This window comes from Manis pentadactyla, chromosome 4 (assembly GCF_030020395.1).
Source record: "Manis pentadactyla isolate mManPen7 chromosome 4, mManPen7.hap1, whole genome shotgun sequence".
NCBI lineage: Eukaryota > Metazoa > Chordata > Mammalia > Pholidota > Manidae > Manis > Manis pentadactyla.
In genome coordinates this window covers 14385939-14528717 of record NC_080022.1, presented here as the reverse complement: position 1 = coordinate 14528717, position 142779 = coordinate 14385939, and the positions used below count along the sequence as shown (strand labels likewise).

The following is a 142779-nucleotide window of genomic DNA, read 5'->3' as shown; positions in this document are numbered from 1 at the left end:
ATGACCAGGGCATGGTGGAGGAGTGCTGGCAGGGAAACATACCTGTATGCTTCTGTGCTCTGGCCTGGCACCAAGCAAAACCAATATGCTATAGCATTGTGTACTTTTTGTAATAATTCCCTTGGGGAAAGGGTCCATGATTTATTTATCTTTGTGTCCTATCACTCTGCCAGAGCAATATCCCACACTACAGTAAATACCCAAATCTCAGGTGAATGAAGCTCAGCTAATGGAAGAGGTGCTGAAAGAACAGCTCCCTGGTGTCTCATAAACTTTGGACAATGATCACAATTTTTCTTCCTTGGTAATTAGTTCATTTATAACACTGTTGTCTGAAATGGGAGGCCTCTTTCCTTTACCTATCGCTCTCAATTTTCATATTGAGTTTTTTGTTCCTGCATGATATTTATCACTACCTGACATTATATTAACAGAATTATTATTTTGGTATCTGTCTCTCCCACTGGAGGGCAGGAACTTTGCCTTGTCCATCATTACTGTATCCTTACTGCCTAGGACTCTGCCTGACACAGATACAGATGCACAAAAATATCTGTTGAATGAATGCATGATCAGATGCTGAAATAGCTGACACTGAAGAACCCTCAAAAGTTCTTGTATTAATGTATCAATTATAAGTTGGTTCAGTAAGAAAGTGGGACAAAAATTTCTTATATGAGAATCCATGGACAGAGCAAAAGGAGTGGTTAAGTTATCAATGATTCTTATGATTCTAACTGGATAGGCAGGGCCTTAGGTTTTTATCATAAGGCCCTGCAGTTAAGGGGTTACAGTATTAGTTATCTGTTGCTGCATAACAAACTGAAACTAGTTGGCTTGAAACAAGCACTTTGCATTTAGTCATACTTCTGTGGAACAGAAATGTGGGAGAAGTTCAATTGGGTGGCATTCATGGTGTCACTTAAATTAACTCACATGGCTGCTATCATCTGGCAACTAGTTTAGGGCTGGAAAAGATAAATGCTGGTGGTGCTGGATGGTTGACTGGGCCATTCTCTCCCAGGATCTTTCATCCTCAAGGATGATGGTAGCTTCAGGGAAACAAGAAGTGTGACCAGCCATATTGCTTTGCCTGGGACTATCTTGGTTTTGACAGTTGCATGTTACAGGAAGTTCCTTAGGCCTGGAAAAATCAGGATGGTTGGTTACCTTAGCAGCAAGAAAGAGAGTGGAACTTACAAAACCTCTGAGCTCTAGGCTAAGAACTTCCACAGTGAGACTTCTATTGTGATCTCTCTGTCAAAGCATGTCACAAGGCCAGCCCAGATGCAAGGGCAGTAGAGAAATAGACTCCTTCTCCTTATGGGAAATGCAGCAAACACATATTACAAAGCGGAAAGCATTCAAGGATGGGAAGATTTTTGTAATCTACTACAAGCATTGTGGAAAATAAGACCACATAAGGCTCAGAAGTCAAAGTAAGGCTTTTTTATTTATTGACAAATCTGTACATAGGAAGGAAATATTGGGAAGGCCATCAGTAGCCAAACATTGAATGACAAGTGCATTTTAGTGTCTTAATACAACAGAATTAAATACAGGCTTTCTTTCATATACAAGCACAGTTTAAGACTCCCTTCCTTTGGAACAATGTCTTGTGCTCAGCAGATTAGGAGGAATGGTGAAATATTCCCATAAAGGAGAGAAGCCCACTTGGTGATTAAGAGAGGGGAGAGCAAATCTCAGCAATTATAGGCTAACAATTAACAATATGAAAAATGCTATTTCAAGGGTAGTGTTGATAACCTGTTTGTCCAATAAAATATTTGAGATAATAAAACGTTACACTTACAGGATGCTTACTATGTGCCACACATTGTTCCAGGGTGGCAATTTTTTCGATTAACACATTTAAAACTCATTTACACATGAGGAAACTGAGTCCTAAGGTCACCCAGGTAGTGTATATGGTGGAGTCGGGATTTGAACCCAGGCAGTCTGCCTCTTCACCTGCCTTTGGAGGAGCTACCATTTTACTGAGAGTTTAACTTTTTTACAACTAGCAGCTTAGAACACTCATCTAATGTCTGTCTAGGGAGGTTGTTCTTGCTCATTGGGGTTACAGAGGGCGGCCTGGAGAGTTTGGCCCCGGAACAGAAGTCTAACGCTTGGGATCCCACCCGCGTGGGAATGGAAGAGCTTCTTGCGCAGGCGCAGTGGTCCAGTCAGGCCTGGAGTCCGGTCTGCCCCAGCCCAGAGTCGGTGAGCTCCGCGGGCCTGGGTTGACCGCGTGCCTCCCACCCGCTACACACGGCCCTGGAAGTGGGCGAGGGGAGAGGGCGGGAGCCGAGAGACCCAGGGCCGCCCGGAAAGGCGCAACCCCGGAGGGCCTGGTGTGGGCGTGGCTGACGCCCTGGGTCCCGGAGGTGGCTGTGTGGAACTCCGACCGCCTGGAATGCACCAGACCCCTCAGACACTCATCTCAGCACACGCGCACGTTTTGCAAATGGGCAAACTGAGCCCTGTGCCCTCTCAGAGCCCTGGAGAGAACGTAGCCTACTTTTACTTTTCTCCGAGCCCGGCTTCTCCATCTGTGGAATGGGATGAACAGTACCTGTCCCTACGTGAATACTGACAATGCTCGTACCAGGCACTGTGCTCAGTGCTACTTAGTCATGCGATTATTGTGGGGAGCTCAAACGAGATGACCAAAGTGAGAGCGCTTGGCATGCATTTAAGTGGGTTATAAATGGTCGCTCCTAGGAACTTGTATTTATGTTTGTAGTTCGTTTTTATTAAGAGGTCCAGCTTTGCTCTTTCCTGGCACGGGTCACCCCACTCAACCAGATTTCTTGCAAATGGATCCAATTAGTCACTGGAAGAGTTGAGAATAAGACTGGCTCGGTGCAAATAGATGACTATGATTTTTGCCCTTGCTGTGCAGTACTATATCTTGATTACTCCTTCAAAAGGATTAAAGTGAGTTGGTAATTTGTAGCAGATCTAACTGTACTTCTCCGGCAGGTTTGGAATATATTTCAATCTCCTAATTGATTTGGGAGGCTGAAAATTGTTAATGTTGAAATGGAACATTTGGCTTCTGCTTCCCTTCCTTCACCCTTTGGTCAATAAAAACCCAGTAATGGAAAAACGCCATTGGCATTCTCATTGCTGCTTCTTTCCATTCACAAGGCTCAGTGCCCCATTTGTGGACATCCAATAGTTATTTTTTGTAGTTTAAAATCTGTTTACACAGTAACCAACTTGGATAAGGCATTGTGCCAAGCCCTCAAGACATGAGAAAATGACTATGATAAGGTCTCTGGTCTCAAGGAGCTTGCAGTGTTGAGAGGAAAAAATGTAGAGGGGAAACTCATGCAAGTAAATTTAAATGAGGACTAAATGAGAATTTCGCAGACAACCTCCATTATTTTCTAAAGTATTTGGTTGTTTTATTTCACTAGTGATTAGCATCTTATTTTTAATGATTGCTGTTTAGAGCCAAAATTGCATGCTTTCCCATCCCTATAGTTGTCATGAAAAAGAATTTAAGTGCTTTACCTGCTCCTGGTCCACTATGCATCGCCACATACATGCCTCTGACTCTGGGGACATATTATCAAAGGACCTGTGTGAGGCATGTGAAAGGAGAATTTCTGAGGCTTAATTTTGCTTCTCTTAATAGTGTTATGGCTTTGGGATTTGCTGCCCTGTCTGGGGAGCATGCACTCCTGTCTCTTAAGCTCTTTTATCCTTATTTCAAGGTACAGCTAGCCTTACCACCCTCTCCTAATCATCTGTATCATACTGATCTTCTCTTTCCTTAAACTGTAGCATTCACACCCCACTGCTTTTATCTTGACGTTTAATCACAGACCACTTTGCATTTCTAGTTAACTTTCATTATAAATTGTATGTTGTTGAGCAGAGATTTGGAGACAATGCACAGTAGATGAAAAAGCACAGATTTGGGAGATAAACAGTTTGAGTGTAAATTTTGTTCCTGCTGCTTGTTGACTGTGACTAAAGCTTTGTGAACCTCTGTTTCTTCAGCTGTCACATGTAAAAGCTAGCTTCCTCAGGACTGTTACTCCGAGGCATGTAGGGAGAATTAGTAAGATGGGAAGCATCTTTCTTTCCTTCCTCCTCCCCTTATATTTTCTGTTCCCAGCCATACACAGTGTTGGTATCTATAGGTTCTGTTTAATACTAGTTGAATGAGTGAGGGCCTGCCACACACAGTTAAAGGTTGTCTCTCTTGCCTCAAATCATAAGTTTAGAATACACATCTTCTGATCCTCAGCCCAATGTTCTGACCATTATTTGGTGTAATCCATAATGAGTATTTCCTTAAGACACGTTCAATTCAAAGCACTGTCTCTTCAAAGAAATAGATGAGGCAGAGTTCCTGTTTTCAAGAAGTTCCAGTCTATCTGGGAACCTAGGGATATCTAGCTCTTATCTGTGTCACCTCAATCCCAACAACTAAACCTCTAAGAATGGGAGACCTTTGGGGTATGGTCCAGGTCATCTTGCAGCTTTACACTCTCCATGGGTGAACCCATTCACTTCCATGACTTTAAATACCCCTTACACGCCAGAGACTTTGTACCTAGACTTTTCTTTTAAACGTTAAACATACATCCAACTATCTACCTAACAAGAGCCCTTATTCCACAGCGACTTCAAATTAAACTTAACCTGAAACAAGCTTCCTTCTCCTCCAAAACCTGCTTTACCTCCAGTGTACCCACCTTCACTATGTGCTGGAGCCAGGGACCCAGAAATCGCCCTGGTAGCCTCCTGTCTCTCTTATACCTCTGCACACGTCCAACATCCCCAAGTCATACATATGGCTTCTACCTTCACGACATAACTGGCTCCACTTAATTCTCTCTATCTCCATTGATATCACCAAAGTTCAAGCCATGCATTAAACATCTGCCCCTTGTACCAGCATAACAGCTGCCTCTCAACTGTCTCCTCTAATCCATTTTCCACGTGGCAGCAAGAGTGATCTTTTTGAGTATAGAGCTGGTCAGGTCACTTCCCTGCTGAAACTCCTCCCATGCCTTTGCTGATAGGCTTTCCTTTCCAAGCCTCTGTCAGTCCACGTAAGTCACCCCTGCTGACTTCTCTAACTCCAGCTCCCACCACTCCCCACCCAGTTGCCTTCTTCCAGCCACAATGACCTTCTCTTTGTGCATGCATGGTCATTTATTCAAGGAAGCCTTCCAAGCCCTGGACTATTTAGATTAGGTTCCCTTATTGTGCCTTCTTCATGAAACCCTGACCTTTTTTTGTACTACTTATCTTAATTGTAATTATAATACTCTGAATAAATATTTGGTCATTGATTTGCCTCTTAGTCTGTAAGCCCCTTGAGAACAGATACCACATCTCTTTAGCTTCCAGCCCCGCATCTAGCATACAAAGATGCCCAGTAAATAATGGTTGAGAGAATGAGAGCAATAAGATAGGTTATATCAAGTACTGAAAAAAAAAAAGCTCAAAACAATGAATATGAAGAGAGTTCAGAGAAAGGAGAGATCCCTGGGGCCTCAGGTGGATGAGACTTGAGTTATTTCTTAGAGAAAAACAGAAGGCTTTTTTCAAGGTGGCTATGGACTCTGAATGCTCAGGGGACAGAGAGTATACCAGTTTGACAGAAGAGTTTCATATACAGCATCAATTCAAAATAAAGTTGGGGAGGTAAATTGAGACCCATTTTATGGATGGCCTTTGGTGCCCCGCTAAGAATTTAAACTCTCTTCTATGGACAATAGGTAGCCATTGATATTTTCTGAGCATGAGGGGTGATATTTGCAAATCAGTGGCATGAGAAATATGTCTTCTGGGACTCTCAGTTGCCAGCGAGAGAAACCCATGCCAACAGGCTTAAGCAAAATGGAATTTATTGGCTTACACAATTGGAAAGTCCAGAGATGGACCTTACTTTAGGCATATCTTGATCTAACAGCTCAAAGGATGTAACTGGTTTCTTCCTGAATTTCTCTTCTCTGCATCCCTTGAGGAGGCTCCTTTCCCTGGCAGGCTTCCCCTCCTGGGGACAGGATGGTTACAGCAGCTCCACGATCATGTCTTTCAAGGCTGACGTCTAGGAAGAAAGGATCATCCACTTTCCTGGTAGCTCCAAGAACAATCCTGGAACTGAGTCTTAGTTGGCTGGGACAGCCTGGTTTGCTTCCTGCGCACCTCTCAGGGCCAGTGTTTGTTACCAGAAGAATTCAGTGTGCCAAGTGGCTATGGCCTAGTTCAAATTCACAGTCCCCCTTGCCCAGCTCAGGGTAGGGGTTGCTTCTGCATGAGAACAGAGGACGTGCAAATTTTCAAAGGAAAACAGGTTTGTTGCTGTAAATAGAGTAGCTGGAGGCTGAATCCCAAACCAGAAGATCTCCCTAACCGGAGGGAGGGTCAGCCCCGCAATGTATAGCGCAGACTGAAGCTGAGAGATGCTGCGGCAGTTGTTCATTCTGTTTCCTGCAGGGGCCTGAGAGCATTGAACTCTGCCACTCAGTCCTTTGCAACCATTAAAGCACCTCTTACACTGCTCTGCTTGTCAAAGGTCCCCCCAGAGATAAATCAGAAGAGGAAGAGGAAGTCAGGAGGGGTACAAAGTGCCCTGGAGGCCACACCTATCTCACTGTCTAAATCGGTCACATTCTACTGTGTAAGAAGATCCTACTGTTTCATTTCAGCAACTATTCAAGCCATGTGCTTGGGAGGGAAAAGCTGCTAGCTTGGCAGAATTATTAATCTGTCTAGGTTTAGCTGATTTAATTCTTTCTGTATTTGTTGTTATAAAAAATGGGTTTAAAAAAGACCGGATTCTTTCTTAGTTGCCTAATGGTTTTTATTTATTGCACAACAACAATAAAGGAAGATAAAAAGTCGGGGCAGGGGAGGAATAGTAGGGCTACTGTAAATATCTTCTTAAGGAGACACACGGCCTTAGCAAATGTGTACATATTGTCTTCAATTTATCTTATAACCTCTAAGTGTGGACTTGTCAAAAGAAACCTCATTCTCTAATAGCACCAAGAGGCACATAAGTACAAAGTACAATGTAGCCCTGTTGAATTTAATAAGTATTGGCTAGACAAGAAATCTATAGCCCTTACTCATCCAGTTCAAGATGGGCCAGTTTAAAGTGGGACCAAAAAAAAGAATCTGTGTCATGTTTATTTACCTTTTGCTTGCAGTCATTTTTCTTACTGCATAGCCTCCTATGTGAAAGGGATGCAGCATCTAAACCATTTTCTGTCTTTCACTGTAAGCTGAGAGCCTGCTAGGTCACTGAGCTCTCAACTTTCTGAAAACTCCTTAGAACCAAGGACATATTAAATACCTATTTGTGAAGAAAAGGTGATGAATCATTTTGTTGTGACCTTGGCTAAGGGGGATTGGCAGGGGTGGGCCTATCTTGTGGTCAGATTGTCATCTGATGGATTGACCTACTTTGATGCAGGGTTTTCCTCCTCCAGCACTTTTAAGTCTTTTTTAACAATTCATGGCCCATCTGTTAATTTAATGTGATTGAGACAAACATTGAAGGCTACAGTTTAAGACCGTAATTGAAAAAGCGTAGCTTTTCCAAATGTGTGGGGAAGAAGAGTATTCACAAAGCCTCTGGACATTGGTAACATCTGACAGATAGGTGGGTGGTAAATTGAATAAATAGGATCTATCATGTGTTAGAAAGTGGTTTCTGTAAATAGGAAATTAATGTCGCCCACAATGAGTCAGATCTGAAATAATGGTGTTCAAGACCGTTGACTCCCACTCAGGTATTTTAAGGACTAAGTCAGCCATTCTTAACTCTTTTCAAAATGCAAGGTACTAGAATATGACAGGCAGTGACCCTGAAGTATTATCTGTCCCCTGTGGGTTCATTTGCATAATACAATCAACATTTATCAGCTCATGCCCTTCAAAATTAATGGAGTCGTTTCACTAATGCTTCTGGGGAATTGTCCTTTTCTTGTCTCTCTGACACACGGCCTCCAGCCATCCTATTCTCTCTCCCTTCCTCTTCCCAGGGAAATGCTCCTACCTTCCCTCCCTAGCTAGAGAGAAATGCCACGCATGCTGCCCCAGGCCTCTTTGCCTTCCCACACCTATTTCAATGTCCCATTCACTTTAGCTGAGTGTTCCTTCCAAAGAGCTATATACGCTTTCTCTCCTTCAGAGCTTAGTATGCAGGAAAACTGAAAAATTATCACCAGCATACGGAATTTTCAAGGCACTCTGTTTTATGATTTTTTTTCACTTAAGAATTTAACCTCATAACAGTGATGTAATCAGTTATACAGTGCAAGCACCTGACATATGGGACCTTCAGTCTGAACCAGACTTTTCATTTAAATTGGGGCAGTTCCCTCCTTCTGGGGGGCTCTGTGGAGTATAGACAACAGTCAGCTGCACCACTCTCAACTCTCTTAATCAAACTGTGTTTCTATGTGTCGTTGCTCTTTGGGGATGTAGGGCTCCCACTGCAGCCCCCTCCTGGCCTCTTCTAGCTTCCCAGCCCTGCGCAGACTGTACTTGCTAAGTTGGTCCCTGTTCTGCATTGGATGGGGGGCAGTTCTTCCCCATCATGCTCTCTTTGTCAGCCCTGAGCATTTAAAGTGAAAACGTGCTTGGCAGGAGCAGATGTGTGCTGTACACCCACCCTTGCTCATCCTCATTAGCTGTCTTTCTTCAAGGCAAATCACCAGGGAGTGTAAGTTCTCGCCCTGCTGCCAATGCTAACAAGCCGGATGTTCGGTGTCTTAACTCCTCCTAAGCAGCAGCTGCTTTCTCCTTCTTTCCTCCTGTGCATGTCTTGAACCCAGATTGAGAAAATACTGTTCCTTTGGTGCCTTGGCCAAAAATGTTCTAAATATTCTAAATGAGGTACGGCCATTTATCAAATGCCTGTTACGCAGAAGGCACATCCTCTCTACTATCTTTCAACCCTTATCTCAACTCTGGGAGTTGGTTATGGAGTCAGAAGACCTGGGTTTGAATGCTGGCACTGCTGCTCCCTAGCTGTGTGACTCAAGTGACCTCTCTGAGTTTTATTTCCCCATCTGTCTAGTGGGGAGAATAATCCCCCCTCCGTAAGGTTATTGTGAGATTTAAGCAGGATGGTTGATGTAAAGCCCTTAGCACAGTGCCTTGGCATGTAATAAGTGCTTTACAAAGGGCAGCTGTTGTCACAGAGAGTTTGAACTTGGCCAGGATACTTGATTTAGCCAAGGTCATATGCCTAGCAAATGATGGAACTCGGCTGTGAACTCAAGTCTTTTGCATTTATTTCTTCTCTTCCTCTCCTCCTCCATTAGAAAGGATTCTGTGTTGCTGCCAGAGCACTGAGACAAAGACATTGGAGCTCCTTATTTGGCAGTGAGCTACGCAATTCAACTCCAAGGCTAATAATAAAAAGTTATAATATGATGGCTGATATCTATTGAGTACCCACCGTATGGTAGGCGTGTGCCAGGCAGCTGGCAGTGCTCTCTAATCTTTTTAACAGTGTTCTCCAAAATGCAGTCATTTGTGTCTTATCTTCACAATTGTTGCCATTTCTTTACCACCTATACCATTATTTTACTTATTTTTTTTTAATGGACTCATATTAGTACTTAAATAAGTGTGTTTTAAAAGAAAAGTTGTCACTACTGTAAATGGAAAGCCAGCATCATTTGCCATCAGTAGGAGATGACCAGGAAAATAAAAGCAATTAAAACAATATTGTCAAGTGTCAGTTTGATAATGCTCTGGACCTGAGGCCAGTCCTCTGTTAAAAAAGAAGATTAACAAGCATTAGAGGAGCATTAAAGACATACTAGACCCAAACAGGGACTTGTGCTGGCCTTCGGGAGCAACTGAAAGAGAACTGGGATAGGAATAGCATTCGCACCTTTCCATCCCGTGTTCTTTAATAGATCTTTGATCCCTGTCAGCCTACCAACCAATAATTTCACGTGCCTGTATTTCCGGCTGGAGGACACTGGCTTGAGGGGCATTATCCTTATCCCACTGTGCAAACGATGACTGAAGCACGGAGAGGTCACATCAGTTACTCCAGGTCAGACCTCTAATACGAGGTAAAAGATAGGGTTAGAACAGAGGTCTTTCTCAAGGAAGCAGGAGAAAAAAGTGTCAAACTGCAACAGGCTTGATGATGCTCCATGTGCCCTGGAGCCCCAGCTTACATTGGTTGGGTTTCCTGTTACAAGCTCATAGTGGTGAAGGTCCCTGGGCTGCGGACATCCTCAGCAGCCTGAAGAAGTCCTGACACCCGTGGGGAGGTGAGAGGTCCAGGGGCCTGGAACTGGGCAGGCAGGGATCCTTGCAGTTGGCAGTCCTGTGCCCACTGCCGCTTCCCCCATTTGACCTTGAGCTGTGGTGGTGCCCGCAGCCGCCTTCTCGCTGGAGGTGCTGGGCCTGGGCCTGGCGTGGCGGTGGGGGTGGCAGGAAGGCCTCAGGACCTGAGGCTGTCTGAGGCCTGCAAGGCCCTTGGCTGGGAGCACAGTGCCCTCCCGCAGAGCTTCTACAGGCCCTGGAGTGGCAGAAGGAGAAGAAGCCTGAGTTCAAATCCCAGTTATTCCACTAAGTTGCAGCACAGGAAACTCGGGGAAGTACCCTCCCTTTGTGCCTCAGCTTTCTAATCTGGGAAACAGGATAATGCCAGTACCCTCTTATACGGCTGTTCTGACGACAAAATGAGCCAAAGCAACGTGCTAGCCACTCATGATGCCGCGGTTTTCTCTTTTCCTTTCTCCTCCTCAATTTGGCACATAGATGCTTCCTTAAGTCCTCCCCCCAAAACTGATAGAGCCCTAAGGACAGGGGTTGACACTGTATGCACTTGGGCTGGGTGGTAGGAGTGTAATATCTTTCACATATTAGCGGTGCCCAGCCATTTGTAGCTGTTGATATCCTCCAACAGACGGTGGATGTAGCCTGGTGAGGTTTTGGGGACTTTTTGTTTTTCCCCTTAAGAAACCTTTGGGCTTTCTCTTTGTTGCCACTCCAACATCATGGCATCTGACATTCGCTGAGGCTGCTGTTCTGCCCTCCATGGCATTTTCTGTCTCTTTCTGGCTGTTTTTGGAGCAGCTTTCCTGTGCTTTGGAATGTCGGGGTAGATTGACCCCAGGGGTTGCCAGGGTCCCCCCATACCCCCATTCTGTGTTCCAACAATGCAGGAAGGGACCCGGGCGGGGAGATATCGCTGTTCTTCATGACACAAACCTCAAGTGGATAAGGCTTTTCCTTGACGGCCTATCATGAGTCTGTCCTATATAAATTTGCAGCAGCCCCCTTTTTCCCTTCACCTTGTTCCTTCTCTGTGAAAGTGTTAGGTTTCTACCAAACAGGGGAGGAAACATTTATTTAGTAGAATGGCCTTATGTACACTATCTTGTGTTCTTCTTCAGCAGTCCTATGAAAGAGGCTTTACCATTCTTTTTACAGATGAAGACGTAGAGATGCAGAGAAGTTCAGCAAGCTAATAACATTATATAGCCAACAAGTGACAGCTGGGAAGCAAACCCTCTCCCAGCCTTCCGAGGAAATATATTCTGTGGAAATGTCCATATCCTAGTAGCCCAGGTTTGGGGCATCAGCCCGCATCCTGCTAACAGGAGACAGAAAATGGCCCTTGAGCCACGTGGCCTGGATTAGAACCTTCCACTCCATCACTTACAGTGATGTCATCTTGCAGACTGATGAACCTTCTCAGAACTTCAGCTTGTTGTTTGTAATATGAGCATAATAATACTATCTATCTCATCAGGTGTGGTAATCGAGATAATGTTAAATCATTCATTTAGACTAGGGACTGGCACCTAGTCACAGGTAGCAACTGGTGGGCATCAAAAGTAGCAGATGCTGCTGAAAACACCTTCATTTTACTCTCCTTCCTCAGTGTCCTGGAAATCAGTCTCCCGGTTTACATGCTTTTCCCACTGTTTGTTGTGTTTGCTTTGCTGGCTCCCCTTGTTTATTCTTCAGGTCCTGTGCCTTTCCTTTTCCCTCTTCTGTTCTTTGTCCATGTTTTCTCTCTCTGGTCTTTTGCACTGTGCTGGAAAATGGCCTGAGAGTCCTCACAGACTGCAGTGAATAGCCCTTGAAGTGGGCTGCATGTGTCTTTTAAGTGACTCAGTTTTTAAGAGGATGGGCAGGCCTGTCATTTGCATTAATTACTGGAGCATTTCCCAGTCAGGCCGCTCAAAAGTCAGTCTGTCTAGAAATACCATTTGACCCCAGAATACTACTCCTTGGAATTTACCCAAAGAATACAACTTCTCAGATTCAAAAAGACATATGCACCCCTATGTTTATTGCAGCACTATTTACAATAGTCCAGATATGGAAGCAACCTAAGTGTCCATCAGTAGAGGAATGGATAAAGAAGGTGTGGTACATATACACAAGGGAATACTATTCAGCCATAAGAAAGAAACAAATCCTACCATTTACAACAACATGGATGGAACTGGAGGACATTATGCTCAGTGAAATAAGCCAGGAGGAGAAAGACAAATGCCAAATTATTTCCCTCATTTGTGGAGTATAACAATGAAGCAAAACTGAAGGACCAAAATGGCAGCAGACTCGGAGACTCCAAGAATGAACTAGTGGTTACCAAATGGGAGGGGTGTGGGAGGGAGAAGGGGATTGAGGGGTATTATGTTTAGTACACATGGTGTGGGTGGTCACAGGGAGAACAGTGTAGCACAGAGAAGGCACATAGTGGATCTGTGGCATCTTACTACACTGATGGACAGTGACTGCATTGGGGTCTGGGTGGGGACTTGATAATATGGGTAAATGTAGTAACCACATTGTTTTTTCATGTGAAACCTTCATAAGAGCATATGTCAATCATACCTTAATTAAAAAAAAGAGTCAGTCTGTCAAAGCCTGTGAATTGTGTTGGCGATTTTGTTTTCAACTTCTGTCCTGGAGTAAGAGCATCCTCCTGTCTTGTAATAGGTGCTATTGTCCAGGCTGATAATGCAGAGAAGGCATGAGGAAGTGGAGAGAAAGGTAACTACCATTTGAGGTTCTACAACAAGAGACCGTGTAAAGAGATTCTGAGAAAGTCCTGGAATAAAGAGGACAATGAGCCATTATTCTCAGGGCTTCATATTTACACTGTTTGAATAAGTCCTTTAAATCTCAAGTGTTTACATACAAACTATAAGATTTCTAAGAATACATAAAACCCATGAAAACTGCATGCAAAAAAAAATCCTACTGGTAGCCTGTGTTTTGGATTCAGTTGGTATACAGCTAAATCAATGAAGATTATTTTCTGACTTTAAAAACATGGTTCTGGGAGGAGAAGAGCAAAAGAGGAGCCTGGAGAGGAAAAGATACTGTAGGAGACGTGAGGAGAGAAGGGGAGAAGGGGGCTAACATCTGTTAGTCCTTACCCTGTGCTCAGCGCTTGACAAAGCTTTTCCTATTTAATATTCACAAAGCCACTGTAAGCACGGAGTACAAATAGGGAAACGGTCTCAGAATCCTTCCGAAGGCCACACCCAAAGCCTGAACACCCCACCCCGCCAGAAAGGCTAACTGGCTAACTGAAGGGCACTCTTAAGGTCCTAACTTTGAGATGATCTTCAGTTTCTCTTGACACCTTTGTGGCATGCAGGGACAGTGGTACAAGGTCACGATGGAACAAGGTATTCCTAAGTAGTGTTTAGATTTGTTTATAACACAAACCAGTGAAAATTTTAGTGAGTCCATGCCATCTCTTCCTCTAATCCAACACCCACCTGGCCCCACCACCCACACATTCCAGTTAATTCAGAAAAGTCAGAAAGCTTCAGTTCTAGTAATCCTCATCTTATCTATGGTGCGATCCCATGTAGCCAAACAGATAGAACCTACTTTCAATCTACTTTCTGAATAAGAAGATTCCAGAGGTGGGGTTGGGTTATAATCTTGGGTGCTAAGATAAGGCCTTGTGTTGGCCAGCCAATGAAATTCTCATTATGTGTGTGTGTGTGTGAAAAATTCTCCCTTATATGAGGAGCCCTACCAAGTTGTTTCTTACCAAATGGTACCCTTTAATGATTGCTGCAAAGACAGGGAAAAAGGAGAAATTATTCTGAAGAAGAGAGTTTAGGAAAGAAAGAAAGCTGTTTCCTTTCCTCTGTGCTGGATTAAAAAAAAATTCTTAGCAGTTGAAATGTGGTGCTTGTGGTTTTGAAAAATAAAATACCCAAGCCTTTGTGTGGGACTTCTGTGGGCTCTGACCTGGCTCCTGCCCCACAGTCTGTTCAGCTGAGCATGACGGGGTCTCAGCCTTGGCAACTGAAAGTCACATACAGCTGATGAAGAGCTGCTGCCCCCTTGCAGCGAACCCCTCTGAAGCGCAGTACTTTTAAAGAGGACTCTGTGTTAAGATCCATGCTTGCCTCACTGTGGCGCTGCATGGAATGGTGCTGGGCTTCCGTGAATTTTAGGTTTGAGAGGTCTTTCCAAGATTCTTCTTGGTTGCCTAGCGTCCAGGGGTTTCATAAGGTCAAAGAAAGTCATTCTAGAAAACACTCGAGGACACACTGTGAGCCAGAAGCATCAATTTTGCTTTCTCCCTTTATTCCAACCTGTGAAATATTTTCCAATCCTGTTTCCGTGTTGTTCCTAAGCAAGCAGTTCTTTGTGCCTACTGCCTAGACTTCCTACGCAAGGGGTTGAACCATTTGCTTCAGACATAAAATGTCCACCAGACTCCCTCTACATGGAAATCCACTTGTAAGAAGAGTCTGGCACTGCTCAGGTTAAGAAACCCATTTACATTTCCTGCAAGGGATCCTGTCCCACTGCCCCCCACCTTCACTTCCCAGTCACACTCCTCTCAGGTTCTGATTTAAAAGCACTTAATTAGGGTGCTAATTAGAACCTAATCAGGTTGCTAATGAAATCGTTGAGAGCCCAGATCAATTGAGAAAGAAAAAAAGCATCTCTGGCCTTGTGTTTGCAGCCTCTGCGGGAGATGACATTCTCTTTTTAATTGCTTTGAAATAGGTTTTGCTGAACCAATCAGCCTGCATCACTGGCGCTTGGCTCCTGGTCACGTTGCCTGTGCCAGCAAGAGGCTGCAAGGCAGCAGGAGAGAGGCTTTTGGACTTTGAAAAACAAGATTTTTCTTTCCTCTGTGCTTGAAGCTCTGTAAATCTTACACTTCTCAGGGGATTGCTCTGCCCACCTATCTTGGCCCCTGACCACTGACATCCTGAGATAATAGCTATAAATCCCAAATAAGCTAAATTATCATTTAACCAGCACATCCCCACGTATACACATGTTATCTACCTGAAAAAGTAGCACTGAGCATTGAAACCAGATAAATGTTTCAATAATATTTTTTCCCTTGCTAACCTGGATGCTGGACTGAAGACACAGGACTCCAGTTTTGATGATTATTTTTGAAGAAATAACAATGGTGGGTGAATTCTGACATAGGAGGCCTTACATGGGAGAAAATAAAGTTGCTTTCTAGGTTGGAGTCAGATCACACACTGTGTGAGGTGATCACAAAGCCAGGTGTGCACCTGGCACAGAGGGCTGATGATCAGACAAACCGGGGTAAGGGAGGGAGGAGAAGAGAGATCTGAGGGCCGCATGGGCTTCCACCAAAGAGGAGAAGAGATATGCAGGTGGTTTCACAAAATATTTTTGAAAATACATATTGAGCGTTTCTTGTGTGCCAGGCACTCTGTTGAGTGTGGGTTATAGAGCAGTGAACAGAACATGACTTTGGAAGACAGACAATAAACAAATGATTACAAATAAATTAAAGTACGTAAAGGGCTGCAAACGGTGACTCCTGAAGCATGTCCTCTAGGGACACTGCAGACTTCGCCAAGGAATGAAGTTTAAGCTGAGAAGTGAAGGTCAAGCGAAGGCAGAGGGGACAGAATAGCCCCCGTTGCAGGAATAGCACGCGGAAAGTGGGAGGGGAGCGGCCGGTTTTGTTCTAGGAACTAAGAAAAGGCCACATGCTGGAAGAGAGAGAAGAAGGGAGGGATTTCATGAGTTGGGGCTGGAGCATTGCCTAGTCATTCATAGCCTTTTAAGCCACTAGAATTCAGGACTGTTAAGGGGGCCTCACCCGGGAGGATTTCGCCAGGGTCCACGTGAAAGCTGACAGAGGTCTGAGCCAGGGTGCTGACTGTGGGGCGGGGAGATGTGGGGAGACTCGAGAGGTCTTTCGAAGACAGAATGGGCAGAGCTGCTGCTTAATTGGATGCTGGGGCTGAGGAAGACGGAGTAGTCAAGAACAGTTCCCAAAGGTTAGCTCGAGCAGCGGGTTTATAGAGGAACCATTTACTGAGATTGGGAGTGCTGGGGAGAGAGCAGAACTGGGGGTGGTCATCATTTAAGTCTTGGCCATCTTTAGTTTGAGGTGTCGAATGTGATGCAGTGTCAAGGAGGGCAGGGGGTTGGTGGGTCTGGACCCCGGACACGCGGAGATGTGGGAGTCCTCAGCCAACGGTGTGAATTAGCCCCTCTTCACTCCTCTGACCAGTTCCCCACACGGCTGCTGGGATATTTCAAGAACACGACCTGATCGGGAGAATCTCCTGCTTAAAGCCTTTCAATGCTTTCCTGACTGTCACACTGTCCCCCCACAGCATTCCTTTGAGGTGGGAGGCATTCCTTCCTCCGAGAGAGAAGGCTCAAATCCAGGCAGATCCCCGAGGAATCCCGACACGAAATGGTCCCTGGACAGAGGAGGAAGGGGGAAACGAGGGGAAACACAGAGAGGGCCTTTCCGTCGTTTTCCTGCTCCGGGCAGAGCACTGTGAGCCGGTAACCACTTCAGGCCTCAGGGCATCCGTTTCTAAAAACGTTTAAGCAGCAGAACCCACCTGAAAGCAGAATCTTATGCACAGGACACCCAGGAAGGTCCCGGCTGGACTCAGTCTTCCCCGGTCACCAGCCCCACCTCCACCGCACCCCGACCAACCTCTGAACCCCCGGGCTCTGAGGAGGGGCTGTGGAGCAGCCCTGCCCCACAGCACGCCCGCTTGGTGCCCTGAGTCTAGGGCTGCTCCCAGTAGAATCACATGGATTCTCTCCGAAGGCCCAGCTCCCTGCACGGAGGGAGCTTCCCGAAATCCGACCTCGGCACTGCTCCAGGTTAGAAAGTCTCGGGGACGTCATTGCTTCTTCCCACTTCAATAGATGCTTCATAATCCTTGAAAACCCAGCTTAGACATCATTTCCTTCATGAATCATTTTAGGCCCCCATTGGGACCTGATCACGCCTCCCCCGTGTTGCGTGTCGCCGCACTCCTGACTACTGCTCAGGTGGTTGATTTCCCCACCCTCTCCCCTACCACACCGAGCTTCTCCGGGGCAGGGACCAAGTCTTTACAGCTCAGAGCCAGGTGAATGCCTGGCACAGTGCGGGTGTTGAATGAAATTTCACCCAATTGGATGAAACTGCATTGAATTAAACTTGCAAGGGCTCTCAGCCTCCCTTCTGCACCCTCCCTTCTTGGGCATAAAGGTGAAGGCAAGCTCCGGCTCCTTGCTAGCAGCACTGGTTCTGGGAGCCAGAATCCTGTTTTCCAGCCCAATTTTCTTAGGTACCCTTCTCCAGTGCTCCAGAGGTAGATGCCGGTGGGAAAAGCTCCCTGCCTGCAAGCTGCAGGCGGCTCCAGTGGGTTTAAACGGTGTTATCTCAGTGTCTCCCCCAGGCCCACGGGGAAAAGTGACTTTCCTGGGAGTCATTTCTCACCAGTAGAAGTGTGACTGCCTGTCCCACTCGTCCTTGCCACCTGTCACCATTCTGCTCCTTCACACGTTCCCCGTCACTTTTAATTCTTACCTTCAGAAAAGAGCCACTTCTCACATTTTCTAAAGGAAATGCTTTTTTGTTTGTTTTAATCTCCTTTTCCAGGATTTGGCCCAACAATGGTTCCAGTCAAAGGCTCTGAGGCTTTCTCTGTGTGGACAAGGGCTAGGAAACTCCTTGGGGTAAAAAGCAGAATCGGCCTCTCTTCTTTGGAAGCAGCGTAATAGTTCTTTTTTGAAGACCAGTTGAAAGGGTTGCTCAAGAGCCATCTTGAGTATAAAAGCCACTTTATAAAAAACACTTCTCTCTCACTGTGAGTGGTGACAGTGCTGTGACCCCCAATTCAGAAGGAACCTGCTGAGGGGTCTGAGAACCTGGCTGTTCATTTCTTTCTCCCATTTATCACTTACCGTGGGCAGTTATTTGGACCTCCCCTTCTCGCACTATTCCACCTCCCAGCGCCTGGCCAAGACTGTTGTCAGCTGACCACTTTTGTCTAGGAAGTACAAAAGGCCGTGGGAAGAAGGAGCAAGAGCTCGGGACTGGATCTCGCATGCAGACCCCAGCTCCACCACTGAGCAGGGCACCGCCTGCCCCTTACCCTCGGTGAGCCTCACTTTCTTCCTCTGCAGAACGGGACACTTAGCACGTCCCTAGCAGGGTAGTTCTCAGGACGGGCATAAATGTTTATAAAGTCCCCAGCAGAGGGCCTGGCCCATGTTGTCACTTACTACACATTCCTTGCTAATAAGCCAAATGTGTTTCATGTGAAATCAGTAGTTTTACTTGCTTTAATCCCAGTAGTGCCACCAAAACCGTCATGATTCCACCAAAACCATCATGATTGATCCGTCTACCCACCAGTTTCATGGAAGGGAGTGCCTGGTGCAATAAATAGTTGGCTGCTCTAAATTACTGTTGTTGTTAGTAGCGCTATTGTGATGCCAAGTGATGGGACAGGCGCTTTTAAAGATAGATTCTTGCATGATAAGTAGTTACTTGTAGCTGAACACAAAGAGTGAAACCCAGATCGCTTGATGTGTTTTGCCTGTTTTGTGTTTGAAAAATATGAATTAATCTGTCAAAATAGAAAGCGTTTAACCAATGGGAGCCCTTGGGCTAACTGAGCACCGGTTTTGCAGCTACTAGGGTATCCTTGGCAACTGTTAGAGGAGAACTGAGCTTCCCAGGGCTCTGTGTTCAGATGGAGGACACACAAAGGTTATACTTTCAAAGCTCTTTGTGTCTGTCAGCTAGTGTCTGCAGGCATTCTGGGCTTTTTGTAAGGCTGGAGGCACCAGGGGAAGGGGTGAACCTGCTGGACAAGCTCAGGCCTCACCAAACAAGGCAAAGAGACCAACAGGTGCCGGTCTGACAACATTCCAGAGCCTGATGGGATAACATTCCTACCTAGAGCCCTTCCCCCAAGCTAGAAGAGTAGTGGTAACTTTCCAGTACCTGACTAAAGGCCAATGAGAGACCCCCATGTACCCAAGGCGAGCCAATCCTCTCGCCACTGTACACCTTTGCTCTCCCTCCCCCTGCCTTCTTTAAAAACTTGCTGCCTGCCCTGCTGGGTGTGACTTCCCCGGCCTGTGTTTCAGACCGAAGAACATCACCTGGAAATTGCGTTCAAATAAACTGCCTGGCCCTTTGTTGCCTGTCGTCGCCTGCTTATTTCGATTGGAATTTATCTTACATTAGAAATTATCTTACACTTTTTAGTGAGCCTGTTGAATTACAAGGAAAATGTGGGTGGCCAGATTCTTTCCCTGGAATAGACATATTATGCTTTTTAATACTAATGTCTGATTTTGATTTAGTAGCTCTCTGGTTAAGAAGTGTCATGTAACAAACAGTGTCTTAACCCTAGTTTAAGAGTAACAAAGGGTTGCTCGTTGTCTCTTTTATCACTTTTCTCTTCATTGGCCCTCCCTGAAGGAGCTCTGCTGCCACTTGTAACAAATACAATGATTCAAGTCTCTACCTTTTTAGCAGTATTGGGTATTTGCTAGAAACTGTTTTAGTACAGTATAGTTGCACATGAGAATATACCCAAAAGAAATCACTAGGAACACCAAAAAAGTCTAAGACCTTCATCCTGGCAACCTGAAATGTCCAGCAGTGAAATGTGATTAAGGTCAGAACATACCATAAGATGTTGTTTTATATCATCATTAGAAGTTGCATTCATGTAAAGTTTTTAATGGAAGGCGTGGGAAGATGTTTATGATGTAATATTAAAGGAGGACATAAAATTGTTTGTCCCGTCCAGCGGGACCTAGTTATTTGTGGGGACGAGGGGGATCCGACCTGAAAGAAAATGGGGGCGAGAGAAGAGCGAAGGCAAGACAGTATTCTGATCAAGCCCTCAAATTTTATTGTAAGACGGGGGTAGATATACACCAGTGTTCAGGGGCAGAGTGGGCCATAGGATACTTGTAAGCAGGGGATTGGCTGCATAGCAGGGATGGCGCAGCGAGTTACATTCTGATTGGTATATGATAATGGGGAAGGAGGGGGAGAAGAGTATCTCTTGGCGCGCGCGGGCTTTCTTGTTGGCGCGCGCGGGCTCGCAGCTAATCTCCAGGAAGTGAAGCAGGAACCTCATGAACTGTGGCCATCTTGTTGTCTTTGTGTGGCTCCCAACATCTCCTCCCTTTCTATTTATTTCAGAAAGGTGGGCCTTAATCGAGTGAGGGAATAGAGGCCTGGCTCCTCCAGCAGGGTAACATTTCGCAAATGCTCTCGGTATCTTTTAGGGAGGAGAGGCAGAGCTGAAAGCCAAATTGATCTTAATATATCAAGGCTTTATGTACATATGGATACCAACCTCTATGCAAGCCAGGCGTATTCTCAGGGAGGACCAGAGAGGTTCTAGGAAGAACCCTCCCTTGCGGTACTTTGTCTCGCACTCATCTCGATGCCCATACCCTCATAGTTAGGGGTATGTCTGGTTCTGGCTGACCAGCATATGGGCCACATTAAGTACGGTGCCAGAATCGATGGTACCATGGTTGAGGCGCCTGTAAAGTTGAGAACCGGAGACCGGGAGCATTGGTTGGTTCGGTGTAAGACTCTTCATCACAGGCTGTAAGTCTGTGATAATGAACAGCAACCGCTGGCTTGACGAGCTGGTCAACCTGCTCTTGAATAAAAACTGTCAGTTTTCTTAAGGCCCAAGGGCCAAGAGACACTAAAAGGAAGAATCCTGCCAAGGGTCCAAGGATGGTGGGGATCAGAGTAGTTAACCAAGGGGTGGCAGAGGTCTAGTTTTTATACCAGGCCTCATCCTTTTCTCTTTGTTTTTGCCTGGCTTCTAGGTTTTTCTTAACTTTATCAATGCTATCTTGCACTAACCCTGTTTTGTCTTTATAGAAGCAACATTCTTCTTTAAGAGCAGCGCAGAGGCCTCCTTCTTTCAGGAAAAGGAGGTCTAACCCTCGGCGATTTTGGAGCACTACCTCAGAGAGAGAGACAACAGATTCTTTCAGGCTGTCTAAACCTTCTTGCAGATTTTGTATGTCTTTATCAATAGCCTGACTAAGAGCATAATATTGTTGTTTAGAAGTAATTATGGAGGCAATGCCTGTTCCAGCCCCAGCTGCTCTTAATCTTAATATCACAGATAAGGTAATGGCGGTTACTGGCTCACGCTTAGTGCGAGTAGAGCCCGAGTAATATGGAAGGAGGTCTTCGGTGGGATGTATGGAAATCTTGGGCATGAGCATGACTAAAACACAATATTCATTGTTAGATATTAGCAAGCGCGGGTTAACAGAGGGCGTTATGCCAAAGGAGCAAGCAAAATAAGTACCGTTGGGCGCGACAAGGAATTCATAGGACAGCGGGGGTGAGAAGGAGCTGTTACAAATGGGTATTAGCTGAGGGGGTAGACGCAAGACGGGGCTATGTATACAGAGGCCTATTCCCGAAAGCTGCGTCAATGTGAGACCCGGAGAGGTCTCTGAAAAACGGGAGGGGTCTGACCAGCGAGTCTTGCTGGAGTCATTGGTAAGTATGAGGTCTGCTGAGGTGTTTACTAAAACTGCTATCCCTTCGTAAAACGGGGGAACGGGGGAGAAACATAACCAGCACTCGCTATATCCAGTGGAGTTAAGGGATTCTGCAGTCACATTAGCCAGGCCTTTAAGGATTTCGCCTGTAGAGGGTAAAACTGGGGGGAGCAAGGCCTGGAAAACAGTACTAGTAGACAGGGGAGAAGGGTTAGAAGGTCTTGGGTCTCTTGCCTTAGGGGCAATAGGGCCAAGGACAACGTGCTTGTTGGCGTTTGGAATGGATCGAATTAATTTGATTTTAAAAGTGAGCCCAGGGTCCTTTCCTGAAACATAAAGCCTTAGCCCCCATTCATGTCCCCTGAGCCATCTATCAATAGGGGCCCTTTTTCCCTTGTCAGTAAAGGCAATGGAGAGCGGTGTACATCGCCCCCTTGTGGATTGGGTGCTTTGACATTCTGGGGTAACAGTTGAGTTAGGCTTGGGATTCCAAGCCCTACTTACAGTTATATAATCCCAGGTGGAGCTAGGCTTCCAACTAGCATCTCCTGTAGTCTCACACCCCCAGGAGTCACAGAAATAGGAGTCTCTATATCCACATTTATAGTTAAGGGCTCGATCTCTATGAGCTCCCGGGCAAACATAAAATTCTGTTTCTCTGAGGTAGGTTCTCCTAGGGGTGTTGTTACACCCAGGAGAGGTGGTAGATTGTCCCTCAGGGTAGGTCTCAGGGGAGGTGGAAAAAGGAAAGTAAATGTCTGGGGTCCCCCAGGCTGCAGAAGCTCCAGCGGCCAAGTCACAGAGGTCAGGGGCAAGAACAGGCCATGGGGGGGAACTTGCTAAGGTAGAAGAACTGAAAACGACGTCTCCTGCTTCACTGGTGACTGTCCAGGTGAAATTGAAAATCTGATGGGTCCAAACGGGGCGAAAGGTCATGACGAGGGTCAATAGTGTAGAAATCTTCATTTTTGCCTCCTGAAAATAAACAGAAAGGGAAGGCTTCTCAGGGGTTAATATGCCCTGGACTGGAATTATTATTGTTTTTGCCTCTATTTGTGTCTAGGAGTTTAATGAGCCTATCTGGGAGCCATCGGGCATTTTGTGCCTTAGCATCATATATACAAGCATGTCCTTTCCCCCATATGAGCACAGGGTCAGGCCCGTGCCATGTGTTGGTCATCGGATCTCTCCACATAGCCTGTGCATAATTATCTGCCGTGGAGGGATGCCAAAGGCGATCAGCAGCGGTTTTACCCGCGGAGTCATAAGTAAGGAAATTAAGAACAAACAGTGCATGATTTAGGAGTGTCTTTGCATTACCTGTTTTCGGATAGAGTACTTCTCCCCCCGACTGAAGTTTGAATAACATGTTTTTAAGGGTTAAGTGGGCTCTTTCAACAATGCCTTGGCCTTGGGGATTATAGGGAATTCCTGTTATGTGCTTAATACCTAACTGCGCACAGAACTGTTTAAAGCTAGAGCTGGCGTATCCAGGCCCATTGTCAGTTTTTAAGATTTTAGGTGGTGGTAGATATGCCAGGCATGAGAGAACATGGGTAATAACATTTTTAGTTGCCTCTCCCGTTTGCAAGGATGCACATAGGAAACCACTACATGTGTCAATAGACACATGGATATATTTTAATTTACCAAAGGGAGGGTAATGAGTGACATCCATTTGCCATATCTCTCCTGGAACCAACCCCCGGGGGTTGATTCCGTTATGAGGCTCTGGGAGGAGAGTTAGACATCCTTGACATTGCCGAACTATTTGGCGGGCCTGTTCTCGGGTGATTGAAAATTTGAGTCTAAGAGTATGAGCATTGAGATGATGTAGTTCATGAGCCCGTTGGGCTGCAGCCAAGGGTGAGTCTGACGTGACAGAGGCTACTAATTGAGTCGCCAGATCAACTCTGTCATTGCCTTTGGCAAGCGGCCCTGGAAGGCCAGTGTGAGCGCGTATGTGCCCGATGAAAAAAGGGGCATCGCGGTTTAGAATTAATTTTTGCAATTTTGCGAATAGGGGGGAAGCATTTGTAGAGGGACGTATGTAAGGCACTGTCTCTAATAGGGGAACAGAGGTTGCTACATAGGCACTGTCAGTGTAAAGGTTAAAGGGGGCATCTATTAAAAGCTCAAAAACTTTGATTATTGCAGTTAGTTCAACAAGTTGTGCAGAAGAGAGGTCTGTCTGTATTCGAGTAACTTGCCCATTAATACTGAAAGCGGCTATACCGGAGGAGGACCCATCAGAGAACACCATTACGGCCCCAGCAATTGGCGTGGTTTTAGTCCTCTTGGGAAAGACAACCGGGGTCTTTTGAAGGAACTGGACTAATCTGTCTGCAGGGTAATGATTGTCTATTGTCCCTTGGAAGGAGGTGCAGCTAATTGCCCAATCATCATCATGTTGAATAAGCCATTGTAATTGAGATGTATTGTATGGGAGGGTTATAACTTCAGGGTCTCTCCCAAACAACTTGAGAGCTGCCTCTCGGCCTAAACGTAAGAGGGCAGCAACTAATTGAGGATAGGTAGCTAAGACTCTAGGGGGGGAGGCTGGCAAATGAACCCAAAATAGTGGATGGTTTTGCCAAAGGACTCCTGTAGGGGAGAAGGGGGTAGGGAAAATGAGCAGCCACAAACTTAGATGTGGAGAGAAGTAGCTAATGGTCTGTTCAGAAATAGCCCGCTCTACAATGGTTAATGCCCTTTGTGCTTCTGATGAAAGCGAGCGGGGGGAGGAAGGATCAGGGTCTCCACGTAGGACATCAAACAAGGGCTTTAACTCTCCGGTGGTCAGCTTTAAATAAGGCCTGAGCCAGTTGATGTCTCCTAGCAGACGCTGAAAATCATTAAGAGTGTTTAAGGAGCTTCTCTTTAACTGAATTTTTTGAGTGAGGATTTTATTAGAAAATAATTCAAAGCCTAAAAAAAGTTGGGGGGGGTGGACCTGGGCTTTTTCTGGGGAAATTTGTAGTCCTCGATCTCGGAGGGCAGTGACTAGCTGTTGACTGGCCGCATAGAGCTGTTGCTGGTCAGGACCGGCAAGAAGAATATCATCTATATAATGGATAATATACAAAGTGGGGAAGAGCAACCTAAAGGGGTCTATAGTCTGGGCTACAAACTTTTGGCAAAGAGTGGGGCTGTTGGCCATTCCTTGTGGGAGAACTCTCCACTGAAACCGGGGAGAAGGCCTTACACAATTGGTAATGGGTATACTAAAGGCAAAACGTTTGCAATCATCAGGATGCAAAGGTATGGAGAAAAAGCAATCTTTTAGATCAATTACTAATTTGACATACCCTTTAGGGATGGCTATTGGAGAGGGAATTCCCGGTTGTAATGCGCCCATAGAGACCATAGTCTTATTAACCGCCCTGAGGTCTTGTAGGAGCCTCCACTTGCCTGATTTCTTTTGGATTACAAAGATTGGGGTGTTCCAAGGGGATGTAGAAGGTTCAATATGTCCAGCAGCCAGCTGTTCCTGCACTAACTCTATGGCTGCATTTAATTTTGTAGTGGTAAGGGGCCATTGATCGATCCAGACAGGAACATCACTTTTCCAAGTAATCTTGTCTGCCTGGAGTGCAGGAGGAGCAACGGCCCTTACGAAAAATGTTTTTCAAACCCTAAACCTGAGCGGTCTATCTTAGGCGTGGCCAGTATCGGGTTGGGATCTCCCTGTTTTAGTTTGCCCAACCCCTGACCAGGGAGGTAACCCTGTGAAAGCATCTGCTGTGTTACAACTTCATTAGGGCTACACATGATGACCTTCATTTGAGAAAGGATATCTCTTCCCCAAAGATTTACCGGCAACCCAGGAACTACGAAGGGTTGAATGAATCCGGTATTTCCTTCTTCATCTTCCCAGTTTAATAACTGTGAGCTCTGTAAGGTGTTTCTTGACTGCCCAATTCCTTGTAGATGGGTCAAGGAAGCGTGTAAGGGCCAGCTGGAGGGCCATGAAGCCTGAGATATGACCGTAGAGTCGGCCCCCGAATCTAAAATTCCTTCAAATACTTTTCCTTGGATTTTAAGTTTAAGAGTGGGGCGTTCTTTAGTAATAGCTTGGATCCAATATAAGTCTGAAGAACCTGGGGTAGAGGAGCCTCGCTGCTTATGAATAGCAGGGTGAGATGTACTTAAAGGGAGGGGGAGCGCCTGCGCAAGGCGCTGACCTTTCATAATGCTGACAGGGCACTGGGGGGCACTAGCAAGAATTTTTATTTCTCCAGTATAGTCATTGTCAACTAAGGAAGGGTGGACAATAAGGCCGTTTATTGTGGTGGAAGCTCGCCCTAAAATTAGAAAATAAGTATCTTTGGGAGGTGGGCCATAAATTCCTGTGGAAATAATTGTAATTCCCTCTTCAGGCGTTAATATTGTTGAGGAGGAGGCACAGAGGTCAAGTCCTGCACTCCCGGGTGTGGCCCGATAGAGGGCGGGAGTGCTACAGCTAGGCTGTTCCCCGAGGCCGGCTGAAATGGAATTGGCTGGGGGGCCCGGGGCTGGCCCCTCAGCTCGTTTCCCTGAAAAGGGGGGGTGAAAGGATTTGTGGTACTGTAAAAAGGATTTGTTGGATTGTTACGGCACTCTTTGGCCCAGTGCCGCCCCTTATGGCAGCGAGGGCAAATACCGGGGACTGACCCAACTCTAGGAGGAGGAGCTGTGGTAGGGCATTGGCGAGCGAAATGGCCTGGCTGTCCACATTTAAAGCAGTTACGCATAGGCGGTGCGCCCTTGGGGAAGGAAGGAGGATAAGAAGCCGGGGGAGTTTGAACAGCGGCACCTACAGCTAAAAGGGCTTGGACTTTGGATGTAAAAGGATCGACATCTCTACACATTCTCAGCATTTCATCAAGAGTTTTGTCTCGAGTCTTACCGCGGAGGACGGCTCGACATGCCGAATTGGCGTTTTCATAGGCTAGCTGTTTTACAATCTTATCATTGGCAGCCGCGGAACCAAGGGTCCTTTCGGCGGCCTCTAACAGTCTGCTAACAAATTCGCTATAGTCTTCTTGCGAGCTTTGAGTGATCTTAGTTAGAGGAGTGTTAGCAGTCCTGGAAGCAGGGAGTGATATCCAAGCGCCCAAAGCGGCATCTTTCACTTGAGATAAAAGACCAAGGGGAAGGCGCTGCTGCCTGGTTTCAGAGATATATCTGCCCTGTCCCGTAAGCTTATCAAAAGTCTAGGACGCTGTTGGGGAATGAGGGTCTTTTACATTGGCAGCAGCGATGGTCTGACAGCGGTCAGCAAAATCTGCCTTCCAAGTTAAAAACTGACCACGGGTAAGCACAGCCTGGACTATACGCAGCCATTCACCTGGGAGTAAATGTCCTCTTCGAGACAGCGAATCAAGAACAGAAAGGGTAAAAGGGGCATTGGGGCCATAAGCTTTAACGGCCGCGTTCAGCTCTTTTAAGCTTTTGAAATGGATTTTGTGAAATTCTCTAGGGCCATCAGCAGGCTCGGCCGGCTCTGGCTCAGCCTGCTCCTCTCCCTCACTTTCTATTTCCTGAGCAGCAGGGGCGTCTTCGCCGTCGCTTTCAAGATCGCCCTCTTCCGGACTATGTGTTGTGGAGGTGGGGCCAGAGCGGGCGGAGGCCCGGGTAAGAACAGGAAAGAGCAGTTTTTTAGGTTGTTTTTTAGGTTTTGTGGCTGTAAGCGGTTTCTTAGAGAGGCCCCTTTGCGAATATAATGCGGGACGAACTGGTTGGGAGACAACTAATTTTTGGAGATGGCAAGTTATTCTTTGTTCTACTATCTGTGCTATTAGGTCTTTAGTGCTGGTAGGGGGGCTAACAGGACCGGGAGCCGGAGGGGGTAGCGGAGGGGCCGACGGGGGCAAAAAGGCCGGGGCGCAAACATTGGGAGGCTGAATAGAGGGAGTGTAAGAGGCTCTTTTCAAAACTGGGGGTGTGTAAGAAGGGGGGTTAAGCGACGGGGCGGCAAGAGGCCAATCTGGGTTGTGATACTTGGCCGCTTCGTCTTCTAGTTCAGCCGCGTCTCCCGGATCTAAAGGCTCGCCATTTTGGCTCTTAGTCACGACTGGAAAAACCTTTTGTGTATCGACAAAGTCCGAATCTCGAGGGAGAGGCGGATAAATGCAACATTTGGGAGGGGTATCATGGAGGGCACCGAGCAAAGATGGTGTCGGGCTAGGGGAGGGGGATTTAGCTGATTTTGGGGCAGGGGGATCACTCGAAAGAGACGATTTTGAGGCCGCCCGAGATAGGGGGCGGAGGCAATATTCTGCCACTGACAAGAGTTGACGTTTATCAGGGTCAGTATTTTCAACAATATCTCTGATAAGACCCCAATAGGAAAATACTGAAACAGGAACAGAGTCAGGGCCGTTTTTGATAAGATAATCATTTAAATCTCTACCTACTTTCTGCCATTTTTTAGGATGAATTTCGGGGCCATTAATGATAAACCACGGACAGACTTCATCAACAAAAATAAAAAACTTTACCAAGTCTTTCTTTTTAACTCGAACTCCTCTCTCCCTAAGTGAACTTTTTAGGTCTCTTATGAAGACCGCTTCTTTACTTAATTTAGTTCCCATTTTCTTGTAAGGCGGCCGGTACTCACCAGGGACGACGACCTCCGTGAGCGGCGAAAGGCGTCTCCTATTGTTTCATCAAGAAGGGGTCTGGCCAGACGATATCTTACTCGGGGGTCCGCCTGCGAAGGATCCGCGCCTCGAGCCCCACGTTGGGCGCCACTTGTCCCGTCCAGCGGGACCTAGTTATTTGTGGGGACGAGGGGGATCCGACCTGAAAGAAAATGGGGGCGAGAGAAGAGCGAAGGCAAGACAGTATTCTGATCAAGCCCTCAAATTTTATTGTAAGACGGGGGTAGATATACACCAGTGTTCAGGGGCAGAGTGGGCCATAGGATACTTGTAAGCAGGGGATTGGCTGCATAGCAGGGATGGCGCAGCGAGTTACATTCTGATTGGTATATGATAATGGGGAAGGAGGGGGAGAAGAGTATCTCTTGGCGCGCGCGGGCTTTCTTGTTGGCGCGCGCGGGCTCGCAGCTAATCTCCAGGAAGTGAAGCAGGAACCTCATGAACTGTGGCCATCTTGTTGTCTTTGTGTGGCTCCCAACAATTGTTCATTGAGCCTGATATAAACTTAAATAAAAACAGATACAAGGATGAAGATTGAGAAGAAGTGTACCAAACCAATAATTTTATCAAAGTTATTACCTGGTAATGGGACTGCTAGGGGGAGTTCGGTTTGGAGACGCAGGGAAGTCAGAGGACAAGGTGAGGAAGGAATTCATTAAAGCGAGAGTGTCAGGGAATGACAGAACAGAATGATAAAGGAAGTTCATTGAACAGCTACTCAGTGTGGGGCGCAACCTCTGCTAACTCCTCAAGCTGGTGTCACCTGGCGTCCAGCGTCCGCTCGGATCTGCATGGAGTGGGAACTGAGTCCCCATCACCCCAGGCTTTGGGGAAGCCACAGAGCACTGGATGGAGTGAGATTGTGTTCTGCGAACTTCCTATAGGTAAAGAAGGGAGACTTTCGGGCAGGTTACTAAAGAGCACGACTGTAAACTGCAGGTCCCCGTCACCTAGGTGACAGTTAATTTGCAAGCCCAGGTCTGAGCTCTCAGCAGCCCCTCCCTACTTGTCTAAGCGGAGAGAGTGAAGGTTAAAGCCGAAATCCGGAGGATTAGAATGACAAAGCAAAGTAATAAAACACCACTGGAAAGGTGCAGAGACAATACGTTTAAGTGAGAAGTTTATTTAAGGCAAAAAGGAGCACACTTGGAGAAAGGGGAGTGTGGGCTGCTCTAAAGAAGAGGCGCCCCTGAAAGGTGGGGAAAAGGTTAAGATTAAAAGGTTACGCACCTAGGAAGTATGGGCGACCCCAGAGAGAGGAACACCCTGAAAGCTTTGGGGTTCCCCCTTTTAAGGATTCTTTAGGAATGTGACTAAGGGCTGGGGGTGCAGACTAGTTAAGTGGTCTTTGAATATTTAAATGAACTTAACACAACCAACTTTACTACTCTGATTTCTCCCTGGGATACCAGCATTTTGGTTTGGGAGCATATCAAACAAGACTGCCTGCCCAGCCCCCAAGGTGGGCTGAATTATTGTCTATTGGCTAAAGAGGAAGTTAAGAGTCTTTCTTCTTAACTTCTTGGGTATTAAAATGCAATCTTACTTTTAAGATGGAATTCTTCCTGCCTTTTACTATGTTGTTTATGGCTGGGCCTGCATGATTAACACAATAAAAACATGGGCTATGCTGAGGTACCTTCCTTTATCTGGGGAACATTCAAACATTCCAGACTAAGTCACTCCTGGCTTTTGAGTTTTAATTGATTAACTTTGGGTCTTTTTAGTGGACTTTCCTGGCCTTGCTCTCTTTCCACCCCAGTCATATCTATTTTCCTGCCTAACAGGACTGCAAGTGATTTTTCTTTTATTCTTTATATTTCCCCATATTTTCTAATTTTTCACAGTACATATTAAGAACTTCAATTTAGGTAAAAGTGTTATTTAAGAAAAGCAAAGACAAAATCTCCTAAGTTCGTGGAAGTGATAGTGGTAGAATTTTTAAGTTAGAAACTGGTAACAAGTGGTAGATCCCACTTGGATAAATGCTGGATATTCATGTTTAGCACTTATATAACATTGCATGGGGTGGGGGGGTGGCTTTTAAGGTGTTTACAGTAGCTGAGCTCATTTCACATGATCTTTGTGTGGTAGGTGGCAGGAATTGTAATGATTTTGTGGGTTGAAAAAATAATAAATAGGCACAGAATAAACACTGCCTTTTGCTTCTGCTGATGTTTTTTTTTTAAATTTTTTATTAAGGTATTATTGATATACACTCTTAGGTAAGTTTCACATGAAAAAACGATGTGGTTACTACATTTACCCATATTATCAAGTCCCCCCCATACCCCAATGCAGTCACTGTCCATTAGTGTAGTAAGATGCCACAGATTCACTGTTTGCCTTCTCTGTGCTACACTGTTTTCCCCATGACCCCCCCACACCATGTGTACTAATCATAATACCCCTCAATCCCCTTCTCCCTCCCTCCCAACCCTCCCTCCCACACCCCTCCCCTTTGGTAATCACTAGTTCCTTCTTGGAGTCTGTGAGTCTGCTGCAATTTTGGTCCTTCAGTTTTGCTTCGTTGTTACACTCCACAAATGAGGGAAATAATTTGGCACTTGTCTTTCTCCACCTGGCTTATTTCACTGAGCGTAATGTCCTCCAGCTCCATCCATGTTGTTGCAAATGGTAGGATTTGTTTTCTTCTTATGGCTGAATAATATTCCATTGTGTATATGTACCGCATCTTTATCCATTCATCTACTGATGGACACTGAGGTTGCTTCCATATCTTGGCTATTGTAAATAGTGCTGCGATAAACATAGGGGTGCATCTGTCTTTTTGAGTCTGAGAAGTTGTATTCTTTGGGTAAATTCCAAGGAGTGGGATTCCTGGGTTAAATTGTATTTCTATTTTTAGTTTTTTGAGGAACCTCCATACTGCTTTCCTCAATGGTTGAACTAGCTTACATTCCCACCAGCAGTGGAGGAGGGTTCCCCTTTCTCTGCATCCAAATTGCCAGCATTTGTTGTTCTTAGTCTTTTTGATGCTGGCCATCCTTACTGGTGTGAGGTGATATCTCATTGTGGTTTTAATTTGCATTTCCCTGATGATTAGTGATGTGGAGCATCTTTTCATGTGTCTGTTTGCCATCTGAATTTCTTCTTTGGAGAATTGTCTCTTCATATCCTCTGCCCATTTTTTTAATCAGTTTTTGCTTTTTGGGTGTTGAGGAGTGTTAGTTCTTTATATATTTTGGATGTTAACCCCTTGTTGGATATGTCATTTACAAATATATTCTCCTATACTATAGGATGCTTTTTTGTTCTGTTGATGGTATCCTTTGCTGTACAGAAACTTTTTAGTTTGATGTAGTCCCATGAGTTCATTTTTGCTTTTGTTTCCTTTGCTCAAGAAGTTGCATTCAGGAAGAAGTTGGTCCTGCTTATATTCAGTAGATTTTTGTCTATGTTGTCTTCTAAGAGTTTTATGGTTTCATAACTTATATTCAGGTCTTTGATCCATTTTGAGTTTACTTTTGTTTCTGCTGATGTTTTTAAGCTGTAAAATGAGAGCTTGCATGAGCACTCTTGCCACTGTTCCTCATTCATAGGCGCATCATAGATGGTTGGGATTGGATGGAACCTCAGAAATAGAGTGCAGTCCACTACCGCACAAAGAGGAAACTGAGATGGAACAGTGAGTTGTCCTAGCATCTGAAAAGCTAATCCCATGCCTTCTTGTTTCATACTCGATGTGCCAGAGGAGCTTTTGCGTTAATATATGACACTATGTCTGCCAACGGTCTTTAAAATAAAAAGGAGGAGAGCTGAATTATTATTATTTTTAACAGAGCAGTGCTGAGTTTATTACTAGTCAGGGGAGGAAACAAGAGCCCACCGAAAACATTCTCTGAGCTGTTCACCAAGTGGGAAAGGTCAGGATGATTTGTGTTAGAAATCTGGATAGGGCAAAGATGCGTCCTGGAGTTTATACAGAGCTGAGTCAAGTCCCATTGCTCACTGGTTAGGTAAGACTCAGTTAAATGCAGAAAGATTCTAGCATACTGGGGCATTCAAAGTTCTCAGTCATTTATCACCTTTGGTGGATGGCTTAAAGTTCATAGTTGTTCAACACTTCAGTTATGGTGAAACAAAGTATTTTGTTTTGTTATTGCCTAGGCAAGTGCTATTGTAAGTGCTTTTTCCTTTTAAAAGTGTAAAGATCATCTAGTTCAGAGGTTTTCAAACACTACTTTTTTTTTAAGTAGTGGACCCTTTACTTCAAACATATTCTTACACAGAAGCCCAAAAGGTAAGACAGAGAGAATTGAAGCTACCATGAAATAGTGCAGATGGGGTTTTAAAGTCCCCTTTGCTCAGTGTCCTGCCTGGCTTCCCGCTCGCACCCCCGGAAGGGGAGTGCCGGGTGGTCTCTGGTCTTGGTAGAACAGGAGGTGGCTGAGGAGGGAAGTGACTGGCTGCTAAGACACCTCGCCCACCACCATCACCGCCATGGGACCCGAGAACCACAGGGTCCAGGAAGTGCGGGCTTACAGGGGGCCTTGGAAGTCCTCTCTCTCGCACCCCTCCACTGGGCCGGAGCAGAGGGGCAGCCCTGCGACCCTCACAGCCACGGAGCTTCCTTCCTCTGAGGCTCCCCTGTCCGCAGTCGGTTCTGAGCCCCGAGGCGCTGACCAAGCCCTGCTTCTCTGTGGCAGCAGACATCATCTGTCCCTTGGAACACTTACTTCTTACGGGTCGCACAGAAGAAATTTAGTTCTGCTTCCCCTGGAGACCTTGCTCTCATCATCGCCATCATTAGATACGTGCTATGTCAGAATTTGGTAAAATGGATAGTTTGCAGTGAGAAGTCCTGGTTTCGGATTCTGGTTCTCCACTTAGAAGCAGAGTGACCTGTAGTTACATCCTGAAATTTTTCGACTCTCAGTGTCATCATCTGTAAAGTGGGGAAGGAATGCCTGCATCGGAGGGTTGTCTGAGATTACACGGGATGGCATTTTTTTAGGCTTCGAAACAGTGCCCACACGGAATGGACCCTTGGTAAGAGGCAGCTGCTACTAGTTGAAGGGTGCGGACTGTGTTAGCTGCAGATGCTGTGCCTAATTGGAGAGCTGAATTATTACAGATTAGACTGGAGGTGGAGTAGGTAGGAAGGCTATTGGAGGCCAGAGGAGGTGGCTCCTAATCCTGAATTCCCTGGGGGTATCCGTGCACCCAGTGTCCTTCCTGTCCCCAGTCACACTCCAAACTCCTTTTCCATGGCCAAGTCTCCTGGATTCCCACGCCACTGGTGTCTCTGGTCCATCAACCCATCTATGATGCCTTTTACATTTCGGAATCAGGGTATTCTTCCCATAGAGTGAGAAAATAATTCTAAACTTCTCTCCCTCTCAGTTCTCTGATACGGTTTTTAAAGTTGGTCTGGTTCAGATTCAGAGGAGGCAAACACACGTATTCCCCAACAGTGACCATCTCTGACATTTCTATCAGTGCTTAACTGAGGATGGACTTTTTCTCATAGCACCCAAGTGTTTGCAGGGATTCCAGAAAAGGTGAATGTTAATGTTATGGTGCTGTTTTTAGATTTCAACAGATATGTGGGTTTGAATAGAAGTGCTCCATTTGCTAGCTGATTCTCAGTTTCATCAAAGTGTAAAAAGAAGGTAGTAAGAATGATAGTAGCTATGTTAAGCTAGGGAATGCTCTGCTGCAGTAACAAGCAAATCCGGAACTATGAGTGCTTAGACAGCACAATTGATTTTTTGCTCATGCAAAATGCAGTGTGCATCATCTGGACTCTCTTCCATCTGGTGGCTCTGGGAGGCAGGTGCCTTCCATCTAATGTTGCCACCATCTCAACATGTGGCTTCTAGGGTCACTAGGGTCAGAGAAGAGAAAGCTAAGAGGTCCTGCACTGGCTCTTAAATGTCATGTCCACAAGTGACACATGTCACTTCCACTCCTGTGTCACTGATTCAAACCAGCCACATGGCTTTGTTTAACTGGAAGGAGATTGGATGTTTAGGGGAGCACATGGGCTACTGAGTGAGCACTAATGGCCCTGCCACTTACCAACAATAACTGAGGCTTTCCTGTGTGCCAGGGACTAGTATAAATGCTTTACATATTCATCCCATTTGACCCTCAACCTTATGAAGTAATAACCAATATCTGCATTACACAGATGATGAACTGAGCCGAGAGGTTAGACAAGTCACCAAAGTCTCCCAGCCAGTACGCCAAGATTTAAAGCCAAACCATCTGACTGGAAGGCCTGAGTGCTTAACCTCTGCACCTGTTGCCTTCCTAATAACCTCTCTGCTGGAGGGATTTCTATAAAATCATAGGCAATGTAAATAAAATACCTGGTATGTATCTGACATGTAATAGTTACTCACAAATGGCTGCTACATCTATTATCCTTATTGTTGGCTACCTCAAATTCTTTCTGAGTCAAGGCAGGGTATAAATAGTTGACTATGTGATACAGCTTTGTTAAAAGGTATCTCTTTTGTCTTGGCATCTGGGGTTGCATGGAATGCTTTAATATAACCTTGCAGAGAAGTATCAAGCAATTAACCATTGTATGGAAGTATTTTAGCAAGCTGTGTTCATTCTTGCCCTATAATGGCAAGAAAGCAAAGTTTACATTTTAATTACTGGCCTGCTATGTCTCATTACTGGTATCTGTAAGGCTGCTCCACGCAAAATTTAAGGACACAAGAGTAGTTTATTTTGTATTCATTTTAATTAAACATTAGCACGGTTCTTGATTTGTTCTGTAGGTCGTTAAAGCAAAAATACTGTGCTGTAAAGTGATTTCTGAACCCCTTCGTGTAGCCAGAAATATATTTGGTGCTGAAGTGACGGCTTCCCTGTCTCTCTCCTGCATGAGTTAATTGATATCCCTCCTGCCCTTTGTCAGGAAGCCTAACGCATGGATGACTGAGCAGGCAGCACCACCAGGAGAAAAGGAACGGTTTCAGACTCTCCAGATGTGCATAGACTAGTGAAGGATATCACTGGGTGATTAATGGGGTGGGCCAGGGTGTTTTGGGCCACTCCTTTCCAGGGACGAGATGGAAGGCAGAGTCTCAGCACTTGAGAAACAGTTCTTAAGTCATCTCTAACCTTGGGAGTTGGGGGAATGGCTCCTTTTATTTCTTACCTTCTTTCAGAAGCCCAATTCCTGGCATAGATGGCACCTCATTCTCTCTGACAAAAGAAGATGTACTCCTAGGAATTTCTCACTCCTGAGTTTAATGCCTGTGCTTAGCAATGGGCCAAGAGAGAAAGATGAGATCCTGTTGCAGCCCCACTACACACAGATAGCTGAGCGATTAATTAAGTGGAACTTCAAAAGTGCTAAATAGGCAAACTCAGGGGAGAGCAGAGGAAGGGGAAATTAACTCTGAGGATTGGACTAAAGATCACTGAATCATATATATGCCTCATAGTCTCTTTATGCCAATCAGAATTGGCAGGTGTTAGTATTTCTAAGAACAAAATACATCCTGTTAGGTAATGTAATTCTCCCCAGTGTTGTTTTAGCTGAATATCATTGTAAGAATCTTTAGATTAGGTATTGGAAACTATGTTAGTCAGATATTGGATACATTTTGACAGGTCTTTAAAAAGAGGTATTCTGCAAAATGGCACATATTCTACGCTTATAATTATATAAAAATACGTATATATGTGGCCAGCTTCCAGGTGGGAATATGCATGGTGACCATAGTTATTTTATAGTGGTGAATTTATAAATGAACTTTTTGTGAAATAGCTTTTCAATATTATATTGCCTTCAATTTAAAGAGAGAAAAAAAAGTAATTATTATTATATCTAAAAACATTATTTTTTCTTATATAAATGGTGAGATTAAGAAAGGGAATCTTTAAAAATAACTCAAGAACAGTCACACTTGATTGAAATTCTGACCTTTGGATGGAGGACGTGAAAGGGTTTTAAAACAGAAACACAGTTTTAGAGAAATACAGGAAGCTTTTTAGAAGTTGGTAGATCCTGGTCATTAGGGATTTTTCTATCGATATTTTTCAAACATCAGAGCACAACAAGAACACTCTAAATTTAAGAAAGAAAAATTCACCCAAATCACACAGATGCCACAAACTAAAGGATCTTTCTATTTGTTCCCTATGTTATAATATCTGCCATATGTATACACAAAATTTAACATAGCTTTTGATACATTTTATACAGGGTTTCTTTTTCCAAAAAAGGTTTACTAACTACATTTGAAAACATGGTTTTTCTGGAACATTTGTTGACTTGAACTATTTGACCTTCTCTCTTAAAATAATGATAAAAAAAAGAGCCTACAGCAGAAAGGAAAGAGAGGTCAGAAATACTGCCAATCTTTGGCTTGCGCAGACATGAAGAAGGGTGCTGGCACAGGCCCCCTGGACTCCACAGTTCAGGGACACCATGGCACGCGTTGTACACCTTGCCCCTGGGTTCTTTAGGCTTCAGAACCCTTGATCTGTGAGGCTGACATTCTGAAAAGCGTCTCACATGGAGGGCCAGCACAAAGCCCACACCGGAACCCTCTGGCACCTTGTCCTGGCGAAAGCAGGGCACACATGCGGTCACACAGGCCATGCCCAGGGATTCAGATCCAGGACCTGCCTCCAGGAAACTGCTCGGCCTGTCCAACCGTGGGCTGCGTTACCCTTAAACCAAATTGCTTTCTGAAGTGTAAGCTCCTGGCCATTTCTGGTTCTGCCTTGATTCAACTTGCCAAGTCTGATTGCGCCATCTCGGCCTGGTCCTGGAAGAGCAGCAGCCACCTGTCTTCACTGTGCTGGGCCAAGTGCAGCTGCTGAGCAATTAACCACAGGCCTCCGACCCTGGTGTCTGCAGTTGGAGGCACAGTGCCATCTAGCGGATGAAAGGAAAAAGCCCCCCTCCGTTGCTTTTTTTTTTTTAATTAGTGGAGCATCATTGAAATAGACTGAAGAATCGACTGTCCTTATTTAATACCAAAGAGCTTGAGAACCAGAGCAGGAAATGGGTTCCCCAAATGTCACACAGCCAGCTAGCGGCAGCATGGACGCTACAGACCCTCATCATCTGAGCCTTGGTTCAGCATTCTTTGCGTTACACCACAGTAAAGAAAAACAGAAGATAAAGGAGCTTCTGGTTTTGGTTGAGTGGCATTTCAGACCTCTGCTGAGGTGGAGGCGAACGTGTGCGGGGGCCAATGTCTGACAAGGCCTCAGATATGTACTGTTCTGCAGAATGTCTTGGCTGGACTGGAATAACGGTGGGTGCAAGGCCGGAGCGAATTCAGTTGCCCTCCTTACTCCCCCTCCTCCCCTCATCTGCTATGAAACTCGGCACAAGATGGGACCACCTGCACTACAGTGGGCGATGGAGCAGGAGCGGCCATGGGTGACCTGTGCTCTGAGGGGAAAAGAATGCCCCTGGGCTGCCAGCCTCAGCCTTGCCCGTCGTCTTTCCCCATCCACTTTCTTGAGACCCAAGGAAAATATTGTGCCTCTAGGCTTAGTCCTATTTCCTTCTGCCACCTCCTGGAAACTCCCTGCAGCTCTAAGTGCCTTGTTCCCGGGTGCACAGGCTCCCAGATCCCAGAAGAGGGGTGGGGTGGGGGGTGCAATTCTCTTGTTTCCTGTATTCTAGAGACCTCCTTGACCTTGATTGAAGTGGACTGCCATGTGGAATTGCATAGCACATGGACTTCTGAGCTGGTCTGCAGCTAAATGGCTTAGACACTGAGTAGACACTGTGGGAAACACACACTGCATTATTCAGTGTCGTTTGAAGGGTGGAGGGAAAGGTGAACGCCAATGCCTCCCTTCATCCCCTCAAAATAAACTCCTAAATGTTGACTTGAAGCATATGGCTCTGCTTTGGGATAAATCTTTGTCTAGTTTCTCATGGATATCATAAAACAGCAAAAAGATTTCTTCGCCACATTCTCTTCCTTCAGAGTCTGGGCTTTCCCTTGATTCCGAGGCTGTCATTCCAGCAGGAGGAATGAGCCCATCCCGTCTTAAACGGAAGATTCCTTGCAGAGGCTTAAGCTGTAAATGTGAGCAGGAAGGGTTTGCTGTTAGCCTTTAAACGGACTCCTTTCATTTAATTTCTTTAGAGCTGATTAGAGTAAGGGGAACTTTTAATGCCAGTTGCTCTTCTGACCCAGGGAATCTGACTCAGGGACTTTTGTGGACTGGAATGTACTGAACTGGCCAAGATATGACAAAAACTTTTGGTGCCCGGGGTGCTGACTGAGTCACAGTGAAGCATCACATGGCCCCATTTACCCAGGCAAAGCGGTCTAAGTTCTCTGGATGACAGCACAGCCTGCCAAGGCCTGCTGCCTGGCGCCCCTGAATGGAGAGCCTGCCCCCAGGCGAGGTCCCACTTACGCCCACCTCTGTGTCTCCCCCCCACCATCATCCCGCTCTCCAAAATTCATTCTTTGAAGAACTTGGTTAAAACTGGGCTTTGCTGAGGTGTCCAGGAGTCTGTTGAGATGTAGAAGCACAGACAGTCCTGCTTTTCAGCCCAACCCACCCCTGGGAAAGGCGCTATAAAGAGTATCTTCATGATGTAGATCGTATTTTCCCACAGGAACACTGTTATAATTGGGGTGCATTTCTAACCAGAGACCTGGTGTCAAACAAGTCACAGTGATATCCAGCATCATGTCATAAAAGGCACTCTGTCCCCAAAGCTCTGTAATCATTGATCAGAGGAAAATCTGTGACAGGCCCTGTTTCTGATGCTGGCGGGGCAGTGTTCCTGAGCTGAGCTGTGCCTCCCCAGACACACATGCTGGAGCCCCTTTCTTTCCACTCCTGGCCTTGACCTTGAGGCTGTTAGCCCCTAGTTGTTCCACATAGGCTGGCTCTTCTCCTTTCCTCACTGATTTCCTTTAATAAAAGACCTTTGAACCGTTCGCCAGTTCCCCTGCCCTCTGTCCCCACCTCCGGCCCCATGAGGACATGATCCACGCTGCGATGGGCAGGTCACCGTAAGAGCGCCCCGCCCCGCAGTGCTGACCCTGGACTGTGATGAGCATGTAAGGATAAACGCCGCTCTAAGGCACTCATCGGTCAGAGCCCTGGAAGAGCCTGAATATACCCCAAAGCTACGGCGCCTCAAGGGGAAAAGGTAGCTAAGCAGGGCATTCTTTAATTCTAAAAATTTTTATTGATTTCTTTCTATGTGCCAGGTCCTTTTCAAGGTACTGGGGATATGGCTGTAAGTAAAACACATAAAGAAGCCACATGGGGTTCTAGAGGGAGGACATAGTGGCATGTATCTAATGAGTAAAAAGACCACTGGCGCACGAGTGGGGACGTCTCAGGAGCTAGCATAGATGCTTCCGCTGACCAAATAATTCTCCCCCTCTGATCCAGTCTCCTCATCTGGAGGATGAAAAGACTGGAGGTGGTCCCAGTGAAGGACTGGTGCCTGTGACCAGCCAAGGGCACTTTGATTTGTAACCCTTCAACTATAGAATCTTTGGCTTCTCAGCTGAGAGAGCCGAGCTCCCTGCCTCTTCTTATGTGGCGCATTCACACCGGCTCCCCTCTCTGCCCCACAATGCTTTTCTGCTTTGATTATTGTTTGGTCTTAAGAAAGAAAGAAGAGAGAGCACCTCTCCAGCAGGTTACCTGCTGCCTCCCCCCCTGCCCCCCACCCACTCCCCTGTATCTTCCCTTCTCCATTCCCATGTGGGCAGAAACATTTGTCAAGAGCAGTCAAATGACCCATTCTTCAAGGGTGGTTGCTGTGGGCGGAATGCCTCTGAGGTCACTGCGATGCCTTTGGGGGCATCTGTGGCCCTGAGCACGCTGGAGGAAGCCAGCGGACAGATTACAGGGAGGGCCTCCGTACAGTTGGCGCAACAGAACCCCTGGAAACCAATTAACAGGCTGTAAACCCGAGAAGGGACTGCAGCCAAAGAACAGGCACCCTGTGGTAGACAATCACCAGTGTGGGCAGGGACGGCAATGTAGGTCAGCTCCCAGCCAGGAAAGTTTTACGAGCGCAAAATGCAAATCCCTTCTGGAAGCAGAATCTAGGTAAAGGTTTTCTTTCCATATTTGGGCAGATGACCACCTGGTTGCCCTGCAGCTCCCCTTGGTTTCTGAGGCAGCTGGTCTTGGCTTCCACCCCACCTCCAAAAGAAAGTCGTTCAAGGGCCTTCTAACCATGACCTCTGGTTGATGATCATGAGAGAGAGGGCGAGATCCTGCCTCACAAGCTACGTCCGGACAAGGTGTACTCTCACATTCGGAGGACGCTGGAGGTTTTCCAGCCCAGGACAGCGAGATTCTTTTCTGCTTGTTTGTTTTGGAAAGCACACCTTTCAGCATTTCCAGTGCTTCTGAAGAGTTACGAGTTTTCGGTGAATATCTGGGGAACAATGAAATGAGGATGAACACCCAAGCTTCAAGGACTCTTCTGGCAGGGATTCGGTCCAGCAGAGACAGGGGACTCTGGCTCAGGCCCCGCTGGGGAGGGCTCGAGGACCACAGGCCAGCAGGAGCCACTGTGAACCTTCCACCCACCAGCCTGGCGTGGGCACAGGCCTTACGGAGTCCAGCAAAGCGCTGCCATATTTATTCTCTTGTTTTGGTTCTTCAGAACAGCTCTGGAAAGTGGGCAGGGTTGGTGTTAACATCTCTGCTCTGGAGAAGGCAACCGAGGCTCAAAAAGGCTCCTGTGTGCGTTTGCCAAGCTCAGACCTGACAGAACGGGAGAGTGGTCTCCCAGTGCTGAGGGCAGGAGCGCGGCGGGTGCCTTCTGAGAGCCCAGGGTCGGGCAGGACAGTTGTACACATGAGAGCACATTTCTGGTATCAGGAAATACTCTAGGCTTCCCAGGGACTCAGGGAGGGGGACCCTGACACGTTGCTTGGTAGAGAGCTTGGCCCTACTGGATACCACTTTCCTTCAGAGGCCAGGGCACGAGATCCCTGACAGGCATTTTTCTAGGTGGTTCCTGACTCTGCTTCAACAAGACAGGAGAGCAAATCACACCTCCTAGAGGTCCTTGGCTTCCCAGGCAGGCAACAGTTGCCATTTGCTGAGGGCTTCAGAGGCTCCCCTCTTGGGTCCCCACTCTGCTGCTGCTTTGCCCTGAGGCTCTTTTCCTTGATGACACACTTGGCTTCTGCATCATGCAGAAATGTTGACCAAACCTGAAGATCCCCTCCTTCTCTGGCACCATGCGGGGCATCTCTCTGGCATATGACCCTGAGGATGGGTGGACTTTCTCCTGGCCTTTTCATAGAAGAACAAAGAATTGTCACCCTCCCCTTAGCAACACCACCCTCCACCCCTGAAAAACACCTGCTCACAGCTAATCATGTAGCATTTCTTAAAATGGTGCATGAGAAAGTTTGCAAAAGCAGTTGTCTAGGATCCTTCTGCTCTTACTTAACTTTGCCAGCAGAGGTGTCTCCCTAAGTGAATAATCTTCCTAAGTGAATAACAGTAGAATCCTGCTTAGACTCATCTCCCACCAGGTGGACTAGCTGTAGCTCACACTGGCCCCCTAAATATTGTTCCAGGGAATGCTTGGCATGAAACAGTTTGCTTCCACGGTGCCCTCTTGGGCCTTGTTAGAGAGGGGTAAATGCTAGGGGTGAAGGAATTCATTGTGCGCCTAGAGGAGTTTACTGCCTTTCTTAAAGCAGGAATTGAGAAGTGGAACTAATGAGCCCACTGTAAAAGCCACAGGCCACCTCATGAGATGTAAAATCCATTTCCCAAGTTGGGGAGAAATGAAAATCCCCAAAGACCACCCCATCACTTAACGAAGAACTATTTTTTTCAATGTGATGAGTATTGGCAGACGTTTTGATAGACAAAGAGGAGTTACCAGAGGCCTCCCCGCAAAAAACCCTGATTTCTGGAGGGGTTGACAGAGGTAGAGAGGAAGAGATTTCTTTACCAGATGCACTCTCTGTTATCACACTGGCTAGTTTGGGATTTCAGATGATTCTCTGCTGTTTCTGCCTTCTCTGCAAGGACGCTTCTTTCACTGTGGCTTTTGTTTACTGTCCTGGAGCCCAGCCCCAGAGCGGTTGTGAGGGTGGAAGACAGAATTCACAGAAGGCTCGTACTTCAGTGCCTGGCATATGGCAAGTGTTGGGGATATCTGTAGCCCATGTTATTCACAATATCAGCATTGGGGGAGGAGCTGTGTGTCTTTTTGTGAATGGGGAAATAGAGGCAGAGGTCAGGCAGGATGGTTGCCCTTGGCCACAGCAGAAGGTCTCAGCCACACCCAGGCTTAGCTTCACAGGACAGTCTGACTGGAGTGACAGTGGTGGAGGGAACCCAGGCTGCCTGGTGGGTGCCGGGCAGGGTCTTGTTCCCCCTGGTCCTCTTCCCATTCATACTGGCTGTCTGGGTTGTACTGGGACAGCCAGGGACCCACCAGCATGGTTGTAAATACAAATCTCCACACTTGTATTAAGGTTCTTTATAAAGGACCTTGTTAATTGCCAGCAGCTTGGACTGAGGCCATACTTGCTACTGCAACAGCCACAGCTCAGTGCCTCCAAACGGGTCTCCCTGCTTCCAGCCTGCCTGACCCTCCAAAAGGCCTTTTTAGAACCAACTTCTGATTTTGGTCACAACACACTCCTGTTTTGAAATCTCTGCTGGCTCCTCTTTGCCTGCACGGTCAAGTCTGTACTCCTTGGTGTGGCCTCACGACCCTTTACAATCAGCCCACCTTACGCTCCCCTGGGAGGACACCCTCCAGTCACTCTGTGCTCTCCATCCATGACAGGGCAGACCCCTCCCTGACTGCAAATGTCTGCACATGCTCTTCCCACCGCCTGAAAGGCTGTTCCTTGTCCCCTCCTCTGCCTGGCAAGCTCCTGTTTCACCTTCAAGACTCAGCAGAACGGTGACCCCTTCTATGTAGCCTTTCCTGACTTTCTCAAGCGGAGGTTCACAAACTCCTTTGCAAATAGGAACCTCCTGTTTAGTGAAGGCCAATATGTTTCCTTGTTACTCAAGAGCTGGCCCCTGGCCCCAGCCACCGTCACTTCTACGGAGGACCTGGGGACTGCTGAACGGCACAGCCTGGCCTTGGAAAACATTCCTCCAGCCTTGTTATGTGCTCTATGTTTCAGCCCCATAGGAAACAGGGTGAACTTGTGCAGCAGATAGCATTTTAGACATGGAAACTGTGTACTTGAAGATTAGGAGATATTAACTGCTATTAAATCGTCTCACCATGTTTGTGAAAACAAGATGGGGAAGACTGGGACCTGGAATTGAAATGTTTCCCAGAACTCTAGCAGAGGGTCTGCCCTGGGGGTGGGAGCGGAACGATTCCCGAGTCACCTGCAGGGTTTTCCTTACACAGATTGGAAGCTGGTGCCCCTCCCCTGAGTGTCTTCCCACCCTTTGCCACCTGTGCCATCTTAAGACACTGGGCTTCCTTTCTGAACCTCCACAGCCTCGCCTATACGAAGGAGGTAATGACATGTACCTCAGAGGAGTATTCTAAGATCAAATGAGATTCTATCTATGAAGTTCTTAGTAGACACCAAAACAAGTCAGTTCCAGTCTCCTCATCCCTTCCTCACTTCAGCTAGAAACTCACCCTGCGAGGAAGTGCTCAGCGGCAGGGCAGAAAGCCGGGTCAGGCCAGAGGGTAGGAGGCTAGGCAACACGCAGCCCCTCTTCTTCTTTCTACTGCCTAGGGAAAACCCTGCCCACAGACCCTTCATAGCAAGGGCTTCGTGGATTTTCACTCGTGTCTGCATTCACATATTATTAGCAGAGACGGAGCCTCTGCTGCACGAAGCCTCCCAGGACCCGAGGGGCCCAGATTTAATCACCAGGTTGCAGGTTGCCCTGTGAATGGCTCCAGAGCTCTTCCAAGAAGGACACCAGGTGGCGCTGTGGAGCGACCCCGAGAGAGAAGAAGCTCTTCCTGGCAGGGGAAGAGCCGACCACCGAGGGAGGGCTGCGCTGGGGGTGCACAGAGAGCCCTGGGGGCCGCAGCCGTCAGGTGCAGGTGCCCCGCTACGAGCACCCCTCTGACGCTAAGACTGCATTTGAACACCTCCATCTGTTTTCCTAGCAGAGTTGTTGACAAGACCGGCGACCATGTGCCAAGTTCAATTCCAAACGGTTCATGTGTATGAACCCATTTAATGGTCACAACCCGCGAGCTAAGTCCATGATCCACCCTAACCAAAAACTCTGGGAAAAGGAGGACAGAAAGGTTAAACAACTTCCCCAGGGGACCTGGCTGGTCAGAGAGATGGAGCCCAGGTGGCCTGGCCCTAGGGGGCCTGGGCTTCAGCACTCAGCCACTTGACACAAAGAGCTCATTTTGCCCTGGCAGCTTAAATACCGCTCTGTGGCTCAGGTTATCTTTAGTTGTCTGAGATTCAGTCAGCAGCACTGGCTTAGAGGAGACACTTCTAGGAAGCTGGGAGCTCCACTTTCTCATAGACAATGTACCTTTAGGCTGCCATTTGCAAGAAGCTAAAAACCAGTGTATCAGGGGTGCATTCTTGGGCAGGGAGCCACACATCCATTTATTTACCAGACAGGCAGTGGATGCCAGGGTACAGGCAGGCAAGGTCCCAGCTCTCATGGACCTGATATTGGAGTTGGGAACACAGCTAATAAACGAATCCATAAAGAAGAAAATTCCAAGTAATAATAAAAAGCAAAGAAGAGTAAGGCAGGGGAATGGGATAGAAATTGAACAGTAACTGGAGGCAGGGACAGGGAGGGATGGACGTGCAGGTGCGGCAGGCAGCTCATTCTATATGAGTTTTGAACTAAACACATCCTAATTCTGTGATCCCCTTCAGGCAGAGAAAATGTCATCTGACTTGTACAGCAACCTCTACACACACCCACTTGTACATGCAATGCATTAAATAAGGGAAGACTTGTTCTCCAAGTGCCAGGGGTTCTGGAGCTTGGCTGGGCTGCCTGTGCTCCTCGCTTGCTCACCTGGCCTCGAGTATACAGGTGCAGGAATGCAGTCTCCTTCAGGCTGGGGAGCTGGCTGCGTCAGAGGCTCTATGGCAATTGCTGACCTTTAATCTCAGATTTGAGCATTTTTCGGAAAGGAGCCTCTTCCTGCTTACAGTTTGGCAGTAATGTTTGCTTTTAGCAAAATATCCAGTAACCAGTAATAAATACCCAGTCATAGAACTGAAAGGGTCCTGAGAGATTGCTCAGCCTCTGTCTCTGGACAGGAAATGAGTAAACCATCCTTGATCCCAAGGCTCCATCTCTCTTCTTGGCTATAACCAAGGACAGAGATCCGAGGGGGACCCACAATGTCTCAGCCTCAGATTGATCCCTGAGCACAGGTCATGCGTTGTTTTCATTCAGAAGTGTGGTCCCTGAAAGGGACCCAAGCAAGGGCCATTAAGGTATGTGATTACTTCTGCGGTGGCTGTCTCACCTGTAGACAGGGCTTCTGTTCTTCCAAAAATGTAAAATGTTTAGATAACAGGAACCTACCTGTCTTCACACTCCCTTGCTACTAAGAATATATTATCTTGATTAAGGTTATGAGGGACGTGCTCTGAAATAGGTGGATAAGGACCAAAGCAGATGGACTGAATTAATCCATATTTGCCGGCTCTACGCAGAGCACTGCGGGGACTTTGAAAGCCATGCCAAGCTCACTGGGGATGGCATCAGTGTGAAACATTGCACTGTGAAGGGGGTGGGTGACCCAAATGCCCTCTGTTCATTTTATGTCTTTGATGCTGAGTAGCTGTTTTGTTTTGTTTTGAAAGCAGGATCTTTAACCATTTCATTTTGGGGAGACTGGCACCTATCATGCTCAGGGCCCATGGCTAGGCACCCAGAGCGCCCCAATGACTGAGTCATGGGCAGTGTGGAAAGGCCTGGCAGCCTTATAAAAGCTGAGCGCTGGTTCCAGGACGTCTCTCTTCCCTCGGCTGGTTTTCTCCTACCCGGCCCTCTGAGATTCAGCTCCCACATTACTTTCTAGAAGCTCCCCCCATCGTCAGTCTGTGATTCCATGATATCTTTTAATGTCTTCATTCATTCCTCATAGACTTCCTGAGCACCTCCCATGCACCAGGCACTGTTCAGACACTTGTGCTAATCTCGGGGTGTGATAGCTTTCTGTGTCCCCATCTGCCTTTCCCACTGGATGGGGAGCTCCGTGGAGGGCAGTGAACACATCTTCATATCCCCAGTAGCTGGCGGCTGTTCAATAAATGTCTGTGGAACAAATGAAGAGAGAAATGGCAATATAAGATGGGAAGTTATTAAAATTAAAAGTAAAATTTACACATATTTTTACAGATGTCAACACATTCTCAGCAAACATTACTTCATCTGATTCTTCACAATAGCACCATGGGTAGCAATCATTTCCATTTGCAGGTGGGAAAATTGAAGCAAAGCATGACCCACCCAGTAGAACATGGGGCTCTGAATGCCAAATCCTGTGCTCTTTCTGCTCCACGTGGTAGTGTTTCTTCTGTGAGAACTAGAGGCGGGTAATGAGCTGGGGAAACCCAGGGAAGGGAGAGGTCACTTGCAGCAGAGACCTTCAGAGAAGCTGGGGCTGAAGCTGAAATTGACAGGTGGCTCCTGACAAGTAGAAGGGGGTTGGAGAGGAGGAAGCCCACCCAGAGATCTGAGAACAGGACAGCCCAGGGCAGGCTCAGAGGCAGCCACTAGCCTGGCCTGTTGAGACTCACAGACCATAGGAATTGGAAAGGACTTTGAAATGCCCAGCAGTTCTTAGCCTGGCTCATCCTTTGCATTCCCAGTGGTGGGAGGTAGTGGTGTTGTGGGGGGTGGTTCACAGACCCCAACAGACTTTAATTCAGGAGATCTGAGACAGACCTTTTACACAGCTCCAGTGCCTTTTGAATGCTGAGGGCCCCTTTAAAACCCGTTATCCAATTTTTGCCTATTGGCCACAGTCTTAAGAGTTCAGAAGCCATTTGGGAGGATTTTCTGGCTATGCTGAGTCAAAGGTTTGGGTGCGATGGTCTGCATTTTCCCCAGTGCTTGCAGCCCAACCCTTGTCTGCCAGCTATAGCCCCTACCCACCCCATTTTACACACTGCGCTTCCCACTCCTCTGCCTGAAAAAAGGATAGCCTCCAGCCGTTGTATATGGATCTCACCTTGGACTCCCTGGAGGATGGGACTGAGGAATCTAGCCTGATTGGCACCAGATGCCTTACCGGGCCCCTCCTGGTGGGGAATGACTTGAGCAGTGTAGCACAGCTTCAAGAGCCAGGGCCGAGTCCAAGGGCGTTTCAGGAAGTCCCATTCAGCGTCTCCTCAATGACACCTTTCCAGTATAAATGATGAAGTGGGGAGCAGATGCTCTCTGCGGAGCATACTGATTTCCTGTGCTTCCCGACCAGCCTTTGCTTCAATTTGCCTCTTACACCTCCCCCGCCCTCTTGTTAAACCTAAATTAAAAGACATTAGGTGACAGAGGGCTGGAAGCCCAGGTTCCCAGACTGAAAGCTGGTGGCTTTGACTGGCTCCTTTGAAGACTATTTCTTGTAGGTCAGTAGGAATGTTTTCTGCCACCATTGTGCTGCACTGGTTTCAGACTATTGTTAAGACTGTGCTAACCACATATGGTATTTTTAAACGTACATGCCTCTTCCCACTAGATTGGAAACTCCTCGACTGCAAAGACGTGTCTTTCATCTCTGTGCCCCATGTCTGGCGCGTGTGAGTGTTCATTTTGTTGGCTCAATGAAAAGATATGTATTTAAATAAGGTTTGAGTCATAAAAAACCAACAGGCATACAGTTCACTTCATGACTATGTGTTTCGGAAAGTATAATACTTATCAAGTCTAATTCATATACCAACAAATATGAATATCAGGAACAAAGAAATTTATCTCCCAGGCCCCCATTAAAGCCATTTCCTTGCCTCTCATTAAAGTGGAGTGTCCCGGATTAAGGCAACAAATTAGCTACACCTTGAGTTTTTAATTTTAATATCAAAAGTATCTTGAAAAACATGCAGAAATGTTAATATTAGATAGCAATCAAAAACATGCAAAAGAAAAAAAGAAAAAAAAATTTTTCATCTTTGTTTTCAACCAGGAAAGGCAAGGGAAATTATGGAAAGCAGTAACCTCAAAGTTGAAGATGCTGTGTTGAAACGTTTAGGTGCTTGGTGTACAGTCCTTTGAAAAGCAAAGCAAAATTCATAAGATTTTTTTTACACAGTTTGACCTACGTATCCTATTCCTGGAAACTTGTCCTAAGGAAATTATTGGAAAGATGCAAAAAGCTACAAAAAATGAAGATGTCCGCATTAACACCTATAGCGAACCACTGAGAACATGTCGATGCTCCATAAAAGGGAAATGGTTTAATAAATCACATCAACATGTTGACATATTACTCAGTCTTAACATAATTATGAAGACTGTAGAAATTTGGAAAAAGACCATAAAACTGCTGTGTTTGCTGGGATTACAAATGTTAAAAAATATGCCTGTGTGCCTACTGGCAAGGAAGTAATATGCAAAATAAATTCAATCTTTAAGAATAAAATAACATATGCCAAAATATTAACAGCAGTTATCTCTGATGGAAGGGATTATGGATGGTTTTTATTTTCCTTTTCAATCTCCTCTATGTTTTCTAAGTTCTCCACTGAAAAAAAAAAAAAGCTGTGTGGTTTGTTTTGGAGGCAGAGTGTAACAGATTGTTGAAGAGTGAGCCTCTGCTGCCTGGAAAAAGAATTTGTGATGAAGATGCGTGGAATGGGTTAGCATTTACTTTAACACTGTTTTGACAATAAAATTAAGTATTACTTTTTAAAAAAGCAAACGGGTGATCTATATGGAAGCTGACCACTTCTCATGAAGGCCACCTTCCTGGTTTTCATCTCTCACTTGGATTATAGAAGTAATAGCTTCGGCTTGGTCTTCCACCTCCTACCCCTGCCTGTTCTCAGCACAGCAGCCAGATTGCTGATTTGAGCACGGATGTCAGGCGTGCCTCCGCTCAGCACCCCGCAGTGGCTCCCCATGGTACCCAGTTACTTGCCTATAAGGACCCACGTATTCAGTCTCCCTTCCACCGTCCCTGACAGCTCTACCGCTCCTGGCCCCAGCCCCGCTGGCCACTGGCCTTTCCTCTAACAGGCTAGATGGGTTCCTGCCTGAGGACCTTAGCCACCCCTTTGCCAGGAATGCTCTTCCCCCCACATACTCAAACTGCTGACTCACGTCCTTCTCCACTCTTACGTTACTTTGTCAATGAACCCTGCTTTGACCTCCCAGGTGAGACCTCATTCTCTACCACCCCCGCTCACCACGCTCTCTAGATTTGTCTACCCTACTCTGCTTTTCTGTTTTCCACCACATGTGCCCCTTTCTAGGATACTATATGCTATTGATTATGTATGTTGTTTCTTTCCTGTCCCCCTGTACTAGGATGTAACCTTCACGAGGGCAGGGATTTTTGGCCTGCTCTGTTCACTGACAGACCTACTACGTGCCTGACAAATATATAGGTGCCTAATATATATTAATTGGATAAATTTGTTACAGATGGTTTTAATAAGATGAGGGCCTGCTGGGAACCGCAGTCAGAAGGAAAGGAGTGAGCTGGGGCCCTGGGCTGGGGGTGGGGACACTAACAGGCCCTCTACAGGTCAGGATCCAGAGTCTTTGGGGCGCTTAAGTCTGGGCTGGGCTGGCACTGCAGTGTGCCCAGGCTGGATGCAGGGCTGCAGTGGGGCCAGCAGGTGATTCCCAGACTGCCCTTCGCAGCTGGGAGGGTGAGTTGCTGCCATCCTCCCATGGTTTGTCCGCGGGTAGCTGGCTTCTCTTGCTAACAGTGGGCTGGGGCTGGGAGACCTGGGATAGCCCTTGGTGGCACTCACCAACCAGAGCTGACCCGTGATCTCTACCTCTCTGAGGGCAAATGTCAGAGAGGTACAATTCTCAGCTGCTCACAAAAAGGACCAAGGCCTTACAGATCCCCTCATTGTAAAGAACAGGTGGGCCTAAAAATCATGAAACTGGAAGCCTTGTTAATTAGCCAAAGAACAGTGGTTTTCTTTTCTTTCCTAAGAGGAATCATCCCAAATCCAGGCTGCTGGAGTTGAATGAATGGAATGAAGGGAAGCAGGAGAGGGAGAGAGGGGGGAGGAGGGGGGAGGCATAGATAAGCAAAGTGTTATTTTACTGAAACAGGACTTATTAAGTAACTTTGGACAGTCATCTTACCCCTAGAGTTGGATGGCAACTGATTGTGTTTAACCTACATATTACGTGAAATAGGAACCATTCTAGTTACATCTCTTCTTAATTAGAGCAATGAAGAGCTTTGGGATTCTCTGTATGCTTTGTCCAAAAACATTCGTTCCTGTGAACACTGCTGCTGTTCCGGGGGTTTCCCCTGCCTGCATGTGTTCATCTTGTTGCCCTCATGTTTGTTTCTTTTTCAGGAAACAGTCCCCATTGGTGATATGATCAAGCTAGGCCCACTTGGGTAAATCCCAACTTGTCAAACTAATTTGCTTTCTTTTTTTTCTTAAGAAAATGGATGATGAGCCCAGAATCTGAGCACCTCTGATGACATCTCTGGCCCAAGGCACCGTCGCTTCTCCCCTGGCTGCTGTCAACGTCCAGTCATGAGTCCTCCATCTTCCAGCTTGACCCCTGCAGTCTACTCTCAACACAGCAGCCAGAGAGCTCCCCTGAGCAGACGGTTGGAATGAGGCTTGCTTCGTTGTATCCACTGGCAGTTGTCACACCAGTTGTTCAATTCCTGAGACCAGATTTAAGTGTGTCCAGAAATATCTCCAGAGGTTTGTTCTTCCCCATCAACTGTTCAGTTCCCACTTCTTCCTAAACTGCTTGCAGGGAGAGGGCGTTAGAAGCTGATCAAAACTGCCCTAATCAGGCAGAAAAACTGTCACATCACCCGTGTAGTCACAAAATAAAACACCCAATTTTATTTCTATAAAGTGAGTTACTGTCTTGTGTGTTGGTGAGTCACCAGAAGTCTGCTGTGCTTGGATTGCTACGTCCTCCGCAGTGGCCTCCGACCTTCACTGCTTATATGGTGGGGTTTGGGTTGGTTCTGGTTTGGGGTGCGCTTGGCCAGTCTCCAAATTTCCTCTGTATTGTGGTGTGTTCCCTTAGTGGACTAAGGAAACAGATGTTCCTGCATAATTCTCAGAATGATTTCTGAACTAATGCCAAAGTAAAATAATCTAGTTTTCTAAGCAATTGTGTTTAAAAAGTAGAAAAGTAGACCCTCTTACCACACAAAAGGCTCATCTAAAATATGTCTCAAAACCACAGGAAACTGTGCATCCTCTCATCTCCACTTATGATGACTTTAATAAAATTGTGTAAGGAGAAACTATTTTGCATCTTGGGGCAGAGTGGCTTTATCTGACATTAGAAACCCAGTTAAAATGGTGATAAGAGCATGAACAAAAGCAAGGTTTATATTCTGGAAGGCCTGCTTGTATGATGCATGACAGTGATGGTGATTTGTCACTAGTCTTTTAATTGGAATGGAGACCTCAGGCTTGTCTTAGTTTGTTTGTGAAGCACTTAATGTGGGAGCACTGGGGTGATGCTGGCCCACGGTCATGTGCACCTGCATCCCTACCTCAGGACAGCCCTGGCTTGATGGCCTTTGGCTGGGTCCCCAGGTACTTTCTGGGCAAGGACGGTTGTTTTGAAGCCATCTGTTGGCGAAAATGTTTTGGATCCTAAATGATGACTCACTTATTTCTCCAGCTGTTCCTTCAGCTGCCAGCACTAATTTACCTCCTGGACTTTATCAGGGGATATACTGGAATAGCTTGTCATGAAGCTTTGTCCTATGCAAAGTTCATGTTCCAGATGAGCAGCCTTCCTAGTACCATCACTGGGGTTCCTTTGCATTTCACAGCGGGGGAGGGGTGGTGGAGAAAACAGCAGCCATCAGGCCTGGTCCTCACTCTGGGGTCTTTCATGGATAAAGCTGCAGCCACCAACCTCAGTCGGGTTTGAGAGCCCAGAGGTGGCTCCACATTTTACAGATGGTCTCTGGGTGGGACACCAATGCCTGTCACCAAGCATGACGCAGGATAGGCCTGCAATGATTGCTGGTTAAGTGGATGCAGGAGGTCTGTAACCACAAAGTGGGCACAGCTGACTTACCCAGGGCCACAAAGAGTAGTAGCCAGCCCCAGCTGAACCCCATAGGACAGAGTATACCCATTGTCAGTTGTCACATGCAGAGCTACCAAGAGCTCTGGAATCCCGAGTCCATTCTTGCTGACCTCAAAAGGAGTGCAGTGCAATGATGCCTGGGAGAAATTCAGGAGACTCTCCCCATGCAGGCAGGCTTAATGCTGTAAGCTGAGGGCCAGAGCTACAGGAAGGGGGCTCATCTGCAGTGGCTGGGGGAGAGGGCTCGGAACCAAGTGCTTACCAAGATCAGGTGGATGAACTCCTCTGTCCACTACAGCGTGGGAGCAAAGTCTTGGGCTAAATACAGGTGTACTTCTCCACTGAGTCAATTTCACACAAATCAGTTTTTATTGTTAGTATCATCATCTTTTGTCCAAAAAAAAAAAAAAAGATCATTAAGGTGGTTCAAATCTAGTTTTATTCATATATCCTAAAATATCCTAAAACATTCCTATGCCTCATGCCTTCCATTTTTTTCACCACCCCCAAATTCTAAGCTAAACAGCAGAAGCAAACCCCAAGTGCAGAAGATTCTAACCCTCAAGCATGCTGCATTTTACTGAAGTTTTCTAAAGGTTTCCTGCCTAGAGAAATTACTCGGTCCCAGGTGGGTGGGATTTTATTCTTACCACAGAGTAGGTGTAATTTTGTGGGAGGCTCTTCCCCCAGCCTTCCAGATCAGAGGCACAGTTTTAGGTGGGAGGTGAATCTGTACTGAGTACCAGACTCAAGCCACCAGCCTCTTCTGCCGGGGTCGGTAACTGGGAGCTGTGGCCAGTCATGTGCGCTGCAGAGGGCACCGCAAGCCCCAGATGACCTTTGCAGTCAAAGGAGCTGTTGACCAAACAAGAGGTTATTGAGAAATTTTGCTGAACATTCAGAAATAACCTATCTTGAGTGATCTGTGTGGTGTGGGATGCAGTTAGGACAAAGCAAGCCTTCTTCAGAGGAAACTATGTTGGTGTTAATCTCCATGGCTAGTATCAATTTACGGGGAGTTACATTTCCAGCCACATTCCTTATCTACGCCCACGATGTGCTTGTTGTTGAGGTTGCAACACTGATATGCTTCCCCAACTCCTGCCTTCTCTGTGTACCTAGGAGGTGGGAGTGTATTATCAGCACCCAAGGCTTCACAGTGGCCAAGCCCTGGGGGGATAAGATTCCCTACTTTCAATGGTGATTTGGCCATAAAGAAGGTCCAGATGAGACGCGGGAGTCTGGCTGAACTCACAATACAAGAAAACTTTGGCAAATTATCCATGTCACCTCTTCAGGATTGGAAAAAGAAGACTGTGGTTTTCAACACAGTTGCAGGCTCAGGCAGTCAGCCGCACTTCCTGCCAATCAACAGGACCACATGGGCACAGTGAGTAAGTGACAACAAACTGAGGGGCCCTTCCCCTCCGGGGGCTTCTAAGTCTAAGAGCCACTGGGCACTAGGGGGCCTCCATGTGTGTAGTAGGTAGGACATGGAAACTGGGGGATAAAACAATGCATCCACACCCAGGTAAGCCCGAGGCCTTCAGCGCCAACTTGCACAGGCCTGTAGGTTTGTATGATTTAAGAACAAAACATGCCATGACTGACAAAAGCAAAGGAAATGAGGTTACAATGGCTTTCCAAAGTTTGGGAAGAACTGTATGCACAGAGAATAGCTACCAAAAGTTGTAAACCTAGTTATTCTCTACTTAAAAGAAGCTGCGTGACTAATCTACGGCTGGGGAAGCAATTTACTTTCCAGTTCCCAGTGATTTTAGAAATGTGGAGGTATTAGGGATTTGTATTAGCAAAATACCTGCTCTTTCCCCTGAGACCCCCTCACACAAAACAACAGTCATCCCCAAGGAACTCTAGTCACCCAGACCCAGCAGAGGGGCTGCTTCCAAGATAGGGCCAACCACCTGTTTCTTAAGGATGCTTGCTGAGACTTACAAATGCCAGCTTGACATTTCCTGAACCCTAGTTATTTACCAGGCTAGAATCCCCTCTAGGAAGTGTTTAATCCTGCATCAAATGCAGAGACAAACCACTGGCTTCAAGAGAATGGGAGTTCATTGTAAAGGCAAGCAGGTGCTCTGGACAGGGCCCAAAACTCTAGAAAAAGGGAGGCCTGGTCACAGCCGTTTGAGGAACAGCCTCGGTAACTTGCCAGTTCACTCCAGAATTTAGCAACTGGAAGAGAATCTTCTTGATGTGCTTGGTGGGTGTGCAAATATCCCTGCCTCAAAGGTGATGCTGTGAAGACAGGAGTCCCAGTCCCAGCGGCACCACGGTGCCATGGCACTTGACACCACGCTGCCCAGGATGCCAAGGCACCCAAGCACACTTCTTGCTCAGAGACCCAGGACCCCAGCTGGGTGGCTGTGGACTCAGGGCCCCCCTGCCCCACCTCCCTGTGAGATGCCCAGCACCGACTTGTGGGGGATTCCGCACTCTTGCAGAGATTTGGTGAGATCAGAGAGGCATCTCCGGGGCACCTCCATTGTTTCGATGCTGCAGTGCTCGTAGCTGGCTTTGTTCTTGTGCTCAGCTACAGCAACAACGGTTTGCAGGTCATCAGTTGGTCGGAAGTGGTGTACAAACCTTCGGCCTGACGGTGACCTGACAGCAAGCAGCAGCCTTGGCTCTTGATCTGACGGTTCCTCCAGATCTCCAGCCCTGGGGGAGGTCTGTCTCTTGTTTTGGATGAATTTTCTCTCTGGGGAACAGGCTTGAGCTCTGGAATCTTCTTTGCTTGTCTTCATGGAGCAGGTCTCCTCTTGGTAAAGACCCTGTGTGCTGCTCAGGTGCAGTGAGCCGGCCTTTTGAGCTACTGTTTCCACCGCCCCCTCCTGCAGGGTCTTCCTGCTGATGGAAGGAAGAACTGGGTATTTATTGAGGGAAGAGGAAGCCCCAGTGGGCACCTGCTGCAGCAGCTCAGAGATCCCATCGGAAGCTCCCTGATTGGGAGGTCTGGGTGCACAGCCTCCTGGTTTCTGGCTGCTTGGGGACTTGCAAGGAATTGCTGGAGGCAGAGAAGAACGTGTGTCATGTGAGTACATCCCTGTGTCCTGGGGTTTGTGCAGACTTGACCGCATGCGACCCTTGGCGGACTTGGGCCTTATGAGGTGCATGTTCAGTGCATGTGGCTGCCAGGCGAAGCTGTCGGCCACTGTGCTGACCACAGAGCTGTGTTCAGGGGGAGCTATGTTCACAGAGGCTTCCGTGGCCATTGCTTCTTAGGACCCCTAAGGAAGCAGGAGAAAAGAGAGGAAGCCATGATCAAACTTCCAGGACTTCTGGATCTAAGCCCTTCACTCTCCAGTGCCAGGATTAGTACCAACCGGCCACCCTCGAGGGTGTAGGGCATCTCTCTGGATTTCTGACATCTGGAGAGGGGCACCCTCTGCAAGTCATTTGCTCATTCATTTCAGGCAGTTGGAATAAATATATCAGAGCACCAAACTCCTTTCACTTGAACAGGGAGGGAAGACAGGTGTTGAATCCATGAGTAAATAGATCTTTTCAAAAAGTAGTAATTGCTCAGAGGAAAATAAAAAAGGTGTTGCACCAGAGAGAGACAAGGGTGGGAGTCTAACTCTTAATCTTTTGGGTTGGGGGTACTTTAAGCTGAGAGACCAGGATGATGACAAGGCACCAGCCATGTTACACTTTAGACTGGCTAACCTTTTCCAGAAATATTTTCAGCTCTGAGAGCCACATGGTCTCTGTTCCAATTACCCAGCCCTGCCAGTGTAGCACAAGAACAGTCATAGACGATATGTACACACAGGATTGTGGCTGTGTTCTGATGAAACTTGATAAAGACAGGGGTGGGCCAGATTCGGCCCATGCTGTGGTTTGCCCACCCTTGATCTAGGGGGAATCACATCCAGGTGTAGACAAAGGCCTGAGGTGGGGCAGGCTTGATGTGCTCCAGGGAATCTTCTGGCCCCCAGGGTACACAGCCCTCCCTATGGGCAGCCTATACAACCCATAGATGTGGAGGCAGAGAAAGGAAGGTTATCAGTAGCTGCCTTTGCACAAAAGAGCGACAATAACCCAGTTAAGTTCCCGAGCAGGGAAACCAGGCTGAGCTTCACTGAAGGGCTGAGAGCAGACCACAAACTTCTCTGTTCTTTGATCACAGTGGTCGCCTCTGGGCCAGCGCTCACTCTGGAAGAGCCACTCAGTGCAACCCCCCTTCTCACCTTCTCCCTCAATCCTTTTTGTATTCGTTCCCCATCCAGCCATAGTTTGGCCTTATTTCATTCCCCTTCCTATTGTGTGTTCATTCAACCTTGCTAGGTGGCTCTACACAAGTCACTCCCATAAAATCCCTCCACTGCCTTAACTTTGTTCCCAGGGTGGAGGGAGAGGAGTGGGGGGGCCCTGTTACTGATCGGCCCTTTGGCCAGAACTCGCTGTGAGGTACTCAGGTGCTAGCCCAGGGGTACGCACACCTTTCATGTTAATGGTCAGACAGGAATATTTTTGGCTTTGTGGGTCAAAAACATTGTGGCGTATGGTCTGTCACAACGAGTTGGCTCTGTCCTTGCAGTGGGAAAGCCACTACAGACAGCATGTAAGTGAACAGGTGTGGCTATGTTCCAATAAAACTTCATTTATGGACGCTGCTGTTTGAATTTCACAGAATTTTCATGTGGCGCAAACTACTATTATTCTTTTGGTTTTTTTCAACCATGTAAAAAGGTAAAAGCTGTTCTTAGCTCACGAACTACACAAAAATGGGTATTGGGCCATTATCTGCCAAACCCCGTCTTAGACCCACTCCAGAGGGGACTCTGGGCACATGCTGATCGTACAGATGTGTAAGCCAGAAAGGCAGAGCAATGCCCCCTGCTCAAGGCCGGTGGGCAGGAGAGCCTGAAACAGAGCTCAGGTCTGTGACACACAGTCCTGTTCCAGAGGACCAGGCGGCCCATTGTCTCTTCATTGGCTGTTTACATTTCTGTCTTCCCAACTACCTGCTAAACACTTTGCATCTGTAAACACTATATTCGCATCTCCCCTTAGCAGAGCTCAGGAGTGTTCTGAAATCACACCGAAGCAATGTTCTGAGGCATGGTGGGAAGTGCAGCCCGGAATTGCCAAATCAGGTGTCCTCTTTCCTCACCATCAGAGGCCTCTTGGCGAACAGAGTCATCACTCCTCGTCCTCCCAGGCCCTGGTTACATCCTTCCCGGAACACGCAACTTGGTGCTCCCTGTTCTCTGCCTCCCTCTGAACCCTGACCGCTAGGGTACTCCTGTTTTCTCCACCCACAGGCTGATCGGAGTCTTTCGTGGTCTTCTAAAGACCTTCTGGTAACTTCCCAGTGCCTCACTGTCTTCAAGAAGCAGCACGTTTGGGTACAAAGGGCACAGGACCTCCAATCGTTTGCAGGCTCTGTTGAGAGCTAGCTGTGTAACCACAGGGCATTCCCCCTACCTTTCTGATACAGGCACATCTCAGGAAGGAAGTTGGGTTCCAGACCACCACAATACAGCAAACATCGCAATAAAGTGAGTCAAATGAATTTTCTCCCAGTGCACATAAAAGTTATGTTTACACTATGCTGTAGTCTATTAAAGTGTGCAATAGCATTACATCTAAAAACACAATGTATGTGCTTTAATTAAAAACTTTGTTGCTCAACAATGCTAACCATTGTTTGAGCTTTCAAAGAGTTGTAATCACTGATCGCAGATCACGATTGGTAAATATAACAATAATGAACAAGTTTGAAATATTGCAAGAATCACCAATATGTGACACAGTGGCCCAAAGTGGGAAAATGCTATTGGAAAAATGGAGCCAATTAGACTTGCCCAATGCTGGGTTGCCACAAACCTTCAATCTGGGAAAAATGCAGTATCTGTCGAGCTGAACAAAGTGAGGTGTGTCTGTACATCACTTTCCTCATCCATAGAATTAGCTGTAAGACCTTGAAGACATTATTCAAACACCTCACATCAGTCTCTTTCCTGCACCATGAGGCTAGTGATATGATATCATGTAGGTGAGGCCGGAAGCACAAGGCTTGACACACAGCAAGGGTTTAATTAGGTGGTAAGGTTCTTTTTGTTTTTGTTTTTCTGCTTGTTTAGGGCTTTCTATTATTTTAGGCCCCAAAGTCTAGCCTGTTGCTGCTGAGCTTTTCCCCAGGGTGTTCTGCTCCTAGACACTGCTAACCAGCTGGTGACTCCTGGGCCTCATGCCTGCCCTGCCCTGCCCACTGCACAGAAATGGCAGAGAGCTACGGCCTACAGAATTGCCTCAAAAATGTGAAATGAATGCTTTCCAACAAATTCCTGCTAATTCCACACTTTAATGGCATACTTACCTCAAATGCACTTACTCCAAGCTACCTTCATCACACAGTCCTGAACGTCACTGTAATCCCAGCCCCTTAGCTTTGCACTCCAAAATTACCATTCTGTGTGCACTACCATTATTGCTTCATTGTAAGAAGCACTCTCTCCCTCTCCACCCAAACCACAAGCAAACAAAACACAATATCCCTGTATGTTTCTGAAGCCCTACTCAGTTCAGAATCTACCCTGTCTTCCTTAACATCAAGGCCTGTAAGTTTGCTCCCTTCTATCCACAGACCAAGCCTTCACACCCTCCCATATTCCACTTCTTGCTAGGCTTTCACACCCAATCTGGCTGCTAGAAGTTCAGGAGCCTTCTCCTTGGCATCAAAAAAAGCTTGCCCATTTCTGTGTTAATTTCATCTATTTTCTGAATCCACTGTGAAGAACATGTGGGGGTTTCTTCCCTTTGATTTTAGTTTAATTCTAAAGTCTTTCCCTTGTAATTTAGCAGCTCTGCACTTTTCACTCAGGAAGGCTGGAGATATTAACTGTCCAGCTCTTCTGCCAAAGATGAGCTCCACTGATACACTGCCTCATGCTCTCTGCCCACCCTCCTCCCCCACAGAATGGCTACTAATTTGCCACAGCTTCTACAGAATTATCACAGACTTGGCTTCTAACTCCCACACATGCCTCGGCAAGGTTTAACTGTCAGTAAGTTTGGTAACTTAGAAACCTCTTCCTTAACAACTTTGACGAGGAAAGTCATGTGTTCTCACAGGCTTTCTGCTGGATTATTTTTAACAGTAAAACTTGACTATGTGCATGCACTTTCTATACCTTTTGGTACTATATAATTATCCATGTTCAGGGGGTGTCATATTCTAGACACCCTGGTCATAAGATAACATGACTGCGAGCTATCTCAGAGAAAAACCTCAATTATGACTAATTCCTGTAAGCCCACTCATGGTTATTTAGAGACTAACACCTCCTTCAGGTAAAACCGTTCCATCAAACCTGCTTTCGTAACCTGCTGCGTCTCCCGAGTGCAGGGACCATCTGCTGCAAGGAGGGAACACCAGCTCTTCCCAACTTCTGTCATGTGGAGAGGGAAGTGAGGGCAACAGCTGTATGAGGACCTGGCCCAACTACACCCTTACATCCACCCCTCGGGTCCCAAGCTCTCCCCACCCCCTCAGTCCGGGAAGGCTTCTGCAGCACCCATTGTCATCTCTGCACAGCTCATTTCACCACCTGTAGGCCCAGCAGACTCTCAACCACAAAGTGATCTGATAAGACCTAGGCGTAGGCACCCATCAAGCCGCCAGCTGAATAGGCAAGGGGCCTGTTTACTTCAACATAATACCTGCATCCCAGAGGCCTGCTAGGAGTCAGGAAACAAACACTGATAGCTGTTTCCAAGGAATTGCCAAAAGGGCAAACGCCCAACCTTAAGATTAATTGCCAGATCAACCGGAAAGAAGGAAATTATAGCAGGAGAGGCTAAAGTCATAGTCTTGCTTTCCAAAGGGCCCACCTCCCCCCAAAGGGTCAGACCACCCTATTTCAGTCACAGCCCAAATCTAAACCTACAGTAAGTACAATAAAATATAACCACCCACACACCATCTGCTGGTATATACCAGAGATGCATACATTTGAATTGGTCTTTTAAAAACGTTTACCAGTTAAGACCATCCCCTGCCAATCCCTACCTCTCCTTATGAGGCTTTCAGGATGAAAACGCTCAGAAGAACCAACAGGAGATGGTAGCTGGCCTGAGAATGAGAAAACTTTGGTACCACTCCCAGTTCTCCCAGGACTAATGATTAGAATACACTGGCCTATGCCGAGCGCCACGTTGACAGGGGGAGTGGAGAAATTGGACCACAAGCCACCAATGTGATCAAAGGTTTGGAAAAGGAACTGGGGATGATTCCAGCAGCCCCGGGAGGCGGGTAGGTGGAGGGGGAAGGCTCAATTATTTGCAAGTACTGGCAGCTCTAGAAGGAAACAAACTAAAACAGCAGAAGGAGGGATTTAGGGGAGGGGCAAGAAGGAGCTTCTCGAGTGTGAGAGTTGAATTGGGCCAAGAGCACAGGTCTGGGGGAGGCTCAGATCTGGTTCCGGGCTCTCTGTGTGACAAGATGTCCCTGTCCCTCTGGGTCTGCGTCCCGCGCTGTACTGCCCAGCCAGGGTGGGGGCATGGCCCAGAGGTTTCCCAGGCTCCTCGGATTCCGCAGAGCCCGCGAGTTGTCCTATCCCGGCAACAGTGAGCTCACACCAGGCTGGCTTTGCCCCTGGGGAGTAGCCACTTCCCCGGCCCCTGTCCTGTCTCCCGGGGTTCGCCTCTGTGTCCGGGTCTGGGCAGGCCCGCCCGGCGACCAGCCCGGGCCCGGGACTGGCCTCCCGGCCCCTTCCAGGCCACCGGGTCCCGCCGCTCTCACCTCGCCGCTCCGTTTCGTCAGCTGCGGCCGCCAGGCTCGGCCCCGCTGGTAAACAGCCCGGTCTCCCGGGCAACCGCGCAGGTGGGGGGCCACGTGCTTCCGGCCTGACCGGAACGCCCGCCGGGTGGGGGGCTGGGTGTAGGGCGAGGCCGGAGGCTTAGGGGAGGGGAACCTGGGCTGGTGCGGGGGAGCACCCCGGGGAGCACCCCGCCGGCCTCAAGACTGTTTGGGGGCCTAGTAGTGGTCCCCGGTTTTCAGATGACGTTGCTGGACTGCCTGCGTCCTGCGAACCCTAGGCCCTCAGGGGGCATCTGTTTGAGTTCGAGACCAGCTGTCCGCCTTGTCAGCCCCCAGCGCAGCCCTTTCAACCCTCCTCGACCTCTTCATGTCCTCCTCAGCCTCCCACTCCGGCACCACGTCCGGAACCTGGTGTCACCTCCGCCTGCTCCCGCTCTGGTCCTCCTAACCGCATCTTCCCGGACATCCACTCCAGTCACTTCCACCACAGGTGTCTTTCAGCATCGTCGGGACTCCAGTCCAGTGGCCCCTCCGCTTGCTCCCCGTTTATCAACCTGCTTCTTCTCTATCCTGCCCAGCCCATGGTCCATTATCTCGTCCAGTCTCTTGCAAGAATCCTCCAGGCCCTGGTCCTGCTGTCTGCTCCCCCCTGATGAAACTCCAGCGGTCCACCTACGCCCAGGTACTGAGGGACTCTTGACCAGCCACGGACCTTGATGGAATGGCATGTGTGTCGCCACCCCGACTGGACCCCCAGCCCACCCAGAAATCCTTCCACGTTCTCCAGCTTGGTTCTGTCTCCTTTGTCCTCCGTGACTATTTCAAACCTCCTCCTCTCTCCTGAAGCCTCTCACCTCTTCCCCTCCCTTCTACCGCTCAGAAGATACCTGACTTCCCCCTTAGAAAATAGAAGCTCTCAGATGGAAGTGTTCTCAGCTTTCTGCCATCAGACCTACAAACCTTCCTACTTTGTCTTCCTGTTTTCCTTCCTTCCTCCTTTCCTAATGGTAGGAGACCCATTCTGATTCTGCCCAAGACTGACTGCTCCTCCATGACTGTCTTGAGACCAGTTGCCTGTCACAGAACCACACATATGCACATCCTCACCACACTCTAGTCTTTGGTCCTGCTGTCCCTCTGCCTAGAAGATTCTCCTCCACCCTCCCCAATCTTTCCTTCCCTTTCTTTGCCTAATTCTCACTTACCCTTCAGATCTCAAATGGACGAAGACTTTTTCCCAGGATAGAATTAAGATAGGCTTCATTCAGAAGGAGTCCTAACTGGTCTGTTGTCTGCCAGGTACTGTGCTAGACTCCTAGAATATGCAGATGAATAATTGAGTGACTATATTTTTAGAAGATAGTGTTAGTAGACATTCATATTATCAGAAGAAAGAATTAGAATTCATTTCCTAGGGTTGTGGCAAAATGTTTGCTAATCTTATCCATCCCTGATATATGGACACAGGATTACGATAGAGCGCAAGGCCAACCCTCCTACAAGATACTCACAATCTGGTTGAGGAGACAGGTCACACATCTATAAAAGTTACAAATCAGGTTATTTGCTATATAATTTGAGCCAAGGATAGAAGAGCAGGCTCAGGCTGGGCATGATTGATTATGTTCCAAGTGATCATCAGCATGGACAGGAAGTTCTTTGGGGCCTGAGAAGGATGGGATCATTTCAGCAATGATGTTTCTGTCCATCTCAGAAAAGAAACACCTGATCTGTGGGAGCTGCTGGTGAGGGCCTGGGCTGGGCAGGCCCTTGCTGGGGTTGCCTCCTCACCCACCCCTGGACATCCAGGGAAATGTATGGAGGGCCCCAGGAAGGTGCAGAAGGTGGCAGTTTTAGAGCTGATGGTTTTGCAGCTCTGTGCTGGCAGCTTAATTCTTCTAAGTGATTTTGTCAGAAATGTCTAAGCAATGCTCTTCAGGCCTTCAACGCCCACCCAAAAAAGATTAAAGTGGATTCTTCATCAGCTATTTTAATATTACCTAAGAATTATGCAACCTTTTGGAAAATCAAATTGGCTCCTCACCCCCGTGTGCATGCATGCATGCGTGTGTGTGTGTGTCCCATGTGGGCAAAAAGTAAAATGATGTTTATGCCTAAGGTCTGTTGAATATTCAGCAGTATGTGCCTTTTGCTCCCTGGCGCCCTGTAATGCACAGCCCCAGGGGAGGCTGGAGGGAAGAAAAGGAAGCCTGCCAGCCAGTTGCTGTGCCCGCCTTTTCTTTAAAGAAAGAGCTGCCTCTGTTACCTTTGTCTTCCCTTCTTCCTTAAAGAGAGTGTCTTCTCATTATAAGTACAAACTCTATAATGCCTGGTCTCTGGCACACACACCAAGTGGATTCTCAGTAAAGGCTGCCAGAGGTCACTGCCATGCCAGCTTAAATGTGGACTCACCTTCCTTTTCAGTCATGGTTCCCTCTACTCCCCAGCTCTCTCCCTGGGCTCCAGCCAGCTTGCTCCCCGAATGGGCCCTTAGCTTTTTCCTGAGCAGGGTCTTTGCTCATGCCTGCCCCACCCTGCTGCCTTCCTTAAATCAATCCCAAACCAGTGATCCTGCAAGGCCCATAAACATCATCTCTTTCATGAAGGCCTTTTCTGACACCTCCTCCCCGCCCCCCCAAACCTCATGTGCTTTTCTAACCCCTTTTGGTCCAGTGGAACATGCCCAAGGTGGCACCATGCACCACCCCTGGGTCAGCTCCTCTGTCATCATGACCTTCCTCTGTAAAGGCATCATTAGCCTCCTTTGCCATAGAAAACAACTGAACCTCAGGGCCCTCCAACTTAATGAGGGGTAGAGCAGTTTTAGAACCCCCACCCCAAGTCCAGCTGACCCCAAAGCCCTCCCTGTATCCCAGAGCCCCTCTCCCACCCTGGCATTCCCACAGGGCCCTCTGTCTGTACCTGCCTATAATGCTGGCCATGGGGTTGCAGGCTTGGCCTCTGGAGTCAAGGCTTAAGTTTGAATCATGGCTCACCACTTGCTAGCTGAAGACCTTAAGTAACTGATTAAACTTCTCTGGACCTCAGTTTCCACTTGGAGAATGAGGATGACAAGAGTAGGATTGTTGCCACAGTGACATCAGGTAGTGTGTGTAAAGGTCTTGGCACAGTGCCGGGCACATGGGAAGTACCTGATGAGGGCTAACACTCATTATCATACTGTTTTTATCCAGCAGTGCCTATTTCCTGCAGTAGCTTAGGAGCTCCTTGAGGGCAGGAACTTGCCCGCGTCCGAGTCCCCCTGCTTTGTTCACACAGTCCCTGCTTTGTGGTAGGTGCTCAGCAAATGAGAGTTAAATTAATGAAGAGGCAAAACTGTGCCCACAGCTGGCTTTTCTACCAAGAGGTCCCGCAAGCTGCCAGCTGGTATCCCCCCAAGGATATTTGACCCCTTTTTGAACTAACCCCCCAAGGATATCTGGTTTGAAGTCTAAATGGCCTCCCCTAGGGCTGGGCTGAACGCAGGAGCTTCAGGTTCTTAGCAGCTTGTTCCCAAAGAGCATTTGACCCCTTTTTGAACTAACAGCTTCTAGGTTTTGGAGTCTGTGCCCCGTGTCCCACTCTGTCTGTCCTCGATCCCATTACCCGTGTCAGCTGAGATCACAGGTAGCTTTCAAGCAGAAGGTGAACAGAGTGGACGCACCGGGAGAGAGGCCAAGAGGCTCGCAGTTAGTCGTGGCTCCTGATGTACACCTTCCAGATAATGAAATTTAACCCTTAAACTACTGAAGTTTTTTTATTATTCCCCCTTCCCAATATTATTGGAAAACATTCATAAATGTATTGCTCACTTCCCAGTTTTCTTAAGTAGAACATGTCAAACACAGTGACTCGCCTTGACTGCTGTTGACCAAGTGCTTTCACCTTCCGGAGCTTGTTGAATTTTGCGGGCAATCCGTGGGGAGTCAGTCATTGTCTCCATCCATCAGACAATGAAGCTAAGGCTCAATGAGCTTAAATGACTCTGCCAGGAAGTGGTAGGCCCCTCTTCTCCAACATCAAACCGGAGTTATTTGCTCTCCACCTTTGCAGCCTCTTACACAATGCAACCTTTTCTTGGTGACTCAAAGTCAATAATTGTGCTACAGGTTCGACACTGTTGATGTGGTTAGAACCACCTGCCTCAGCGGCCCCAAGTTCATAGGCTTGGTTGGTTACCATTTTCATCATGCCTCCTCTCCCTTGTCTTTCTACTAACAGCATCCTCTGTAACTTCATTCCTGTCCAACTGCTGGGCCTGAGAAAAAGAGGTTCATACCTTGCTAGAACTGCATCCAAAGTAATAACATTGTTGCATCAACTTGGATGCTTGGGTGGATTTTGGTTTTGTTTCCTCAGCTGTGTTTTGGAAAGGCATAGCTCTTGGCTCAGTGACCCACAGGTAAGCAGGGAGGACTGCTAAGGGATTAGGGGTGCCACCTTTGGAGTCAGACACACCTGGTAAGTCCGGGGTCTGTCAGTTTGCAGGGCAAAGTACCTAACCTCTGCTAGTCTCTATTCCCTCCTCGATAAACTGGGCTTGATCATCTGTGCTTCATCAGGAGTACTGAAAGCAGATTTAAGGAGTTAACCCACATACTGTGCTGAGCCACTTTCTGGCCCTCATCACCTCATTACCCTACCCCTCAATGGGTAGGTTGCAGTTTTGTTTTGATTTCTGTAGCTTGAAGCAAGATAGGACTCTGATCATTCATTTCTCAAATATTTATTCACTGTGGATTTTTCTGTGCCTAGTTTCCTAACCTGCATGGTGAGGATAATAACAGTATTTATCTAGTTGGAGGATGTGAGGACTTAGTGAGTAAATATATTTGAAGTGCCCAGAAACCATGTAGGGTATAACACAGGTGCTATACAGGTGTTACCCACCATCATCATTGGTACTAGTTTATGCCAGGCCCTGTGCTAGTTAGGAACTAGGAGACAACAGTGAATAAAACAGAGTGATCTTTGACTTACGGAGTTGCAGGCTCTTTCCTCATTTTCTGCATTGAGGAAGAAAGCCAACTGATGTTTCATCACTATCTGTGTAAGATGAATGGATGGGTATGAGAGGGTAGCTCTCAGGGACCTGCCACTTGCTGCCTACTGCCCTAGAGGCTGGCATGGGGGTCCATGCCACTTGCCCTACAATGTAGAGACAGCCTCTGGGCCTCTGGGACTGTGCTCTGGGTTTTGTTTCAGTACAGTCCAAAGCACCCTGAAACAGTTAGTCAAAGGACAGAACCATGCCCATCTTACTAAGTCAGAGCCATGAAGGTCAGCATCTGAAATTCTCTGGAGCCTTCAAAACACTGCATAGACAAGAGGTGTGGGCAGGACAGGGAGCCTGGTGAGGTGTCAAGAGCGCAGGACTTGGAGTTAGGACCCCAGTTCAAGTCTGGACCCTGCCACCTGGTCTTCTTCAGGTCACTCCTCCTCTCTGAGCCTTGGCTTCCTTGATGCCAAATGGGAGCGTGATAGTGAGGAAGTGATAGGAGCAGAATACAAGCTCAGGGCAACTTAAGGCCCCTTCAGATGCCGCCTTCTTTTGAGGATGTGTTCACTGCTGCTGCTGCTGAGCTCAAAGGCATTTGTTTACCCACCCGCTGGAACAATGCTTCTCACTCTTCACAGGCTTAGATTGGCCTCCTTGGACACTGACTCTGAGATAGGGAAGTGCATTGCTGGGAGGATCCCAGGAGAGTCATCTGTTGGGAAATGAACTAGGCCAGATTGGGGAGAGGGAGAAGCTGACACACAGGGGGAGAAGCTGACACACAGAGGGAGAAGCTGACACACAGGGGGAGAAGCTGGCACACAGGGGGAGAAGCTGGCACACAAGGGGAGAAGCTGACACACAAGGGGAGAAGCTGACACACAAGGGGAGAAGCTGACACATGGAGGGAGAAGCTGGCACACAGGGGGAGAAGCTGACACAAAGGGGGAGAAGCTGACACACAGGGGGAGAAGCTGGCACACGGAGGGAGAAGCTGGCACACAGAGGGGGAAGCTGGCACACAGAGGGAGAAGCTGACACACAGGGGGAGAAGCTGACACACGGAGGGAGAAGCTGACACACGGAGGGAGAAGCTGACACACAGGGGGAGAAGCTGGCACACAGAGGGAGAAGCTGACACACAGGGGGAGAAGCTGACACACAGGGGGAGAAGCTGACACACAGAGGGAGAAGCTGACACACAGGGGGAGAAGCTGACACACGGGGAGAAGCTGACACACGGAGGGAGAAGCTGACACACAGGGGGAGAAGCTGGCACACAGAGGGAGAAGCTGACACACAGGGGGAGAAGCTGACACACGGGGAGAAGCTGACACACAGGGGGAGAAGCTGACACACGGAGGGAGAAGCTGACACACAGGGGGAGAAGCTGACACACGGAGGGAGAAGCTGACACACAGGGGGAGAAGCTGACACACGGAGGGAGAAGCTGACACACAGGGGGAGAAGCTGACACACGGAGGGAGAAGCTGACACACAGGGGGAGAAGCTGACACACGGAGGGAGAAGCTGACACACGGAGGGAGAAGCTGACACACAGGGGGAGAAGCTGACACATGGAGGGAGAAGCTGGCACACAGGGGAGAAGCTGGCACACAGAGGGAGAAGCTGACACACAGGGGGAGAAGCTGACACACGGAGGGAGAAGCTGACACACGGAGGGAGAAGCTGACACACAGGGGGAGAAGCTGACACACAGGGGGAGAAGCTGACACACAGGGGGAGAAGCTGACACATGGAGGGAGAAGCTGGCACACAGGGGGAGAAGCTGACACACGGAGGGAGAAGCTGACACACAGAGGGAGAAGTCCCTAGGAGGGAGAAGCTGACACACGGAGGGAGAAGCTGGCACACAGGGGGAGAAGCTGGCACACAGGGGGAGAAGCTGACACACAGGGGGAGAAGCTGACACACGGAGGGAGAAGCTGGCACACAGGGGGAGAAGCTGGCACACAGGGGGAGAAGCTGACACACGGAGGGAGAAGCTGGCACACAGGGGGAGAAGCTGACACACAGGGGGAGAAGCTGGCACACAGGGGGAGAAGCTGGCACACAGAGGGAGAAGCTGACACACGGAGGGAGAAGCTGGCACACAGGGGGAGAAGCTGACACACAGAGGGAGAAGCTGACACACAGGGGGAGAAGCTGACACACAGAGGGAGAAGCTGACACACAGGGGGAGAAGCTGATAGATGGAGGGAGAAGCTGACACACAGGGGGAGAAGCTGATAGATGGAGGGAGAAGCTGGCACACGGAGGGAGAAGTCCCTAGGAGGGATCATGATCTTTGACCAGACAGTTCCCGCAGCAGAAGCCATTCCCAAGAGTGAGAATGTCAGGAGCGCTGACAGTCCATCTCTGAAGGGGGTACCTAACTGAAACAATGCTAAATATTCAGGAAACAATAGAGAACTACGCGTAGAATTTCTGCCCACATTTGGTCTGCCCGGTTTTTGGTCTTCAAATGGTCTCAGTTTACCCATTTTGTCTCTCTAGCCAACTTGGAAGCCCTCTACAGGCCTGACTCTTGCCTCATTAGAGGTGCACACAGTTGGTGCCTAATATGAGTCTGCAGTTTCATTACTGGCTGTGCTCCCAGGTCCTTGACTTTGTTTCTCTAAACATCATCACCTGCTCGTCTCAGGGCCCGGACATCCCGCGAGCCCTCTCTGCAGCCTCGGGGAGGGAGCCCTGGGCCTGTGTTTGGTGGCTCATCTCCAGTGCATACCTGAGGCCACTCTGACCCCCTGCAGCCCAAATGCTCATTACAAATGGGTAAACAGAGATCATATGAGTCCCTTATTTGTGGACCAAATCATCACGTGGTTATTGTTTCAGACTCAAAAGAGATAAAGGAAACCAGCCTGCAGAGACGGAACCTAATTTGAGAACATCCCACGCAGCATTTGGAATGAAGGCTGGCTGGGTCCAGGCCTAGTCGGGGCCCAGCCTCACGCATCCACCAGAGCCTTGCCAGAGGGAACACAGCAGGGGCGCCCGCTGAGCTCTCTCGGGGTGCTGCAACAGGATGCTCATTTTCAAGTTTTCCTGGGAAACTTTGCCACGGAGTGTAAATCTAGCCGAAGCTCTGTACCCCCAGGCCCTCCAGGCTCTACTGAGCCATTGTTCAGGCTCCAAGTCCGGACATTCCCAGATTTTGCCTGATTTATGGTGCAGTGCACAAAGACCACTTTTTTTCTCTATTTTTAAAAATTAAGGTATCATTGATATACAATCTTATGTAGGTTTCTGTGGGTAAAATTGTAATATTTTCAGAATTTCTCACCTGGCTTTAGTACATCTGCACATCAATAGGCATTCAGAGGTGGAGAGAAGTATGGCTTGAGTGCATTTGCATCATTCCTCAGGGGTGGAGAGAAGTTCATCTCCATATCAGTGGGTAATTACCTGGGCAACAGAGGGCTGATCTGTAGCTGAGCGGTGAGGGGAAGGGCCGGTTTTGCTTCTGCTGGAGCAGAAAAGAGAGAAGGCCCCGGACTGTACTCTGTAAGCAATAAATGATTTTAAACTTTATTTCTCCCTTTGACTGATTTCGGTTTTTAGAGGTATTTTGCCTCAGGATTTCCTTTCCCCAGACTTACAGTTTCACATGAGCAGCATTGTGGTTTCAGTGTTCACCCAAATTATCAAGTCCTCCCAACCCCATTGCAATCATGGTCCAGTGTAGTAAGATACTATAGAGCCATTACTTGTCTTCTCTGTGCTACACTGCCTTCCTGGTGACCCCTCTGCATTATGTGTGCTAATCATAATACCCCTTAATCCCCTTCTCCTCCTTCCCTACCCCCTTCCCTTTGATAACGGGCTAGTCCCTTCTTTGAGTCTATGAGTCTGCTGTTGTTTGGTTTCATAAAGACCACTTTTATTTAAAGAGAGCTATTGACTGCTCAGCGGGAGCTCCACATGACGACTCTGGACCCACATTCTCTGCTGTCCTGTGGAAGGTGGACTGCATATGGTCACCATTACATTGCTTATAGTAATAGGCAGGGTGTGTTTATGTGTTACAGCATTTTACAGTACAAAGCCATTTACTTTCATTATTCGGCTGGTCCCCACAAGTCTGTGATGTAGGGACTATGTGAGTGAGTGGAAGCTGTTTCAACTCTCTGGGCCTCAGTTTCTCCACCTTGAAAATAATAACAGAGCCTCTCAAGTTATTGTGAGGATTAAATGTCACACCCATGTCATCCTTAAAGAAAACAGCCCCTGGCATTTAGTAATGTCTTAATAAATGTTTGAGATACTGATAGGTATTTTAGTCTCCCTTTATAGGAGAGGAAGCCAAGCTTCAGAAGGGCTACATTTATGCAGAAAATATCTGGGTATCAAGGTAGGCAAACATGGGGGCTAGTAGGCAAATGGGCTTGACTTTCCAGCCCTGGATTTCCATCACAAACCAGGTATCTGCCTTTAAACTTGGGAAGAGAGGAAATACTCCTCAAAAGAGAAAAAAAGATGAAGGGATGGTGTTGCCAAAGAGATAAAATTAAAAAAAGAACAACAACAAAGAAAACCCCACTTGTACTTTCAAACAGCTGAACCCTTCTTATCTTTATATTTAGGTCTAAATATCAGAAAGGGGTATCATATTCAGAGATAATTAGGTTTGAAAGAGATCACTTTGCCAAGAACCCTCCAAGGAAGGCTTTAGAAGGCCTGCACCATCACTGGGGTTTGCACACCTCATTTTGTTCATTTCCTCCCCGAAAGGAGTTCAGCCAGCAGAACCCTCACCAGCAGAAGAGGGTGCATGCTTAGCACCCTGGACCTCCTGGTCTCCTCGGGAATGAAGGCCATGGGAGTGCTCGTGGTCCTTGCCTCCTGCTCTAAGTAGTAGGCAGTGGGGAAAGCTCCAGGTGGTGTCCTGTCGGTGTCTGTCTGTGGGGTGGCCCCTCCGGAGGTGGCATTGGGTGAGGGGAAGTCCAGAGTCACTCTAAAGGGAACCAGGAGTGGAACAGGCTCCCACCAAAGTCCTCCTACTTCTATTTTTTCTGCAAAATGGACTGATTCCAGCATTGGAAATCTCACAGAACTAGTGGGAAATGAAAGGTTGCTAACCTTTTGCTAAGAAAGAGGGCATTTGACTACTGTTTTACCATGCACACCCCCTTCAGGAGCCTTTTTTCCCTTTGGATTCTAGTTGTCTTTTTTTAAAGTCATGTGGATTCCAGAACAAAAATGCACACATATGTCGAGCTAATTTAGGAAAGATTAGTTCTTATCAGAAAGGCATTCTTTTGGTGACTTATGGAATAATTGTAATTATAAGTCATTGCTACCAGGAGATCAGATCAGACACCTCTGCAAAGTGAAAAAGAATTTTCTAGGAAACAGTGTTGGGTCTGTTGGAAAACTCTTCTCTTCTGTTTTGATTAGTTGATTAGAGACTTGTCCAAATCCATTTCTCTGTTTCAGCTGTGTAGCAGTAACTTTTGGGTTCCTAAGTCAAAATGTCAAAAACTGGGTTCCCATTTTTGCATAGTGATGCAAGATCATGGTAGGGGGGCACCCATAGACAGGAAGGGCCACTTCTGTACCCCCACAGTGCTCCCTGAAGCTCAGTGCCTGAGTGTGGTCCCACCCTCTCTGCAGGGGCTGCAGTGACCGCCCCTGGGCTTTGGCCCCCTCTGTGGTGCTTTGTGACAAGGTGTCCAAACCCACAGGATGAGATAGGAAGACTCCTGGGAAATGTTCCCCAAACCCTCTGTCTCTGTTCTTCAAGTTCCTGTTCTTATTTTATTTTTATTACAAAATGAATACATGCTTGTAATTAAAAATAAAATAAATGAATAAAGAGTAACAAGATAAAGTCCTCTCCCATCCTTTCCAGACCCTACCGCTTTTCCTACACTCAGATATGCCCACTCTTAAGAGCTGGATATACACCCTCCTAAGGCTTTTACACATATATATATTTCAAACATTTTAACCAAAAAGTAATACATGCTTATTGTAAAAAAAAAAAAAAATCAAACAATATAAAAACATATAAAATAAATGTCTGTTTTTCCTCCACCTACTTCCTCAACCCTATTTGAGATATTGCTATTAAAAGTATATGTTTTCAACATATCATTTAGTTATTATCCCCCTGTCAGTGAATATGTGGGCAGTTTCCAGTTTTTTTGACATCATAAATAACACTGTAGCAATCATCTCTGTATATATATTTTTCTCCCACTTTTGTAAGCATTTTGGAGAAGTAAAAATTGGGTCCATGTGTATTTGCCATTTAAAGAAATGGGCTGAGTGCATGTCTTCTGCCTCTTAAGTGTTTCGATTCTCCTGTGAGGTTGTAAATGCCTGGTGATATGTGTAGAGATGGGCCATTCTGACTTTGAACTGTTAATGTGCCATCAGACCCAAAGTCATTTCTCCCTAGGATGGTGCTTTTCTACTTTGGGGGAAGACTGTAGTGGACAGTAGAATATTGTCCTGAATGACATGGAAACTGGGATCTGATCCTATCTTCTTCCCTAGTAAAGGGGCTGGTGATCCCAGCTGTGCCCAGGCACCATGTTTGGGGACCTCCTGCCATCCTCCTGGATGAGAAGCCTTCTAGTTAGGGGACGCCAAGGTGGCGCCGTTCTCACTGCATCGTTCCTTCTCCCCTGTTCACCGCCGGCAGTGACGGCGCCCACCCACAGCAGCTTCTGGCAGTTTCAAAGGATGGTCAGACACATCACAGGGCGGAGTGCCTTCTTCTCGTATTACAGATATGGCTGCTACCGTGGGCTTGTCGGGAGAGGAACCCCTGTGGATGACACTGACAGGTGAGCGCAGAGGCCCCAAGGTCCCCTTCCCTTTGATACGCATCGCAATCGTGCTTAAGTGTGAGGGTCTGAGGACTCTTGCATCGCAAGTCACAGACACCGATTCCAGTGAGCCTAAGAAAATAACTGAATGGGAGCAGGAGCAAGGTCTCGAGGAAAGCCAAGGCCAAGGCTGGCTTCCTGAGCAAGTAGCAGCCAGTGCAGCTGCCCGGGGCCGGCACCAAAGAGCCTGTACGCGGTTTGCTGCTCTGCTGTCACCATCTTGAAATTTTTATATTTGGACAAGGGGCCCCGCATTTTCATTTTGCAACAGGCCTCAAAAATTATGTGGTCAGCCCTGCCCAGAGCTCTAGAAAAATCTTCAGTTCTGAGACCTCATGGCAAACGTGGTCTCCCACGGTCTTCTTCCCCCATGTTTAGGATTATAGGCACAGCAAGATAGACGTGCTGTCTCCCAGTCCCGTTTCCATATTCCGAGAAAGAATCGAGTGGTCCTGTTAGGAAACCTTGTCCGTCTGGGTGAGATCACATGGCACAAACCTGGCTGCCAGGCCTATTCCTAAAGATGGGGTTGGGGGAGTGTGATTCCTAGAAAAAGTGGAAGTTAGGGGAGGGTCCAGGAGGCAGAAAGAGGATAATTTGCCTCTCATTTCATTTGAAGAAATGGAAACAAAGTGTTCTGCACCACTTTCAACCTAGTGTGGATAAACATGTCCCCACAGTGGGGCCTGAAATATGACTCCTGGGACTGGATTCCTCTGGGTTGGGCTCGTGGGCCCCTGGAATGTTCCAGCTGGAATTCCACAGAGCCCTGGAGGGGAACTGGTACCATGAGATGCCCATTGTGTGTTGAGCGCTGGGATGGGTGATTTGCACACAGGGCCTAATTTAACCCCAACAGCAAATGGCTGAAGCAATGTCACCACCCCCATTTTACAGGCAACAATGGTGAGGCCCCACAAAGCTAGAGTGGCAGAGCCCGAAGGCGTGCAGCCCCTGAGCAGCAGGGTCAGGATCTGAACAAGGATGTGCCTGTTTCAGAGGCCGGGCCCTGTGACACTCTGTGCCTCCCCTTCCAGGTCCAGAGAAGGATGAGCATTTAACACGATGAACAAAGATGATAAAGGGCAGAGAGCCCGCTTGCCAGTGGGGATAATGAGGGAGGGAGACTGAGGCGCCTGGCCAGGGCATCAGCCAGAAGCACGCTGTCTTTCGTGGCTTCCGTCGGAGCCCCGGGTGTCTGCCTTCCTGCTTCGCATCCCCTGCTTGAGGAGATGGGCGGTTCCGCAGCTGTTTTCCCTCATGGAATCTCTCCCCTCCTGCCCCTTGCCAACTCTGAGCACCCTGAGAGTAGGGACTTAGAGGATTATGTATGTTTTTGCCAACAATTCTCTCCTCAGAGGTGATCTCAGTGCTTGGCATGTAGTAGGTGCTCAGTAAAAAGGCATTCAGTGCACAAATGAGTCCCACGGACCTGGATTTGAGTCCTGAGTCTTTCATTTGCCAGCTGTATAATTTGGGGAAATTCACCTCTCTGAACCTCATTTCCTCCCCTAGAAATGGGGACAATGATGGTACTTCAGAGGGTTACTGTGAGGGCGCTAAGGAGAGAGCGGGAGATACTAGAAAGGGCTCGCTAAATGTTCGTGGGCTTTTTATTATTTTTCATGTCATCATGGACTTACCTCCCTATCTGCAGCGCCTCCTCGCCCAGGGGAGGAGGCAGGCGAGTCCTATGGGGTCCCAGGTAAGGTGCCTGCTGATTCCCCGGGGCCCACCCACAGCTGCAGCCCTCACCTTCCTCTGGTCTGGCCCCCAGGTGCTGCCTGGCCCACGACTGCTGCTATGAAAGGCTGAAGCAGCTCGGCTGCCAACCGGTGCTGAACAGCTACCAGTTCCAGGTCGTCAACGGGACTGTGGTCTGTGAGTAGCCGTCTCTGTAGGGAAATGTCTGCACCTGGGCCTTTCCTTAATGTCTGCCCGCTCCCCCGCAGTGGACCCAGGATCTTTAGGAAAAGAGATTTTTCCCAAGCGCTTTGAGATGGAAAGTGGCCACCCTGAGAATCAGAGCTTCTGAGAGGGCTTGCTGTGCGTCGTTGGCCTTTCCCGCCCGCACCCTGTCACCAGCATCCTCAGGGACCATGGAGCCTGTGCCTTGTGCATGGGGCATGCTCACTCAGTCGCTGTCAACTTGGATTACACTGAATTTTGCAGCTTTGCTTGGCAACTGTTGCTGTTGAGAACATTCCTCCTTCTGTCTGTCATGTGTTAACAAAGCAGCTCGGCTGCTTTCAGCTGAAGAAATATTTGAGGTGACTGCATGCCAAGGGCTGTGATAGGTTCCGTGGGGACACAAAAGTAGGAGGGGCCAGGGAAGGGAAATCACATGTCACCGAGGCCGTGCAAAGGACAAGGGTGTGCAGGCCCTGAGCGTCCAGCCCGTGGGGCGTGGCCCCCATCTGCGGGAGTCTGGGGCTGCTGGGGTGGGGCTGTGAACACGGCAGTGTCGGTCCAGAGAGCGAGCTCCGTTGAAGGCACTGGACCATAGCCTTCTCATGAATGCCGTTCATTTCAGGGGAGCTGGTGGTTTGAATGCCCCTTAGGGTGAGCGACTCACCTCCTACCCGGCCTATGGATTTCATGAACCGCTTTCCTCACCAGGTGTATTTATTTACAGCTGTGAGTGTGTCTTTGGGCTCACTGGTCTCGTCCCTGAGGTCAGGGAACCTCCCTCTCTTCCCCTCATCTCCCCCGCTTACAGCAGTGTTTGGCTCTCAGACCCCAGGCCTCCCCAGCAGCCCCACCCAGGGAAGGCCGACCAGGAGTTAAGAGTGTGCGGTGTCCCTGGTCCCAGTGGTGGGCCCTGAATCATGGCGGCTCGAGGCCCAGACTCCTGAGGAGGGGACAGCTTCAGCTGGGTCCGCCACTTGGCCTCCACAGCCCCCTGCCCCCAGGCACACTGTCCATGGGGAGAGAACCCCCTTTCTTTCAATGTGCTCCAGGAGACTTCCTGTGCTGGAGCTCTCTGGCCGTGGCCATCCGCAGGCCTAAAGCAAAGTGTCTCTTCTGTGAGGCCCCAAGGCCACATTCAGGAGTAGGAAGGGATCAGGGCCTGGTGGAGGGGCCAGGGAGGGGGGACCAGAGGAGATTGCCCCCAAAGTGTTCTTTACTTCAGCATATGATGCCCCCCAGAGGCAGGGAGGGAGTTTCTGACCGCCTGTCCGAGGTCGGGGCAGTCGGGGCTGTGGGTTGGTGAGGGAGGGGGAGCACAAAACAGGTGCCCCTGACCCTTTTCTCAGCCTGGCTCATGGTCTCGCTGTCACATGATTTCTTCTCACCTCTTTTGTCTTCATTTTAACATCTGTCATATCAATGTTACTTTAAAATAGCTGAAGAGGCATCACTTTTTGAGAAAATACTCAAGGAGCTCTCTGATCTGATGCCCCCATAGAGTGACTGAGGCCCCGAGAGCGGAAGGGTTTGATCCGAGAAACGGCAAGATCGAAACACGCGTGTCTTGGCTTTCCAGTGCCCTGGAGCGTGCTGCCGGGCCCGAGTTTCCTGGGCTTCAGTTTCTTCATCCTGAAAAGGGGACAAAAACAGCAGCTGTGGTGTATAAGCACCTGTGACATGTGCTTCCCATACAACACCTTGTACCTGCAGGATAAACCGTTGGGATGGGCATAACTCTCCCCATTACCAGGGACCCTGAAGCTCAGAGAGGTTAAATGAGGTGGCCAGGGACACACAGCCAGAGAAAGAAAAGCTAGGATTCGGACCACGTCGTCTGCCCCCAGAGTGGTGCTCCTGCGTCACACCACCTGCCCCTCCGGCAGGGGGCAGTCTCCAGGGTCACCGAGATGCACCTAACTAGAGGGCTCATACAAATGCAAGTCTTTTCTTAAAATTTTTTATTGAAGTATAGTTGACATAGTATCATAGGAGCTTTAGGTGAAAGGGTTTAAGAGGTACAAATACAAGTTCTAATGTCTGCAGCAACTCATTAGAATGCTCAGCCCCAGCTTAGGGTACAAAGACGGGCAGTGGAGGGAGTGCTTCTCTGGAATGTCCTAGATCTTTCTGTGCTAGCTCCACATCTCTGCTGAAGAGCCCAGAGCCCAGAGAGGGCATGTACTTTGGGGTCAGGCAGAGCCAGGTTCAAATTTCCAGCTTCACTCCTTCTAGTTGAATAATTGCAGAATCACCCTGGGCCTTAGTCTCCCCAGCTGTAAAATGCAGAGAATCATCTGCACTTCATAAGGCGCTGGAAGGACTGAATGAAATAACCAGGGTGAGGGGCTGGCCCACAGCAGGTGCTTATTTAGCACTCTTCCTTTTAGAAGTTGTAGTTTCTTTTTTCATCAAAGTTGTCTTTCTCCTTTACTTTGCGGAAAAGCACTATTTTCTTTATTAGTGCTTTATTGAGAGATTTCTTTGAGGCCTCTCCTCTGCATTTGCATCCCCTCAAGCTAATGTCATTAACCCTTTATAGAATAAAAGCCTCCCCCTTACACTGCAGTTCAAAGAGCCTAGCTGCAGGGGTTAACCACCTCCCCAGCTGCAGAGCTCCTAAACGCTGCACCCAAGCGGGTCCTAGGTTGCTTAGCAACCAGCAGTTGCTCGTGGAGGTAGTTGGTGAGCAGAGAAGGGGAAGGAGAAAAACAGCTTGGTTTGTCCGTGTCTCTAAATGTCACTGGGAGATGAGTGCTGAGAAGGAGCTGCAACCTGAGCCCTGGGGCCAGTTTGTGGGCAGGGAAGGCTGCCCTCCGGCAACAGTGGAGGTGGTTAACCCTCCTTGGAATGGACTTACATAAGTACTTGGCATTTGCAAAGGACCTTAAGATCAGCCAGGGGTGACACCCCCTTCCACCCACATACCAGGCATATGTTATGCAGAGGGGAACCAAGCCCTTGAGGCAGAGACCCAGTTCCTGGCAAAAGTGCCTCTGTCACCTCCATCTCTGAGCCTCTGACTTCTCCGCTGCCAAAGGGGGGAGGTGGACCTGGTAACCACTGGAATTTGTAGTTTGCAAAGATCTTTCTTTACCACCGAATTTATTCCTCACAATATCTCCACTCACTGACACGCCGCTGTTTTTCTCTTCTAGCATAGGTCTGCACCTGAAACTATCTTGCTTATTTAGGCATCAGCTCTCGCTAACTAGAAGCAGGAGAGCAGGAAACAAGCCCGTGTTGTTTGGGGCACTCATTGGCACAGAGCCCACAGAGAAGCATACCCCCGGAGCATGCGGTGTGCGGCCTGCTTGCTCAGATCTATACCGCCAGTTCCTAGCCAAAGGCCAGACACAAGTTAAGAACTCAATTGCTGTTTATTTGATGAGTGAATGAATGAAAAAACTCATAAATTAGTCGAGGCAGGCTTCTTTATCCCCATTCGAAAGCTGAGGAAACAAGCTCCAGGAGAGACAACTTTCCCAAGAGCCTGTGTGCACGTGAAAGGCCTGGAGCGGGAACCTGGCTTCCTGTTTCCTGGGATGGGGCCCCCTTCACGGCCCCACGGGTCATGTAGGTCCCTCTAGCGAGGCCAGTGAGACGGTAGTGAATTCCGATGGGGATTTACTGCATGTCCAGAGCTGAAGATGTGTAATGAAAAGGCAGATCCCCTGCCGGGAAGGAGCTCGCACTCAGAGAGGGAGACCGTGAAAGATTCAGAATAAAGGTACATGCACAGACAGTGACAATTGTTATGAAGCATCCAAAACAAGGCAACAAGCTAAAGAGTGACGACAGCAGCGGGAGGGAAGGATGGCCACTTTCGGTGGCCAGGGAGGGCCTCTGCACGGAGGTGGTGTTTAGCCAGGGTAGTAGGAGCAGAGGAGGTGGGTGGGTGGCAGCGGGGAGTGGAGATTGGGTGTCAGACCAGGAATGAGTCCCACAGGACTGGGCACCTGGCTGAGGAGCTTGCCTTCTATTTCATTTGTGGGGGAGTCATCGGAGCATCTGAAGCAAGGAGGGATGTGCTCCAGTTCTGCCCTAGAAAGGTCACTCCTGCCACGGTGCAGAGGAGCTGGGGAATAAGGGGGGAGAAAGGGGAAGCCATTAGTGGGTTGTTTTCGTAGCACCAGGGAGAAGTTGCCATAGGGTGGAGAGGATGCCAGATGCCGGGGGTGTTTGGGAAGCATATTGTTGGACCAGATGTGAAACGTGAAGGGAAGAGACACTGAACCCGAGGTTCTCAGCCTGGGCAGCCATAGAGAATGGCGTCCTCTGCGGAGCTTGTGAAGATGGGGTAGAACCATGATGACACGGCAAGCGTGTGGGGTGAGCCATGTGCCGTGTGAGATGCTTACCAGACACCCAAGGGGGAGGTCACATGGGCACAAGCATGGTGGAGTCTAGAGCTCAAGGGGACGTCTGGGCTGGGATGCGAGCTGCAGAGTCTCCGTGCTCAGGTGGTAAATGCTCTGAGACCCGAACAACAGACCCTAGGAGGGAATTTAAAGACCAGGACAGAGGCCTGGGTGCAGGCACTTAGAGGCCAGAGGAGGGAACATAGACCATCCTGCTTTGTGTCATCTCCGGTAGTGTGTTTCATGGAATGAGAAGGAATGTCCTGAAGCTGTCACTTCCTTTCTTCGTGCCTCAGTTTCTCCACTAGCAAACTGAAGATGCAGAATCTGGATTCAGGTGGCTTGGGAAAAAATGGCTTCCAGAGATGGCATTTCTTGGCCTGGGGCTGCTTCTTCCAGGTCACCACAGGCCTGATCCTACCACAGCTGTGGGATGTCCCCAGAAACGAGAGTCCACAGCCGTAGGGCACTGCTCAAGATCAGCTCCATCAGGCCTGCGGACTGTGCAGGCCATCGGAAATAGGACGGATGTCAGGAGGGAATTCTACCCCATGCATTGCAAAGGGTTAGAAGACAAAGCAAGAAAGGGAGAAGAGAGGGAGAGAAAGGAAGGAGGAGGTTTGGAGAGCTGAGATGGACAAAGGAGGAGATGGAAGACAGAGATACACAGAAAGGGAAAGATGAGAAAGAGGAGAGGGGCAGGGGGGTGGCTGAGGCAGAGTACGAAGTCTTCCTTCAGGTTTCCAGAGAACCAGCATCTGGGTGAGTGACAGCACCTGTGCCAGGCCCTTCTGTGGGGAGACCAAGGTTGAAGGGGGCAGGTCCCATCCCTTAGCCCTGAGAGCACCAGCCATGTGACCAAGTGGCACCTGCAGACAGAGGCTGCTGGGAAGGGGAACATGGAGGGTGCAGCACAGGGGAGAGACCTGGGCAGGCCGGGACCCCCTGGGGCAGCTGGGCTGTTTGGATCTTGAAGAATTTTCATGGATGGAAAAGGGGGTGTATGCAGGCAAAGGGAATCCAGGCGTCAGCAACAGTGAGAACAGCAGCAGTAGAGCACCAAAGGTGTGAGCATCCTGACACACTGCGTGAGATGACGGAATGGTGCAGCTAAGCGTAGGGCGGGTGTCGACAGGTCTTGAGAAATCCAGTCTCCAGGGAGATGTGGGAAGACGACTTGCTGCAGGAATTGTGGACTTCGGAGAGGGAGGGAGGCACATGGACAACAGCCAGCCCTACCTTTAGGTCCGACCTAAAGGGCTCTTCTCTTTCCTATGTGTGATGCTGAGGGTGTGGCATCCTCATCACAGGCAATTTTAGGAGGACTGTCTGTGGACCAGGCACATCCAAGCCACACCATCTGTCGGCAGCGAAAACCTAAGAAATGATCCCATGAGATAGACACCATCACTTATTTTTGGCACTATTATTTTTATCACCATTTTATAAATGAAGATTCTAAAGCCGGCTTGCCCAAGGTCAACAAACCAGGGAGTCTGGCTGCCTACCTTCCTCAACCCCAACCCTCAGAAAAGAGTGGGAGTGGGGTGCAGTTATCTAAAGAGGCAGCCTTGACTTAGATATCCCTACACACACACACATGCACACGCACACACGCATGCGTGCACGCACTCACAGAACATCATAGCTCTGACCACTAAATGAAAGATCCTCATCTAGTGGTGACTCAGCCAAAGGGCAGACACTGGATCCCAAAGGCCCATAGAGGCTTCATTCATTTATTTGGTGACTTGAGCACCCACTACATGCCAGCATTTGTTCTGCATGCCAGGGATACTGTAATGGACAAGACAAAGTCTTGGTGTCACAGAGCTTATGTTCCACTTTGAGGAGAGACAGACATAAACAAACAAGAGAGGCACAGGCTGTGAAAAGTACAATGAATGAAATAAACAAGTATGTAAGGGAAGAGGGGCTGGAGAGAGCTTTAGATGGGTGGTTGGGAGAGCTTCTCTGAGGAGGAGAAATATGACCAGACCCAAAGGCTGGGATGGATCCAGACCCTTGCAGATCCTGGAGAAGAGTGTTTTAAACAAAGAGAATAGCAAGTGCAAAGGCCCTGGGACAGGCCCAAGCAAGGACATAGGAGGCCAGTGTGCCTGGAGCAGAGCAGAGGTGGGAGCATGAAAGCCAGTGAGGATGGAGAGGTTGGCAAGGGCCGGATCATGCCCACTTAGGCACCCATGGCAAGGATTTGAGATATTCGAAAGTCTTCCCCAAATAGTAGTAAATCAGGAGAGTGAACCTAATGCAGGTTACATTTTAAGAAGGTCCCTGCTTATTTCCTCCCATCAGGAAGGAGGAGCTGGTGGTGACAGGGCTTGGGGTAGTGGCCAAGAAGGTGGAGAGGAGAGGGCAGAGCAGGGAGGACTTTGAAGAGAGAAACTGGTGGAGCAATCTGGTAGACTGGATGTGAAAAGTGAAGGGAGGGGAGGAAGCAAGGCTGGCTGCTAGCTTTCCGGCTCCAGAGGAGATGGTGCTATTTACTGAGACAAGAGTGTGGGCGATGTTCAGCTGATGCGTGGAGCGGCACTTCCATCAAGAGTTCCCTTTTGTACATCCTAAGTTGGAGATGCCTGAGATGTACAAGTGAGATGTCCAGCAGTGAGAGATGAGATCTGGGAAAGCGGGTCCCTCGGGCCTGGCCATGCGCTGCCCAGGTGCACTAACTCAAGCACCCTGCCACGCAGCCCACACTCCCCCTCCTGTTCCTTCCAGCTTCTCCTCACACCAGTACTTGTGGCCTGTCCAGGTGTGATCAGGGAAGGGCGTGGGATGAAGGAAAAGGGCTCCCCTTTTCTTTCCTTTCTGTTTCAACCTTTGACCCCATGCAGTGAGCTCCTCATTTTCTCCACACTCTGTGGGTGAGCTGGGAGCCTCCAGTGACTCTCCGTCTCTCTGCAGGTGAATGTTCCCCCAGTCCAGGGGTTGGCTGCCTCCGTGGGCTAAGGGCCTGTGAATGTGACAAGCAGTCTATGTACTGCTTCAAAGACAGCTTGCCCACCTATGAGAAAAACTTCAAGCAGTTTTCCAGTCGGCCTGTTGTGGCAGGCGTAAACTGCAGTGCTAGGGGGACACCGGTCACCTGCCCAGTCAGCATCTGCTCCAGTGTCACCTTCCTAGAAGTCTGCTCATGTCACCCCCGGCAGACTCAGTTCCTGAAGCTCATCCCACAGCATCTGGCCTGGGGTACTCCTCTGACACACAGCATTAGGGGGCTGGAGATCAGCAATGGAAAAGATAAATCCTGGCCTATGGATGGAGACAGACCATAAATATATACATAAGTAAACCATCCAGTCCAATAGTAGTAAGTGCTAGGAAGCAACAAAACAAGGTGACAGGGTGAAGAGATGTCCCCAACCCCCATCCCAGGAAATCCCCAGGATCTACCCTAAATTCTCCCTCCACTGCCACCCAAAATCAGGATGCAGGGCCAACCTGGGAACCGGGCCCACACCCAGATCTCACTGGAAGGAAAGCAGAGATCGTGGAAAACAAGGTCTTGGCACACACACCAAGGACCCAAGAGGCCCGCTTAGATTTTGTTTCTTATTCGCTCGAGCTGATCTCTGAAAACCCTCAGGTAGGAGCAAACTGAAGCCATTCCTCCTCTCAGAAGTCAGAGCACGTGACCATCAGCACCTGCCACTGCCCCATGGGTGTCATGACCAGAAGGAAATACAAAAATGGAGAAAGAGGGTCTGGGAGAGGGAATCAGAGGTATCCAAAAATCTCCATCCAAATTTAGAATCCCCTGGTTATATCAGATTTAAATTCTAATAAATACTAAAGTGATCTACCCTGGGTGGATTCTGATCTTTATAATGCTCAACTCTGTATAGTAGATTGCAAAAATAGACACAGTTTTTCCTACCTCTCTGTAGCCGCTCCTTTCATGATGTAATGCTCAGCTTTTCCTATCAAGAGGTAGAGTCTATTTTTCCCACACCTTGAATCTGAACTCTGAACTGGCCTTGTGAATTACTTTGGTTGAGAGAATGTAGTGGCACATGTGGACGGTCCACCAGTTCCTGAGCCTAGGCCTCAAGAGGTCCAGTGCACTTCCCCTCTCTCGGGATGCCTGCCTCCACCAGGAGAAGAAACCAGGGCTAGCGTGCTGGGGGATGAGAGCCCTCCTGGAGCAGAGCCCATCAGCCCAGTTGTCCCAGCTCAGACCTCAGACGTGGGAGAGCGCTCAGCAGAGATCAGCGAGCCGACCACAGACACGCAGAGGAGCTTAGCTGAGACCCGGACAACCACCCGACTGAGCCCAGGCCAACTGCCACCTTGCGGAATCATGAGCTAATTTAAACAAAGGCTGCTGTGTTAAGTCACTGCGTTTTGGTGTGGTCTGTTATGCAGCATTGCTCACTGATGTAACTGGTCTTCATTTGTTGAGACTTCCGGATTCTCAGCGCTGTGCTGTACTTGGGGGCCATAGAAACATTGTGGACATCGTCCCTGCTCCTCACCTTGTAGGGTAGGGAGGAGAAAGCCATGCTCACGTGCTAATGGAGAGCACGCAGGGGGCTGTGATCTCTCAGTCATCCAATAAACATTTACTGAGCCCCTGCTAGACATCAGGCCCCGACATTCAGAGATCTAAAGAAAACAAATAGAATTAGGTCTCATATACCCCGGGGATTATGTTAGAGCTCTAGTAGCTTTTAGTTCAAGTTCAGGCACGGAAAACCTGAATTGAGTGGTACTCCCTGATGTGAAGATAGAAAGGGAAGTCAGAGGGGAGTGGCTAGCAAAGGGTCTGGGAACCAGGGATCCTAGGCGCTGCCTGGCTCAGCTCTCACGGTCAAGTGGTAACTTGGCCTACAGTTCCTATTTGCCCCATGCTGTAGTAACTGTAACTGCAGAAGGGGAGTTTGAGGTGTGGTGGGCATCGGTGAGGGAAGTGGCTGCAGAAAGGTGGATGTGGAAGCAAGTGTGGCCAGGCCTCAGCTAGGCGCCTCCCCTTCCTGGGGCTTCCTGATTGCAGCAGGGACTAGTTCAGAACTGTGGGGGTATCTGGCCATCTGCCGCAGAAGAGGAAGAGGATCCAGAGCCCAGCTCAGCACGGTGGACAGGGCTCGTCCAGGCCGTCTTCCACTCCCTGGGCCCTGGCTCCTAATCTGTGATATGGAGGAATGGGCCCATGAGGGTGTCCAAGCCCCCTGCTCAGTGTCCCTGCCCTGACTCCGAGAGGAGCGAGGTGGGACTGGAGAGGGCTGTTGTTGACTTTGAGAAAGCCTGCACTCCTGCAAGGGCAATCCTTCATCCCCCCAACAAATAGACATTGAGGGCCTCCTCCAGGCCCGGCCCTGTGCTAAAGGCAGGGGAAGATGCATCAGACTCCAAGTTGCTCTCAGACCAGGGGATAACAGGTGGTTACAAAGCAACCTGGGAAATACTGGACTCAGGGTTGGCTTGGGGAGCAATGACCACCCTCTGGGAGGGTCAGACAAGGCTTCCCAGAGGACTGCTTGGGGTTTGACAGTTCACATGGAGCTGAAAGATGAAGAGCGGCTGGGGTGGCCAAGTGGGGTGCGCAGAGCCTCCCGGTAGAGGGATGGAAGTTAGTTAACACACAGACATGCCTGCCTCCACCACCGCCCTCCCCATCTCAGCCGAGGGGCCCTCCTCCACCGCTCCCCTCCTCCACACACCACCAGAAACCTGCCTGTGTCACATTCTTTTTCTCATATCTCACATCCCACATCCAATCTGTTAGCACTACCTTCAGAATACAACTAGATTCTGCATGTATTTATAAAACACTTAAGGAAAATGTACACATTAAAAAAATAAAAGGAGAGAGTAAAAATCTCAGGCCTGACCACTTCTCACCACCTTCTCAGCTGCTGTCTGGGTCTAGGCCACCGCCACCTGGTGCCTGGATTACTACAGCTGCTCGTCATTGTCTCTGCTCCACCCATGGCCTCTGCAATTTCTTCTCCACACAGCAGTTGGTCAACACAATGCCTGGCGTCTGGCCGTGTCCCTCCTCCACTCACTCGCTCCAGTGGCTCCCCATTTCCCTCTGAGCCAACATCCTTCCAATGCCTGAAGACCCCCCATGATCACACCTTCTGCCTGCTCCTTGACCTCACCTCCTACGCTCCCCCCTCACTCTCTACCCCAGCTACGCCTGAACACACCAGACACATGCCCTCCTGGGGACTCTCCGGCTGTTACCTCTGCCTAGAAGGTGCTTCCCACGTGGCTCACTGCCTACCTCCAAGCCTGTGCTGGAATCCCACCTCCTTAATGAAGCTTACGCTGACCAGCCTTTTCAACAGAGCCTGCCCTCCACGGGCATTTCCATCTCCTTTGTCCTGCCCTTCAGTTCTTTTCTTGCCACCCAATGCACTATGCATTCCCCATATTCATGGTTCATGGACTGTCCACCCCACTAGAAGATAAGCTCATGGGGGCAAGGATCTTTGCTTTTTGTTTTTTATTACCAATGTATATGTTGAATGAAGTATGGTCAAGGGAAGATGGGGAGGGTGGAGGAACTGCACGAAGCTCAGAGTGAGGGCATGGGTGTGGGAGGTAGTTTTCAGGGCAAATGAAAGAGACGAGGTGGGCCGGGCTGGTCAGGGAGAGCCTTGTGCTCACTCTGAGAAGTCTGGGCTTGATTCTGGGAGCAGTGGGGGGCCCCGGGATCCTAAGCAACCCACCACTTACCACCTGTGTGAACTGGGCAGTTCAATCTCCTGGAGCCCTGGCATCCTCATGGGCAAAACATACGGCTGAGACCATGTGCCGTGGTCAGGTAAGGAGCAGGTGCGTGGCAGTGGTTAGGGACTCCGTGGCGTTCATTCCCTTGGCACTGTCGGAGCGAGCGCCCTGCCTCAGAGGGGACAAATGTCAATGTATGTTTACAACAGCTCTCTGTAGATTTCCATCAGCCATGTTCCTTGATATCTGGTGAAGCTACCAGGCAGTCAGGAGATGGCGTGGCGGGCATGCCCTTCACCAAGGGTGGGCATCGGGCCCAGTGCCCCACACCAGGGAGAAGCTGTCATGCTTTAGACTGACTGTACATGAGCTGAGGCAGGTGGAGTCACTGTCCCCCAGTCCCACTCTTGGGGTGTCTGCAAAGCTGTAAAGGGCACGGGGTGAGCTCATGTGGGGAGTGAGGCATGTGGCAGTGTAGGCGTGGCTGTGGGCCCTGGAGGGGACAAGGGGCTGGGCTGTGAGGAAGGTGACTGGGTTTCTGGGTCAGTGGGCACTTTGGGGGGGCAGCTCCTGGGATGGCCCAGGCATTACTGAGCTCAGTAGGAGGAGGAGTCACATCCAGATGGGAGCACGGAGAGAGCTGGGGGCAGGGACCCTGATGAGGGAGAAGGGGAGCCCAGGTGTGTCCCACAAGCCTCGGTGGCCAGAATGTGCAGCTTCCAGTACTGAGCGCTCACCTTGGCCAGGCACAGGGCTGTTTTGTCCACAGAGTACCTGATCCATCTTCAAGCAGGTGCTGTTAAAATCCCCACCTTACTGAGGCTCTAGGCCACACACCTCATTCTGCAGAGCAGGGGACTTGAGCCCAGTGCTGTCTGCTCGCCCCCTGCTAGCCCAGGGTTTCTGGTGTGTTCCTGAAGGAATCCAGCCCTGGAGAGACTTGGGGAGGCCATGACCAGGCGCTGCTCCAAGGGTTTAAATACTTGCCCTGGAGGGAGGCCTAGGTTCTGGTTCTGGCTAAGCCACTAAATTATGTGATTTCATTCATTCATTCATTCATTCACTCACTCACTCATTCATTCATTCACCCACCCATTCATCCATCCATCCATTGCACAAATATCCAGTGTGCCAAGACTGGGCTGGGCCCTGGGGATTCACAGGGAGTAGGAGAGGTCCTTCCCACCTGAAGCTCACAGCCCAGGGGGAGACCGACAGGTAGAGAGGTGATAACAGGACGGTGAGGAGCAAGGGCCCGGATGCAGGCACATCTGGGGGAAACCCATCCAGACCTGTTGGTTCACAAAGGCTTCCAGACCTGATGGTTATAATGGAAGTTAGTGTGTGTGGGTAAAATTACAATATTTCCAGAATCTCTCCTCTAGCCTTAGTGCATGTCCATATCAATAGGTGTTTCTAAGTAGTTCATCTCAATATAAATAGGTAATTACAAGGGGGAGAGAGGCATATCTGGACGGAGAAGTTGGGTAGGGTCCCTTCTTCTGCAGCTGGGTGGTGAGAGACATGGGAGAGCAGAAGTGGACTAATGTCTGTAAGAAATAAACGGATTTCTCCCACTTTAATTCTCCCTTTAACTGATTTCGGTTTCAAAGGTATTGTGCCCCGGGATTTTCCTCCCCGGAGTTACAGCTGGGCAGGGCAGAGAAGAGGGGAGCGTGCTCCAGGCAGGGACCAGGGAGGGAGGCCCGTGCTGGGGGGGACAGGAGATGAGTGTGAAGCACAGATGGAGCTGGCCACGGTGGGGGGCAGCAGTGAGGCTGGAGAGAAGGCCTGGAGTGGGGGTGACCTCACACAGGTCCCTCCTCTTCCTGACCCCATTGTCCGCATCGCATCGTAACCAAAACCCAGTATCTGTGTACATCTGACTCTTCCCAGGGCTCTTTCTCATCTGTTGTTCCTCCGGGAATTATTCATCCCTGTTTCACAGATAAACACAAAGGGTCCCAGCAGGCAGGTGGGGCTGGAATTCCAGCCTGTTTTTTGACAGTAAATCTCTTGTTTCCCCTGCTCTTTCTCAAAGTGAGGGGGCTGGCCTGGAAGCTGACTGAGGCTAAGGCTCGGGAGTCAGGGTTCACGACTCTGCTGAGGATTAAATGAGGTCACGGACAAGAATGCCCCAGGGCCTGGCATGGAGAATGGAAACTGCCAGCCCTGATGACTGGTGCCCTTGGCCCACGTGTCAGGCAATAGGTCCTCAGGGCCAGACTGGCAAAGAGCAGTAGGTAGAAGGAAGGGGGAGCTGAGGGAACATTCCTGGGGACATTCTCCCCCAAATGGAAACCTGGCAGAAGCCAAGCTGTGGTTTTGCAAGAAAATCTGGCTCCTGCACATGGGTGTGAGGGGCAGACGGGGAGAGGCCCTGCTTCTGCTGCATGACCTTGAGCTTCTTTGGGCCTCAGTTTCCTCATTCTATAAATAAAGATTCTAATGGCTACTGCTGTCTAGCGCTGCTCGGAGGGTCCACTAGGACAGCGTGCACCAAGCTCTGAGCACAGTGCTCGGCTTACAGGAGGTGCTTACTAAATGCCGCTCTGTTTTCTGGGCCGGGACATCCTGAGATGTCTGGGTCCAGGCATCAGGGCTGACATCCTGGCCTGCCCACCAGGCAGCGCGTGGGCACTCCGGTAGGGCTGCTGTTGGTGGGGCCAATTGCCCGAGCCTGTACCAAACCTGTACTCCTGCTGAACTCTGCTTGTCGCCACAGGTTGTGGCATCAGCTGCTTGTTAGAAAGCTACAGCTGGGCAAGCGGACAGCCAGCACCGCCTCACCAGCCTCTGGGGAGGAAAGGGCCACCTCCGCCTTCATCGGCAGTTCAGAGCATGAGGGAGTGGAGGCTCCCAGGCCCAGAGGGGCCCAGGGCTGGGTAGGCGCCAGGCGCCTGGCTGTGGGCTGGGGCCAGGAAGAGCCCGCAGAACCTGCCTACCTCCTTCCCCTCCTCCTGCTTCCCCCTTCCCACTCATGTGCAGGGAGCCAGATTTTCTTGCAAAACCACAGCTTGGCTTCTGCCAGGTTTCCATCTGGGGGAAAATGTCCCCAGGAATGTTCCATCAGCCCCCACTTCCTTCTACTACTGCTGTTTGCCAGTCTGGCCCTGAGGACCTATTGCCTGACACGTGGGCCAAGGGCACCAGTCATCAGGGCTGGCAGTTTCCATTCTCCATGCCAGGCCCTGGGGCATTCTCGTCCGTGGCCTCATTTAATCCTCAAAGCCCAGGATGTGCACTATCCTTATTATCCACATCGTCCTGGAGGGGATCAGGGAGTGACGTGCCCAAGGCCGTGAGGGGCAGAGCCAGGGCTGCATCCAGCCTGCACTTTGTGAGCGGCGGCACTGGTGGCAATGATAAGGTGGTGGAGGCGGTGCTGACCATTTCCTTTTTCCTGGCGCTGCCAGTCTGCCGCAGGGTCTCTCACTTTGGGTCCAGAAGCAGAGGCGCGGGAGGTGTAGGGCACAGCATTGATGGTGACCCACAATGACCACTAGGTGTCACTCAAGTCCTAGAAAAGAGTTGATAGCCCCTCGCCGAGGATTCTGCAGAATGGGAGGGAGGAGCGACAATTCCCAGGGACTAGAGAACTGACCTAGATCTGGGCAGAGATGGGTTGTAGAAAGCAGGGCTGGATGGAAGCTAAAATGGTAAAACAGGTTTTATCCAAGAACTATTGCAATAAGGGAAAAGAGACCTCAGTGTAGAACAGGGCTCAATCCTCAATAGAAAAAAGAAAAGTGGGGATTTATAGCCAAGGAGGAGGGTTGGGAGATGGGGATTCATGGATGGAAAATTGCTAAGAGGGTAGGAGAATTCTTGCTAAGCTGACTCAACAGGTCCTTGCTGAAGGCAGACCTAGAAATTAGATACCACCTGGTGGGTGGTGAGGGGTGAGGAAAAGGTTCTTTCTAAAACCAGGCACTGCGAAGATGGACACAGAAGCCCAAGGGCGAGGTCTAGTTGAAAAGAGGTCTCAGGAGCCTGCGTTTAATCAAGGAGACTCTCTGCCAGTCCCTGCTCTCGTTCAAGGGAAGAAAAGACGTTCTCAACATGAGTTCATTTCTCATTCGGTCACTTTTTGTTTATTCCTGATGTGCAGAACCTCCCACTGGGACTTGGCGGCAGAGGGTATTTGCAGACGGTGCAAAGTATCAGGCATTTCAATGAGGGAGATTTCTTTGAAAACAAAAGAAAAACAAAGATTAATGGTTGGAGCAGAAACCCAGCTTCTGAGTCCAGAGGGCAGCCAGTCAAGATTTGTAGATGTTGAGCTGAAAGCATCCTTAGACGGTGGAGTGAGGACAGGGTGGCGACCGGAAGGACTTGCTGGCTTGCAGTTGGAATGTGGCAGTGACGGCACAGCCACCAGCATCCCGGTCATGTTTATTTCTTGAAGAAGAGCATGGACGTGTCCAGCTTCAGCTCATTGGGATTCTTCATCCAGTAAGGACCTGGGGAGCTGGGTTTTAGTTCTCAGTGACTCCAAGTCAGGAGGCTGGGAGGAAAATCGGAAACGTTGGTTCGGACAGTTTGTAGCCAGATCTTGGAGGAAACAAGGAGAACTGAGCAAATGTGTATATGGCAGGATCCCGCCCAATTTGCAGGTAGATCACAAATGGAAAGGAAAATGGTCTTTAACTAAGAGGCTAAAAATAGCTGAAAGACCCGAATTGGACTATGATGTAATAATAACCCACCAGGATGCATTGTAGTTTTCCATTAAAACATTGAAAATTTATCTCCACACTCACCCTCCTTTTCGATTTCTTTTTACAAGGTAATCAGGAATACACTGGTCTCGTTAGACTTGGCGTAATTATTTACATACAGGCAACAAGAACAGTAATTGACCACATAGGCCTTTTTGAGTTTTGCTTTGTTGGACACTTTCATAAGGAATCTTAGGCTAAGACTTTTTAAAAGCTTCTTGAGGCTAGGAAGCAAAACCAAGAACTCACAATCTCAAATTTTTTTCTTGCAATACCTATAGATTTGGGTGAACTCCTCTCAAGTCCCCGTGATTAGTGGTCTTCCTTTCTCACCTGTAAGTCTGGGAGCCCTGGAAGTCAGGTATCAGGCTGGTTTTCCCAAGGGGGCTTTGTAAGCACTGGCTCCATAAAGTTAGCCTAAGGTCCTTAAATCATATTCTATGCACATGATTCTCAAATATGACGTTCCAGTCAAAGCCTTGGTTATATAAAACCGATGTTTCCAATTATGTTCTGTTATAAAGAAACAGATATTTATTGAACTAAAGCAAATAATTATATTTCCATGAAAATAAGAATACTCAACAAGAGTTTCCAAATCCTGGAGGCATTGGGCAGGGAGAAAAGATAAATGTTTCATTCTGTTTATAAAAACATAATCTCTTAATTTGTCATGAGTTATACAGAGATTAAGATAATAGGGAAAGGAGTTCCTTAAATCCAGAAAATAAAACATTAAAGAATCAGCAAGGTTCCAAACAAAAACTGTGATCATCCTTCATTGATGAATTCAGTCACATGTAATTAATTCTTGTTCTACTTCATCTTGGGTTGTCAGTTTCACAAACCCACCACCTGCTCTACTAGGTCTGGAAATCCTTCCTTAGTCCACTGGTACGACCTCAAAGGTATTCAATGTCGGAATACCTGTTCCCAGAGTACCTGTCATGGCCCTTCCCACAAGTCTCTGAAATAGTCCTTTCAAAGCATTTTGGCTACTAGCTGATTGCAGATGCTTTCAGGAAAGCATCATGGGAAAGCAATGAGTATAAATGACAAAAGGCTTAAAATGGCCACAGTTAAAGATCTGACGACAGTTCATTATAATACAGTTGATAAGGAAATGGGATTGTCTCTGTGACATGCAACATATATTAAGACAATAACTGGAATTATGACTGATAATATTATACCAGAACATTTCATAGGCAACAAGGATATTGTCAAATATCTACTAACTTTATCAACTTTCTAAAATATTTATATTAATTAAAAATATTACCCATGCAAATATAACTTGGGAGAAATTAAAGCATTTCTTCTTGTTTGATAATAACTGTAATGCAATTCAAATAAACCACACTGTTTTTAACATCTCTCTTTTTACAAGGTGACAGAACAAATCCTTTGAGATTTCATGGGCCTTCTGGAAAGGGCCAATTTGAGGTCAGTTTGAGACAAAGATTTCATTTTGGGAAGGCAAAACTGTCAGAAATATAAAAACCAACAAAACAAAAAGCTGTCTTTAAAAACTGACAGTGGACAGTGACTGCAATGGGGTGTAGGGGAGGGGTGAATGTAGTAACCACAATGTTGCTCATGCGAAACCTTCATAAGATTGTATATCAATGATAACTTAATAAAAAAAAAAAGTAGAGAAGTCTGGGTTTTCTTAAATAATCAGTGACATGATATGGTTAATATAAGCACAGGACATTATTCTGATAAAACACAAAATCTTTGTTTCCCAGGCAGTTCACTCAAAGCTAAAGAAAAGCCTTTCATAGTCTCATATAAAGAGCAGATGAATAATCCAAGGAAACTATTTTAACAAAGAGAAAAATAAATTCTAGTTTTGCATCAGCAAACTATTCAGCTCATTTTTTTAAACCTTATAAATAAATCAATTCAATCTCAGCCAACTTGACTGCACCTAAAATTCCTTTTCCACAAACCCTCTGCAACTTTCTATACTCACTCCAATTTTTATGTGTCCTATATTTTCTCCTTTTTCTTTCTGGAACAACTTTTAATCAATGGCTGAACAACTACCTTAAGACAAAATGACTCTCCTTTTTTCTTAACAAAAAGATATCCTACATCCTTGCATATTTTGCATACAGAATGATTTTTGTTGAGCCCTATTATTCTTAGTAGTTTCATTTAAATATTTTGATTCGAATTATTAACCCTTAGTAACCTTCATTTCCAGTGAAAACGAGGAAGTAGGCAATTGTTAACTATTTGTCATATAGCAACATTCTATAGTAAATTAGCAAATTTTATGAATATACTATCTCACAATTTCTAGAAACATATGCTTCCTCTTATACAACTTTATGTGTTTATTAACAGGCCAAAGATATTTCTCTGCAAAAATAAAAGGCCAAAAATATATAAGCTTAAACTTGTACTTAGTAATTAGTGTTTCAGTAGTTTCTCTTACTTACAAATAATCTAAATATTTCATGAATATCTACTATTTAATTTAGCATATCTCTCAGGTTGCAAATTACTAAGGATTTTGGAAACTGTTTTTTGGTAGACATATTATAGCATTAAATAAAGCTAGCCATCATCTCAAATTATTTCCCTGTTAACTGTTAACTATTTCTACAGCTCATACATGTTAGGCAAGTGTCATAAAAGCAAGCACTAGAGAAGTTAAAGATACAGGTTTTCTGTCGTACTGCTGTGCTTGATAAACATGAAGTAACGGATATCAAACAATTCATTGTTACTGCTTCTTTAGTCATACATTTGTTCTTAGGTTGAATTTATGTTATTTACTTATTTACTTATATAATATCAAACATTTAGTAAATAAGACATTACCCTATTTAACTAGTAAACCCAAGTAAAATAAAATGTATGCTTTTATTATACCTTAATGCTGATAGCTCAGAAGACATAGCTCTTTTTGTTAAACCAATAATATTAGATTGAACTTATTTATCAAAGATTTGCTCAAATCACATGAAAAACATGTGGGTAAATTTCTATATTTCTGGGTGTTTGGGGAATACTTAATTTATATACTTAATTTATGTAAGTGCTTATTTATCTCTAAGCTATTTTGAATAGAACTCCTTTAAGGGATTTTATAAGTTAATTTGGTGATACTATCCTGAGTAGAAAAATACCATATATACATTACATATATACATACATACACACACTGACAGAAGCAGAGAGATCTTACAGATTTCATTCTAAAATTTTAGCCATATATCAGTAAAACATAGTGATACAAACTCACTAGTTTATATAAAATGGTTGGATCTCATCTTTGTTCCACTTTATATTTTTATCCAAGTTCTGTTTCTAACAGATGGGACAAGTTGAGGTTACTTATTCAGTATGAGAGATAAAGCTTTGTACCAATATTTGTGAAACAGACTTTTAAGGTTTTTCTTTGCCCCAATAAGAAATCTTAAGGAGGCTGTGGGCGTTAGGCTGAGGACATCAGGCAGCACCTGGATGCCTCCTAAGCCCCTCTGAGTGGATAAAATATCAGCCTGTTTCCAGTGAGCTTTTTTCCTTTTTAGCTTCAGGTAGTTGCTTTTGGGAGTCCTTGAGTCCCTTGAGAACCCTCGACAGACGGCAGGAGGCTGAACATTCAAGTGACTGAGGGCTGGAGTGGGCAGGGAAAAGGCTGGTGGGGTGGACAGAGGGATGGAGGGAGTAGAGGTTTGCAGGGGGTCATATATTGAATTCAAGGGAACTGAAGGGAAGTCCGAAGGACGTGAGAGGGGGAGACTGGGAGGCAGGACATAGGAGAGCCAGTTTGGGGACATCTCAAGTTCCCCAAGGAAACCAGTGAAATCCCAAATTTGGCAGAGGTTTGAGAAAGGGGAATTTCAGTTGACTGAGAAGTTCCCGTGGGAGAAGCAGGGTCAGATAGAACAGAGAGGCTTCCCAAAGAATCAGGAAACATTTTCCAGCCTAGGGAGTCAGGGAGTAAATCCTCCCTGAAAATAAAGAGCCAGGAAGAAAGCCTGCCAGCCTGGCAGGTGCCTCTCAGACCAAGTAGCCTGGAACTTTAATCCAGCCTCAGAGGCTACTCGGAATCTTAGGAGTCAAAACCTGTCCTTACTGCGCTTCAACTGACATTTGTCTGGAGAGCTGGCTGGGGAGTTGGACTCATCTCTGTAGGTCCCCAATCAGTCAGGGCTGAAGACAGAGGCTTCAAAGATGCACACTGGGGGTCCTGGCTGAGATGTCCAGGGGTCCAGTGACGAAAATGACCCCATCTGAGTCACAGCACCACGACTGTTAGAAAACCAGAGCTGGGCAGTAGTATAAGAGGTAAAAACAGATTTTATTCAAGAACTATTGCAACAGAGGCCAGTAGAGAACTGAGCTCAATTCTGAACACAACGACCACCAGGAATCCTCACTTTTCTTGAGTGGGAGTTTATGGCTAAGGAACAGGGTACGTACGGGGTTGGTGGTTGGAAAATTGCTAAGAGGCTCAGATAATTCTTGCTAAACTGACCTAACAGGATTCTTGCTGAAGGCAGGCCTGGGTGGTCAGACATCTCCTGGGGATGATGGAGGGTGAGAAATTTGATCAGCTGTTGAGGACAGGTAGAGATTCTCTATCTCCCCTGCCCCAGACTAAACTGACGTGGCAGCATTCTTGCTAAAATCAGATGAAGTTGAAACCCAAAGGCTAAAGCCCAGTTGAGGAAAGGTCTCAGGGGAGCCCGATCAAAGTTTGGCCAGTGGCAGCCCCCGGATGGTGCAAAGCAAGGACCGCTGCCTCCTGGAGCGTTAGCATCAAAGACCTCACTAACTTGGAAGGGGTCCTGTAGAAGCGAGGAGCCCCTTCCTCAAAAAGTGTGACTCCCCAGCCCTCCTCTCCACCTCCAGAGAACTCAAATACACCCTCCTGGCTTCACCACCAGCCCCTGGGGGGCTCTTCCGGGGACTGCCACGGGCACGCTTGGGGCTTATCTTCGGTGCTCCCCGTGACGGCACTTGGCACCATGTGTCAAGGTTATCAGTCCACAGGCTGCAGGTTGGGGTGGGGTCCCCTGCTCCAAAGCCCAGCATCACACCTGGCCCATAGGAGACATTTGTTTAGGTCCATCGAATGAATGAACCAATGTGTGATCTTATCAGGGGTTTTCAAACCCTGATAAAATTTTGGCTGAAGAATCTGTTTACTTAGAGTTGCTCATATGAATGCTCAAAATATAATACAGGGAAACTTGGGCTGCTCAACCAAACGTTGAGTTGGTGGGGGGCAGGGCCCCATCTGCTCTCTCTGCTCTTCCCCAGAGATCACCCCTAGAAGTCCCCAGGAATACACATGGCCTTGGGGAGCATGTGAAACAGCTGTTCTGGTCACTCTGCATATGGGAAACTGATGCCTGTAACAGGGAAGGGACCTAAGTCAGGGAAAGGCCCGAGGCTGGGACCCAGGCCTAGTGTCCTGCTGGGCTATCAGTCGCTGTCAGCTGCCCTGAGCTGCCCAAGCCTTCATGAAGAAGGTGCAACGAAGAGTAGTGAAAGGTCAGATGCTGAGGAGTCAAGTCCCAGCTGTCACTGAAAACCTGTGTGGCTTTAGGCAAGTTACTTTCCCTCTCTGGGCCTCAGCTGTTCAATGGAAAAGGAGGGGGTGGAGGAAGAGCATTATGGACGTTGGTGCCTGGCACTCAGCCCAGTAGCTGTTACTATCTGACCGCTGGACCACTGTGCCCGTGACCTCAGCACCGCTTCCAACCCACCCAACATTTGCTTCTCTGCTGGAGCAGGACCGCTTCATCCAGGCTGGGTGTCAGGGTGCCCACTTTCCCAGAGCTAGAGACCCAGGAGGGGGTCACTGTGCCCGCCCCCAGTACCTGGCCAGGGAGCGCCAGGCCAAGGAGGGCCGGCAGTGGGGCACCGGGCATGTCTGCAGCTGCGGCATCCAGGAGAGCCTGGGCTGAGCTGGGGGGCAGGCGAGCCTCCTTCACACAGTCTCCCCCACACACGGGGCTAACCTCTCAGGAGTGGAGGGTGCACGCATGTAGAAGGGCAGGGCAAGAAACCCCAGCCCCCCCCCAGGGAGGTGGTCCCCATCTCCGGGGCGCTCTGGGTGCACCTCCCCAGCTCCAGCCCTGGCTTGGTGAGGCTGCAGCTCAGAGATGGTGCGGCCGGCCCAGGAAGGCGAGGTGGTTTGCCAGCCGGGCTCCTGAGCAGGCGGAAGACCTCAGTGCCTGGCAGGCAGGTCAGGGCACACGGGGGACGCAGCCAGCACCCAAGGCCAGCGGGAGGCAAGCGGTCGGCCCCTACCCAGGGACAGCCGAGCGGCCAGCAGCTTCATCCTGTCCCGACGGCCGGTGTTCTGGAAGCTGTGGCTAGGCAAGGCCCAGCCCTGCCGTCATTTTCACAGACATTGTCTCTCTGTCCCCGTGCCTCTCCCTGCCTCCTCCCTTCTTGGGTGTCCCTCCCCGAGTGACAGTGGTCCGCAAGGGCGCTGGCCGGGAGGGCGAGCTTCCTGGCGGCTGTTCTCAGAGTCCAGTCAGGTCACCGCGCTGTGTCAGTGCGTCCTCAGGGTTGACACTGGGCAAAGGCAGAAGGTGGGGCATGCTGGCTTCCTGGAGGCCACCGAGCCCGAGGTCAGGAGGTGAGGCAGGGCAGGAAGGGGGAAGGTGCACCTGGAGAAAGAGCAGTGCTGGGGCGGAGGTGGGAGGGCTGGCCTGCGGGGGCCCTGCTGCCCCGCGCTCCTCTACCCCACTTCTCCTGCCAAGACCTTCGTGATCTGGCTGTCTGACCCCCACGTTGTCTCGCCTCTCTCCCAGCCCCTCTTCTCCCTTCCCGCTGAACCATCCTGCTCCTCCCACAGCCTCCTGTCTGGGCCTGCTCTCCCCCACCTTTGTCTCCCTCTTCACCAAGGGGTCACGACCCTCAGCCCCCTCCCCACTGATCCTGGCACTGGGCTGCAGCCAGGCCTCTCCCTGCCCAGGGAGAGAGGGGCCTGGGCTTCCTCCACCTGCTGGCCTGGCTAGGGCACCAGGGGAGAGGCAGGCAAGGTTGTGGGGGTGGGGGGGAGGGTACAGGAGGGCTGGGCCCTGCTCACCCCCCAAATTGTCAGGGGCCCTGGGGCCTTGGGCCAGGGTGCTCCTCAGATAGGTGGGGTTGCAGGCCAGAATGTGCCTCTTACGTGAGTGGGTCAGTGGGGTGGCAGGGGAGCCTGGGAAGGTGAGGAGCATATTGGAGTGGAGTGTGCACCCCCCACCCCTGTCTTGGCCCCTGTGCACCTAGGGGAGTGTGTCAGGCATGTGGGTTCTGTCAGTGCCCACAAGCCTGCTGTCAGGTGCTTTGGGTAACTGAGGCCAGACTTGGGGCCTGGGACACCAAGCATCGTGGCCATCCTGTGGGGTCTGGGCCTGGGCTCACGGACCACCTGCTGTCTGATGGGCTCTAGAGAGCCACACGGCCCTCAAAGCAGGAATTTCCCTGAGTCACCCCATGGGGGCAGCCAAGGGGACCCCAGAACCAAGGCCCCATGACCAGCATTCTATCTGCCTAGGAACCTGGTCCTAGGATCCGCTAAGGCCTGGGCCTGCTGGCGGCTCAGGATCTGAGGCTCAGACCTAAGGACCGGGACTGAAGGAGTCAAGCCAAGACCAGCCAGCAACAGAGGCCCCGTTCAGGGGCCCCCAGGCTCCTCCCTCTCAGGCCTTGCCTTCCACACTCAGGAGAGACCCCCATAAGCCACATGTTCCCTGCTGAGTCCACAATCAGCAGCAGAACACAGCCATGCTCTGTGCTGGGTGGGAGGAACTGGGTGCTGGTCTCCCTGGGGAGTTCCAGGGAGGAGGCAGGGGCATGCCTCCGGTCTCCTGGTCCTGCCCACCTCCACCTGCCCCATCTGTCCAGTCCCCAGAGCCAGAACCTCCACCCCCCTTCTCTGACAGACCCTAGAGGGCTCTAGGGAGGCTCATGGGGCACAGAGAAGATGTCACTGCAGGCCGCCTCCTCCGGTGGCTCGTAGATGCTGCAGTTGGGGGTGGGGCCCTGGCAGTAGACATTGAGGTGGTTGCGATGTTTCTCATTGTACAGCTGGCTCTGGAGGCACAGGACCAAGCTCTTGTCACACGCACAAGTCTGCTTGTCACACTCCGTCTTGTTGAGCTCACCTGGGGGGTGGGGGGAAGCATATGGATGCTGGGGCTCTGGTGGTCCCCAGAATGAGGTCCCAGGGCCAGCAGCACCCCCGCGGGCCCAGTCGTTCACAGCCCTCCAGGTGACTCTAGTGCCTACTAAGATCTGAGAACTTCTGAGGTCCAGCATGTCATTGTTTAGTGGGGAAACTGAGGCCCTTAGAAAGGTTTACTTAAGTTCCTCAGCAAACCCAAGGCAGAGCTGGGGCAGAAACTCGGGTGTCAGGACCGGCCCTCCAGGCCGGTTACCTTCGACTATCCCAGGCCTCCTCTCTTTAATCACAGAATCGCAGGACACTCATCGGGGAGGGAGTTGTTGGTAAGGAAGGAGGGTGACAAAAGTTTGCAAAGAGCTTAGCTGAGTGCCTCCCATGGAGCAATACTTAAACCTGGTAACTGCTGCTGTGGGTGGTGTTACTATTATTAGCCTTCAGAAATCATCTGCCCCAATCTTAACCCCAGGGGTGTATTAGAATCAACTGGAGGGCTTATTAAAACAAGGGCTGTGGACCTACCCCTTGAGCTTCAGATTCAGTGAGTCTGGGTGGGGCCTGAGAATCTGCATTTCCAACAAGTTCCTTCCCTTCTCCCCCATGCTGATGTTGCCATTCAGGGAACACCCTTTGAGAACCACCCACTGGCCCAGTGGGTTGTCATCTTGTCTAACTTTCCTTCAGCAGAATCCTTTCTCTTAAGTGCAACTCTTTGCAGAAAGCTAATATATCAAACAACTGAAAGAGAAGCAGCTTCAGCTATAAAATATGTTAGGAACCAACTGGAGCACAGAGGGATCCCCTCCCACGACCTGACCCTGGGGCCGCCAGGAATCCCCAGAACCCAGCGTGAAGACCACCGCTTTGGGGCAGTCCAAGCAAAACTGCTCTCCGTGAACCACTCTAATTCAACGCCTCTCTCAAGCCAGCCCCTCCACCCCAGGAGCGGCAGGATCCGTGGACCACAGGGCCCGGGGCTCCCAAGGGCCGCAGCATGCCCGGTTCCACGCCAGGCTCTTTCCCAGAGAACAGGAGGCTGTTTCCTTTTCAAAAAAAGGACTTTCTTTGCACAGCTGGGATTGCTTGTGAGCTCTTGTGAGGGGCAGCAGTAGAGCCTGGTTAGGACAAGGGGACCAAAGGGGCCTGGGGCTGCCCAGGGCACTAGGCCAGGGGGCGCCTGCTGCCCCAGGAGGGCGCTGAGGGCAAGGCAGGACACCTGGACCATTAGCTTGGTTGCCACACCCCTCCACTGGGGAACGGCCACAGAGGGACCACGGTTAAGGAGGGCACCTGCTGGGCCTAGCCCCAATAGCTTGGATCCTGGAAACCCTGAGGGTCCTGGGATGGGGCCCCCTTCTGGTGGGGTCCCAGTGACAGAACTGGAAGGCAAAGGCTCTTCTCTGATCCAGCGCCCCGACCCCATAGCCCTGGGGAGAAAGGCCGGGTAGGGAAGGGCCCTGCAAAGAGGTGCCTACAGAGCCCAGGTTTAAACCCAGGTCTCCCGACTCCCAGGCCAGCACGTCACAGGGTCTCAATCACCTGAGGATCTGGTGAAAAGCAGGCTCCTGGGCCTCACCCACGGGGTCAGAATTGCTCCCTAAGCTCTCCAAAGCTTAAGCATCAGGGACTAGAGAGCCAGGGAGGCAGTTCAGGCCTGGGGATCAGAGCACACCAGGGAGGTGCGCCACAGCCGCAGCCAGGGGTGTCAGGTTAATAAACCAACCACCGAAACCAAGAGGCCTGGTGTATTTGAATTTCAGACAAACAACAAATATTTTAGTGTAAGGGTTTCCCAAATATTGCATGGGACATACTTATGCTAATTTGAATTTTATACCAGTTGATTATATGTTAACATTTAATTTCTAGTTTAAGTATGTTCCATGCAGTATTTAGGATATACTTACGTGAAAACATTTTTTTTTTATTTGTATGAAATTCATATGTAATCAGGCATCCTGTAGTTGATCCGGCAACCTTGCTCAGGGCCCCATCCCAGGCTCGGGGGTCAGTGCCCTTCTCCTGGGGGTGGATAGCGGGGGAGGGACTCACCACAGACAATTGTAGTATTATTGTCGATGGTGTAATCATAGTGGTCTACGAAGGGGTGGCAGCCCTGGTCAAAGAGCTTCTGGTAGCAGCAGTCATGGGCATGGCAGCACCTGGGGGCAGGTAGAGCAGAGCAGTCCCACAAAGTCTGTCTTGGCCCATCTCCGCTGGCAAGGACCCCATCCTCTGTTCCAGCTCCTCACAGGTCAGACCTTCAGGCTGAGACCCAGAAAGGAGTAGTTACTTGCCCAAGATCACACAGCCAGGCAGGGCCGGGCCAGTGCCCCAGGTCCTTGTCCCGTACCCAGGGCTCCCAGCTTCCCTCCTTGGACCCCTGGCTGCAGCTGCAGGAGGGGCCAGGCAATGTGGTCGGGGTAGGAGGGAGGGTTAGGGTTGAATCCGTGTCAGAGGAGCCTGACTACATAAAGAGGCCGTACCTGGCTGAGCATGATGGCCAGGGAGGGACAGAGGTCTGGAGGGTTGAGTGGGACTTGGGGGGTGGGGAAAGCAAATGTGGTGTCGCTGTCCCCACGGAAGCAGAAGAGAAGCCATGGCTCTGTCGTCAGTCCAGTGGAAGAAGCAAAACCCCACCCTCCGGGGCCCCGGGGAGCTCAGCCCTTGCCTCTCTCCAGGATGAGCCGGGTGACTGTTGCTCTCATGTGTTTTGGGGGCAGGTCAAAGGTTCCTTTCTGGTGAGAACATGAGTTCAAATGCCTCCAAGCCCAAGGCCTTGGAGATGGAACATAGAATGCGTCCTGGACAGTTGGGAGGGAGGCAGGTCCAGGGTCAGGCTCCTGGTCACTAACTCACTGAAAAAGCTGTCTCCCACCTCTCGGAGATGACGATCAGTCTGACCTTCGCTGTCCCCGCCCAGGCCCTCTGGAACCTACCAGTCCACCTCATCCATGGGCAGGCCACGCCCGCCCAGCCCGCAGTAGCAGCCATAGCCCACAAAGGACAGGATGGCATTTTTCCCCGTGATGGCTTCCACCATGAACTTCAGGTTGAGCAGGCTGCTGTGGGCTACGGGCAGGACTGCAAGAGAACCGGGGGTGCTGTGAGCTCCCTGCACACGGGGGGGCCCTCCCCTCCCATCTGAGTGATTATCCTCCCAACACCCCAGGGCCAGGGAGAGGGGGACGGCAGGCAAAGCAGGAGGGGGACGCAATCAGCACCGCACCGGTATGGCGCATCACCCGCACTCTTATTTGAAAGCCCTTTGGCCCTGAGAAAATACCAATAGTTACTATTTGCTGTGCCAGGCACTGTCCTAAGCCATTTCTGTGCATTAACTCACGTTCTCACTGCAACCCTACTGGGTTATTCTCATTTTGGGGATGAGGAGGCTGGAGACCCAGAGCACTTTAATAACTTGCCCAAGAACCCATTGTCAGAAGCCGTGGAGACAGGATTTGGACCCAGGCAGTAAGACCCCAACTGTAAGGGGGCTTCATCAATGCCATCTGCTCTTCTGAACACAGGCTTGATTCCAGGCCCTACCAGCTTGGCCTGCCTCCTCTGCGCCCAGTGGGAACTCAGCATCCCTACCCCAGTCCGGAGCTTGGGGCGCCTCAGGATTAATCAGAGACAGTTCGGGGTGCTGGTCATTCAGTGAACTGTTCCTCAGTGGGAAGCCACAGACTTTGGGGTCACACAGGACTTGGCCCATAACTAAAGCTCTCTGGGGCTCTGTTTTCCCTCCTGTCAAATGGGAACAGCAATCCCAGCCTCTAGATTTGCGGCAGGCCAGCGCCTAGCTGACAGCCTGATCCACAGCGGACGCTCCCTCCCTCCGCAGCAGCAGCGCCCCGGGAGCTTGCTGCGTCAGAGAGCCAATGTGGGGAGTCCTGCTCCTGCCAAGTTTTCCTGTCCACTTGGCTTTGTGGTTTTCGTCATTACAGAGGATAAGGAGCGAACAAGTAAGGAAGCAGGGAAGGCTTGGGGAGAAATGACGACAGCTTGAAGGGGAAGGGGGAGAGCCATGTGCACGTCTGAGCTGGGTCCAGGGCGGGAAGGGAGGAGCCTGCATCCAGTGGGCCCAGCCTGTCTCCCAAGCTGCACGAGGAGCCTTGGCCAGGATGGCTGAAGGGGGCAGGGAAGGGAGCTCAGCACCAGCTCTCTGTCCCGACCCCTTCCTCCGGCTCTTCAAGGTTCTCACTGCTGGAGTAAAACGCGTGTGCTAAGCAGCGTGGGAGTCACGGAAATGGGTTTGCAAACAGGTTTCTCCATTAGCGCTCTGGGGCCAAGGAAGATTGTGTAACCTCTCTGACCTCAATTCCCAAATCGAGGGACAATGATGCTTCTCTGCAGGATGCTGTGTGCAGAGTGCCTTGAGGAAGGATGGCCCTCAGTGAGGTGTGGGCCTCCTCACCTCCCAGCCTGACCCCTGCATCCCATCCTTGTCACCCAGGGCCAGGGGTCAGGGTGGGCAGCTTCTGTCCCCAGGTACCTGGACCAGCAGCTCCCACTTTGCGAGAGAAGGTGAGTAACTCCCCGGGGCGGGGGAGCCCCACACAGGTTGGACATACACACACGTGCCACATGCACTTCACACATATGGACACACTCACACTCACCTGCCTCAAACTCTCCCCTGCACACCACTTACACGTGCACGCACAAACCCCATACAGTCACACACAGTCATGCTCATACTTGCCAACCTCACACTCAGACACAGACACAACTCACACACAACTTACAGGTCACACACTGATGTACACTCAGGCCTAGAAACACACTTCACATACACATTCACCTGCCTCCCACACAATATACTCACACACAGGTACACATACTCACAGTCTACACACAGCATACATTCATGCCCACACTCACCAACACACACCCACATATATACTCACACACAACTTGTACATCGCACACTCACACACACCTCACATTCACAAACAGATCCTCACTTCCCTTGCACACCTGCACACACTTACATGTACAAATACACTCACACACGCTGCACCCAGGTGGAGTCCACCAGGCCGAGGTCACATCCACACTCACAGTCCAAGCAGGAGAAACAAAGTTTGTGTGCAGTCAGCCGGCAGCCCTGTGCCCATCCAGTGGCTGGGCTGAACTCAAGTAATTGTTTTCCAAACACAGCTCTTTGCCTGAATTCAACCAGCGGTTTCTCACATCTGGATACATTCCTTATTTTGTTTCTGGTATTTTTTTTCTTCTTCTCAAACCAGGCTGTGTTCAGGCAACATTTAACAGGCTGGACAGAAAGTCAGAGAGAGGTTTAACACACCTTCCCCCACCTGCCACCAGAACACCTGGGTGTGGCAGGGTCAGCGTCATGTCAGGGTCCTCACCGTCCCTGGTCTCTATGCCTGGGAGCATTGCCCCTGGGCAAGAAGCCCCCCAGAGCTTTTCCACCATCTTCTTGTCCACTCACACCAACCCCACTGCTACACACACAATTTATGCAGGCAGTGCACCCCTCCATTCACATACACACTCTAGAAACATACATACTGTAGGTCACACACACACACACCTTATTGACATGTGTTTTAGACATAGACATCACCATATGCTCAGATACACCTACACACACATAGATACACACGCATATCCACACACACATTGTGTACATAAGTATACAAATACACACTCCTATGTACACAAACACCCAGGTTTTGCTGGGGTGCCCAGACACCCCACAAATACCACTGCTTTATGGTGCTTTCTCAGCTCTGGGTGCTGGCCCCTTGAGGCCTGTAAATGCCAACTGCCCCGGTGTGTTTACAGGTGGCTGGAGGAGTAAACAGCCCCCAAGAGAAAAGGAAGCCTGATGGGCTGAGCAGGGAAGTAGAGGCCCAGGGAGGGGGCACCAGGCCCAAGGTCTTACTGCTGGACGGTAGATGCAGAGCCCAGATGCCCAAGGTCACGGGCGAAGGCTGGTGGGGGGAGAGGAGGAGTCTGCCCAGAGCCCTTACTCACTGCTCCCAGCCAGGATGGCGATGGTGAAGAGCGTCTTCATTCCCAGGAGAGATCTGGAGAGAAAGAAAGTCCTGAGTCGGCCCCTTCCACCTTCCTGCAGCCCCAGGCCCGACGTTCCCCGCTGGACCTCATCACAGGCACCATCCATGCCCCCTTCATGCCCTCGTTCCTGCTGCCCCAGCTCCGTGATTAGCACCTCCAGGAACATCTGAGGACTTCCCACCTGCCCTGTAGCTCCAGGAGGAACCACAGAGCCAGGGGACACTTCTCAAACCAGGAGCTCCCTTCCCGCCCACCCCAAGCAGGAATCCCCTCCATGCATCCGCTTCCAAGACAGGAAGCTCACTGTCTCATGGTGATGGGCCACTGTCGCAGATCAGAACCAACCCCCCTTCCATACACATTCCACGAAGTCACATGATGCAACTGGTGGCTGGGTCTTGCACTTGGAGCCACGAGACCTGGGTCCCTGGGTTCCAGTCCCAACTCAGCTTCCAAAATGCTGTGTGACCTCAGATAGACCCCTTAGCCTCTCTGGGCCTCAAGTGCTTCTTGAGGATTGACTAGATGACCCCTAAGGCTGAAATGCAATGTCCTATCTCAGTTGCCCCTTAGAGACTCAGAGTTCCTTTCTGGAGAAATGGATTCTAGGAACCAGTTCCCTACCCCTCCCTGGGTAATAGGCACATACCTGGAGGTTCTTGAAGGAGAAGAGGCCCTGAGACTTGGGCCCCTCCACCCAGAGGGGTGTCTAACCAGCACCTTCTTCCTGAACCCTCTGGGGCTGGCCTGCACCCCACATGCCATGTTCTGGATCCTGGGGGGCCAGCGACATAGGGCTTGTAGAATCTGCAGTCCGCTCTGAAGGCTCTGGGGAGCAGGCCCCAGCTTCACACCACCAAGCACACTGGCAGGATAGTGCTGGGGCAATGCCCCTGGGCTGGAGGCAGGTGACACATGCCCTAGAAGAAGGAGGCTCCACCTCCTCCTTCCATCGCCACCACCCTGCCCACAGCTGCCTGGCACAGCCCCACCCCCATGGTGTTCTGACCAGCGAAGGGTGTGGGTTTAATGCATTGGACCAGGAGCTGGCCCTACCCTCACATCTGAAAGGAAATTCTCCCAAAGGGCTCTCTATTCCCATCTGAAAAGGAAGCTAAAGAAAAATTTATTCAGTGACACTTGTTAAAGCACAGCAAGGTAAATTTATTTGAGAGGGTCATCGGTTCAGTGTAGGGACTACAGTGGGGTCTTGCAGTGGGAGAGAGAGATTGGGCTCAACTCTAAGTACAACAAGGAAAGTGGGGATTTATAGCCAAGGAGCAGGTGGGGATCAGTGGACAGAAAATTACTAAGAGGGAGTATCAAGGGTATGGGGATTCTGGATAAGCTCACCTAGCAGGGTTCTTGCTGAAGGCTGGCCAGTGTGATCAGACATTACCTGGGGGATGATGGGCGTGAGGAACCCCCACCGAGTATTGAGAGAGATCAGATATCAAGGACACGTGGATCCTGGTTGAACTGACTAAGCAGGAGTCTTGCTAAAATTGGACAAAGAAGAGATGAACATGGAAATCTGTAAGTGGAGGCCTAGTTGAAAACAGCCCAAGACAGCCTGAGTAGAGTTTCGTTGAGGAGAGAGTCTTCTCCTGGGAGGTCCTCGTGTGGACATGCCCATGTCTGTAAGGCAGTCCTCCACATCTGGGAGGCCTTTAGTCCAGTCCCTGCAGAAGAACATGACCCACATCTATAAGGATGCATGCCTACATCTGGCTAGACTAGGACAGAGGCCTGTGCAACTGGCAGGAAGCCCCAAACTCACATCTGGAGGGGCAAGCCTGTCTCATCTGGAGCAGGACTTCTCTGCCCAGCACCGCCGTCCTGCGGCCTGATGCCCCTCTGGGTGTCCTGTGGTGCTGACCGTGTCCCTGCTTCCACCGCTAGACCCAGCAGGAGCCCCCTCTCCATGCTCCTCCCCCACTACCCTGCCAAGTATGACAACAGAAATGCTCCAGACATCACCGGATGTGCCCTGGGGGGCACAGTTGCCTCTAGTTGACCTGGGAGTCAATGCCATCTGCCTCTTGCTGGGGAGGGCGTGTGTGTGGGAAAGACAGACAGGAGAGCAGCCTGGAGCTTCCCCTCCCACCCCTAGCTTTCCCAACTTCCTCTTCCGGCTCTAGCCAGCCACTAGGCTGGCCAAATCAACATGTCATTTCCCCTTCTCCCAGCCCACCTCCTTCCCCTGTCCTTCCTCTATGGATCCAGTCCTTTCTCCTTCCCAGAAAATTGTCCTAGCAAAACCCCACTGCATTCCATCGCATGCCTCTGCATGGAAGGTGCTCATTTACGCTTGCCAATACATTCCTTTGTAGGTACCTGTACGTGTTTTTGTATATGGATCTTGACCCTTCACTCAGACTGGGGAATCCCAGAGAACACAGGATTATACATCCTCCAAAAGCCCAGGGGTTCCCCATGGGACAGGCCTGCATCTGCCTCACCAGGCTGGGAGCTCCCAGAGAATGAAGAGAGGTGGCCTGGAGGATAAGGCTGGTCTCTGCCTTCACTTGTCTGCACAAAGCTTGGCTTCAGTTTTTGCTTTGAGTTTTGTAAATGCCTCCTAATGTTATCACTCAGTTGAAGGGAGGAAAAACCAAGAAATAAGGCCCAGTTCTGTCCATGCACTGAAAGTACAGCCTCCAACCTGCAGGTAACCAGGAGCCACTTACATCTATGACCAGGAGACCACAGCCAGGATGGGGACCCCTGAGAGCCTTTGAGCTGGGCTGTTGCCAGTTTCTCACCCCAAATTTCCAGTGGCTGCTTTGGTTGGGCTGGTCTTCAGATTGGGTAATCCCCTGAGGGGAGGAAGGACTCTTTCCTCTTCCACACCACCTCCCACCTGCTAGCCCAGGGTGCTCAACACCAGAAGTCAACAATAAACTGGCCAACCCAGTAATTCCACTTCTGGGACTGTAAACCAATATGCAAGCCTGAGTTGTTCCCAGAGGCAGATGAAAAAGGATACTGACTGTGGCATTCTTTCCGACAAGCATCCCCAAATCAGAAGCAACTTAAGTCAGGAGATTAGTTAAGCAAATTATGAACCATCCATTCATAAGCATATTTTCAAAGATTTGATGATACAAAAAGCAAAAACCCTGGATAGTAAGGGTAAAAATAATTTCGTAAAAAAAGGAAGAGTTGGTGTGCAAATGTATAATTATCTAGAAGGGTATACAACAAAACAGTAGTGGTTATTTTTAGACAGTAGAGTGGTGGTTTTATTTTCTTATTTGTACATTTTTTTTGTATTAGAATGAATGTAAGACAATCCATTTGACAACTAAGATGCAATAGTTAATTTCCTTGAAAGACACAAACTCACTTAACTGGAAATGGCCCCATATCTATTAAAGAAATAGAACATGTAGTTTAAAACCTTTTCATAAGTAAACTCCAGGTCCAGATGACTTCACTACTGAGTTTGACTATGTTTGAGGAAGAAATAATACCAGCTGTATTAGACTGTTAGAGCTGCCATTACAAAGTACCACAGACTGGGTGCTTAACAGATATTTATTTTCCCACAGTTATGGAAGTTAGAAGTCCAAGTTCAAGGTTTTGGCAGGGTTGGCTTCGTTCTGAGGTCTCTCTCCTGGGCTTCCAGATGGCCACCTTCTTGCCATGTCCTCACATGACCTTTTCTCCATGTGTAATCATCTCTTCTGTCTTTTTTTGTGCCCAAATTTCATCTTCCAAATACACCAGTCAGACTGGATTTGGGTCCACCCTGGTGGCCTCCTTTTAGCTTAATCACCTCTTTAAAACCCTATCTTCAAATCCTCAGATACTGGGAGTTCTCATCAACATATAAATTTGGGGGAGGGGGACACACAATTCAACCCATAACACAAATTATACATAAATTCTTCCAGAAAAATGTAAGTGAAGGGAATACTTCTAACTCATTCTATCAAGCCATCACTTTTCTGATACAAAAAACAAAGATATTACAAGAAAAGGAACTACAAATTAATATCCCTTCTGAACATAGGTACAAATATTCTTAACAAACTGTTAGCAAACAGAGTCTAATAATAAATAAAAAGGAAAACATACCATGACCATGCGGGGTTTATCCCAGGAATGAAAGGTTGGTTTTACATTAAAAATCAACCAATGTAATGGACCATATTAAGAGACTAAAGAAGAAAAACTATATGATTGTTTTCATAAATACAAATAAAAGGCACATTTGACAATATCTGATACCCATTCCTGATTATAAAAAAACAAACCATCAGCAAATACAGATAAAAGGGAACTTTCTCAGCTTGAAAAAGAGCATCTAGAAAAAACTTGCAGCTAATGTCATGCTTAATGGTGAAAGGCTGATTTCTTGCCTACCTTCCTAAGATTAGGACCAAAGCATCAATACTCACTCTCACCACTTCTATTCAACACTGGTGATTTTAGCCAGTGCAATAGGCAAGAAAAGAAATAAAAAGGCATTCAGATTAGAAACGAAGAAGTAAGTTTGTCTCTGTTGGCATAAATATGATAGCCCATGTAAAAAATACTATAGAATCTTAAAAAAAAATAAAGCTACCAGGAGTAATAACTGAATTTAGGAAGATCATAGGGTTTAAAGATGAAGATGTGAGAAAATTAATTGTACTTCCATATGCTGGCAATGAGAATTGGAAATTGAGATTGAAAAATTATAATAATATCAAAAAATATTAAATATTTAAAGATAAATCTGACAAAATACATAGAAGACTCACCCTGAAAAGTATAAAGCAAGGCTCAGAGAAATCAGGGAAGCCCAAATAGATGAAGGGATATACCATGTTCATGAATCAGAAGATTGATCATTAAGATGTCAGTCTTCCCAATTTGTTCTGCAGAGGCAATGCACTCTCAACCAAAATCCTAATAGGTTTTTCTTGTAGCAATTGACAAGCTGATCCTAAAATTCATATGGTAAAATATAATAACATAACATTTACTATCTTCACCATTTTTTAGTGTTCAGTTTAGTGGCATTAAGTACATTCACACTGTTGTACAACTATCACCATTATGCATCCATAGGATGTAGGGCTTTCTTCATCTTGCAAAACTGAAGCTCTGTGCTCATTAACCAACAACTCTCCATTTCCTCCTCCCCACAGTCCCTGGAAATCACCATCCTACTTTCTGTTTCTATGATGCTACTTCCAAAATCTAAAAAATAAATATTAAAAAATGGATCACAGTCCTAGATGTAAAACCTAAGCTTACAAAATTCCTAGAAGAAAACATAAGAGAACATTTTTGAGACCTTGGATTAGGTAGGTTTCTTAATACAACACCAGAAGCACAATATATCAGGAAAAAAAAGAATCAATAAATTGGATTTCATGAAAATTAAACTTCTGCTTTTTTTTTAAGACTCTGTTAAGATAATGAAAAGACAAGACCAGGAGAAAACATCTGCAAATCACATAACTGATAAATTACTTGTATCCAGAATATATAAAGAACACTCAAAATTCAGTAATTAGAAAACAAACAACCCAATTTTTTAAAATAAGCAAAGTATTTGAATAGAATCCTCACCAAAGAAGATATTGATTGACAAATTAACATATAGAAAAGGTGCTCCACCTCATTAGTCATTAGGGAAATGAAAATTAATGCCACACGAGACTCTACTACACACATACTAGAGAGCCTCCAATTTAAAAAAATTGACCATACCAAATTTTGGTGATGATGTGAAGCAACTGAAATTTTCATATCCTTATGGCAGGAATGTAGAATGGCATACCACCTTGGAAAATGGCTGTTTTTTACAAAGTTAAAAATACATGCACCATATGACCTGATCATTCCAGTCCTAGGTATTTATCCAAGAGAAAAGAAAGCACATGCTCATACAAAGACTTATACCCAATTGTTCATAACAGCTTTATTCATAATAGCCTAAAACTATAAACAATCCAAATCTCCATTGCTTGGTAAAAGGATGAAAAACTGGTACGTTCGTGCAATACAATACCACTCACCAGTAAGAAGGAGGGAACAGAAGTCATACCCAACAACGTGACCTCAACGGGGCCTGAGGGAACTTATTTGGGTGATGGAAATGTTTCGTGTTTGTTTGGAAAGTGGTTCTACAGGTGTCCACATTTGTCAAAACTTACCAAAATGGGTATATTTTGTTTTATGCAACATGCACCTCAATAAAGTTTTAAAATAAATGTTTATAAGAAACTTATTGATTCTACTCTTGTAACAAAAGTGTTATACAGTATATATACAGATATATATACTTATGTACTTTGCCAGATATTTCCTAATCATCAGGCAGTTGACTTGGGAGGAAGGAGGCACCGAAGGACATTATTCCCATTTTATGGAGGTGGAAACTGAGGCATCTGTGTAAACTGGGAAGCTATGTATCTCAGTCTTGCAAGTCAGGGAAGGCCATACCACAGGCAGCAGCCTGAAGACCAGGCCCGTCCCTCCAACCAGGTCTTTGTACAGCAGGCACGGTGTGTGTGTATACTGAGGGACGAAAGGGGAGCACGCAGAAGCAAGAGGGCAATAGTTAACAGTGCTTGCCTCCTCCAGGAAGACTGCCTGTGCATCCATTATTTTCTCTGGGCTCTCAACACCTGTATTCATTTTCTTGGGCTGTCATAACAAAGTACCACAGATTGGGTGGCTTAAATAACAAGAATTAATTTTTTCTCAGTCCTGGAGGCTGGAAGTCAGAGATCAAAGTGGCAGCAGGGTTGGGTCCTTCTGAGGCCTCTCTCCTTGGCATGCAGATGGCCCTTCTTCTCCCTGTGTCCCCACCTTGTCTTCCCTCTGTACCCATCTAGGTCCCAGTCTCTTCTTCTTAGTCATGTTGACTAGCACCCACCCTAATGAGTTCATTTTGACTGAATTACCTCTTTGAAGATTCTATCTCCAAATACAGTTACATTCTGAAGTACTCAGGGTTAGGGCTTCAACATATGAATTTGGAGGGTGGGGGACACAGTTCAGCCCATAACAATACCCACTATCCATATGGTCCATGGCTCTGGCCCACTGGGAAAAACCAGACTTGGGAGTGCAGAGACCAGTTAGTCCTCTCTGCTTGACGAGCAGCTGGAGCCTTTGGAGCCCCACCAACCCCATCTGCAAATGGGGCACATAATACCCACCATATAAACTGTGCTTTGAGGAGTGAGATCTAAGCTTTGTGCAGCCATCGCGTTGTTACTTCCCCTGGAGTTAATGAGGTAGCCCTCTGGGCTAAGTCTTCTACCAGGTCTCCGGGCTGTGGGCCCCTGGGGGATCATGTAAACAATTAATAGTAAAAATGCCTCTGGGTTCCTGTCCAGCTCACATAAGTCACCACCTCCCTAAGTGCCCCCCACCCCAAAATAAATCTTGCTATTATTTCTGGGAGTCTCTGGAGGAACCTTGGGAGTCCAGGTTTCTCATAGTCTTCTGCTCGGCCTCCCCACCCACCTCCACAGCTGTCCATGGTCTTTGCACCCCAAACTGCAGACTCTCAAGTGCCCCACGGGGCTGCCCTGTGTCGCAGTCTCAGTGCCGTACCATGCTCTGAACAGAGGAAAGGGCATGGCCCCCAGCCCCATCCTGTGCCATGTTTGCTCCCCTCTGCCCCCTGTGCCCTGCAGAGCCCCTCCCTGTGACCACAGTCTGTGCCTGGAGCTTCTGCAGGGATCTCTCCACAGGGCTGGAGCCAAATCCATCTGGCAAATATCCTGGTGTCCACAGCTATCCCCCAATCTGAGGCTGAGGCCAGACACAGATCAATACATCTTCATGCAAATCAACTTGTGCAAATAGTGTGGGGTCCCTGCCCCCACCCACCAGACAGCCACCGGGGTCTACACAGCCCAGGTTCCAAGCTCAAAGGTGTCTGGTCATTCCTGGGCCACTGTAAGTTCCCAGTGGGCAGGGACTTGTCCACATTTTCCTCTCTGCCCGCTAGTGTGCTGGGTCTGCCCGGGGCTGGTGCATAGCTGATGTTCAGCAATTGCCTAATGAATGGAATTCTTTGCTGGGTTCTTGTGGGATTTCTTGGAAATAGGTCTTTGCCTCCCAGAAGCTAATACTAATAACACCACCAATTACCATTATTGAGTGCTTACTGTGTACAAGCCAAGCACCATACATGCTCCATGTCTTGGAATCCTCACAAGAACCCCATTAGAGAATTAGGCAATCTCATTTTCCTCCCCTCCATTTAACAGGTGAGAAGACAGAGGGGAGTCAGGATCCACATCAGGTCAGTCTGGCCCCCGTGCCTCCTTCTGAACACCCGGGGCTGGAGCCTTTGGAGCCCCACCAACCTACGTGGCTATGCTGCCTCCCAGCCTATGTGGCCTTGCAGAAGACAACAGCAGGCTGGGCCAGGTCTGAAAAGGAACCTTTTAGCAATGACCATCTTAAAGCTGCTGGATGTGGGGACTTCAAGTGATTCTGAAAGTACATTCTGAGGCTATTAGTTGGAGCTTGGGTCACTCTGAATGAACTGAGAGGTCAAAGTGGAAATCCCCCTGCTGAGTATGACTAACTCTGCTGGTTGTGGGGGCATGTGAGGGGATGTCAGTTCTCCTAACCTCTAGCTTTGGTCAGAATTTTAGACTTTTTCCTCCAGGGAGGACAGATCACCAAGTGCCATGCATTTGATGACCTACTGTGTGCCGATCATTCTTCCGATACTCATGACAACAGTCCTGCAGGGGATGCATCTGTGGCCCCACATTTCAGATGGGAAACCTGAGGCTCAGAGGGTTAGACTTGGAAGCCAGATCTGCCTGATATCACACGGGGGTTTTCTTTCTATGACCTAACCTCAGTCTTTAATCTAGAAGGAGATCTGGAGTGTTCCCTGCTGAACTTTGAGCCCATTCGCTTTGATCATCATCATCATCATTCAAATGTATTGAGGTATAATGTACACACAGGAAAATACACAATCAGAAGTGAATAGCTTTGGAATGAGTTCCTGCAACGTAGCACCCCGATGTAACCACCACCCAGTCACGGGAACAGTAGCAATCTCCCTAAGCCCTCTTAGTGACCCCTTCCAGTCGTCAGCCCCTCAATGGGTACCTGCTGTCCTGACTTGTAAAATGGGTCCCTCTCCCATGAGGGAATTTCCAGTCTCTCCCTCCTTTTTCTTCCCCTGCCAGAGCTCTCAGAGAGGAAGCTCCGAGGGCCCTGGAAAAGCCCAGCTCCTCTTGGGTGGAATCCAGGCAGTTGGGACCAGACTGATAAATGGGGCTTTGCATGGAGGACTCTGGCCACGGCCTCTGAACGTCTCTTAGGAGAGGAAGGTCCACTTTCTTCTCTTCCATAGTGTGGCTGCAGGCAGCAGGCTTACAGTCTCTGCCAGCTTTTCTTATTTCCACCTCCACCTACGTTGGAAGGGCAGGAAAGTAAGGCAGAGCTCTTAGATACAATGACTCACCTGTAAAATGGGGACTAGGGCGGTACCGTCTTACATTTACTATGTGTGAACTGCTTAGAGCAGCACCCAGCACATAGACAGGGTGGCTCTGACAGATCCGTGTTCTAACCCAACTCTGTTGCGTATCTACTGTGTGACCCTGGGCAGGTTTCTAACCTCTCTGAGCCCCAGTTTCCCCACCTTTAAAATGGGAACAGCAGTATCCCCTTTGTGGTGTGGTTGTGAGAATTAAATGAGGTAACAGCCCAGTGCCTGACGCACAGTGGAGGCTCAGCTGATGGTTCCTAGTCTTCGCAGAATCTACACGCAAGCATCTAAGCCCTTCCGGCTCCTTCCATCCACCAACTAGAGATCTTGACCGGCTGTGGTCTAACAGTATCGTCGGGTGTTTTTCCTACTGTTTTCAGAGAAGTAAACTTGCTGACAAGCATTAAGAAACAACCAGATGCTAAGGGTACTCACACACTGCTGACGGAGGCAGAAGCCAGGGGGTTTCTAAATGCCTACAGATGTCGGAGAACAGATGAGGCCTAGAAGCTCTTCCATCTTCTGACCCAGCAATTTCACTTCTGGGAATCTATAAAGAAACCACCCTTCTAAAATAAGCAAAGCTTTCTCATCAGTGTTACCTATCACAATGAGCAGTGTGACCTTAAAGTCATAACAAGGAAAAATCAATCCATAGAAACAGGCCCAGAAATGACCCAAATGACAGAATTAGTAGACAAAACATTAAAACAGTTATTATAACTATATTCTGTATGTTTAAGAAGATAGAGGAAAGCTTGAGCATGTTATGTAGAAATGCAGATGATATTTTTTTAAAAGCCTAGCTCAAATTTCTAGAGAGAAAAAATACACTGAGATGAAAGATCCAGTGGATAGGATTAAGCAGATGAGACAATGCAGAAGAAAAGATTATCTATTCTGTTTCTTACAAGCAGTGATGGTGCAGATAAAGAAGATGAGGATGAGGGGAGTAGCCATACCTACCACTTATTGCTCTCTGGCTGTGGACCAAGCCCTGTTCCTGTACCATCTTGTTTAATCCCCACAAGAAGCCTGGAAGCATAAAACCCCTATTTTACACATGAGAAAACAAAGACACAGAGCTGAACAACTCCTCCCTGGTGAAGCAGCTGGTGCCCTGGGGAGACCAGCCTTCACCCAGGCACTCTGGGTTTGTGTCCCACCTCCCCACCCTCTTCACCTCCACGTGGTCACTGTGATGATGCTGATCCTGGTGGGTGGGGCATGGGGCAAATTGCTGTGTGCATGTGGTTCTCTAAACCCTACAGCAATCAGAGGAGGGAGGGACTGTGTCCCATTCTGCTGAGGAGGAAACCAAGGCTCATGGAGGTGAAGTGACTTGCCCAGGGTCCTGGAGCTGGGAAGAGAAGGGAGCCAGAATTGGAACCAGTTTCCTCTGACTGCAAACCCAGCCTTTCAGATGTGCCCTGGGGCCTCTGGAGGCGTCGGGATACTGTTTTAAAGGTTTCCTCGCCATATCAGATTCGTGTCTTCTGTCTCATTAGGAAAAAACTCTCTCAAATTAACAAAGGGCTTGTGGTCCTGGCTGCTTTTGCTTCTGCCCAGTGACACCAGAGCAGGGGCAGCTGGGCTCTGGAAGGCAGTCACGTGCCCCGTCAAGGGCCCAAATCTAGAAGACTGCTTGTACAGAAAGGGCCCGTATTAGTAAGAGCACAAGGGAATGACCAGTGACTCATATGGGGGAAGGGTGTCAGGGAATATTCTAGAGACACTGAGTTTGCCCACTGCTCCATTATTTTGCATGCAGATTGTTCTCCCACATATGAGGTGGTCGGTTGGTAACTGAGTCAAGGAACACAGGAAAAATTAGACTTAGAGAGGGAAGAGAGTTCAGAGAGAGAGAGAGTGCAACTCTCAGTAGTGACCCATGCGGGCACACTTTTTGGATGAACTGATTAGCTGGCAGCAAAAGGTCAGCCTGGGTACTGTGTCCCTGAATAGCCATCTACCAGGCGTAGAAGAAAACCGGTTTCTGTTCTCAATGGATCTTCAGTAAACCTTGAAAGGTTCCCATGGAGCCTTTGTGGAAGACTGTCTCTTTGGGATGCTTTGTGTGTCCTGCCATCAGCACAAGGTGAGTCTGCACCATTTGCCTCATTAGGATTCTCACATGTAAGTGGTGGCAGACCTTGAAGCAGGGTGAATTGTCAACACATATCCACTGCCGTCAAACTGTGCACGTGCTTTGACTCAACAAGTCTGCTTTGGGGATATAGGCCCTACAGAAACAATTCTGGACATAAACTGAGATTTAGCTTCAAGGATTTCTTTCATTGAACCTCCGAACGATCTAGAATAGTAAAAAATTAGGAGCAACCCATGTGTCCATCAAAAGGGGATTTATTGAATGAACAGCACAGACTTATAGTGAAATACGAGGTTGCCTTTCAAACTGTTACTGCAGAAGAAAATTTAATGACATAGAAATATGTTCAAGTTATACTGGTTAAGAGAAAAGACAGACCACCAAATACTGCCTGTAACATTTGCCTGATCTGGTCAGGGAAAAGTGTGGAAAGATACACAGAGCAATAGAACCAGAAGGATATATACCAAATGTGAAAGAAACAACCTAAATTTCTGTCAATGGGTGAATGGGTAAATAAGAGGTGGTTTTATACACACACACACACACACACACACACACACACACACACAATGAGATATTCCTCAGTCATGGGAAGAAGAACATCCGGTATTTGCAACAACATAGATGGGCATGGAGGACATTGTGCCAACTGAGAAAAGTCAGACAGAGAAAGAGAAATACCACATGACATCATTTATATGTGGAATCTAAAAAAGCCAAACTCATAGAAACAGAGAGTAAAATGGTGGTTACCAGGGGATGTGCAGAGGGGGAACAGGACAGATGTTGTTTAAAGGTACAAATGCCGGGAGCCATGCTACTCAAGCTGTGTAGCGAAGCTCAGGCTGGAGGAAGATCCCCCACAAAGCAGGGGCCTTCGCAGCTGGCTCCCCCTATTACCCACCTGGATTTTCTATTATACTATTGGCTTTGTTTTTACTTGCATTGTTGCCAAAGACTCAGCTAACCTTTGCTAAGCAGCACGGAAAAGATGAGAACATAAACTTCCCGAAAGCTTTTCAGGACAGTGCTCCTGAAGAATGGAACACGCAGGGGCCAGATGGCGATCTTAGCATAAAGTACTGAAACCTGCTGTTAGTTAGTCAAACATTGACCACCCCATTTCCACTGAGAATGCCCCCCTTGTTTACAATGCTAGTGAAACTAGTGATGGTAAGTTTTCTAGAAATAGAGTCATGAGAAAATATTGAATAGAATAACCCCACTGACACTTAATTAATCATCTCATGTTTTCTTCCCTCTACTACTTCTATAGTTTGTTTTGCTTCTTTCCTAATTACAGCCCTTTACTGGAATTTGTGCCTCCTATGTGAAATTACCAAGTACCATATTCCAGGAAGTAAAGATACCTCAAAAACAAGTGCTGGGCATAGAAGCCACAGAGCATAAATCTGCAAAGAAGTAAAAAACTAACCTTTTCAAAGAATATTACTTCTCTCTCACTTACCAGCTTTACATTTCCCTGTATGGCCCTGTAAGATGGCTGGTTAGTCAGAGACGGGTAAGATTCCTCAAGGGAGGAACAACCTAAGACAGGCACAGTCGCAGGGGGGCCATCAGGTGAGAAATTGGGGATCAACAGAGGTGAGGCTTAGAACCTCACCCCCCCTGTTTTGAGAGAAATCTTCTACACCTGTGGATGTTTTGTTGCCCTTGTTCAGCTTGGATTAAGACCTGGTCTGTAGGCACAAACCTGATCATCTACACCTGCCTTCTTACAGTTCTAAATCATGCTTTCTATCTATATCTTGCATTTACCTACTACATTAACATTTTATTAGATTCACATATAAAGTATAAAAATCAAATGAATAATCATACATTATATTTGACGTGATTGTTTATAGTTTAAGGTTTGTAGTTAAAACAGAAACAGTTTCTATGATATGAATGCCCTTGCATTGTTCACCATGTAAGAACTTGTTTAGTCCCTGCAGTAGTAGAGTTATAGAGACCTGTGTAGCATATGTCAGGGAGAATTTGGTATCTACACAGAAGAAAGAGAAATGTAGATAAGAAGGAGAAATTTAGTTTGCTGCCTACTGTGCCCTATAAAGGGGTATAAGGTGAAGATATGAGTTTATGATTTTAGATTGATTATAAATTTGTTAAAGCCTCTAAAAATATTTTTGTGGGAAAGAATCCTAGCTAACTGTGGCACTAGGTGACCTGTATTTCACCCTGAGCTGATAGACTCCATAGTTGCTGCTACATACTGCATGCTCCTACAGTCACATGCACTTCTTAGAAACTGCATTGCATAGAAACATAAAACACAATAGAGTACATGTTGCTAGGAAAAGTTTTGGTCAAGGAACAGAAAAACAATCACCTGTCTAACGCTTGACCAACCATGAATAGATTAGAAAGTAAAAGAAAGAAAAAAAGCTTGCCTATACTTATTAACCAACTGCCTATACTAATTAATCATCAGAATAATAAAAAATAATCATATCCTTGTGCAAAATGGTATAAATAAAGCTGTCATCGACACTTTGTTGAGAGACCACCTCCATCTGACTCCGTGTCCTGTCTCTCCATACGTCGACTCCGTCTCATCCTTTCGGGCTTCACACACCCCCACTGGAGCTGGACTCCAGCATACAAACTTGCAAAAAGTAGTAAACAATCATTAGATAGCTAATGCACAGGATATAATGAATATAGACAATAATATTGTACTGTATTCAAAACACTTGCTGAGACTGGATCTCAACAATTCCAACCACTAAAAAGAAATTATAATTATTGTGACCTGATAAAGGTGTTACTTATTATATTGCTACAGTGGCAGTCATATTGCAATACCTAATCAAATCAATATGTTGTACATGTTAAATTTATGCAATGTTATATGTCAAATGTATTTCAATTTTTAAAAGTTAAGGGTGCTTACTATTTACAATAGCCAAGATATAGAAGCAACCTAAGTGTTCATCAGTAGATGAATGGATAAAGAAGGTGTGGGACATATACACAATGGAATATTATTCAGCCATAAGAGGAAAACAAATCCTACCATTTGCAACAACATGGATGGAGCTAGAGGGTATTATGCTCAGTGAAATAAGTCAGGTGGGGAAAGACAAGTACCAAATGATTCCACTCATTTGTGGCATATAACAACAAAGCAAAACTGAAGGAACAAAATAGCAGCAGGCTCACAGACTCCAAGAAGGAACTAGCAGTTTGGGAGGTTGGGTGGGGAGGAAGGGAGAAGGGGATTAAGGGGTATTACGATTAGCACTCACAATATAGGTAGGTCACAGGGAAGGCAGAATAGCACGGAGAAGACAAGTAATGACTCTATAGCATCTTACTATGCTGATGGACTGTGATTGCAGTGGGGTGTTGAGGGGACTTGATAATACAGGTAAATACTGAAACCACAATGTTACTCATGTGAAACCTTCATAAGATTGTATGTCAATGATACCTTAATTAAAACAAAAAGTTAAGGGTTCTTAATAGATTCACAGGTGATTTTAAATTTCTTCTTACTATATCTTCCAAATCTTCTACACTGAGTGTGTGTTGCTTTTGCAATCATAAAGTAAAATAAAATGAAATGAGACCAAAAAAACCAGGTACTAGAAATAAGAAAAATAAAATTCCCCATTATGAGAAAAGAGGAAACAGGGCATGGGTGGCCTCCAAGGGAGGTGGAGCTGAGAGGGGCGGGGTGGACCCAGTTGGGTGGGGGTACACCTGATATAATGGCTGCCTGCATGGGGGGGCCCCCCAGCTGCTGCTTCCTCTGCTCTCTCCTGGGATCATGGAACACCCCCTGCTGTGCATGCTGATGCTGTTTGCCGGTGAGCGGGCACGGGATTCACAGCTGGGAAGGGAAAAAGGGATGCGTAGGCCCTTTATCTCTTTCCTAGACGGAGTTGCTGTTCTAATCCCCACTGCTCTTGCACCCCCAGTCCTGAACCCTTCCCCTCTCCGACCCCACAAGCAGCCATCAGTGGCTGCCAGGTCCCTAGAATGGTGGCTTTGGCCAGAGACCTCTCGTCTGCCGAGCTGTGTGGCCTGCCTCTAGACTTCTGTAAAGCTGAGAAAAGAGATTTAGAAACGGGGGGCCTGCTGAGCTGACACCTGTGGTATCTACGACACAGGTCACAGAAATGGATCGCCCCACCTCATCTTGCTCCCCTGCGTCCCTGTCCCTTTGACCAAGTAAGAATCTTTTATATATGCACAGCGCTCTCTCTTTCCAGAACCTTTTCATTTTCATTATCTCCCTTGAACTTGGGAAGAAGGTTCTGTTGACTGTGGGTGGCAGGTGGGGTAGTTTCTATTCAGTCTTTAGCAGATCGAATGTAGAAACGTGGTTGCTAGTAAATTGGCATTTGGGTTTCTTAATCCACCTCAGAGTATTTGATGTTAGGAAGTGTTTTAAACGTGCTTTTATGTTACTTTGGGACTCCCAAATTCTAGAGAGGAACACATCTCCAGAGTTACAGTGAAAACTGGTAGGAAATTACACTTAAGCTACTGAAGTTCATCTCTCAGACATAAAAAGGCAGCACAGTGTAGAGATAAAATACCCAGATGAGCCTGCATTCACACACTGGCCCACCATCTCCTGCAGTGACCTTGGCCAAGTCACCCTACCTCTCTATATCCTCACCTGTGAAATGGGCACAGTAGCCTCCTCTTTGTAAAGTTACTAGAAAGGCTCCAACATATACAAAGTGTTTAGCAAGTGTCAGTAATAGTAAGCAAGCAATAGCTTAATACACAGCACATGCATGAGGGGGTAGCGATGTTGCCTTCCGCCACTGTGGCTGACCCTTGGGAGAGGGGCTCTGTCCCCACCATGGCAGCTAAGGATGGAAAGAGTGACCAAGATGGGAATACTGACAAGTTGGGCTAGTCCACCCCAGCCCTTATAACCACACAGCGAGTCCCTTAGTCTCTCAGGGCTGGCTTTGCCTCACTGTAAAATTATAAGAAATAGGACCACCACCCAAAGGCATTCTGAATCAAAGTTGAATTTATTGCTTGCCTGGCAGGGAACAGCTGCGTCATTCAGGCGTGAGTTTGTATGTCTATTTCTAGCTGAAATGGAAAGACTTAATGCAAAAAGAGGCCCAGAGGGACACCGAAAAGGCAAGGTCCCTGGCTGGCTCACCAGGTAGATGCTGACTCTTTTTGCAAAGGGCTGCCTTCAGGTTCTTATTGCTGAACCAGGGGTTCCAGAGGGCCTGGGATCATTTGTTAGTACCATCCAAGCCTAGCAAGATTTCCCTGAAACAGCCGCACAGCTAGAGCCACCATGTCAAAACAGGAGTGACAGTGTGGATTTCTGCACATTGAGGGGAGCCTCTGGGGATGCAACAGGCCTGCAAGTACCAGACACCACAAGTCTTCAGCTGCAGCCAAAGACAACCTATTTGAGATTTCACCCTTGGTCCACTGCACAGGTCATTCCCAACCCCCTCTTCCCAACCCCACCTCCCACAATTTAGGATTAAGTGGACATTGTGCATGAGGATCTAATGGACTCAGCTGTCACATAGAAGGACCCCTGTTTATTATTTACTTCATTTGCATGAGGACCTTTCATTATAATACCATTTATCTGAGCAGGTGGGGGAACCCCATAAGTAAGGTCCCCCAGCGGGGCGTCCCTGAGACTCTGGGCTCCGTCTGTGTTCCTGAGTCATCTCTGGAGATTACACACATGTACACTTCAGGCCCCTTCTTAACTGTTTGTTTCTCCCGAACTCTCCCCTAAATCCATTGACTTAATATATTTTATTTCTCCTAATTCAATGTAAAGGATTCCTCTCTCCCAATACAATAAATTTCCATTATGATCAAGTCTAACCAGCAGAACATGACTGACATGAAAAATATCCTTGAAAATCATTGATTTCCAAATCACACTGCCTCCCAGGAGAGTCACACTGTGCTCTTTAACATGCAGGTTTCTCCACGGGATGTGGGGGGCAGAGCTCAGCAGCAAGGATGAGTCTTCCCTGGGGACAGAGAATGGAACTGAACTGCCTTGGGTTTCTATCCTGGCTCCTCCAGTCACTGGCCGCTAAGACCTGGAGCAAGTCACTGAGCCTCAGTCTGCTCATCTCGAAAATGGGGATTAAACAGTACTTGTTTAACCAATGTCATGTCTTGGTTTTCAAAAATATACCACAGTTAGATAAGCTGATAATAATGAGATGAAACAAGGTGAGGGGTGTATGTACCATCTTTGCAACTTTCCTGTACATCTAGAAAATACCAAACTAAAAAGTTTATTTATGAAAGAAATAGTACTTATCTCATGGGGTTGGATGGAGTTAATAAATCACTACACAGAAGACCCATGTACACTCACTATCATTGCATGTTTTACAGCCATGGTGGTGATTGTCATTTTATTATCCAAGGTGACTAGTTTGGTCCACAGGTGCCAGGCCTGTGGCCCACTGGCCTCCCCTGAGATTCGTGTCCTCTCCTTGTTGCTGGGCTTCTTGGCAGGTGTGATTCCAACCCAGGGTGGGATCCTGAACCTGAACAAGATGGTCGAACAAGTGACCCGGAAGACACCCATCTTCTCCTATTGGCCCTATGGCTGCCACTGTGGACTTGGTGGCAAAGGCCAACCCAAAGATGCCACGGACTGGTAACCCTTCCCAGGCAGGCCCACGGAGGCAACCCTGCCCTGCCCCCACCCCGGACTCTCCCCTTTCCTCTCCATCCCTTTATTTGTCCTGTAAATTCATTCTGTGCTATTTGCTAGGAGCTCTACCAAGCTCCATGCAGTCCCAGCCCTCCTGGAGCTTGCCTTCTAGAAGGTTCTCCAGAGTCCAGAGGCCAATGCCTTGCACTCCCAAATCCTAACTTACTTAGACTACACACACACACTCCCCACTGCCATTACACAGTGTATTTAAAAAGTGCCACCTCTTTTTGTCATTACCTCATTTGATCTTCACAGCAACCCTGGGAATCAGCCAGAGGAGGAGGAGAGCCATCCAAGGCCTGGGTTGCTTCCCTGATCCAGGCTGTGTGACCTTGGGCAAGTGGCTTAACCTCCCTGAGTCTCAGTTTCCTCATCTGGGACATGGGATCATCCTAATACCTCCATCATAGGGGGTAGTGAGGATTTAGAGAGAATTTGCTGATAATTCAGATGCCTGGTAATAGGAAGCACTTGGTGTTAGCTGGCATGACCGTAGAGAAGACCAGGACCCTGCAGGCCTTGACTCTTGCAAGGTGACATGCACTTGCCCCTCTGGGACAGGGCAACCTCACCGGAGTCTGCCAGGGACCCATGCAGCCATGTCCCCTGCATGCCCCATCTCCTGTCCTCTTCCTCCAGGTGCTGCCATGCCCACGACTGCTGCTATGATCACCTGAAGCACCATCAATGCCGAGTCCTCACAGATAATTACAACTACACCTTTTCCCAGGGGCACATCCAGTGCTGTAAGTGTCCGGGTGTCAGGCTTGGAGTCAGGGGCTGAAGAAGGGAGTTCTGGCACTCACTGCCTTCATATGCTGTGTGATCATGCACATGCTACTCAGCCTCCCTGTTTCACTCAGTTGTCCAGTAGCAGTAGCCAGGCTGTGGAGGAGGAGCAAGCATGTGGTTGGGAATATGGAAAGGTCCAGTGGGGACTTTGATGCCTTCAAGGTCTGGAAGGCTAATAAGCAGCAGCTTGGATCCCAGACCCACCACCAACAGCTTTGTAACCTTGAACATGGTACTCATTCTCTCTGAACCTTGGTATCTGCATCTGTAAACTCGGGATGATAACGGCATAAAGTTAATTTGAGAACAAAAATGGTAACACACAGAATGAGCCTTGTAGATGCCCACTGCAGAGAGCATGCTGGGTAAATCACACTGGCTACCGATACTATTGTTACTACTTTCATCATTATTGATCTTCATAGCAACCCAGCCAAAATATGGCACCACCCTGATGATTTCCACTTAACTGACAAGGAAAGCGAGAATAGAGTGAAGAACTGTTTCCCATGGATCATACAGCTGCAGATGATAGGGCCTGGGTGGGAACCCACGTCCCCTGGCCCCTGGGTCCCTGCATAGAGGAAGGTGGCAGGCCCCAGGGCTGGGACTGAATGGGCTCATCACAGCAGGACCTTTTAATGAAAGGCTTAATAGTAATAATAACAGCAACAATAATAGCCAACCTTCACTGAGATCCTTCTCTGTGCTGAGGACTTTGCCTCCTGACTTTCATTCTTCCAACAGCCCTGGGGTGTCACTGTTATCATCATTTTACAGATAATGAAACTGAAGCACCATGGCCCCCCCGCCTCAGAATCCTTGTGCAGGCTGTTGCCTCTGCCGGGAGCACTGCCCCTCCTCCACGCTGGCTCTCCTGGTGGGGGCAGGCACCCCGATGGCAGCTCCCACGGTTCTTGATACTGAGTCAGGTCCCACTGTTGTGCCGCCGTGCAGTCCCTGCCTCGTTCCTGACTGCCTCCTATCACAGTTTGTGTATTGGCTTCCGTGGTTCTCAAATGTGGTTCTCAAATATCTGCCGCCACCTCCGCAGGAATGTGAACCTCACAGTCCCTTCCCCCGAGGACCACCACAGGATAGATGCTCAACTGTTTATTGAATGGGTGAATAAATAAATAAAGGAGCAGTGGTTCACAGGGAGGTGATGGTTCAAGCCCAAGGTCATGCAGCTGGAGTCAAAGCAGCTAGGAAGGGTACCCTACAGCGGAGCGAGGACTGTGCTGCCTTCAGGGGCTCCCTCCAGGGACCCTGGACCCACCCCCGGCTCTGGGTCAGGAAGGGACAGACACTAAGTTCCCCCCTTCTCCACCCCGCAGCTGACAAGGGGAGCTGGTGTGAGCAGCAGCTGTGTGCCTGTGACAAGGAGGTGGCCGTCTGCCTGCAGCGTAACCTGGACACCTACCAGAAGCGCCTGCGTTACTACTGGAGGCCCCACTGCAGGGGCAAGACCCCCATGTGCTAGCAGAAGCCCCCTGGCTGCTGCACCTCCCCACCCCATTCCTCAGCGTCTTGAGCTCAGGAAGTCCTACAGGGTTGCTGACACCCCTGCGCCAGTGTCTAACCCCCTGAACTAGCCTCGCTCCTTTAAAATACCCCTGGGAAGAGGGAGGGTCTCAGCCTGGCCCCTACTCCCCATCTTGCCTCCCGGACTTTCTAAACCTTCCCACAGGGCAGCGACTGTCTCCTCTGAGAGTGGATTGGAATCTTAGGAAAAGCTGAGGCCAGGTTGCCCCCAGGGACAGTGTTCAGGCCAAAGCAGCAGGCACGGGGGGCGGGGCCATGGGGCAAAGTATCTGCCGCCTCCACAGGAATGTGAACCTCACATGTCCGCTGCCCCCACACCCCCTACCAGTAGCCCCAGTCTCACCCGCTCCAATTCACTTCCCAAGCTGCAGCCAGACTGGCCTCTCTAAAGCATGGTACTGATCTTTCTGTCCAAGTGACTCTACTCCTTAAAACCCCGGGGCCCTCCACCACCCCCGGACAGGGCCTCTCACAGGAGTTGGCCACTGGCTCTGTCTGGTGCTGTGTCCCTTTCCCCAGCCAGGCCTGGAGGCCCTCACGGAGGTGGCCCATGCCTGACCTGGACCCAGTTGCATCCCTGGTGCCCAAAGCAGGGTCCAGGCCTAAGAGGGGGTTCCACAGATTCCTGCGGAGTGAGGCGCTAGGTGAAGCTGCCTTGTCCTCTTGCTCCAGGCACAGGCTCCACAAGCACATGCCACGGGTCCTCTCCCGCTCCCAAGCACTGGCTCAGCCTGGCGCTCGTGCAGAAATGCTCGGCTTGCCATCTCCAGGCGGCGAAGGCCTCCTCGGGGTCCAGGGACCACTTCCTGCAGAAGCCTCCCCTGGCTGATTCTTCCTCCTGCAAGCCTCCCATAGCTCTTCAGGGGTCTGCAGCTTGCCAGCCTTTATGCTGAGTGGAGTACATTGTGTGGGTTCCTCTGAGCTGCCCAACAGACTGGGACTCCTGGTGGATGGAGGCCACTTCTATCTCATCGTTGTTTCTGCTGCTCCCTCACATAGTAAATGTTCAGTGAATGCTTACAGACCAAAGGCACCCATAATGGATAGATGGAGAATGTGGGTGGTGTTGGTGTCCCACCCAGCTCCCCTCCTGACCCAGTTCCCCAGCCCTCAGCAAGCCAGGTGTTGGCTGCTAATGCTCACATCTGCCTCCTTCTCTTGAGGATTGCCCTTGCCCACGGGGAGCTTTCTGGCGCACACCCTGCACCCTTCCCCTCCGTGCTCACCTCTCACCCATGACTAGGTGGTATAATACCATGGTGGGTACAACTGCCCAGCCTCCAGCCTCCATGCAGGACCATCTGGACAGTACACTGTGTGCTCAGAGCTCCTTGCAGGATCAAGGCGAGGTTAGACACCTGGAGCCACGTCCTAGCTTAGCTTCGTCCCCTGGCTTATCCTGTTTTCCCTGTTGCCTTGCAGGTTCCTCCTGAGAGCACTCCTCAATAAATTACTGACTTGCACAAAAATCCTTGTTTCAGGCTTGGCTTTTAGGGAAACTGACTTTGGGTGGATGGATGGATGGTTGGACGGATAGGTGGATGGATAACTTTTTCATATAAGCATCCATGATCTGTCATTCATATGTAATTAATCATGTCTCCAGCAACAGAGGTGGGGCACCTGAGCCACTCACACCCCCAGCCTCTGACACACATATGTGAAACAGCTGACTGAGCATTTTGCTTCTGCATGAAGCTCAGTGGCTCATACGAGGCCGTGTAATAGGAATCAAGAACTATGGGCGCTGAGTTCAAATTCCACTCATACTGGACTAGTCATGTGACCTTACAGTGAGGAATCTTGGTTTCCTTGTGTGTGAACTGTAGATGAAATTAAGAAGAAAATAAGACAAGGTCAGTGCCTTAAACATGATTAATGCATATTAAGCTCTTAGCACTGTGCCTGACACATAGTCACCCTCCTTTAGTGTTAACTGTATTGTTCCTGCTATTATTGTGTACAGACCAAACCTGAAGCCACCCCCAAGATAAATCAAGAAGAGAAAGTTATTCATCGATGCTCCCTTCTTCCCAGCCAATTCTTCTGTCCTCCTGTGTGGCAGCTGAGTCCGTTAGATCCTGATGCACAATGCCCACTTATTCAAGACACATGGTCAAGAGCTGGTGACCCCTACTTGTGCATCAGAGTTCCCGAATGCCAGCTGGGCTCTGGGATTTTGTGAAAATATCAGTGTTGGCAGGTATGGGCATCATTTTTCCCATTTTATATTTGAGCAACATGTGGCTCAGAATGGTGACAGGAACTTCCTGAAGTCCCACAACCAGCAAAAGGCAGAGCTAGGACCTCACCCCAGAGCCTCCCGACCCTGCTCCCTGGCACCCTGCCCCCCTGGTCAGGAAGCTTCCAGCAGAAAACTGTGATTCGGTGGGCTTAATAATGAAGGTCTAGGGGGAAGGTGGCTCTTGAGTGGCTTGATGACATCATCAGTGACCAGTTCCTTTCCTGCTTTTGGCTGGCCACCCTTACTGTGCTGGCTTTGCCCTCTGGGTGGATCCTTCCAGTTCCAAGATGGGAGCTCCGGTCCAGAACTCAAGCCAACACATAACATCCAGCAGCCCTGCTGCCGCCGCCCGGCAGACCTCCCCCTCAGGACTACTTACCTAAGCCATGGTGGCTCAAGATGATGGGGGATTACTCTGCTTGGTTTAGATTCCTTAGGATTTATTTACCCTGGAAGGGGAGATGGTCAAAGTCCCTGAGTGGTGAGCAGCTGCTAGAATCAGGGTGTGGGGTTGTTGATAACATCGGTGTTGGGTGGCCAGCTCAGGGCTGGTCAGGAGCAGGGCTGTGCCTGCAGTGCCCCCTTCTGTGAGTGAAGCACCCAGTGCAGGGCCTGGTGGGCACACAGTGGGTAATCAGTAGGGATCTGTTGAATGAATGAATCAGCAGGTGGATCCCAGGTTGGTGAAGACATGGGACTCTGGACCAAGCGGTGGCATGGGTAGGTGGGCATGCCAGGCAGCCAGGCCTGAGTCCCAGAAGTAAGGCAAGACGCTTCCACCCTGTGAGGTCTCATTCTGGGCCAATTTCTAGTTACTGAAATTGGGTAAGAGGAGCTAAGGAAGCAGAGACTCACTGGCATCTTCTGTTCTCCACCCCCATCTTTCAAGCAGCCCTGGACGTAGGAGGTCGAAGGAGGCACACAGTCACTATGCTTCCTGCTCCTTCCAGGGTCAGGCTTGCCAAGTGCTGACCATCTGTTACCTTACCCCAGTCCTCCCACAGGGGAGGGATGGAATGAACACTGAACACCTGTGGTGCCCACTCACCCACTCCTCTAACTCTGTGGGGACACTGGTATTGTCACCTGCATTTTCCAGCTGTAGAAACTAAAACTTGGGCATGAATCACTCACTGATAAGTGGCAGGACTGGCATCCAGACCCAGGTCCCTCTAGCTGCAGGGCCATGTCTCACCTCACCTCCCACATTGTAAACCAGGATAGTTGGTGACTCAGCCCTGGGTGCCCCTGGGAGAGGAAGAGCCACGCCCAGGGGTGGGGAGGGGAGCTGTGGGTGAGACATGGCAGGACACCTGCAGAGAAGGGGCAGTGAGTCATGATGATGCTGATGATAACAGAGGCACACAGACGGAGCCCTCGCACTTGGAGCCACTTTACCCCCCAGACAGCCCCTTCACACCATTGGCTGACCCAGTCCTCAGACCACTCTGATCTGGGGTCCCACCTCTGTGCGGTGGGGGTGAGCCCAGGGGATGGTGGGCAGACGCTTCTCCACAGCTCTGTCTGTTTCCTGCTGGATCCAGTGCCAAGCGCCCATGCTCCTTTCGTACCTCCACACCCCTGGTGAGATGTGCAGGCAGGGCTGGGGCTCCTATCCCTCAAACCCTGTCTAGTGCCCCCTTGAGGGGCCATGGGAGCATTCGCACTTGGTGTCCCTGGCACCCTTGCTCCCTACTGAGGTCAGCCTGGGCAACCCAGAGTCAGGACCTGGCTGGCTCTCTCTAGATTGGGGTCCTCTGTATTGTTTTTCACTTTAAACAGGAGATTTTAAAACAGTTTTCAAAACCTTGGTGCAGGTCAGAGAAGTCAGGCCACGAGATTCCTTCCTTTTTTCTTGCTTCAGGTTCCTGGCCAAGCCTTGCCCACCTCCAGGCCTCTCCCAGGAGGCACACGTCCCCAGGCTCCTTGCAAGACTGGCCCTTCTGTCATCCACAGCAGCTCAGCTGACAGTCACCCCCTCGGGGGAAAATGTCCCTCCCTCCAAAACTGAAGCAGCCGCCTCCCCATCCTTACTTACTCTGTCTCCCTGTCTTATTTTAGTTCTCTGCTTTACACTTTCTGATGATTTACCTCAACACTTACTCATTCAACCATCTGTTTACCTTACCCCAGCCCTCCACCAGAATGTGAGCCCCGAGGATGCCAGGAGGGGCCACAGCATCGCCGGGGGCCAGGGCAACGCCAGGTGCACATGGAGCACGTGGAGCGTCTGTCGCATGAGTGAATGAGGGCTGATGGGAAAGCTCACCCTGTTTCTCTCAACGGGGTTACTTCCCAGCCTTGCGGCCTTGGGCTCGTGGTTGTATCTCTATTCCTCGACCTGTGATCAGTAAAATAGGGTTGTTTATGAGTCCCATGAAAGAGAATTTTTGACCAAACCCTCATCTTTGCTGATGAACGCTTTTGACTGGTGAGAAGCTTGGGACAGGGTGGAAGGGGAGGGTGCACGGATTGGACAGGGGGCGAATTGGATTACCTCCTATCAGGACTATCAGAAATCAGCCCTCCTTCCTCTACCAAGAACACTCACCGACTTCCAGGGGGGCATGGAAGTGGGGTCAGAGGTCATTCTTTGGGTGGGCTGCCTCTTCTGGAGCTCCTTCCAGGAGCCAGGCTGGGCTGGGGCAAGCAGAAACTGAGGCTGTCCCCTCCCCTCAAGGATCCAGCCCTAAGACCAGGCTGCCTTTGGTCCTGGCTCTGCTGCTGGCCTGCGGTAAGAACCCCTCCCCGGTCCCAAATCCCCCAGGTCTGGAAGCTGCAGAGGAGAAGAAAGACGAAAAAATTCAGCCATGGTGACTTCTGGCTTTCTAAGACCAAAGATGGGCAAATCCCATTTTCTGGCTTCCCATGTTCTAAGACATTCTATAAATTTTCTCACTTATACCTCATTACTCATCCCTGCCACGTGGATATTCTGTCCTTATTTTGCAGATGAGGAAACAGGCTCCAATATAAGCGAAACATCTCACCCACGGTAACTCACTTAGCAAGACGCGGCACAGGCAGGCTGGGAAGTAAACCGTGCTGGGCCCCCCATCCTGGTGCCACCCTCTCCAGCCCAGTGGCGCACCCCCTAAGACAGCAGGTCTGAAACTTCACCCTGGACCAGAATCCCCTGGGGATTTTCTTTAAAATGCAGGTTCTTGGACCCCAGAGGGCCTGATTCCATAGGTAAGCTGGGGCCCAGGAACCTGCATTTTTAGTGTGTGCTGCTGGACATTTTGATGCATCCGGCTGAGGATCATGATCCATAAAGGGTGCAGGTCCCTCACCTCTCTCACTGGACTCCCATTACCCCCATTTCCCCTCCACCCAGAATCTAGAGCAGGCAGAGGGTCCCCATGACCCGCCCCAAGGGTGATTAGCCTGTTAATACCAAGGTTTATGTGGGCACAGCTCACTGGGCTGAAAGATTGCAAACCCACATTCCAGATCAGATCCCATGCAAGCCCTGTTCCGTCAGCCTCCACTGCTGCATCTGTCGGGTAGGAGGGAGTGAAATTAATGCTTCCCAAATCCCAGCCTTTCACACAGCACCTTCCTGAGATTTGATTTAATATTTCATTTTTACTTTACTTTTTTTTTTAACTTTTCTTCATCTGAATACATTTACTTAAGAAGGAAACATATCATTCTAGTCATGAAATAAATGCAATGAAAATAAAACTCTTACTAGAGAAAGGAGGTGCCCAATCAATAGCTGGGTGAGCTGGCAAGTGCTAGAGAGGTGCCGAGGTCCCCCAGGCTCTAGGCTGAGACCACGTTGGCCTCGATGACTTCTGAAGGATGAAAAGGAACTGCAATGAGCCGGACAGACCGTGAGCTGGTGCTGTTTGTCCTCTACTCTGGGAAGCCCCCACACATGGCGAACACTGCTGGGCAGTATGGTAGAAAGTCCTGGAAACAGGGATGAGGACCATGGGGTCTGCTCTTGGGAAGCCAGAGCTTGACAGGGGAAGAGGGCAGTCAAAGAGTGCTGGGCTGGGAGCCCCCCAATACTAGGCCTGCTTCTGTCACTCCCTTGTGGTATGGTCTCGGAAGGGATCAGAATATGCCACCCCCAAACGTGCAGCTTTGGCATATGAATTACTCTGAGCTGAAGGCAACTGGGAATTGACAGAGGCAGGAAGAATTCTCTGCCTTCCCTGTATTTACCTAAAAGCAGGACCCACCGTTCCCTTTGAGGAAGGTGACTCCCTGCCCTGCACCAGGGACAGAAGAGCAACTCTTATCGTTGAAGATGGGAGTTGTGCCAAGATGAGCTTGCTCAAACAGACGTTACCAAAATAGCCCTGTCTTCCACTCATCCCCCAACATACTTCCTAGTCATTCCCCACGATTTATTGCCCTTTGAAGTCCAAACCCTCTTTCCTTTGTTAAAAAGGTAGATAAGACCCTGAGTCTAACCACTTCTTTGAGTTTCACTTCTTTTCTGTGAACTCCTGTGCCCTAAACATTAACAAATACCATGTGCCTTTTCTGCTGTTAATCTGTCCTTTGTTAGTTTAATTCGCAGGCACCCATGTACTAAGCCTAAGAGGGTAGAGGAAATATTTTTCCTCACCAACACTGGCCTGCAGTTGCCCGCTGACACCAAAATAACCAAGGCTAAAAAGCTCATGTTCGATGGAAAAATTAGTAAAACAGGATGTACAACGGTGTATCCATCTTGCCTCAAAGGGGAAAGTGTGCTAAATGAAAGGTCCACAGGAGAAATACTCCAATACAGTAGTCAAAGGGGTGGGTTCAGGGTCCCACACAAGAGGGTTGCCAGCTCTGGGGTCACCTGACTCCTGGAAGTGGGATCTTGGGCACAATCTTAGGTCATCTCTGGGCCTCGGTTTCTTTACCTATAAAATGGGAATTAGAATACCATCCACACAAGGTACGGTGAGGGGTGAATGACAAATCTCCGTAAAGTACTGAGCACCCATCTGGCATGTAGAGACTAGCCGCTGGGACCCAGAGCAGCTGTTTTTACTGTGATTGCTGTGGCTATTGTTGGATGACTGTCAGCAGCAGAGGCGGTGGCATCAACGTCGTCGTTTTATTGCCATTTCCTTCCTTCCCTGCAAGGCACATCCTCACCCAGGCCAGCTTGCTGGAGCTCCACACCTCTCAAGCAGGCCCCAGGGAAGTGGCCCTTCCTCAATTACTGCACCTATGGCCGCCACTGTACCTTGCAGGGAGTGGGGATGTTATGGCCTGTGAATGCCATCAACTGGTAATTTTCCCTTCCTGGGACAGCAGGCAAACTCGCCAAGGTCTGAACTGCAGCCCTGCCTGGGCGTCAGCTTGAGCAAAGGGCAGCCACATTGATTCCGCACACCTTTCCTGGGCAAAGAGGGTGGGCCCTGGGGTCCTACCCTTCTGCATTGCTTACCAGCTGGCTCCTTGACCTCTCTGGGCCTCAGTACCTCCCTCACGGGTTCATAGGAGGACTCAGTGGACCCATCGGCAAGCACACCAAGGACACTGTCCACACTGGGTCTGCTCCACTGTGCTCAGCACCAGGCAAGGCGGCGGGGTTCATGAAGAAGCCCCCGTCCCAGTCCTCAAGAGGTCCTGTTCCCACAAGGAGCTCTAATGCTGCTACAGGGAACCAGCTCAGGCTGGGGAGGACACCCCAGACTAGGTTTAGGTCCAAGCACCACTAACTTGGGTGTGACCTTAAGCAAGACAATTTTCTCTCCCTCTCTCAATTTCCCACTCTGTAAAATAGGATGTTTTGAGGCCATATTGGATCATGGATTTGCAAACACTTTGAAAAGCATACAATATTAACAGGTCTGGGGTGTTCTACCAAGAAAGGAAGTCCGCAAGCTGAAACATGTTAGGGCTTTGACTGGACGCGCAATATGATAGCACGATCGTCTCTAGCTAGAGAGATCCTAAGAGAAGGTAATAACAGGTTCGAGGTTTACAGCCAAGTTTATTTGAAACCTGACTAATCTCCGCGTCTGACAGCTGGCTCACTTTGATTTATAGGAAACCAATGATGCAACATTCCAGATTTATTAAATCAGCCATTTAGAAGTGATGAGTCAAGGAGTTTTAGACATGGCCACCAAACGATTTTCAGATTCTCTGAATTTATCAAGTTCTCAGACTTGATAAATGAATTTTTTGCCAGTTCCCAGAACGTATCATGAGTGGATGGATCAGTGAGTTTGAGATGTGACTGTCCTTTCTCCAAGATTCACCTCACATTCTCCCCAGCATCTTGCTGAAACAAGAACGGGACAGCTGAGGTACAGTGGGAAGATCAATGCAGAGGAACTGATACAATAACCAGGAATCTTCCGGGCAAGGGTAAAGTCCCAGGAAAACCAGAGCTAGACAGTAGATAAAGAGGTAAAAACAGATTTTAACCAGGAATGATTGCACTCGGGAAAAAAAGACCTCAAATAGAACTGGGCTCAAGGCCACATATGGCATGGACAAGTTGGGATTAACAGCCAAGGAGCAGGGTGGGGGTCAGTGGATAAAAAATTATTAAGAGGATACATCAGGGGAAAGAGGGGATTGCTAAACTGACTCGACAGGGTTCCTGTTGAAGACCAGGTGATTAGATGTCACCTAGGGGCTGGTGGGGGAGCGAGGAATTTGCTCAGATATCAGGGGTGAGGATTCTGGCTAAACCTACTCAACAGCATTGTTGCTCTGGAGGATGAGGCCTAGTCAAAAACGGTCTTAGAGGAGCCTGACTAAAGTCTGGTCAACTAGAAGTCTTTGTCAATGACCCCCCTTATTCAAGGAGAGAAGACACATTCTTACATCTGAACAACGAGTCCATTTCTCCTTCTGTCTGGTTTGGTTCATTATGGATCAGCGAAACCATCTGTTGGGACTTGGTTGTAGAGGGTGTTTGCTGGATGCTATGAGCAGGCAGGAATTTAATGGGAGAATTGCTGTGAAAATAGAAGAAAAACCAAGATTAGCAGTTGAGAACCCACTTTTCTGAGTCCACAAAGCAGCCAGTTGAGTGTGTTTCCAGTTGTTGGGCTCGAAGTAACTTTAGAGGTTGGAGTGAGCACAGCAGTGACAGTCCAACGAATGTCGTGGTTTGCAGTCTGAATGTCTTTGGTGATGGCATTGAGCGTTCTAGTACACTTGCTGAGTGACCCACAGAGCAACAGCGTGAAGGCTGCCCATACATGTTCTATTGTGGTGATTACTCTGAAGTTCATATCACATCCTCCAGCTTCTGTTTGCAGGGCTTTGGGTATAGGGACGTTTCACTTCTCAGTGATGCCAAGTCAGGAAAGTAGGAGAATAATTGGAAACTTTAATCACAGAACTAAAGCCAGATACTAGAGAACCCTCCAAGAATTGTGCTATAATTTTCCACTGATACACAGAATTTCTGTCTACAACCATTCCCTTTTATGATCAAAGATAAGCAAAGGTTATTGTTGTTTACAAAATAAGTCTGATCTCGCTAGACTTGGCATGATTATTTACATAAGGGCAGCAAGAATAATAATTGACCACAAAGGCCTTTTTGAGTTTTCTTTGCCTGAACCTTTCATAAAGAATCTCAGAGTAGACTTTTAGAAGCCTCACAAGGCTAGAAAGTCAAACCAGGAACCCACCACCAGACGTTGCCTTCAGAACCTACAGATTTGGGTGAATTCTTCTCTTCTGGAGGTCCCCAGAATATCCTGTTTCCTGGGCCTAACAAGAAGTAACCTTTCTTACTCAACTGTAAGGCTGGGAGCCCTGTGGGCCAGGTGCCAAACCAGTTTTTCTAAGAGGACTTTGTTAGCATCGGCTCCATGAAGTCAACCACTGGCCTTTAAAACTGTCTGGTCATATCTAATTCGAGAAAACCAAATGTGAGAATGCACATCATTCTCAGATATGACATTCCAGTCAAAGCCATGGTTACAAGACCAGTGTTTCCAATCATTTCCTGTTGTAAGGAGAACAGATTCTTACTAACTTATGCAAATAATTACATTTCTGTGAGAATATGAATACTCAATAAGAGTTCTGAATTTTTGAGGGATCAGGTAAGGATAAAAGACAAATATTTCATTTCTATTTACAAAAGTGTAGTCTACTAAACTGTTATGAGCACAGATACCTTAAGAGACAGGGAAAGAGAGGAGCTCCTTATATCTGGAAAACAGAACATTATAGAACAGTAATGTTCCACATCAAACTGTGATCACCCTTCATCAGTTCATCCAGTCCTTGAACTTGTTCTGGAACTTGTTCTGCTTGATCTTGGGTTTGGCAATTATTTGAACTCATGAGCTTCTCCATTAATTCTGCAAATCCTTACTCAACTCAGTGCTATGGGCTTAAAGTTACTTAAGCAATGCTGTCCTGAAGTATTCTGACCTGCAGTTGCTTGCAAATGTTTTCAGAGAATCAGATGAAAACAGCATCTGTAAATTACACAAGGCATTGAATGGCCGTGGCTAAAGATCTGATGAGTCATTGGACAAGGAAATTTGGTTATTTCTGTGGCACCCAACATTTAAACATGACTGAAATTATGACATTATATCAGGACATATCATGGACAGCAAGGACATTGACAAATTTCTAGGAATTTCATACAATTTCTGAAATGTGTTACCCATAAAATCCACCCTACAAAAGGGTAAGAAGCTATTCTTCTTTAACAATGCTTTCCATACAATTTAACATATTGAATCAACCCAACTACTTCCAACATCTCTCTTTTTACAAAGGGAAGGAACAAATCATTTGAGATTTTCCAAGGGTCCTTTGGGAAATCTCAAGGTCAGTTCAAGAACAAAAATATTTCATTTAGAATTTGATTTGGGGAAGGTTAGATTGTCCAAAATGTAAAAAACCTTAGAGCTTTTAAAAGTGTGAAATCTCGGTTCTCAAATAATCAAAGACGTGACAAAGTATAACATAGAGTACAGGAAATTATTCTGATAAGACAAAGGCTTAGCTCCTAGGCAGGTTACCTTTTATGTTCTTATTAATACCAGACCAATAATCCAAGAAAACTTTGTTGTTTTAACAGAGAGAAAACCAAATTTTAGTTTTGCATTAATAGACTTTTGATATCAAAGTTCATTTTGTAAAGACCCTTATAAATTACTCTATTCAGTTTCAGCCAGTTTGGCCACAAATAAAATCCCTGTTCTGCAAAACCTACCACTTTCTATATCCATTCAGGTTTGGTCTTATCTTTTTCCTCTTTCTCATTCTGGAACAACTTGTCATCTTCCTTTAGAACAAAATTACTCTATTTTTCCTTAACAAAAACATGTCCTTCATACCTTGTGTAGTTTTCCTTTTTGAAAACACATCCTAATTTCCTTGCATACATTGTTTCTTTTATTATGTTTAGAAATTTAATTTTCATATCTGGCAGAATTTTAACCACAAGTAATCTTTGTTTTACAGAGAAAACTAGGAGGTAGAGAATTGTAACTTGCCTGTCACATACCAACATTCTGCAGTAGACTAGCAAATGTTATGACTACATCTTACAATTTCTACGGATGTGTGTTTCTTCATAGTATAATTTTCCAGTGTAGCAAAAAGAATATGTTTATTAACAGATCCAAATACAATTAGCTCTCTATGCCATAGGAAAATAAGAAGCCAAAATATATAAACTTAAGCTATGTTCAGTAATTAGTATTTTGGTAGTTTGTCTTCCTTATAAATGATTTAGATATTCAATAAATATCTACTAATTTAATTTAGGATAGGTCTAAGTTTGCAAGTTACCAAAATGGCTTTGAAAACTGTTTTTAAGGCAGACATATTATAATATTAAACAAAGTTTAATTTCAAGATACTTCCCTATTAACTATTTTTACAACCCATGCATGTTAGGCAAGTATTATAAGAAGTGGGAGAAGAAACACCAAAAAACTGAAAAAGTTAAATACATGGATTTCGTTTTGTTTTATTGCTGTGCTTGATATACACAATTTATTTTTGTTGCATCTTGAGTTGCATGTTTTTTCTTAGGTTAAAGTTATAATTTTATAATCTCGAATACCAGTAGATATAATATTAGCTTACTTTACTAGAAAACCCATACAAAATTAAAATATGTGCTCCTTTTATACTTAATGTTGAGTATTCAGAAGTCATAGCTATTATAATTAAACCAAAAATATTTAGCTATTCATATTTATCAAAGATTTACTCAACTCATATGAACTTGAAAAACATGTGAGTTGGATCTGTATTTCTGGGAGGTTCAGGAATATTTAATTTATACAATTGCTTGTTTATTTCTAAGTCCATTTGAATAGAACTCCTTTAAGAGATTTTATAAATTAATCTGGTAATACCATCCAGAGGTGGGAACATGTCACACACATATAACACACATGCATAAACATACAGACAGATGCAAATAGAGCTCTTCCGGCTTTCATTCTGAAATGTTCGCCATGAGTCAGGCAGACATAGTAACACTCTCTGCCTTTGCTCTACTTTGTATTTGTATCCAGATTGTGTTTCTGGCAAATGAGACGACTTGAGGTTACTTATTCAATATGAAAGCTAAAGCTTTGTACCAGTATTTGTGGAACAGACTTTTTTGGGGCTTTTTGCCTCAATGTGTAATCTTAAGGAGGCTGAGGAGTACATTTTAGGAGAGAGACTGAGAGTATGTCAGGCAGCCATCTGGATGTCCCCTAAGCCCATCTGAGTGAATAAAGTATCAGTCTGTTTCCAATGAGCCTTGATCCTTTATAGCTTCAGTAGTTGTTTTCAGGGGTCCCTGAGCCCCTTGAGAGCCCTAGACAGAGGGCAGGAGGCTGACCAGTCAAGCGACGGAGGGCTGGAGTGGGCAGGGAAAAGGTCTGGTTGGGGGACAGAGGGGTGGAGCAGAGGTTTGCAGGGGTCATAAGGGATTCAAGGGGACTGAAGGGAAGACCAAAGCTGGTGAGGGGGGAGAAGGGGAGGGAGGTCTTAGAGGAACTAGTCTGGGGACATCTCAAGTTTCCCCAAGAGACCATTGAAATTCCATATTATCCACCAAGAAAAGAAGCAGGCAGAATTGGCAGAGCACACAGTCAGCAGGAGTTTGAGAAGGGAGTTTTCGGTCGACTGAGAAGCTCCTATGTTCTTAATTAACGATGCCTGTATTCTTATGAACAGAGAAACTTGGGGCTCTCACCTAACATTTGTTCTTTCCGGAGAGTAGCCTCCGACAAACAGAGAAGACTTGGACTCCAGCCCAGCTTCTTTGGGTGCCTGGGGCTCTAACGCAGCTTCTAGGGCATACTCTGAATCTTAAGAATCAAAATCTGTCCTTACTATGCTTCAGAGGACATTTGTCTGGAGCAGTGGCCCTGGAGTTGGACTCATCAATGGATGAGTCGGTTGGTCCAGATCAAGGACAAAGGCTTCAAAGGAGCACACTTGGGGTCCTGAGTAAGAAGTCTGGAGGCCCAAAGATGAATCGGATCCTAACTGAATCTCAAGCACATAACTGTTAAAGAAAACCAGAACTGGACTGTAGTTTAAGCAGGACAAGCAGATTTTAACCAGAAATTATTGCAATAGAGTAAAATAGAGCTCGTTTAGAACTGGGCTCAATTCTGAATTCAGTATGGATACAGGCAGATTTATAGCCCAGGAGCAGGGTGGGGGTCAGCAGATGGAAAATTACTAAAAAGAAACATCATGGGTAAGGGAAGATTCTTGCTAAACCAACTCAATAGGATTCTTGCTGAAGGCCAAGATGATCAAATATCACCAGGGGGACAGTGGGTGATAAGGAATTTGATCTAATATCCAGAGTGGGGTATTCTTACAAAACCGATTTAACAAGATTCTTGCTCTGGAGGACAAGATGCAAGGACAGAGCCCAGTTGAAAAGGGGCTTAGAGTTGCCTGACTAAAGTTTGGTTAAGGAAAGTCTTTGTCAGTAACAGTTACCAGAGCTGTACTTGGTTTAAAAGGCAGGGAGATGAGTAATACATTTTAAGAAAATGTTCTGTCATAAAAGATATAGTTTGTTTTAAATAAATTTTTTAATTAAAAGAAAAAGTTATTAAATGTACATACGTCAGGTAAACAGGGATGGTGACATGAAATTTCCTTATTAGGACATGCTTCCTACACTTTTACCCCTCAGGGCACCATCCCAAACTTAGCAAGTACAAAATAAGGACCACAGGTTGTCCCAGTCTCTGTGGACGTCATCAGGCTATACCCATAGACATATGTGAGTCTATCAAGTAGGATTTGCTCCCCAAATCTGACCACTACCTGCGTCACTCAGGGAGCTTGTTTACGAGTACAGATTCCTGGCCCTCAGATTTGGCGTGGGGATTTGTATTTTTAACAGGCAGCTCCGAAGCAGCCCAACCCTGTCAGTCCCTGGGGCAGCCTTAGATGCCTGAGGTTCCACCTGGGCACAGCTCTGCCGTCTCCATTAGGAGTAAATTCCTAGTGGTTCTACCCCAGTGGGGAACGTGCACAGCACTGGGAAGCGTGATCTCTGAGCTGGAGTCAGCAGGGCTCGTGTTGGCGGATGGGGCCTGAGAGCGTGTGCGTTGGGTCCTCCCTGCGCAGGGCACACGGCTCTCTGCTAGCCTTGGTGAAGGTGGTGAGGAGGGGTCCCGGACAGAGCCCAAGGGACCCACGGAGACAGGCGGGCCTGGGGCGGGAGCCGACCGCCTTCCTGCTTAGACAGCCTCTAGGCTAAACTCAAAACTCCTTCACCGGACACCTGATTCTTATCACACTGTGCAGTACTTGTCTGTTGTGTGTCTGTCTCTTTCCCTCCACTGAGCTTCTGGAGGGATGCGTGTACTTTGTGGGTGTTGCTGTTCAGTCTGTGTGTCCCCAGGGCCTCGCCCAGGTCTGGCACAGGAGCTCCAAGTATGTGCTGTGGGACTGATGGAGGGTGAGTGAGGGGACAAAGCTGGTGTCTGTGGGAGGCCAGAAGAGGAGTGGCGGTGTGTCCAGGGCAAGCTGGCACAGATGTCACCGGAGGTAGCATCAGAGACGGGCCTTGGCGGATGGGAGGGGTTTGGCTGGTGGGGTGGGCAGACCAGGGTTCCAGGCACAGGGCACAGCACAAAGCAGGCGGTGCAGAAATGCGCCCACTGAGTGGCTGCAGGGTCCACCTGCCCCAGGCCCAGCTTGGGTCTCCCACAGGTGCCCCTACTCCCTCCTGAGAGCTCACAGGGCTCCCCAGATGGGATCACTACAACCACAGCGCCACCTGTGGCCACAGCCAGTGGGTGTGCACTTCCCAGGGCAGCCTGAGAGGGCAAGAAGAGGGGCTGCCTCCCACCCTGGACACCCACCCCGGCCCCTAGGGCTGGGGTTTAGGTCCAACTGGTTGGAGTCAAAACTTCTGGGCTTGGGTTTGAGTTCCTCTCCTATGACAGGTGCAATTTATTGAGTGCCTACTGTATGCCAGGCACTGCAGTGGGTAATTTATGTGCATCATATCAACAAACATGCCAACAACCTAGTGAGGAAGGTATTATTAGCCCATGTGATTGATATCTGAGGAAACTGAGACTTAGAGACTGGAAATCACAGGCCTGAAGTCACATGGCGAGGAAATACACTGAGCTACAATATGAGCCTGCATCTGATTCTAAGCTTTTAAACACCAGCTCCCCATGACTTAACTCAGTAGTTTTAGTCTGTTTCCCAGTAAGGAGCCAAGTACCTGTGTTTATGTCCAGTCCCTCTGCTGGGTGGTTATTGAATGTTTACGTACTGAGGCCATTACAGGCATGGAGATCCACAGCCAGAAGCCCAGTTCTGATCTAACGTGTGAGGAGAAACAAGGGTGAGGGGTCTAGAGGCGTGGAGTCCCAGAGGAGCCTTTGGGGTTTTGCATAATTAAGGCTAAGACATTGAAACCATTCAGACATCCCCAACTTCAGAGTCAGGCAGGCCCTGAGAGGCCATGTGAACAAGGGTTTTCCAAATTCTTTTGATGGCAATTCCCAGGAAGTAATAAAACTTACACCTGGCTCCGGTCAACCCACGCACACACCCACAATAGCAACATAATGTGCTGAAACAGCCCTTTTCTACTTGTACTATATTAACAGTGCAAAAACACACACACATGCACATGCACATGCAAACACATGCAACCCTCCAAGCTGATTTCCCTACCCACTGATGAGCCAGGGCTACAGTTAAGATTATCAAACAAATCTGCTCTGGTGAAATAGGAAAGCTGAGGTCAGGAAGGGCAAGGGGCCTGCCCATGGTCACCCAGGGCATGTGCCAAGTCAGGACTAGAGCCTGGTGTCTAGTTCCCAGGACTTGGAGGTACTCCAAATTCTGATGAATAGAATGGTAACCAGCTGGGTGTGTAGGAGGTATTTGGATGGTTTGGGAGATAAAATCCCTCCAGCTAGACAGGGTCTACTTCAGTGCTTCTCAGAGAATTTAGGAGGCACTTAAAGGCACTGCTGTGCCTCCAGATCACCCCTGTGGCCATCAGTTTTCACTTAGCCAGTGGAAGACTCAGTGGCCAGGCTGCTTCCAAACCAGGTTTTCTGTATTGAGTTCCTCATTCTGACTTCTGGCTGTGGTTCCCGAGAGGATGCAGGTGACCCCTGCTGTCTGGGTGTCTGTCTTAGACCCTGATTGAAGGCAGTACTGATAGAGGCCAACGAGGCAGCAACATGCAAGGACCTGACCCTGTAGATGCTTACTGGACACTCCCTCTCTGGCAGGGTCCCTCCCAAGCAAGGTAGGGAG

The 142779-nt window shown here is 48.3% G+C and overlaps 4 protein-coding genes across 5 annotated transcripts; 2 read left to right on the top strand and 2 right to left on the bottom strand.

The window, feature by feature from the left end:
* Positions 1-53047: 53047 nt before the first annotated feature.
* Positions 53048-63069, bottom strand: UBXN10 (UBX domain protein 10). 2 transcript variants are annotated; one of them, XM_057499800.1, is made up of 2 exons: positions 62934-63069; positions 53048-55882 (listed from the first exon to the last, which is right to left on the bottom strand). In XM_057499800.1, the coding sequence occupies exon 2, from the start codon at positions 55865-55867 to the stop codon at positions 55025-55027; it is 843 nt and encodes a 280-aa protein (XP_057355783.1). In that variant the 5' UTR covers positions 55868-55882; positions 62934-63069; the 3' UTR covers positions 53048-55024. The 2 variants fall into 2 exon arrangements, with proteins under 2 accessions (XP_057355783.1, XP_036770400.2); XM_036914505.2 differs by lacking the exon at positions 62934-63069 and adding an exon at positions 61405-61498.
* An 8183-nt stretch (positions 63070-71252) lies between these two features.
* Positions 71253-83891, top strand: PLA2G2C (phospholipase A2 group IIC). Its single transcript, XM_057501921.1, is given in 4 exon segments — positions 71253-71292; positions 73101-73278; positions 75092-75162; positions 82476-83891. Coding segments are annotated over 4 exon segments (660 nt in total). The 3' UTR covers positions 82847-83891.
* Positions 83892-95270: 11379 nt separating this feature from the next.
* PLA2G2F (phospholipase A2 group IIF) lies at positions 95271-106075 on the bottom strand. Its single transcript, XM_036914504.2, has 5 exons — positions 105820-106075; positions 105129-105181; positions 102059-102203; positions 101172-101281; positions 95271-99102 (listed from the first exon to the last, which is right to left on the bottom strand). The coding sequence occupies exons 1-5, from the start codon at positions 105933-105935 to the stop codon at positions 98894-98896; spliced, it is 633 nt and encodes a 210-aa protein (XP_036770399.2). The 5' UTR covers positions 105936-106075; the 3' UTR covers positions 95271-98893.
* A 14459-nt stretch (positions 106076-120534) lies between these two features.
* Positions 120535-126585, top strand: PLA2G2D (phospholipase A2 group IID). The gene is made up of 4 exons (XM_036914503.2): positions 120535-120597; positions 123269-123413; positions 124113-124219; positions 125603-126585. The coding sequence occupies exons 1-4, from the start codon at positions 120558-120560 to the stop codon at positions 125746-125748; spliced, it is 438 nt and encodes a 145-aa protein (XP_036770398.1). The 5' UTR covers positions 120535-120557; the 3' UTR covers positions 125749-126585.
* Positions 126586-142779: the final 16194 nt, after the last annotated feature.

Coding starts and splice junctions, on each gene's coding strand:
- UBXN10 (XM_057499800.1), bottom strand. CDS start 55,867: ATGGCCACGGAAGCCTCTGTGAACATAGCTCCCCCTGAACACAGCTCT.
- PLA2G2F (XM_036914504.2), bottom strand. CDS start 105,935: ATGGCATGTGGGGTGCAGGCCAGCCCCAGAGGGTTCAGGAAGAAGGTG. Junction 105,182..105,819: donor TCTCCTTCAAGAACCTCCAG/GTATGTGCCTAT, acceptor CTTTCTCTCCAG/ATCTCTCCTGGGAATGAAGA. Junction 101,282..102,058: donor CCCATGGATGAGGTGGACTG/GTAGGTTCCAGA, acceptor ACCTGCCCCCAG/GTGCTGCCATGCCCATGACT.
- PLA2G2D (XM_036914503.2), top strand. CDS start 120,558: ATGGAACACCCCCTGCTGTGCATGCTGATGCTGTTTGCCG. Junction 120,598..123,268: donor CATGCTGATGCTGTTTGCCG/GTGAGCGGGCAC, acceptor GCTTCTTGGCAG/GTGTGATTCCAACCCAGGGT. Junction 124,220..125,602: donor CCAGGGGCACATCCAGTGCT/GTAAGTGTCCGG, acceptor TCCACCCCGCAG/CTGACAAGGGGAGCTGGTGT.